At 48.8% G+C, this 135,777-nt stretch overlaps 2 protein-coding genes across 2 annotated transcripts; one reads left to right on the top strand and one right to left on the bottom strand.

Moving 5' to 3' along the window:
- Window positions 1–39,848: 39,848 nt before the first annotated feature.
- LOC111145437 (dorsal root ganglia homeobox) lies at window positions 39,849–68,610 on the top strand. Its single transcript, XM_022500328.1, has 6 exons — window positions 39,849–39,882; window positions 44,084–44,181; window positions 45,080–45,181; window positions 48,074–48,252; window positions 48,336–48,448; window positions 68,345–68,610. Exons 1-6 carry the CDS (start codon window positions 39,849–39,851, stop codon window positions 68,608–68,610), a joined length of 792 nt encoding a protein of 263 aa, XP_022356036.1.
- Window positions 68,611–99,341: 30,731 nt separating this feature from the next.
- Window positions 99,342–103,673, bottom strand: LOC111145375 (chromosome unknown C10orf71 homolog). The gene has a single exon (XM_022500243.1). The coding sequence runs from the start codon at window positions 103,671–103,673 to the stop codon at window positions 99,453–99,455; it is 4,221 nt and encodes a 1,406-aa protein (XP_022355951.1). The 3' UTR covers window positions 99,342–99,452.
- Between the last annotated feature and the right edge of the window lie 32,104 nt (window positions 103,674–135,777).

Below are 135,777 nucleotides of genomic sequence, written 5' to 3'. Positions count from 1 at the left end.
CCCGCTGAGCAGAGAGCTTGATGCAGAGCTCGATCCCAGGACCCTGGGATCATGACCCGAGCCGAAGGCAGAGGCTTTAACCCACTGAGCCACCCAGGCGCCCCTCATCCTTACTGCTTTGCAGCTAACTTTTCATTTAATGTTACATGCAAGACATCTTTTCTTCCTTGCAATTAATAGCTCTACCTTCATGGAACTGCTGGATTAAAAATGACATAGATTTTTATTTTTTTTAATTTTTTTTAAGATTTTATTTATTTTATTTATTTGACAGAGAGAGATCATAAGCAGGCAGAGAGGCAAGCAGAGAGAAAGAGAGGAGGAAGCAGGCTCCCTGCTGAGCAGAGAGCCCGATGCGGGACTCGATCCCAGGACCCCGAGATCATGACCCAAGCTGAAGGCAGAGGCCCAACCCACTGAGCCACCCAGGCGCCCCTGACATAGATTTTTAAATTTAAAAAATTTTTTTAAAATTTAAATTCAATTTAATTAACATATACTGTCTTATTAGTTTCAGAGGTAGAAATCAGTGATTCATCATTTGCATATAATACCCAGCTTTGCCCGTTACTTCAAGAGTCCTCCTTAATACCCATCACCCAGTTACCCATCCTCCCATGCCCCTCCTCTCCAGCAGTCCTCAGTTTGTTCCCTCTTGTTAAGTCTCTTATGGTTTGCCTCCTTCTCTGTTTTTTCCTTATTTTTCCTTCCCTTCCCCTATTTCATCTGTTTTGTTTCTTAAATTCCACATAATTGAACAGAATGATATTTTTAGTTTTATTTTTTACTTTTTTTGTTTTTCTTTAAATGTATTTGACAGAGAGAGATCACAAGTAGGCAGAGAGGCAGTCAGAGAGAGGGAGAAGCAGGCTCCCTGCAGAGCAGAGAGCCCGATGCAGGGCTCCATCCCAGGACCCTGAGATCATGACCTGAGCCCAAGGCAGAGGCTCAACCCACTGGAGCCACCCAGGCGCCCCAGACTTTTAGTTTCAATTGATGTAGTGAAACTGCTTCCTTCCATTTATACCCCATAAGAGGATCCATTCTCCACAACCTTAGCAGCAATCAGTCTTGGGAGGTTTTTGTTTTTGTTTTGTTCTTAACCAATCTTATGGTTGAAAATACCTTGTTTGAACTCCAGTTACCCTGATTACTTAGACAACCAAACATTTCCATGTTCGTTGACCATTTGTAGATCTTGAGTATTCCCTGCTCACATCACATTTGTCTAGTTTTACAATTGGTTATAAATCTTATAGGGTCCCTCCCCCCAAACAAAAATGAAAAGGTGATCACCCCCAATTATTATTGAAGTTTTGCATTCTTCATTCGTTTCTCTGTTCATTCTTTCTATCCATCTAAAATGCCAAGTTTATTGTATGCTAAGTTGTCTTATTCCTGGACCAATGGATCCAGATGTCTATTCTGCCAACCACACTCTTCACTGTTGACTTTGTACTATGTTTTGCTATCTACAGGCAAGTTCCTAGTCCTTCTGGTCCTCTGCCCACCTTGTCTTGTGCATTTCCTGTTCCAGGTAAATCTTACAATCAGTTTATTATGTCACTAAGATTGTGTTGCTCTTTTGATTGAGATTGCATTAGTGTATTTATTGATTTGAGGATAATAGGCTTCTTCAAATTAACATAGTTTTTCCCATTAGGATCATGATAGGTCTCATTTTCTTAGTTAAAGTATTTTATATTCTTGGATAAAATTTTAATAACTTTCTTCATAAAGGTCTTGCCACATTTCATATTAGGCTTATTCTTAGGTCTTAAAGATTTTTTAGTTTTGGTTGGGGCTCTTTCTTACATAAAAATGTGGAGAATTAGAACATCCATGTATATACTTTGCATATGATGTCATTTATCATACAGAAGTTTTAAATTTAAGTATAGCCAAATTCAGTCTTTCCCCTTTTTTTGTTTCCTTATGTAAGAGTCCCTTTCCTAATCTGAGGTCATGATTACATTCTCATAAATTTTCTTATAAATTCATATAGATAGTTACTTTTCCTAACACCTCTAAAAAAATGCCCATTCTTTCGCTCTGATGTGTGAAGCTATCTCTATGATTATATCAAATTTTCATATAATTATGGGAATATTTCTGGGCTCTGTATTCTGTACAATTGGTCCACTTAGCTACCTTTGCTAATAACCCACTGTTCTAGTCATTGTAGCCTTAGAATTGTTTATCAGATGGTAGAATGTTTCCTCTCATCTTCCAAAGATGCCGTAGTTCCTGACTCCATGTAAATTTGAGGATCAGGTCGCCACATTGAGATTCTTGTTATCAAAACTGTAATGATTTATACAGATTATTTGGGGAGGACTGTTGATGATCTAGAGTTTCTTATCAAGGAATGGGAGCTATTACCCCATTTTTAACACATTTATGAAGTCATAATTGCACTATTATCTTTCATTTATAATAAGGTCATACACGTCTTACATTTATGCCTGATTATCCTATGGTTTTGGTTGCTATAGTAAATGACATTAAGAAAAGACGTTTTCTAGTTCACTATAATACTGTTGATTTTACATACTGGTGTGTATCTAGCAATCTTGCTGACATATTTTACTAATTTACAGCTGATTCTTTTATATATTCTAGGTACTCTAAATACCATCTACAAATAATGTCAGGATTGTCTCTTGCTTTCCAATACTATTACCTCCTTTTTTTTTTTTTCTTACTAGTTCTGCTAGCCAGGAATGGTGAACAGTGTGGCCACCTATGTCTTGTTCCTACTTGAATGAAGGATACTTCCCATGTGTCAAGTATATTTGCACTGTTTCAGTTGATAGCTTTTATTTTTATTAAGATTTTATTTATTTATTTGAGAGAGAGAAAGCCCAAATGGGAGAGGGAGAAGCAGGCTCCCTGCCAAGCAGAGAGCCCGACACAGGGCTCGATCCCAGGACTCTGGGCTCCTGACCTGCGCTGAAGGTAGAGGCTTAACCCATTGAGCCACCCAGGCAGCCTGGTTGATACTTTTTAATGAGTTAAGAATTTTTATTCCTATTCCTAGCTTGCAAATTATTTTTTATTAAGAACAAATGTTTAATTTTTCAGTTGCATTTTCTGTATTTACTAAGATGATAACTTTAATTAAAGATTAAAGATAAATCTTTAATCTGCTAATGTTCTGAATTGGTTTAGTAAAGTAGATCTAGTTTTCATTGAGTCAACTCATTCAGTCATTCCCGGGATGTTCTCAATACTGGGTTGGAGGTGGGAGATCCCTATTGGGTCACGAATATTTTGCTTTTAATATATTGCTGGTTTCAGCTAGCTAATATTTTGATTTTAACCCTTTGGTTCATAAAGGAATTTGCTCTATAGATTTTTTTTTCTCTCATTTTTTGATGTGCTCTGTGTATGTGGGGGGGTTGGTTATTCTACTTTTGGAAAATGAGATGGGACACTTCTCACCTTGTTCTAAGACGAGTTCGTACCACATAGGAGTTACGTGAACCTTAGACAGAATGCTTGTAAAGCTCTGGGTTTGGTGCCTTTGGGTGAATGCTTCAGCTTGATCCTTAGGCTCATCTAACTGATTTTTTAACAGTATCCGTTCTGTTCCTCTGTCTACGCCTTCCTGTGATTCTTTTAATTTCACAATATATTGTTCGTCTCTAAGACTTGTCATTGGTCCTTCTTTCCTAATAGTCTGTTCCTTTGTCAGGGATGCGGTAGGATTTCTCGTCCCACAGGTGTGTTCATTACCTTTAATACCTCCTTTCATTTCCTCTAGTCAGTTCATTTCCGGGAACTCCAGTGCTGCAGCTGGTTGTTTCTGTATTTCCTTTTTGTGGTGTTGGTTTCCCTCTTTGATGATTGATTCTTAGTTACGTTTGCATGGATATGTGTGAGCTCCTCTGTGGTTCTGCTCAGAGATGCTCTTGTTGATCTGAACCTGCCTGGAGAGGGAGGGACCTGAGCTCTGCTGTAGGGGAGAGAGTTCCAAAGCAAGTCTCAGGTGCGTGAGGACACCCCATTTCTCCTCACTGCTTCTAGCAGAGGGCATGGCAAAGCCCTGTCCAAGTGCCTGCCCACATGGCTGCAGTGACAGTGGACAAAGGTGGGGGAGGGAGGGCCCAACCTCTGACTGATCCTAAGACGATGACCTCCTGCTGCCTCTGGGCTCAACACCCAGCAGCTGCCACCATGGCAGCCACCACCTCTCCATCCAAGCTTGCCTTCTCGTCCCTGGGGTCTGCCCTTCAGGGATGCTTCATGATTTCTGATTCACAGTGGCCCTCCTTTATTCATCTTCCAACACTTACTGATATTGATTATGTATATATATCATACAACTATATATGACTGTTTTTATATGTATATATATATTTTGTCTGGAAGGGGTGTCAAGCATTTATGCTCAGTCTACCATTTGATCAGTCTTCATATAATGACTCTGATTTAACTTCTTTAACCTAAATGTATTAACACTTAATTCATGAGAGTAATTTTAGAACATATTTTTTATCTGAATCTTAATTTACTGCCCAAGTGGGAAAGGTTCTTTTAGAAGTAGTTTCCACTTTCTCATTCAGTGTCCTCTGCTGTTAAATCTCTGGGAGCTTCATTTATGCAGAGAGGGCCGGGAAGGTAACCTCCTGATGATCCAGTCACACCAAGGGGACATTTTATACCTGCACCGGCACAAGTGTATGAAGTGAATGCAAACAAAGGAACGACAGGCGAAGAACATCACTAATATTCTTAGTCGATTGGATATGTTTTCATCCTCAAATTAATGGAGTATAATTTTGAATTTTTTTTCAGGAGAATAAAAATTTCATTTTGCTGAGCAAGTAGTCTGAGATTAAATGGATAATATTTTTCAGTAAATATAGAAATGAAATTTTGGAGGTGAAGCATGTAACAGCATCGTAACCTCAGTCCATCTTAACAGTAGAAATCCTTCGTAGTTCTGTGGCCACCTGTCCCTTAGCAAGACCAACCCAGCAAGAGTGCTGGACACCCTTTGCCCCAAACCTTATGTTTTGCGTATTTCCTCTTTTGTGTATTCGGATTTCAGATCTGATAACCTTTGTTCTGCATATTTCCTTTACCTGTGTTGTGGATTTCGGATTTGAAGAAGAGGCTAGACCCCAGCTTCTAAAATTTAGTTTATTGCTTTGGATAGCCCCGAGTCAAGAAAAATGCATCTCTGCAACTGACTACTGCATCTCATTCGTATTGTTGCCCTCAAGAACTGCTAAGTTGCTTGTTAGAACCCTCTGCTTCTTTGGAGTGGGAGATAGGACAGCGCTTTAACCTGTACCGTGATTTGAGAAACTATGTATCTGATTATTGGCCACCGCCATTTATCGTTTTCTTTTGGACAGTGAATTTGGTACCCTCAACCTTGTAGGTATTACAGGAGGAAGTCTACAAATATGCTTTCTTTTTGTTTTTCTCAGCAATCAGGGTAGACCAGGCCACTCCTGCTCAGCATGGGGACTCCCACCAGGCAGGCAGAGGGAGGAGGCCTGGAGAGGGGCATAGTCCACAGTTCCCGGTAACCTAGACCACAGTGATGCAGACTAGGAAAACTAGAGTTTAACTCTTCTGCCTGGGAGGCGGGGGAGGGTGGCAAGGGGTCGGGGGAAGGAAGTTGTACATTTGCAACTGTTGCTATTTACTTAATCCGCGTCCCCCCTCTTCCCCCTCTCCGGGCCAGAGGGGGATGCTTCTAGGGCAGGAGTCCTTAACACCCTGGAGTGGGAGAAGATCTCCCTGAAAGGGACCTAGGTGCCCCAGGTTTCCCTGGCTCCTGGGAGCCTTTCCTGGCTTATCTCACAAGATGAAGTTTTACTTTAAATTTGAAGCACCAGCTGTCCCTCTCTTCACCTGTTCCTTCCTCATTCTCTCACGGTCCCATCTCATCTCCTTTTGGTTTTTAGTGGCTCATAACCAGTAATCAAAATAACCAAAGCTCCAGTTTTAAACCAACGAAACTGGGAAAACAGCTTTGTAAAGCTGCACTAGGGTTGGACGGGCTGCTGGTGCTGTGGGAGGGAATCAGCTCTGAGGCATCCAGGGGTGGAAAATGCAAGCCCGGCGAGGCGCCAGCAGCACACAGAGCACCGCCCCCTCCCCCCATCGCCCCCGCGCCGCACCCTCTGTGGGACAACACATTTTACTGTTAAGAAACCAGGATGCAGAATTGTACACTGTGTAAAATGAGTTTGTATCTTGTAAAGATACAAAGGAACAGGGAAAGATGTAAACAACTGTTCTGCCTTTAAGAGGACAAAGTGGGTTTAAAATTCTTTTTCATTAGCCCTCCTTCTATTTCAGTTACATTTCAGAATAATTTTAATTTGCATTAAAAAGGAGGTGCCCTCCTTCTTTTAATAACAACCTCTTGGAACCTCAAACACCCTGAGATATCAAGGCAGGAAGGTAATATTTTAATAAGGTTTCTAACTGCTTCCCGTCTCTCCAGGCCTATAACTCCCCGCCTTACTGCTCACCTCTTTCTTCAGCCATTTCAGTCCTCCACCCTCAAGCTTCTCATTCCTGAGGATAAATCTTCATTTGTAAGGTGTCTTTGTCCCCTGCATTTCCCCTATTTCTAAGTTACTAGTTTTCAATGAAGTGCCTTTTAAGTTATGCTCTTTCATGAAAGCAGAATTAAATGATATTTTGACCAGCTTTCAAAATATGAAGGTTATGCAAATTTTTTTTCTGATCTTTTTTCTAAAAGAAATAATAGTGACAAAATGAACCAACCATCTCCATTCCTTTTCGCTTCCTCTCCCTGAGGTAACTAGCTACCTAATGTTGACATAGGTTGATCTTCTAAAGTTGACATATGTTATTCTAGGCATTTTATTCGTTGACTCTATACCTAGCCATACACTAAATAGAGTAATTTTTAGAAAAAAAATTAAACAGAATAGTGTCATTCTGTGCATATTTTTTGCAACTTACTTTTTAACATACCGTATGCTCTTGAGATACGTTCCTTGTTGGTAATGCATTGCTCTTGGTTGTTCATTTTTAAAAAATTTTTATACCACAATATCTTTTTTTAATTAACGTATAATGTAGTATTTTGGTTGTTCATTTTTACTGCTGTGTAATATCTATTGTGATCGAATTCCTTACAGATAGACATTTTTGCTATTATTAGGAGTAATATCGTGAATAGCTCTGTTCCAGATTCCTTGCGCACAAGGCAAGGGCTTCTCTCTGACAGGCATCTGGCTGTGGGGTTGCATTTTCAGCTTATTTTAAGAACTAACAAATTGCTCTCTGTAAACATACTGATTTACTTTCCTGCCATCAGTTTATGAGAGCTACACCCTTACCAATACTTGTTAGATTTTGAGAACCTTTATACAGTCAAAAAAGTATTATTTGTTTTTACTTTGATATTAAAACATTAAAAGATGTCTTAGTTTTTCCAGTAGAACTTTAATATGTCAAACGCCATATTATCTAAATGTGATTCTTAAGCAAATACCAAGTAATGTTTTTTTTTCCCAAAGATTTTATTTATTTAAGAGAGAGAGAGAGTGAGCACAAGTGGGGGGAGGGGCAGAGAAGAGGGAGAAGCAGGTTCCCCACTGAGCAGGTAGCCTGATGCGGGCTCAATCCTGGGACCCTGGGATCATGACCTGAGATGCTTAACCAACTGAGCCACCCAGGCGCCCCCCAAATAATGTTTTAAATTCAGAAATAGAGCTTTATGATGAACACATAGAAATGATTAATATTCTTTTAAAAGACTTTTTTCCTTTTAATTATACAGTCAGGAAATATCTTCATTTCATCGTTACAGAATGGTGATAACTAATATCTGTTCTGATCTCTTCTTCTCTGGTAACTTAAAGGACATACATTTCATTTGTTGTAGCAAAGACCTAAGTGAAAGTTAGGCAAATAATATCACATGGGGCCAGCTCCAACCTCCTGCCCTGACCTGGGTGCTCAGGGTTTTGTTGTTGCGAAGACTCTTGATTATGTGGCCTTGGGGTCATTTTTGCTAGTTATCAGCCAATTCACTTGTCTGGCATTACTGCCAAATGCAAAAGCAGTTGAATTACTGTGAATGATTTTGTTGTGGGAGGGTTGTTGGTGAAAACCTTACGTTTGTGGATATTTACCTATGTTCATTGAATTCAACTTGTTAAGTGTAATACATATTTAAAATGTCTTTTAAATGGGTAGTGAAATTGTATCTCATTGTTTTATTTTCATTTCTCCTATTACTAGAAAAGTTGAACATTTTTTTATTTGCTCAAAAGGCTGTTCATCATGTTCATTTTCTGTGAATTGCCTGCTTGTATCATTTGCTTATTTCTATTACCCTCCCCCACAATTTTTTTTTTTTACTGATTTCATGACTTACACAGTCTAGATATCAGTCTTTTATCTGTATGTTGCAAAAGTTGCCTCTGAGTAGCTTGTGTTTTTACTTTGTATAACTTATCTCTTATCAGAGAAGTTTTTAGCCCTCAGTCTCTTTATTTGTGGTTTGAGCATATTGTGCTGTTTATGAAATCATTCCCTCTCCCCAGTCTCATAAAGATCATCTGTATTTTCCTTTAAAGTTTTATTTTTCATATTCGTGTTTTCAGTCTGTGAGGAATCTGTTTTTGTGGAGGATGTGAACTAGGAATCTAATTTTATCTTTTCCCATATAGATAGCTGATTGACCCAGCACTATTTATTTATTTCTTCTCTGACTTACAATTTTTACCTCTGTCAGACAACAGGTTTTGCACACACACACACACACACACGCAATGTGTGTGTATATGATTTTATATATATGACATGTATATTTATCATATTGTTTCAATTTCTGTAGCATTATGGCAAGATTTGACATGTGAAGTGGAGAGTCTATCATCTCAGCCTTTTTTTTTTTTTTTAAGATTTTTTTTATTTATTTGAGAGAGAATGAGTGAGAGAGAACATGAGAGAGGAGAGGTTCAGAGGGAGAAGCAGACTCCCCAAGGAGCTGGGAGACCGATGCGGGACTCGGTCCTGGAAGTCCGGGATCATGACCTGAGCCGAAGGCAGTCGCTCAACCAACTGAGCCACCCAGGCGCCCCTATCATCTCAGTCTTAAGAACAGGCTTGTTCTCTCTTTTTTTCCTCATTGGAACTTTAAGATCAGCTTTTCAGGTTCTATGAAAAATCTTGTTTGTTTTTAAATTAGAATTGCACGGAATTCATAGATTATTTTAGGGAGAAGTGCTATATTTATGATTTGAATAGTCTATTCAAACTCCATTTTTGTAGGTCCTTTATATCCTACTATGAAGTTTTATACTTTTAACAATAAAATTCATACACATCTTTTGTTAGATTTAGTTAAAGATATCTACAGATTTTGTTGTATTGGGATTCATACCTTTTAACAATTTACATTTTCTTGTTACCTGTTAATGTATTTGTCAGGTAATTAAATCCTCTGATTAGATCTATTAGTTCTTTTTTTTAAATTTTTATTTATTTTTTAAATTTCTTTTCAGTGTTCCAGAATTCATTGTTTATGTACCACACCCAGTGTTCCATGCAATACGTGCCCTCCTTAATACCCACCATCAGGCTCCCCCAACCTCCCACCCCCCGCCCCTTTAAAACCCTCAGATTGTTTTTCAGAGTCCACAGTCTCTCATGGTTTTTCTCCTCCTCCGATTTCCCACAGCTCACTTCTCCTCTCCATCTCCCCATGTTCTCCGTGTTATTTCTTATGCTCTACAAATAAGCGAAACCATATGATAATCGACTCTCTCTGCTTGACTTATTTTACTCAGCACAATCTCTTCCAGTCCCATTCATGTTGATACAAAGTTGGGTATTCATCCTTTCTGATGGAGGCATAATACCCCAAAGTGTATATGGACCACATCTTCCTTATCCATTCGTCCTTTGAAGGGCATCTTGGTTCTTTCCACAGTTTGGCGACTGTGGCCATTGCTGCTGTGAACATTGGGGTACAGATGGCCCTTCTTTTCACTACATCTGTATCTTTGGGCTAAATACCCACTAGTGCAATTGCAGGGTCATGGGGAAGCTCTATTTTTAATTTCTTAAGAAATCTCCACATTGTTTTCCAAAGTGGCTGTACCAACTTGCATTCCCAAGAACAGTGTAAGAGGGTTCCCCTTTCTCCACATCCTCTCCAACACACGTTGTTTACTGTCTTGTTAATTTTGGCCATTCTAACTGGTGTAAGGTGGTATCTCAATGTGGTTTTGATTTGAATCTCCCTGATGGCTAGTGATGATGAACATAGACCTATTAGTTCTATCCGTTAAGTTCTCTTACTTTCTCCTTAGCAGAAAATTCTTAATCCTTGTTTAAAAGGTAATAATATTATGTATGGTTTTTGCTTTAGGTTCTGATAGCTGGCCTTTATCAGACTAAGGAAATTTCCTTCACTGATTTTACTAAGAATCATAATCACAAATGGTGTTAATTGTTATCAAATACTCTTTCTACATCTATTGAGGTGATGATGATTTTATTTCTTTGATCTTTTCATGCGATGAATCCTACTTTCCTACTATTTTTGAATATACTGTTAGATTCCATTTGCCTCTGCTTTATCAAGGGTAGTTGGCATCTGTGTTCATAAATGAATCTGGAGTATGATTTTCCTTTTGCGTACTGTTCTTTTTCTTTTTGAAGATTTTATTTATTTATTTGACAGAGAGAGAGAGAGAAAGCACAAGCAGATAGAGCAGCAGCAAGAGGGAGAAGCAGGCTCCCCACTGAGCAGGGAGCCCAATGCACGGGGCTGGATCCCAGGACCCTGGGATCATGACCTGAGACGAAGGAAGACACTTAACTGACTGAGCCCCTCAGGCGCCCCTTTTGTATACTATCATTGTTTAGAACATATGTTGAGTTAGGAGAGTTTTCCTGCTCTCCCAGCATTTTGGAGAAATTTGCATAAAGTTATCTGTGCCTAGAAATTTCGGAAGAACCCACCTGTTTCACTGCGTGTATCTGTATTTATGGAGGAGTTTTAACTACTGATTCTACTTAAAGAAATAGATATGAATCTATTTTGCGTTTTCATTCCTTTAGTATTATTTTTATACTATGTGTTCACAAATGAATCTGGAGTATGACTTTCCTTATATTTCTGTAGAAAATGCTTCATTTTATCCAGGCTTTCTAACTTATTGGCATAAACTTACTCATCTTATTTTCAGATGGTTATTTCAATTTTGACTGTGTCTGTAATTTTGTTCCTTTATGTTTCCAAGATTGTTTTTGTGTTTTTTCCTTCTTTTCTCTCACTGTCATGCTGGAGGTTTGTCTCTTTTATGAGTCTCTTCGAAGAACCAGCTTTTAGGTTTTGTCATTCTCTCTATTATTTCTTTGATTACTATGTTATTAACTTTCTAATGGACCTCAGGTGCTCAGAATGGGATAAGTGAGAATTCTTGGCTCAGGATTCTCATCATTATGCTGTCATGGCCTGTTTTATTGGCTTGTGTATGTAATAATGTGGGAGCCCACTGCTCAACATGAGAGAAAGGACAACCACAACCATTCACATCTACCCGTTCATTCCTCCCCCTTCTCTCAGCTTTCTCCTCCAACTATCACTATTCTGAATCTTGTGCTTTTCATTTCCTTGCTTCTGTATTTGTGGGTATTTCTGAACGTACATTGTTTATTTTTCAGTATTCTTAATATAATAAAGGGCATTCTGTACTACATGATATTCCGAGAGCTGTCTGTCTGTCTGTTTAGAGAGAGAGTGTGAACAAGTGGTGGGGGTGAGGGGAAGGGGCAGAGGGGGAGGGAGAGAGAATGTTAAGTAGGTTTCACACTCAGTGTGGAGCCCAACATGGGGCTCAATCTCCGACCCTGAGATCATGACCTGAGCCAAAATCAAGAGTTGGATGCTTAAACGACTGAGCCACCCAGGTGCCCCCAGGACTTGTTTTGTAAAGTCAGTATCACGCTGCTGTGTTTCATTCATGTTGCTGCATGTAGCTCTACTTCTTCCATTTTCACCATTGTATGATACGCCATTTGGTGAATATTCTGTAAGTTATCTATTTACTCACTTCTTGAAAAGCATTCGGTTCTTTCCATGTTTTTGCGTTATCAACATTCTGATATATGCTCCCTGGTATTCCATGAGTACGACCATCTCTGGGACATATTTTACTGGACATAACCAGGAATGCAATTATACCCGTTGTTCCAAAAATCACCCTTTCAAGAAAATGATAACAAATCCTGTTGATTCATATTCTTTTCAACAGCTGATGCTATTGACTTCATAGTTTTTGTGGATCAAATGAGTAAAACCTCCCCCTAATCTTTCTTTTTAAGTTTTATGACATAATCTCTACATCCCACATGAAGCTCAAACTCACAACCCTGAGATCAAGAGTCACATGCCTTTTGGACTGAACCAGCCAGGTACCGTTCTCCTCCTAATCTTAATTTGCTTTTCCCTTGATCATTGATTCACAAATGCTATTGTATATTTTTCAATATCTGTTTCCTTTTTCATTTTCTCCTGTTCATTTTTATGGGGTTGTTTGTCCTGCTCATTGATCTGTAGGGGTTCTTGATACTAATCTGGTGTAGGTTTTCCATGTTGCAAATATGCTCTCCCAGTGTGTAACTTGTCTTTGCTCTTTCTTTAAGGTGTTAATTGAACATAAATTCTTAGTTTGATACGGTCAAATTTATCATAATTTTAATGCCAGTACTTGCTGTCTCCTATTTAAAAAAATCTTTTCCTACTGTAATTTCAGAAAGATGTTTACTTATATTTTCTACTAAAAATTTCACTTCACCATTTAAGTACTTAATCCACCTGGAATTCATTTTTATGTACAGTGTGAGGTAGAGGTTCAATTTTACTTATTTCCCCAAATGAACATGTTTTTAAAAATCATTTTCTTCCCTCTATGGTTTTGGAGTTTTAGCCTGTTATTCTTTTAATAATGTCTGGAGCTGGGTTTTTGTTTCATGATCCTTCAATCTTCCTTGTATTTTAATACATGCATTTAAAATTATAAATTTCCCTTTAAATACTTCTTTGGTGGATCTGATAGTTTCTAAGCTTGTGTGTCATCATTACTTGGTTAAAATTTCTAATTTTCAATATGATTTCTTCTTGGCCTCATAAACCACTTCTAGTGTTGAGTTTTCTTTCTCTCTTTCTTCCTTTCTTTCAAAGATTTCATTTAATTTTTGAGAGAGAGACAGATCATAAACAGAAGGAGAAAGAGGAGCAGCAGCAGAAGAGGGAGAAGCAGGCTCTCCGGTGAGCAGGAAGCCTGAGGCAGAGCTCGATCCCAGGACCCTGGGGTCCTGACTTAAGCCAAAGGCTGATGCTTAATGAGGGAGCCACCCAGGCATCCTGTCCTTTTACTTTTTAAAAATGTGGCTACCAAAAAATCTATAATTCAATCTATGGCTCAGATTATATTTTTGAGAGCCTTCCGAGTCAGAGTGAAGTCCTTGGGCCAACAGCATCGGCATCACCTGGGAGCGTGTGAGAAGCACAGGGCCTTAGGCCTCAGAACCTGCATTTTGACAAGATTTCTACGATTTGTGTGAGTGTTAGAGATCAGTGGTTCTGAACTTGGGTGGGCATTGCAATGTCCTGGAGGGCTCCCTAAATCAATGGACCCCACCTCTGGAAGTCCAGATTTAGTAGATTTGGGGTGGGACCTAAAATCTGCTTTTTCCACAAGATCCTGGGTGGTGCTGAGGCTTTTAAGGACCTCACTCTGGGAGCCACCTACTCTCTTTATATTCTGGAAGGTAACAACCAGATATGTCCCTAGGACCTAAATTTAGGGGTTAGACCTAAGTTCTGGGGATTAGTTATTTTGGAACTTGTCTTCCAGGAGTGGGATGCTGTCGTCTTTCTGCTCCTTCCTATCAGGCCCTCTGAGAGCCAACCTCAAATCCCTACTCTTTCCAACGGATTGGAGAAAAAAATCTTTTGAAAGTAGATATGAAAATTATAGGAATGTGAAAAAGTCTTCCATTTGCTCAGAGATGGGAAAGAGCTTCCCAGACTCCATTCATTATCTACCACTCCCCTCCATTCTCCACCCACCTCCTTTCCCGCCCACCATCCACCTCCATTCAATACACATCATTCACCTCCACTCAATTTTTTTTTTAAGATTTATTTATTTGACACACAGAGAGAGACAGCGAGAGAGGGAGCACAAGCAGGGGGAGTGGGAGAGGGAGAAGCAGGCTTCCTGCTGAGCAGGGAGCCTGGTGCGGGGCTCGAACCTAGGACCCCGAGATGATGACCTGAGCTGAAGGCAGAGACTTAACGATGGAGCCACCCAGTCTCCCCACCTCCACTCACTTTTATTTACCTCCATTTCCCATCTACCACCATCCACCTCCATTTACCTCCATTCACTTCCACTCACTATCTGTCATCCACTTCCACTCACCATTCTCCATTCATCATCGAGAAGACTCTCTTGGTCCTTACAGCCCGCATATAGGGTTTCTTCTTAACAGAAGGATGTAGAAGCTGAGGCTATAGGAGGGAAGTGACTCACCTAGTGCTGGAGCAGAGTGTGCATGCTTTCCTTCCCTCTTTTTAGGGCCTCCTTTCAGCATCATCATCAAACATTAGTGCAGCAACTTCACCCCATGCTGCCATTTCCTAAGCCTTGTTCCATGATGAGTGAGAAGTTGCTGTTCCAAAGACAGAGCTGAATCCTGGCTATACCACACACCCAGGCACTTGGATCGTCGAGCAGTCTGCGATCTTGAAGTTGCCAAAAGTTATCATTCTTGGCTTTCAAAGGTGGTTACTCATGCCCAGAGAAGTTAAGAAACTTCAAAGCAATATAACAACTTAGAAAATGGATCAGAGCCCTCTAGCTAGAAAGTGTGGTTGAGGTCACAGCTATCTCCCTTCCTTCCTGAACCATGATGTAGGTCCACAAGGGCATGAGAACAGAAGAGGAAAGAGTGGATGAGAATACCAAAAATATTTTCAAAAGACAGTACAGACGAAGGAGGGTCAATAATCTAGCAGAATAAATCTGAAGGGGGAGGAAGACAACAAGCTGAAGAAGGCCAGAAAGCCAGAATTAGAGACACAAGGGCTCGCTGGAGGTTGAATGCGGCAGAATCTCCTCCAAGTCTGGAAATGCCAGATCCCTTCTGCTTCCCAGGCAGTGCAGGAATGTGCATCCTCTGCAGAAGTGAACTGGGGGAGCTGTGGGCTTCGGGCAGCGGGGACAGCAGAGAGTAGGGGTACAGAGACATCGGCAAGATAGAAATCAAGTGGACGCCTGTAGAGATGGTGAGAGCCAAGCCACTTTCTCCATCCTGGGCCCAGAATCCCAGTGACCAGATTTCATCCCCTAGTTAGGAAATTGGCAGATTCTTCTGGAAAAAACTGAATAACCAAGAGAAAAGACTTTACTCTTCAGGCCCTTGAGGATGGAGGGGACTCCAAATAGTGGGGGACCCCCAGGAAGGTCATCAAGCTGCCAGCTCTGTCCTTGCACATGGAGCTTTCACGTTTGATGCCTCTTTATGCAGTAAGAACAGGGAGGGAAGGATCCAGCATTTGAGGACAATGTGTACACCTGTGTAGTAGTCCCACCCCAGTCAAGGCATAGGGTACCGCTGGTTAATGACTGACTGGCTTTGGAATAGCATTTGACTTTTAAAACATATTTGTACTGCTTTGTTAAAAAAATAAAAGAAAGATAAAAAGAGCCCAATTGCTCTGAGGAACTTTCATCTCCTCCAATCACACATGGACTCCCTTGAATGAGTGGCCCCAACACAGCTTCAGAGCCATGTCACATACCCCTGGGGCTCCATCCAAGTGTGCCTGGAGGATGGAGAAGGGATGGGGTGTCTGCAGTCCCACTTCCTGTGGCACCTGGGCTGGGTCTCATGACTTTGGCTGGGCTAGTGGTGAGGGTTGTAAGGGAAACCTAGGGCCCAGGGGCTTGTTGGTTTGGTTACATTCCCAAATGGGGGCTGATGGTGCATGGAGAAGCCAAGAGAGGCCCCAGAAGACTGATCTTAAGGTTCCCCCATGGTTGCTTGGTTTCCTCATCAACCGGCCCCTTCCACCTGCAGTGAGTAGGGCCTGCGCTGGGCTCTTGGGAAGAGCTGAGAGGCTGAGTGTGTTTCTCTTCCTCTGGAGCTTGCGGTGAGGTAGTCGGGTGAGGGATAGGGTGGACAGGAAGGGGCCCAGGCTGACTTCCGGGGTCCCTCTTGTGTAGCACACTAGGTCTGGGTGAGGGTATCTGTGAGGGTTTCCTTATGAAAGAGTATGGCCTGGAAACAGTCATGAGAGGAGCAAGGTGAGGAGAACCATTGTCACAGGTGAGCAGGGTCTTTGGGCAGCCACCCACCAGTGATAGGCTGGGAGACAGCTTGCTTCTTGGCACTGGTCCCAGCTGAGCCAGAGGGAGCATGTCTAGGGAGGGACAGCCGGCCTTGGCCCCTCTGAATACATTTCCCTGAGCTCTCAGATTGCCCACAGCCCATGGGCCCACATGTTGGGACTGAGGTTTCTGGTCCTAAGCCTGTCTAGGGAATGCCCTCACTCTCAGGTGACTGGGGAGGCCTCTGGGGGAGGTTGCAGGGGGAAAGAAGCCCTGGAGGGTCTCCTGAAGCAGACAGGGAGGGCATCCTCAACAGCAGAAATCAAGGTGGCACAGGGTGGGCTCTCTGTGTTTCTGGGGTGAATTTAGCAAACCCCCAAATGCACCTTTTCTTTCCTTCCTTATTCCCCCTCTCTCCTCCTTCCTCTCATTTGGTTATGTTTATTATGTGTCAACTGTATATACCATTGAAACACTCTGTTCTCAGAGACCCTAATCCTAGGGGAGACAGGCTCTCGATAAACTATCAAGAAGTTGGACGAACCAACACCCTGGTAAGGGTCTCAAGAGACAGGCGATGGATCTCAGCAGGGGTGTCAAGGGAGCTGGTGTTGAGGCTCGCATTGTACTCATGCATCCCGAAGTCCTCTATCAGGCAGCGGCCCTGGAGAAGTTCCTGCCCTCTGGGCTCCCGGAGATATGCACAGGGGCTGCTGGGCAGGAAAGGGAAGGTCTTATAGGCGGGTGGGGGGGGGGGGGGGGGCAGGGAAGGTTGTGGGGGAACATGAGTGGGGGGGGGGGGGTTGGAAGTAATGGTAGAAAGCCTGGAATGAGAAGAATGCACTGGACTTTATTTCATAGGTAACAAGGAGACATTCGCTCACTGGAGGAACTTGGGAGGTTATGTGAAGTACAAAGAACTAGTAACAGTACCCAGGATCATACTTCTCATGGGTAACTACAACTTCTAGATGTATTCATATGCAGTCCTTTTCTCTCCTGACTTTTCTGATGTCGGATTCTGATGTCACATTCAGATGGCAGATTATATTTTATAAATATATTTTTCATTTGATGTTTTCTCTAAAATATTTTCTGATGGTAAGATCTCTTTTGGTCCCATAATGTTCTATCATGCAGATGGGTCATAATTAACATCTCTTTCCCAGTTTCTTCTGTTACAAATAATACTGATGGACCTTTCCAGGCACAAAGGTTTTTTTCTCCCCTTTCATTCTGGATTAGTTTCTTGGAAGGATTTCCAGGTCAGTGGCCCTTCGACTTCCCCAGAAAGAAGGTGGACAGCTCCCTGGTGGTCCATGCTGTGGCATTTCTTGGCATCTGGGTCTTATTTCTTACTGGCACTGAGGGCAGCTTTCCTCCTTCTCTTTTGGGACGGTGAGCACGGCTCGCGGCGGGATGCCACATTCTCACACGTAAGACCATGAGGTCCTGAGATCCACCCCAGAGTTGGAGTGAGGGGGCCCCCTTTCAGCCTGCCACCTGCCTCTGACACCAGCTGGTGCTTGATGTCCCCTGAATGGAAAGGGGACAGGGCTTCCTGTCTCCGGGCTAGAGGGGCTTGGGGCAAAGGAGGCAGCCCTATTGAGTGCCTGCGGTGTGTGAGGCCCCACACCAGTCTTCTGTATGCATTGGCTCAGACGCGTCTCCCCCAGCCCTCTCCAGCCTGAAGCCCAGGATTTTCTGGCTTCAGTGCCCAGGCGGTGCGGTCAGGCATGGGGGTGCCCGGTCACGGGTGCTGGGCCACAGGGTGCCTGTCAGCCATACCCCCTTTTCATTCTTTCAAGGGTGCCCCATGCAGAGAATCTGGGTCAGTGCATAAATACCTTTAATTTAAAAATGTTTCTGTTTTGGGGCACCTGGGTGGCTCAGCTGTTAAGTGTCTGCCTTTGGCTCAGGTCATGATCCCGGGGTCCTGGGATCAAGCCCTGCATTGGGCTCGCTGCTCAGCAGCAAGCCTGCTTCTCCCTCTCCCGCTTCCCTGGCTTGTGTTCCCTCTCTCACCGTCTCTCTCTCTGTCAAATAAATAAAATCTTAAAAAAAAAAAAAAATTCTGTTTTGAAATAATTTCCAACTGACTGAAAAGTTATGAGAGTGACAGAAAACTCCCATGGACCTTTGACCCAGATTCACCAACTGTTGACATTTTGGCCCCATTTGCTATGTGCACTCTCTGCATGTGCGCGCGCCCGCGCGCACGCACGCACGCACGCACGTACACACACACACACACACACACACACACACACACACACACACACACTTTTGCTCCTGAACATTTGAGAGTAAGTTGCAGGCTCATGCCTCTTTACCCCTAAATACATCTGTTGTTTTTCCCAGGGAAAAGGAAAATCTCTCCGTTATCCTCAGTATACTTATCAAGGTCAAGGAGTGTCCTATTGCTAGACTACTGTCACCCAAGGGAAAATTCATCTTCAAATCTTGTCGGCTGCCCCGCACTGTCCCCTGCAGCTTCCCTGCCCACCTGTCCAGGACCATACCCTGCCCTGGGTCCTCCAGACTTTTAATTTCCTTCAACTGGGAAGTCCTGTTTTTCCTCTGCCTCCGTGACCTCCCCAGCCCAGACTCTGCAGGGCTTCTCTCCATTGGAGCCTGTGGGGTATTTCCTCACGGTTAGGGGCAGGTGAAGCACTATTAGCCGAGCTGGTGTGGTGTCCCCTCAGGCACGGCAGGGGCAAGCACAAGGAGCCTCTGGCCCCACGGGGGTTGTGCTGACCTTGACCGCCTAGTGGTGGTGGGCTCCTCCATTCTGCTTTACTCTATCTTTCCCTCTTTGGGCTCAGTAAGTAATTTGTGAAGAAATTCTTTCAGATTATGCAGCCGTTTCTCATCAAATTTTGCCCTGTATTTTTACCCTTCATTGATGGCATTTGCCTGGGTCCATGATGGCTCTGACGGTTGCCAGATGTTCTAACTCTGCCATTCCCTCCACGTTTGTTACTGGCATTTACTGGAAGGAAAAGCCATCACTGTTTACATATTTATTCACAGTAGAACGGACTCCTAGAATTTTACTTCGTTCAGTAGATTATAATCCATTAGTATCCTCATTTAGTTTGATACTCAGGTAGTCCCTGTCCTGGCCAGGAGCTGCTCTAAGTGAGGTTGTGTGGCCTTTTGACATGCTCCCAACGTTTCTGGCCAATTCCTTACCTCCTGGCACAACAAGATGGCTCAGGTTCACTGTGTACTCTCCCTGCCTAGCTGGAACCAGCCATTTCTCTGAGGAGATCTGCTCCTCTCTTTTTTTCTCTCTTTTGTTTTTTTCCTTCTTCCTCTCTGTTTCTTTAGAGAGAGAGTGAGAGGGAGAGCACACGAGCTTGAGGTGGGCTGATGGGTTGATGAGCTGATGAGCGAGGCTCATTTGATCTCACGACCCTGAGATCATGACCTGAGCTGAAATCAAGAGTCGGACGCTTAACTGACTGAGCCACCCAGGCACCTCTCTCTTTCTCCCTTTTATTTTTTACTTTTTATTCTGAAATAACTTCAAACTTACATAAGCATTTGCAAGTCGGAATGCTGTTTAGAAACCAAGTACTATATTTGCTTATTGCTATTGGAATATTGTTTTTATTCTGTATTAAGGCTGTCCTCATGAACAGAAAAATAATGGGTTTAGGATAGTGCTTTAAAATGTTCAATGAAAATAAATTTTGGGTTATCAATATAAGGCAATTTATAGAAAAAAAAAGTCAATAGTAAGCCCTGTATTTGTTGTGACACATTATAAAAGTGGGATATGAATCAGTGAAGTTAGGAACACCCAAGACCGTATTGCCATGGACTTGGCTTTGAACACCAAGGGACACTTTGGAGTACAACCCCCCTCAAAACACTGAATACTGAGAAGGCCCCACTCAAGGGAAAGTTGGCTTAGGCTAAGAAAATCAGCTCCTTTATACCAAGTCATACGAGTTAATTCTCTTAACAGACCGTTAATGCCTACACCATTCTTATTGCTATTGTACAGATGGAAAAACTGAGGCACAAAAGGCTACTCAGTGAAGCAGGGCTCCTTGGTAATTCAAGTCTATAATGGTGACCAGGGATGCTGAACTCCACTTTCCTAACCTGGGGTGTCGAATGTGTGACTGCAAGAAATTTAAGGTCTCTTCTGTTGCTCATATTCAAAGATAAAATGTTCATTGGGATTGTCTTTCCATTAAAAACACATGCTGGCTTGGGTCTGTTTAAGCAGAAAACCATGACTTGCCTTCTCGGTTTGTCTTAAGGGGAATTGGTACATAATAAGGACTTTTTACTTATCTCTGCATACCTTGTAAGTCTCAGCTTCTTCATATATAAAATGGGGATAAATATAGTTCCTACTTCTGAGGCTATTGGGGGAGATTGGTTTCAGATAATGCACATAAAATACCAAGTGTCTGACACATAGTCAGTTCTCAGTAAATGTTAGTTATTTAAAAAAAAAAAAAATCACTCTGCTAATAAGGGCCAGAGTCGGAGTTTGGACCCCCAGCAGTGTGGCTGAAGGACCATCTGTTTAACTCCTACTTGTTTGGCCCCTGGCACTTGGACATTGACCCCTGGAGACTGCCTGGACCCAGCGGAAAGCCTCGGCCAGGAGCTCTCTGGTCCTGGGCACAAAGAATGTGCAAGCTGCAGGGTAGCAAAGGCGAGATTGACCAGGAGGGACAGGAAAGGGAATGGGGCCTTTTTGCAGGCCGCCTATACCAACAGTAGGGACAAGAAGCCCCTCGGGGGAGACTGCCAGCCCCTGCCCCTGTCGGCTAGTGAGGACAAACCATGCTCAGCCTGAGCAAGGGAGCATTCTGTTGACAGTGCTTTGGGTGTCTTGGGGCCCCTCTGACAGGCAGGGGAGAAATCCGACAGGAAAGGGCCTGGGTGGGCCAGGAAGGGGGCCCCCGCGATGCTGTCCGGCCGCGGTCCATGGGCCGCAATGCACATTCACGAGGCCCTTCAAGAACCCCTCTTGGATCACACCAGCACGGAAACTGCCAAGAGGTGGTGCTGTCTGCATTTTACACATCTGAAGCAGAGGCACCAGGAGGCCAGCAGGAGGACGGAAGTGGTCAAGAACATGGGGTCTGAAGCTTCACTGCCTAGGTTCAAGTTCTAGCTCTGTCATTGACCTCCTGACGACATGGTTAATCTACTCACCTGCTCTAACCTTCATTTCCTTTTGAATAAACTGGGTCAGGTTGGGGTCCTGTAGGGCTGAAGGAGTTATTTAATTAAGCTCACCCATACCAAGTCAAGTGACTTTAACGTTCTTGGCAGGCAGTATGCTATTATTATTCCTATTGTACAGTGGGGGAAACTGAGGCACAAAACACCACTCAGCTAGTAAGAGCCAGAGCCAGAATGTGAACCCAGGCTGTGTGGCTGTAGGAAGAGCCTATTTAACTCCTACCCAGCTGGACCCCAGCATGTGGGTCAAGCACAGGGATCATGTCTGACACTTGACTGTTGCTCATGGCTGCCCAGCCAGCAAGAGGTGGGCCAGCGCCTGGGTGTGGGTCCCAGGTAAAGCCCTGCCTATACTTACCACCCACTGGAGAACGGAGGTATAGGCTGAGGGGTAGGTGCAGGGAGGTGGCTCACACCTCCATCTCTTGGCTGGTGCCCAGTGTGAGCCACTGTCTCAGGTCACCAGCGGCCACCCGGGTGGCTGTGGAGTGTGAGGGGCAGCTCAGAGGGACCTGTGGCCTGCCAGAAACCCCTCCTCCACATGGAACCCCAGGATGTCAGCGAGTAGGGGCTGGATCATGCTGCCCTCCGGCTACCAGTTCAACTACCGCAAGGGACAGTCCCTACCAAGATGAATGCGTCTCATCACTCTGCCTTCGTGTCTTTCCCCTCCTGTTATAAGGTGGACCCCGATGCCTCCAGCCCCTCCTGTGTCTCCCACAAGCTCAATGCTGTCAGATTCCTCTGCGTCAAGGAGCAGAAGACACAGGTGCGCTGAGTCAAGGAGCAGAAGACACAGGTGCGCTGCAGCAGTATGCAGACATGCTGGTGGAGAGTTGTGGTTGCCAGTAAGACAGGCGTGAGTGGCAGTTCTTCCTGGGGCCTCGCCCTGGCCCAAACTTGGCTCCATGGAGTAGAGGGAGCAGGAAGCTGGGAGGGGAAGAAAAAAATCCACTTGGAAGCCCAGAGCATCAGATCTTGTCTAAGGATGCGTCGAACTCCCTTTGTGACCGATGAGGCACAGACGCTCCCTAGGCTTCGGTTTCTCCATCTGCAAAGTGATGCTGAATCTTGATTGACCTCACAGGCTGAGCGGAGGACTTGGGAATGACACTGGCTGGGGAGGAAAGGGTGGCTGGTTCCATTCTGCGAGGGACTGTTACCGCTCGTGTCATCCTCTCCAGCAGGGTCATTTGCTGCTGGGTCCCTGTGGACCACACAGGCTGGGCCCAGAGTCAGCCCTTGATAGTACTGAATCAATAATAAATGAACTGGAAGCTTCTGTAGTCATTCTTCTCATAAGGCCACGTCTGGAAGAAGCAGGAGGAAGAGTTTCATGTCTTCCATCTCCCCCAGAGCTTGGGTCTTGAGTCTCAGTTTGGGGCTTTCACCTCTCCCAGCTGGCTGGACGGTGGATGGTGGCAGCAGTCAGCCTTAGGAGGTGGCTGATCAGTGGTGCTGATCAACCTTAGGGAGGTAGGTTCCTGGCACACCTGCGACCTTGCATAGCCAGCGAGCCAGGGGCACCTGCATCCCCATGCAGCTGAGACACTGTGGTAAAGCAGAAGGTGTCTCTGATCCTCCCTTTTCTCCTTGACACACTCACCTGGATCCCAGGTGAGATCACCAGAGGTGTAATGAAATCAGAACAAGAACTTTGCCTTGCTAGTAAGCTACCACTGTCAAGCAGGTAATGGAAAGAGAAGGAAGTCTTCTTCTGTGGTCCACTGTTGATGCATTATGCTGCCCAGATAAAATTGAACCAAAGAAGAAAGAAGAGATTCCTGCCAGCAAATTCTTTAGTGTGTTGTCAAGGAGAAATCATTTATTTGAAAATTTGAGAATGGGTGTGAACTAGATGTCCAACTATAGGGAACTAATGGGTGAAAGGATGACCTTCTTTCCTTCCTTCCTTCCTTCCTTGCTCCCTCCCTACCTCTTTTCCTTCCTTCTTTTCTTCCTTCCTCCATCCACCCATCTTCCATCCATTTTTCTGTCTAAGTTATGGAGAAGACATTGAAGATGATGCCCATAACAAGATGTTCACAACATCATTGGATGAAAAAGAATTGCTTATAAAACTGGTTACAAAAATTGGTTACAAAATTGGTTCATGAGATCTTGTGGGCTTTTTGTTTTCTTTTCACATATGTTTTCTACCTTCGCTACAATGAAGATATTAGTGAAAGAAAAGAATAACTATTCTTAAAACAAAGCAAATATACTGTTGATTCAGGCAGCATGGAACACTGACCAGGGGAGATGCATGTCTTGGCAGGGAGAAGTTGGGAGGGCCAGGGAAACAGCGACATCCTAAGGCCTTGCCTACAAGCCTGTTGTGGGCTCCTGCCTGGTACAGATAAGGTTCTGGTAACCTCCGAGGTCTGTCACAACTTGGGGTTCCCAGATCAAATTAAGATCCCATTCAAGGATTATTATTTTTTTTTAATATTTTATTTATTTATTCAACAGAGAGAGAGATCACAAGTAGGCAGAGAGGCAGGCAGAGAGAGAGAGAGAGGAGGGGAAGCAGGCTTCCTGCTGAGCAGAGAGCCCGATGCGGGGCTCGATCCCAGGACCCCGGGATCATGACCTGAGCCGAAGGCAGAGGCTTAACCCACTGAGCCACCCAGGCGCCCCTCAAGGATTATTTCTTGGTGACCTGCAGACTTACAGATGAAGGTTGTTGGCTTCCAGTCCTTTGCACTCTGAGAATGTGGTCAAAGTCCTATATTTGAACCTGGGTTTACCCCTGGCCAGCTGGCTGTGTGACTTTAAGAGAGTCCTCCAAGTTTTCTGAATGGCAGACTCCTTATTCATAAAGAACATAAATGCCACATCTCTCAGGGTCAGTGGAGGAGTAAATGCGCTGTAAGGAAGTTAAAAGTAGAGAGACACTCTAGCAAGGGAGATGAAATAAACAGTATTCACATAAAAGGTGGCAGAGAAGATGGTGCTGGGCCAGGCTAGAAGCATCTAGCTCTTTTCCTGGGCCCTCTTCTGAAGGACCAAGCCTGGCCCAGACCTGGGGTTTGGGACATGTCTGCTACTTAATGAAGATGCGGGGAGACCATGGGATGGAGAGGAGAAAGCGACGGGACCTCTATGTGCCTGGGGGAAGAGAAAGCTTTTCAACAGAGAGGTCATTAAGGCTGGTCCCTCTTAGCACTCAGTGACTACGTACATGCTGGAGGAAGGGATGGATGGGTGAGCAAGCTGGGTCTGGAACAGGGTCTCTCAATTTCAGTACTGTTGACCCTTGGGGCCAGATGGATGATTTTTGGTTGTGTGTTAGGGGGAGTCCTCTGCATCGCAGGAAGTTTAACAGTAGCTTTGGCCTCTCCCACTAGATGCCAGCAGCAACCTCTCCCCCCAGCAGGTTGCGACATCCAGAATCATCTCCAGAGGTTTTCAAATGACCCTTGGGGGTAAAGTTGCCCCAGTTGAAAACTACAGGTCTAGAGGGATGAAGAAGAGCTCCTAAAGGTGAAAGGGGAGTGGGTGCTGTGGAAGGAGTGCTCGGAGTCTTCCTCCCACACTCCTGGGCTTGGTCCCTCCCTGCTCTCTCAATCACCCCCATCCCCCACCCCATTCAGTCCTGCCTGCAGGGCCCACTGGAGAGCCAGCGTTCCAGCCCCGGCTGCTTTCCTGCCAGTCCATCCTGATGGGGTTGGAGGCCACTGGCAGTGCCTCACCCTGGCCCAGCTCGGTCTGTCCCTCCCTTGTCCTGTGCTTTTACCCTTCTGTCCTGCCTTCTGTGAGTCTGGGGCCAACCACCAGTGTCCCTGAGCCCCCATCCCAAACAGAAGCTTCATGATCCTGCAGCGAAAGCCCAGTTGCTCGGAAGGGAGTCTTAGGGCTCACTGGCCATTTGCCGAACACGATGGGGATGGGCCTCCTGAGCCTGCTGCTGCTTCATCCCACTGGTACCAGGACAGTGGGACACCTCTGGGCATGTCTCGGACCCTCTGGCTTGGTCCAGATATTCAACTGGTTGGATGGCAGGACTCATACCACCCGCTGTCTTCAAATAATTCTCTGGCTGTGGTTAGAAGCCAGACAAGCCCCCGACTTGCCTCAGTGCCCCTTCAAGGTTTTGTGTGCTCTGGACCAGTGGAGGGCTGCCCCTGGAAATCCTGTGTGAGGGGGCCTGCCCTTTCCTCTAGGACTCCAGCTCCAGGATCGGGTGTGGCTCTGGAGATCCCAGTGTCCCCTGAGGCCTCGGCTGTTTCCACAGTTCCCCCAGCTCCTCTGCAGCTGGCGCCCCCACACCCGCACCCAGATCTCACCTTTGAACACTGCCTTGTGGGATGGCAAGGACAGAAAGGGGGCCCCACTCTTCCATTTGCTGATGGGCTGCAAGGTGGGGAGAAATCTCTCTGTGAGCACACAGCGAGGACCAGCCATCATCACGCAGAGTGCTTCCAGGGCTCCTTGCTGTCCTTTTTCTGGATGTTTCCTTTCCCCTTAATTCTCTCACTGAGCAGTTGGTTGGGATTGTGAATGGACACACTGCCTGCCACTGGCTCATGATAAACGAAGAAAAATGTTTGCAAAGTGGATACCGAGCAGAAGAGTAAAATCTTAATTGCATCTAGAGTTCTTACAAATCATTAATCCTCCAGGACAAATTATGAACCCTCCAACAGAAAAACAGGCGCCTATGAGAAGACCCCCTATAAAAAGAACCCCAAAAGAAATACAATAGAATATAAGTGATATGGGTATGGTAAATCGTTTAACCCCATAAAATGATTAAGAGAGAGAGAGAGAGGGACGCCTGGGTGGCTCAGTCAGCTGAGTGTCTGGCTTCTACTCAGGTCATGACCCCAGGGTCCTGGGATCGATCCCTGTTTCAGGCTCCCTCCTCACCATAGAGTCTGCTTCTCCCTCTGCCTGCAGCTCCCCCTGCCTGCAGCTCCCCCTGCTTGTGCTCTCTCTTTCTCTCCCTGATGAATAAATAAAATCTTTTAAAAAAGAGAGAGAACACAGAAAAAGATGTCTTTTGTGTGGCTTGTCAGACTGTCAGAAATTATTTTGAGAGTTGCCTGCTGCCTCCCTGGGTATGGGGAACACACCCAGGCACCCGGCCCAGGGTGAACTTCCATTGTCCCCTTGGTCCCAGTGTTCCTGGTTGCTCTCCATGAGGGCAGACATCCTGCTGGGGTGGCGGGCTCAGAGCCAAAGGCAGAGAGGGATGAATAAGTGATGGGTTTCTGGGCACAGGGAGGCAGTCGGGATTACAGTAAATGAAATCGGAGCAGCAAGGCCCTCACTCCCCAGCAGCTCGGTACCGGCGCCTGCTCTAAATGATCTCTTTTCATGCACCCTCGCCATGGTTTCATTATGGCCCATTAAACAGCAATAATTAAAACAAAATATATTGGATTTGTTTATCTTGGACTTCATAAGGCTCTGAGGTTTGTCGTGGTGGTGCAGAGCTAGGCCTGCGAGTGCTTATCATTAGCAGGATAATTAAGAAGTTGTCTTTGTGGGAAGAAGGTACATTTCTCGGGGGCAACAAACTTCTGGTGGTGGACAGTTCTGCCTGGGGTTGGCCGAGGGGCCCGGGAGCTGCCGGCGGCTGGTCCAGCCCGGGGGCGAGTGGGGTTTGTTCAGTCAGCCAAGTGCTGTGTGCCCAGTACTGTGCCAGAGGCTGGCGGTGCCATTAAGCTCGCACGCTCTCAGGAAGAAGACACGAAGCACGTACCATTAAAACTTGTGAGAAGGGGTTGATGGCTAAAGAAGGAAATTAAAGCAGGAGATGGGCAGAGAGTTGGGGAGAGTGGGGTGGGGGGACTCTTGTGGCCCTGGACATCTCTTGAAGAGATGACTTTGAGTTGAAGATGGATGAAGTGTGGCTCAGAGTCCGAAGCCTTCCCACACAGAGAGAAGGGCAACGACAAGGGCGGGAACACGGCTGGCCAGGCTGGGGCTGGGAGGGTTTTGGAAAGGGCTCTGCTGATGGACCAGGAAGCTGACTCAGGACTCTTTCCTGCCTGAGAGGAAGGAGCTACCCTCCTCTTCGGTTCGGTGCCACCTGACGGCCACTGTTGGTTCTGGCTGACATGGATGGGCGATTCTGGGTTGGGGGACTCCATGTGACTTCAGGACAGCAGTCATTTCAGAAGTCGCCCAGTTGCTTGGTAACTCTTTCTCAAGGAAAGCAGAAACCTGAGAAAATTGGGCTGGAAGAACTAGGCATGCAGAGATCTTCCCCATCCCTTCCCTGCTTCCCAAGGTGGGCTGCCAGGATTTCCTCCACCCTTCTTCCTTCCACTTCCCCAGTCTTCTTTTGGGGCACCAGGAGCTAATCTGACTTTAGATTTTCGTAGAGTTTGCTGTGCTGACCAGTGACCCAGGATGTAGGGGTGTAAATAGAGAGCCCCATCTGCTGGTGGCAGCCCCTCTAAGACCCACCAGAGTTGTGCAGTGGATTTAGGGGAGGTCCTCAGGACCACTGCTAGAGGAACCTGTCTTGGGGAGAAGTGGGACTGTGGCCTGGGATCTGGACTCCCCTGGTATTTGATCTTGTAAATATTTCTCGCCCCAGCCCTGGGAAAAAAATGCTCTAACTTCCTGCCTGTTACAGGACCTGCTTCTCCAGCATTCCAGCCCACATCCCACTGTCCTTTTGCCTAAGGTTTCCTGCTTGTGACCTCTGCCTCCAACCAGCCTCTTTACCCAAGAGCCTGTCCAGAGGATCAGGGGCTCCATCCAGACTTCCATCCCTAGGCCTAGGACTTTTCACCAGGATGCCTGACATTCCAGACTGCCCCTGACACCCTGTGGGCCTCCAACTTCACCACCCCCATCTAGAGGGGGCTGATGGACGTGGTTTTTCAGTTGGGGGCTATGCTCACTGATGTTTACCACCCATGTAGGCTGGTCCCCCTTTAAAGGGTGGAGACCTGAAGTGTGTTCAAGGTCGAAGGGAAGCCAGAAAGCAAAATATTTATGAGTATGACCTTTCGCAGAAATGGGAAGAAGTGTGAATGGCTCTTATGAAATTTAAATATGCTTATTCTTTGATCGAAATAGTTTGTCTACTGAAAATTTATCATGGGTGTGGATAACCTGTAATAGTCCCTAAAGTAAAATAGTAGCAGTAATGGACAGTTGTCCCCCAATATCTATGCCCCATAATGATAGAACCCGTGATATGTATCTGGCACGTAGATGTCAAGATAAGAACTGTTTCTTTTCTTTTTTTTTTTTTTTAAAGATTTATTTATTTATTTATTTGACAGGCAGAGATCACAGGCAGGCAGAGAGAGGAAGGGAAGCAGGCTCCCTGCTGAGCAGAGAGCCTGATGTGGGGCTCGATCCCAGGACCCCAGGATCATGACCTGAGCCGAAGGCAGAGGCTTTAACCCGCTGAGCCACCCAGGCGCCCCAAGAACTGTTTCTAAGTCTCTGATCAGCAGGGTGTGGCCACAGTTCTGGCCAATGGGTTGGGAGCAGAGGTAACAGGTGCAATCTGTAGGCCATGAGCCTCCAGTGAAGGCTGTGTTATCTGCTCTCCTTTTCTATCCTGCCTGGCAGCTGCACTGCTAATGTGGGGAGGGGTCCTCCTGGGCCATGCAGACAAAGGCCACACCAAAGTGACAGTGGAGAAAGCAGATTAAGGGAAGTCTTGCTTATCTCCTTGAGCACAGCCACTATACCAGACTGGCTGTCCACATGGAAGGGAAATAAAATGTCTTGTTTCAGCCACTATGTTGGGTTTCTATTATAGCACCTGGACATAAGTCCTAACTACGTATAGAACCTCAAAGAATATTGTGAAACATGCAGTGACATGAAAAGATATTCACAATGATCGCTAAGTGAGTAAGACACTAAAAAACCAGATAATGGTATGATCCCATTTTTTTTCTTTAAAAAGTATGTATACAGTAAATTCAGGTAAAATATCACAAGCTATAGAATGACGTATTAATAATGGTTATGCTTAGGTTGTGTGATTATTGATGGTTTGGGTTTAGTGTCTTATGTGCTATTTAGAAAACATTTTAACATTTAATTTATTGATGGATTGATTTTTTTCCCTTTAGACAACTTTTTCTGAAGAATACAGTAAAAGGCAAGTCAGCCATAAGCCCACTATTAAAAAAAAAAAAATCTATCCAGGGGCTGTAAATTCAGATGCCTTCAGAGGTCAGACAGAAATCATCACTGTGTGAAGGGGTGAGATGCTACGAAGGGGCAGGGTCTGGACCTTGGCCAGTTGGATTCCGTACAGTTGTTTTCATATTTTAAATAATATAAAATGTAATATAAAATAAAGCCAATATCAATACTGGTCAAACACAGAAACTCTTCCAGTGATAGACAGGTGGCAACCTCTGCATCAAGTAAGACACAAGGGTTTCCCTCCCCTAAACTCATTCTCCATTTCCATCTACCCCACCACACCACTCATTGCAGCCGAGGGGGAGGAGGTAGGCGTCCCTTCCTTGGACAGGGCAGGGTTCAGCCTCGGCATTTCCAGGGGGAGGCAGGACTTGGGGTGGGGGGCAGGAGGTGGGGGCAAAGTCAGGCTTGCTGGGATCTTGGCAGAAGAGCAGGAGGGAAGGTTGTGACTCGCTCCCCTCCCCGCCCCCCTTTAGCTTAATGAGAGGGAGACCATGTGTGCTGCCATCACCACATTCACAAGGCGCTTTACCACTTCATAAATGACTTCTTCTGCGATGGGAATCATTTTCTTTTGCAGACGAGAACACGAATGTTCAAAAAGTTCAGGTGACTCCAGAGCTGGAAAGTAGCAACAGGGATTTTGGACACAGAATGCCATGTCCCTTCTACTACTTCAGGCTGCATGGTGGGGAGACGGAAGGAAGGCTCTAGCAGCAGGGGTGTGAGAGAAGGTTGGCAACACAGCCTAGGAGAGCACTCTCATACCGTCATAGCCACTCCTGCAAGACTGGACAACGCATCCGCCTTGCTCTGCAAACTGTGAGTCACTTCTGATCACCTTGGAGGTGACCGCTGGGACTGCTGAGAAGTTTGCAGCATCATCTGGTAAGAGATATGAGAGAGAAGAGACGATTGATTGGCTCTTGGTTCATGTACTTATTTATGCTCCGACTTGTCCCAGAGAACATCGAAGGACGTAAGACTGCACTGCAGGGAGAGGCATTGATCGCCAAATGTCTGTTCATGTCTCTGCCTTCTAGACTTGAGCCCGCAGATCTTGCCTTATTCGTTTATGCACCCAACAGATCTTTCCTGCCTGTCTGCTGGGTGCCAGACATTGGGCTAAGTGCTTAGGATATCATGACGAGCCCACGCTGACCTGCTCTCTACCTTCACAGCATCTACTTGATTACTATATTACTATTACTATATTAGCAAATAAAACAACAACAACCTCCACCACATATATCATATTAAATGTTTTTAAGAATGGTGAAAGAAAAGACATTTATTTTCTCTCGTTCCTAGCATCAGGCTGACACAAGCATGGATTTCAGTGAGCATCTGTTGGAGGAGAACAGGAATGTTCAGGCTACAGGAGGGACACTGGGAGGTGAAGGGCTGTGCTGGGGACCACCGCCTTCCCAGCAAAGGGGACGCCTGTCCGTCTCTGCCCTAGCTGCCTGAGCTCATTCCTGCTGGCTGGGACTTCCTGGGCTGAGCCGCTGGAGATGGTGGGGGCAATTGTGGATACCTGGGGTCCTTTTCACGGGTGCAGCCTGTCTCCTGGAGACCTGGCTTTGGCAAGCTCTGCTATAGGGCTTATGAGAGGCTTTCCTGACATGCTAATCTCCTAGGTCTCTGGGGTCTTGTTTACAGGTGCCTTCCCTGAAGGCTACTTGGCACAAAACTGGTGCTCTACAGTTATTTGTGGGATGAATGAAGAAATGAGTGTCTAGACAGGTAAACAGGGAAGGCTCCTAGTGTGTCTCAGCGTGTGGTGCTGAGCTTTGCCCCTTACCTGGTTGGCCTGCGGGGCGCTGTGGTCTACACTGGTCCCGAGGCTGAGAGGTGGAAACTGCCGGCACCAGCCTTGCTCAGACATCGGTCAATTTCATTCAATAAATATTTACGTTGGGATTTAAATATACCCTGAGAGCCTGCAGTTGGATGAAACTGAGGCCGGAAAGAGAAAAGGGAGGCAGTGAGTACCTTATTAGTGTGTGCAGAGAAGTGCACTGGCTTGCATACACATGGCCTGGCTGTGCTAGGCAAGGTGATGGCAAACCAAGTCACGAAGAGAAAACCAGACAGCACAAATGGAACAGTGGAGCGGGCAGGTTGGGGGACCAGTGTCCTGGAGGCATGGGTTCTGATCGTGGGTAGGAGTGGGCTGGTCGAAGGGAAGAGGTAGGGTCCGACGAATCCAGGTTTGCAAAGGTATCACAGGGAAGTCACAATTATGAGGTACCTACTTTGTGTGTGGGGGTGGTGGAAAGTGGAGAAGAAGCTACGGATGGCTGGGACGGAAAACTGCAGGGTAGACCAGGTCAATCCCACTTTGTAGACGAGGGAAGGGGGGTTTAGGAAGAAGCCAGATTTGACACTCAGTCTACCTGATCAAAAACCCACTCCCCTCCCACTGGAGGTGTTTACATAATTCAAATCTTTTAGAAACTGGAAGGTTTTCATTGTGTTTACTAATCATTCATGTAGCTAACTTATTTCATTTCTTTGATACTATGCTACAAAATTACATTTTGCACATTTTTTGAGCACTTAGCATGGGCAATTGACTGTGTGTTTTGTTTCAAGAGAAGCCTGTCTTTTTAAAGAGAATGTAGCCACCAGCGCTGTGGCTTGGGCTGTGAGGATGGCCTCCAGTCGTGTTTCTGCTGGTTCCTACCTGCACGTTGTTCACTCTCTGCTCCCACTCTTCTCCTTCCAGAGCTCTGTTATTCATTCTTATGGGGAATTGTTTTGCACCAAAGAGCCGACCTTGAAAGTTATTTTTCCTAGGTTTATTGGTGAGATAATGTAGACTTGGAGACTGAGATCGTGCTTCTATTTTTGGCTGGATCTTATTTGAGATTTCCTTGGATTGGTTTCATTTTCTTGTTTGCAATTCATTATTACATTTTTAATAATAGTCAGTTAGGCTTACCAACCAAATGTTTATTAAATGATTTTGCTCCAAGCCAGGAACTCCAGGAGATCCATCAAAATAGTCTTGGATGTTGGGATCTTAGAAATTGAAACTGTAGGTGCACCTGTAGGACATATCCCAGACAGATGTGTGATCTAGTCCCCCAGGGTTCTCACTGAAGCTGGAACTGGGAAGCAGGGAGCTGGAAGCTGATGCTGAGGTTTGGCAAGACTTCTGGGTCCCCTGAGGACAGAGGGGAGACTATCTGTGGGCCTTGGGGGAAGGAGGGCACTTCTCCATCGGAAGCTGCATAAGGATACATGAATGTGAGGATCCTTCCCCCAGTGAGGGTTAGGGTTAGGGTTAGGGTTAGGGGGTAACCTGTATTCTGAGAGCTGCCCTTCCGGAAAGGTTTCTAGGGCAGGGGAAAGAGGGCCCAGGGAATCCAGTGGCTTTTCCTGTGGTACCAGATAGTGCCAGATTCCTTTCTTCCTGCTATCTCATCTTTCCTAGCCAGAATCTCTGGGGGCTGGCTCCCAAGGCCAAAAGTTCCTGTCTGTGTTGTCTGTGCCTAACACAGAATAAATGCTAGATAGAGGCTTGTTGAATTGGACTGAGTTAAACTCTGGAACTCAAGAGGCTATGGACTTTGTGTCCCCTCTCATCCTAACACTCGACAAGAAGTCATTATCAGTCTGAAAATCATGATAGACTCATGCAGAATTTATGTGAGAGGTAAGAAAGTCAGATGCCTACAGGAACCAGGTGAGTCACACAAATGCAAAAAGTGACATGGAGGACATGTGGAAGAGTAGGGATTGTGGCTAAGCAGGGTTGACATGTTCAGTCTAAGGCAATCCACTGGAATTTCTTTTTTTTTTTTTTTTTAAGATTTATTTATTTATTTATTTGACAGACAGAGATCACAAATAGGCAGAGAAGCAGGCAGGGGGAGAGGAGGAAGCAGGCTTCCCCGCCGAACAGAGAGCCTGATGCGGGGCTCGATCCCAGAACCCTGAGACCATGACCTGAGCTTAACCCACTGAGCTACCCAGGCGCCCTCCACTGGAATTTCTAAAAAAATTTCTGTTGGCCAAAGAAAATACCCTTGATCCAGTTTAAAGGCCCTTGGCTTAAGTTTTCTAGTAAAATAGCTTTGTACTGAGTGCAACTCAACAAACCTGACAATGAGGCAGGAAGAAGGAAAAAATACAAGGAAGCAAGTGTGGCCGACTGCCAGGTAGGTAGGATGGGGAGCTGCAGAGAAGCTCTCCCCAGGGTGGTGCTTTTTGGCCCAACGTGGACCCATCCTGGAGACAGCCAGAGAAGGCATGTGCCATCTATAAGTACTCAAAGCAGCACCGGTGAGCCCCTCTCCACACACGTGTCCCCTGCTTGGCTATAAGGAGTGGCAGGGCAATAATAATAATGATAGTAGAACCATCATAGCTGGTGTTTACTGAGTGCTTACTACGTGGTGGGCATTGTTTTCAGCACTGTCTTTTTTTCCTTTTATTTAAAAAAATAGACTTTATTTTTTGGAGCAGTTTTCAATGTACAGCCAAACTGAGCGGAAAGTATAGAGAGTTCCCATCTATTCCTTGTCCTACATGTGCACAGCCTCCCAACTATCAACACCCCTCACCAGAGCTGTGCGTTGACATGTCATAATCATCCATAGCCTATAGTCTATATTCGGTTTCCTTGCTGGTGTTGTCCATTCGATGGGTTTTGACAAAAGTATAATGGCATGTACCCACTGCCATAGATTCATTCAGGATAGTTTCACTGTCCTGAACATCATCTGGCGCTGTTTTGGACCCCCTCACCAGCACTTGATGTAGACATTTTCAAAGTCCTTTCTCAGAGGAAGTCAAGGAGTTCCTGCAAGAATGAATGGCCTTCTCAAGTGTGCCCTGTTTATGAAGCTAGTATGCAGGACTCTGCAGGGACCACGGAGGTGGTGGGGCTGAGTCAGGTACGGTGCTTTGTTACCTTGGGAGGATTAGACAGCTTTGAGCTGAGCAGAAAGGCTCCCTGGGAAACACGTGGGAATACGCTTGGTCCTGTGGTCATCGTGGATGAAGCTATTGGAAGTTGGCTTGCGTTTTAGTGGTTGCTATTGCTTTTACATGACAGTAAAACTAATGAATGATAGGAAATTTCCAAGATAATAAAATGCGTATCTATCTCTTGTTGTATATATATTTTTTCTGTTCATAGTTCCCTGTTCATCTGGAATTTCAATTAACTGCTGTTCCCCCCCCCCCATATCCTATCTTGTTTAGCTAACTCAAGTGTTCTTGGCAATTTCCAAAACTACAAAATGACAATAGATTAGCTGACAAGTAGAGAATATGTGATGTCCATACCGAGCATGCTTACTCTTCACGTTCTGCCTTGGGAGAGCTGGGTGACCACTGGGGATTACACCAGGGGGGGCTTTAAAAAATTTAATAATAAAAACAACATTACAAATCACCCAGACCCTTCCAAATCACATAATTAGGAATTCAGTGTGGTTTTTTTCCCCCTTCCCTGAAAATAGAGATATTGTTATGGTTTTAAACCATGTTTACTGAGATTGTTTCTGCTAAGCCAAATTTAAAAGGAAGGTTGGGGAAAATCTCTTCTGAGCATAACTGAGATGTCAAATCCAACATATGTTCATGTATCCAGCTCAAAAGATGTTGACAGTGGCACTTGAAGTGTTTCTCCAGTTTCCCCAAAACAGAACAATGGTAAGAAATGAGTACCATGTGTGATGGTTGAGACATAACCTGGAGTCTCAAATCTCTGCATTTTCTAAGGATTTGGGATTCTTTTCAGGAATCAATTTAAAATAACTCATAATTGAACTGAAAGACAATTTAGGGCTTTCAGGTATAGATACTCCAATTTCTAACATTTTATTGCTGCTCTCAGTGTTTTTGAGATGACAGTTTTCCCTTCACAGAACAAGCTTAAAATTAGAAAAATCAAACACCCATTAGAGAAAGCAGATTTACTCTGCTATTAATTGATGTAAAGATGTAAAATTTCCATCACCCAGGCGGGAGCCTAGCACATCCCCTGCAGACATTTTCAGGGGGCAGTGGGTCAGCAGCAGCCCACTTGGCCTAAAGGGGAGCTGTCTGCTTTTAGGAGTGGAGGCTTGAATTTTCAGTGGTAGAGACGCACTGGGAAGGGTGGCGTGGAAACTACATCACACACATCTTAGGGAGTGTGTGACACTCTCTTCCCACTTTGTTTTATTTTTTAAAAAGTGAACAACCTTCAAAGTTGAGCAATCCACCCTATTCTGGCTTCTCTGTGCTCTGCTGGACAGGAGTAGCTCGCCTGTTTAGTAACCAGAAAATGACTCAGAAGGAAGGGAGACTCTGTGGCTGTTGTGAATTAAATAAGGAGAAGAAGGAGCGTTGAGGACCAACCACAGAATTGTCTCCTTCCAGAGGCTGGAGGCAACCCAGGTGGGGGTGGGGAGGGCCAGCGGTGTAAGAATCTGTTGAAATATGACCCGTGGTTTTAACTTTAAATAAGCATTTCCGTCCTAATAGAAGCCCCAACTAATGTCTCCTGCAGCTTTGATTTTGGAACACGTCACATTCCTCATTAAAGCAATCACTGTTAAAACATAAAGCAACACAGGATTTATTTCTTCATTAAACTGATGATCCGTATATGAAGCCAATTAACATTATGAGTCTGGTGAACATCAAGTGTAAAGAGGTTAGAGAAAATTAAAAGCAGTCACCTTGGTCTTTAGATAAAGAAAGTACACTTTTAGGTTGTAAATTATCAGAGTGTCCAAGCGGGACAGATCGGTGAATTTGGTTAATTGAAAAATACATTTTACCGCACAAGAATTAAGGAAAAATAACCTTTTCGTTTCAAACGCCCTTTTTGGTGGGGGAGGGGGACCGTAGCGAATACATATTAGTCACCTTTGGAGGCCGAGTGTCAGAGACAATCGGAATCAAAAAGGGAGCTCGCGTCATCAAAGTTTGCAGTAGGCTTTCGTTTCTACCTTGCTTGGCTGTTTGTTTATTCGCTGTTTTGCCAACAGAAAGGAGCCGGTCTCGCGGCTCAGGAAAGGGAAGTTGGGCGAGGCGAGGCGAGGCGGACAGTCCCGAGCTGACTACAAGTCCCGCGCGAGGTGGGTGTTTTCCGGGAGCCTGGCTAGTTGTCCCTCCAGGGGCGCGTCGGGGGCGCTCGTAAGGCTAGGGTCAGGCAGCGACTTGCGGCCGGCCCCTTCCCGGCTGGAGCCGCGGGGAAGGAGCAGCGCGTGGGGCTGCGGCGCCCAGAGTTCGGTCCTTCTCTGAGCGCGGAGAGCGCATCCCAAGTTAACTTCCTCAGGTTTGACTCGGGACAGGATTGGGATCAGTCCCCCAGTCCCCCGAAGCCTGGGATCCGGCAGGGCGGGTCCCACTGCTGCGTAGCCCAGAGCCCCAGGGGCCTTGGGGACCCACCTCTTTTCCCTCCGCAGCCCTGGAGGGTACGGTGCCGCTGTCCAGGGTTCTGACTGGTCCGTAGGCGCGGGGAATGTGCTGCCCTCAGATCCAGGATGAGCGTGTCCAGTTCCCGGGACATCTCTGAGACTTGTTGGGAATCTGCTCCGGCGGATGTGAGGGATGGAGAGCTGAGACTGGGGCTTGGACTTCGTTAGCTTTGGGGGCCAATGCGGCGCCCCGGGCGCCTGGTGCTGCGGGTTCCCGCACAGATACCCAGGTGCGACTGGAGCATCTTGGCCAAGCCCTCCAGGATACCTTCCTCAATTCGCCTGACGAGCACCCGCTCTTGGAGCGCACAGGGTGCGCAGGCGGGGAGCTGCCGCCTAGGGCAGTTGGGAACCTGAGGGAGATTTGGCAGACCCAGGAACGCCAGGGTAGCCTCAGGCTCTTTGAAATAGCTCCAGAGGATAGGGTCCTCTGAGTGACACAGGGAGGGACACAGATAGTGCGCAGAGCCTCTTGGCCTGGGATGACACAGGGTCCGCGCTTGGGGCTCCAGCTTTCTTTGGATGAAGTGGAAAACGGCGCTCTCTGCTGCCCGACCAGCCCCTCCTGCTACCTCACGGGCCTCCTAGACCTGCAGGCGTGTTCCCCGGGGTTCGCCGCCTGGACTCGCGGAGTCGGTGACCCTGGCGGAACTGGCGGTGCGGGCTCTCTCCGCCTTGAACTGAGCCAGAGTTTCCAGCGGTTTCTTCCCTGTGTCGCGGCCGACTCCTCGCGCGGGGCTGGCTGAGCCCAGGAAGGACAGCTGAAGTGCCCCGGGCCCTAATTTGCCTCTGCTGGAGCAGTGCCCCGTCTTCCTCTCACTGGTTTCCGGAGGGGTGTCCATCGGCCGCCCAGTTCCGAGGCACTCTGCCTTTCAGCTCCACAAGCCTCGCCGGCAGTGGTGTCCACGTGTGGGCCCTCCAGGCCTTTTGTTTCCAACACGCTGTGTCTTTAAGATCAAGGCTGGATCCCAGGCGGTGCAGGGACCCGACCCACCGCCTCGCCAGGGCTCCCGAACGCAGCATTAGAATGTTTATAAAATATTCAATTTATGCAGTCTGTCCAAGAAGCCATCGTCCCAAAATAAAATCAGCAGTCTAGACGGAACACAGACACCAGAACTTATCAACAGTTGTCTGACTTGCATCTTCTGATGCATCTTGAGTGGGTCATAATACCAACTTTATTTTCAGTGGTGCATAAATTAATTACACGCATTTAATAACCAAAATATCATTATATTCCCCCTTTAATATCATAAAGGCTTTCCGCCAGGGAAGCACTTAATAGTGCAGGGGGCCGTAACGGGCTATTATCCTGGTGTAATGCTATTACAGAACCAATTATGCGCCATTAGACTTGCTTTTTTTTTGCAGTTTATGTGATTTGATCCAATCCCGCGCCCCTGACTTGAAAATTTCAGCCCGGTACTTTAGAGTTTAATTTTCACCCAGGCAGAGGGAAGGGCGGTCTCTCTCCGCTGAGTGTCTGCCTCGGATGCATTTTAAAAGTAATTGCGAAGGGTCCCACCGCATATCATTTGCATTGAGAAACGAACATAAATTCAGGGACCCCTTGCTGAGAACAAAATCAAACTTTCCTTTTGTACGGTCGCCTGGAAAGGGAAGCCGTGTGCAAAGAGTCCCCCCAAAAACCCATCCGCTGGCTACAATTCGCAGCGCTTTGTCAATTCGCAGCCCGAGAGACGCGGGGCCTCTGACAAGGGCGAGCCCAAATCCAAGCTTTCACCGAGAGAGAAGGTTTGAGTCAGATGGGACGAGGGGTGGGTGTGGGTGGCGTGTTGAAAAAATAACGCCTTTTTTTGGGGTGGTGGCAATGGTGTTTGTTTCTATCCTCTTTTAAAAGAAGAAAAACATTTCTGATGTTTGCTGAGAAATGATGGATTTTTTTTTTTTTTTTTACACCACGTGGGCCATTTGTAAGGCCCAATAGACCTATCCAAGTTACTCGCTGTAGACAGCGCTGGAAATAATCAGATTAAGGCCAATTATGCGTGAGATTATAAAGGCGAGTGCTGAGCGGCGGCGCGCGCTGTAGACAGACAGCAAGACATCTGGCCACTTCCCGAGTCACTTTCTGGTCCTGCGGGCGCCAGCCGCGCCGAGCCCCGCCCGCTTCCAGCCGATCCCGGCGTGAGGACCGGAGGCGGTCACGCTCCGGCCTTCCTCGTCCGCAGCCCGCCGAGGTACGCACGGCTCCCGACCCACTCACCCGGCCCCGAACGCCCGGCCTTCGGGCTCCGCTGCCTTCCCGGCCCCAGGCTGCCGCTCGCACAGATGGCCTGGCGCGCTCGCTGGACCTGGCTGCGGCGGCCTGGGTGCCCGGCTTGCGGCGGGGACCCCAGAGAGCCGGGAGCCAGATTGCCTGGGTTTGGTGTTGGGGCCAAGGTGGGGGCATCGCTATCTGGGAGGTGGACACGAACCGAAGGGCTGTCCCACGGGGACCGGGCTTGAGACGGCGTTGCCCTGTCGCCTCCAGTCCCCACAGTGGGTTTAAGGCATGGCGGGGGGGGGGGGGGGCTTCCGGGAGGAGGGCGCCCAGTGCTCACTAGGGCCAGTCTGGGGCGCGGGCAGAGGGAGACTTAGACTCTATCGCTGTTTGTTTTGCAGCCAGACCGGAGCTACGCGCGCCTTGTCGGTCCAGCGGGCACCCTCCCCAGGCCCCGCCGTCCAGCTGACCCGGCCGTCGGCGATGTTTTATTTCCACTGCCCGCCGCAGCTAGAGGGTGAGTAAGCGCCGCTCCTGGGGCTGCTCCGAACCGACCGGCGCTGGCCAGAAAGCTCCCGGGCGGCTGCGTGGCGGGTGGATGGTTGGGTTCCCGTTCCGTGAGGGTTGCAGCCGCCAGGCAGCGGACGGGTGCCCGTGGCCTCCTTCCTACATCCCACTCCAGCCTTCCGCCCTGTCGCCACCTGCCTCCCACCTCCCTCCCCGCCTGGGCCGGTTGGCCCCAGGCTATTTTTCACAGCAGGGACCCGTCGGGTCCTCCCAGCACAGATGCTGGTGTCACGCCTCTAATCGGGTCTCCCCCGCCCTGGGGGCCGCATCAATCTTTCACGGTGTTTTGCAAACATCCGGAAAAGCCAAGGTGGACTAGGGAGTTGGGCCTCATCGTCCTGTCACCGACCATGAACTATGAAGGACCCATGGCTAGGCTGCTCTGGCTTGGAGGACGGAGCTGTCCTGCTCAGGAAAGCTTTAACATCTGTTCTGGGCCACCACTGCCCTCTGGAACTAGGTGGCCCTGCCCACCACCACCCTAAGTGCCCTGGCCTGGCTCCTCCCCTGTGACTTACTGGGTTTCTTGAGCCCAGTGGCCAACCACTCCCCAATCCCAGGGGAAGCCCCATGGCCAGGGTTTGAGACTTTGAGGGTTCCCAGGCCTTAGAAGGCATTTTTGCCTCAAGATCCCTCATGTGGTGTTGGCACTGGATTGTTAGGTGGGAGTAGGTTTGTGAGAAGGGGACAGCTTGGCTCTCTGGTGCACCCCCCCCCCCCCCCCCCCCCGCCAGGACCTGGAGGGACCCCCTGCATGGGCATCAGACAAAAGCAAAACCACACCTTCTGGACTTTTAATAGTATCTTCCTCGGAGCAGGCATCGCAGCAGTGGGATATTAGAACTTTTATACCTGGGAGCCATACCAGGACTCAGCTTTGATAACCTACTCCTTTGATTTATTTGTGGGGTGGGAGAATTTGGGAGGCCAGGAAATTGAGGGAGGCATGTGGGGGGCAAAGGCGGTGAAGCACTGTCTACGTTGTCTCCATTTACCGGGAGTAGTCGCTGAGCTTCGGCTGGCCAGCATGCCCAGGGATCTCAGGAAGTTTGTTTTTGTCTTAACCATGGAAGCTTTTAAGAGTTCAGTAGAATTTTCTAAAGGAGGCTAAGGATCTGTGTTTAAGCCCTACTAGCTCAGTCAGCATTCCAAAGAAGGCAAGACCAGATATTTGCCTGCACTTTACCTCCTTTAATCTCCAAGGACCCATGCTGCCCCGTTTTATGAGGCACATGTCCTGAGAACACCCCAGGCCCAGAGGGACCTTTGCATGTGTGGAGGACACACCATCTCTGTGCTTCTGAACCTGGGGTTTGGACTGATGGGTACGACATAGCCCACTCTTTAGGTTAAAGGGCTGGGGTGAGGCCAAGACGTGAGTATTTAGCAGGTGGTGGGCTGCTTAGATAACTTAGGGGAAAAGTCTGTCTGCAGGGTGGGTTTGTAGAAGTCACTTAGGATGAGTCCTGGCTTGGCTGATCATGGTCCCAGGGCACTGAGCTGTTGGCTGCCCACCTTTCCTTCCCACGCCCCAGGCACGTTCACCCCTCAGTGCTGATTCTGAGCGCTAGGACCAGAAGAAAAGGAGATGGATCTTTAAGAACCTTTTTATCCCTCTGCAAATGTGTTTCTGAGCTAGTTTTGCAGAAAGGGGTTTTTTGTTGCATCAGTTTAGTGGTGCTGAGGAGGAGGTGGTCTGTTGCACATGGAAAGGCTGAGAACAGCCCTTTGGAATATGAATCTCCCTTAGCCCAGGAGCTTTTTAATTTTTATTTGTTATTAATCTAGAGAGACATAAAGAAGAAAGCAAAGCATGGTTCATCATCTCACTTCTCAGATAATTGTACTAATATTGAATTAAAAAGTACTACCTATACCTGCTTGGGAAATTCAAATAGAACAGAGACCTACACATTGAAGAGTGAAATCCTCCTTCCTTTCCCCTTTTTTTCTAAAGATACTCCCTATTGTTGGTTTCTTGTGATTCCTTCAAGGAAAAACACACTTTTTCTTTCTATATATTATGCATTTTTTTCTGCTGAGATCATACTGCCATGTCCTTTAGGACTTTGCTTTTTTTTGTAACATAGGTTTTGGAAATTATTCCATATCTATATATCTATATCTATATCTATATCTATATCTATATCTATATCTATATCTATATATATACACAGATCTACTGATTTCTTTTAAACAGTTGTGTAATATTCCATTATATGTTGTACTGGTGGGAACTACGGCTGTTTCCAGTTTTTTCTTCTTATTATCATGTTGCCAGGAATGTTCTTTTTTTCTATTTCGGCACACTTTATCTAATTCATAGATTAAATATGTATATGTGCACTTTAATCTTTGATGAATATTGTCAAATCCCCTCTAATAAGGCTGCACCCATTAATGTGCCTACAAAAGGTTAATGGACACACACATTTTCTTACACTCTTAACTGTATTAGGTATCATTATGTACCTTATTTATTTATTTATTTTTTGGTTAAAATGTTGAAAATAATAGTTCATTGTTCTGTTCTGTTTAATTATTGGCAGGGTTTAACATTTTCATACTATCAACATTTCTACTTATTTTTTAATTTCTTTGTTTTAGAATTTTCTACTTATTTTTAAGTAAAAACCCTCTTCTCGTGTTTTTTTTTTTCTCTTTTCTGTTTGTTCTTATTAATTTGATGGCCCATCAGCCTTTTTTAGGATTCAGTTTGGCTCACAGTGTTTCAATTACAGATATTATATCCACACATTGTAGAAAAATTTCGGACCAGCAGGTGTAAGTTAGAAGGCTGAGGCAGATAGAATGTTTGGAGCATCTCAGAGTCTGCATTCCATTCTCACCAATCAAAGGGAGACAGTTTGGTCTCCTGCAAAATAATGGAAATAAGGCTGCTTTGAGGCTATCCCTTTGAAGTTGCCAACAGCTGGAGAGAAATCTTTGTAACTAGGGTTTTGAAGAAGAGTGCAATTTGGACAAGAAGCTGGAGGGGAAGGCTTCAGGAGAGACTGGGGTATTGTGGCAAAAGATGGGGCAGTGGAGAGCAGAATAATAAGCAGGAGGGACCCCCTTAGTAGACAGAATTTTTAAAAGCCCGGAGGACTCTGCTTCTTTGGGACTGAGGTCTTTCTGAGGGAGTTTGCTTGTGTGGCTTGCCAGGTCCTAATGCCGAACCTATAGTCCTTCTGAGACCAGAGCGCATGGCAAGTACAGCATTCACTGGTTAATGGGAACTTGCTCATTTGTTTTTCTAAGAAGCCATTGCACCCTGTCGAGTAAATGGTGCATATTCGGAAAATGACCTGAATGCACATTTGGGGCCAAACTCTGTTCTGGCTTTATAGGAGGTTTGGAGGCTGCTGGGGAGGACGGTGGAAAGGATGCCTTTCTTTTCAGGGAAGCGAGAGCAGTGGATCTTTTATGAGCCTGGCCAGAGAGGGTGGGGTGCTCTTTGAGAGTGGCCCTGCCTAAGTCTGCTTGGAATTCAGGACACTAGCTTCTTGGTGCAGACCTCTTGTTAATTGACATCTATATAACAGATCCACTATGGTGCTGATGAGCTGTGACCAACAGTAATTAATATTCATTTATAAACTTCTTACCTCCTTGTGTCCTGAAGTTCTAGGAGAAATGTACAGTGAAAGCTCTTGGCATTTTCTTTCCTCCCCCTCCCCAGCCATTCAGCTTTGTTGTTTATAGAAACAAGGGAAAGCAAACGAACAGGTGAGCAAACAGGAGACGTGGAGGTTTCTATGAAAGAATCCGGGGCAGGGGATGGGATCAAGGCACACTGGATGCAGGTGCAGCTGGAAGTCAAAGGACAGGGGAACGCACTGCCCCAAGCCAGTGATGTTTCCTGGCCCAGAGCCCAGAATTTCACAAGAAGCAGATTTGGCCTTCTTAGGGGAGAAGGTTGCCACCTGCCCTACAAAATAAGCATAGTTGGGCCTAAAGTCAAAGGTTACTGGGGAGGAGAGAGCATGAGAGAGTGGAAAAGGAGGGGCTCGCAGGACTGCAGCAGAGGAAAATGCTTTGGGAGAGACAGGACTCTCCCTGGAGATGCTTCCCAACGAACGTGTGTGTCCAGGGTCGGTGTGAGGCCCGGGAGGCCCTCTGATCAGGCTGACTGAGTTTACTCCCAGTAGGCACTGCACCCTTTGGCAACCACTCTCCAGGAGATTTCGATGATGGGTTTCTGCGCAGAAAACAGCGCCGGAACCGGACGACGTTTACTCTTCAGCAGGTAATGACAGCGTTTCTTTTTTGAGAGTCAGCTCCGTCCTGCTTCCCAAAATATCAGTTTGAGCAGCTCTTCTTTCTCTTTTAAAATAAAGCCAACTATGGAAACTGGATCTCTCCGTTTTGTTGCACACTTTATGTGTTAAGAAATCTGTTTGGGGAGAGAGCAGATGACTTGGACCTTCTGATCCCAGATAGGAAGGGAAGGGGCAATAGTGATCGCTCACATTTGCCAGCAATATCATCTGAACCTTGGGAAATGCAGGCAGGACATTCTTAATCCCAGTAGATAAATGGGAAGACTGGGGCCCAAGAAACTGACTGACTTGTGGAAGGTATCGCCATCCATAAATGGAAGGGCTACAAGGGGGACACTCCTACTGTGTTTCCTGGACCTGGGCTCTCTCCCTTAGATCTGTGCAAACTAGAGGAGTCACGAAGGTGGCTCAAATACCTCTTGGTAGTTTCTGTGGAACTGACACAGTGAGGGCGTCTGCAAGTTGTTTCTGTTCTCCTACGTCCTCTGGGGAAAGCTGTGTGGATTGCTCTGTCTCATAAGGCCACCCTTAGAGCCTTTGATTCCTAGGAATCTGTTTAAATGCAAAAGCACATAAATATTTGTGCTTCTCTTCTTATTCTTATTTCTTGGGGGAGCACCAATGTGGATGGATGTCTGGCTATCGATGGCGATGGCGTTAGCGAGTCTTAGCATCTAAGTCATCCGTCCTTATAATTTGAATTCCATGGGATCTTCTCAAAGAGCTCTCTTCTCCCTCTTCCTCCCCCATTTGATCTGTGAAGCTACTTCCTCAACTCCTGCTCATCGCAAATTTGAAATAGGCATCTGCTTCCTCTCACCTCACCGCAGCCTCTCACCAGTAAATATTTTTCCCTTTTACTAGCTGGAAGCTCTTGAGGCAGTCTTTGCCCAAACACACTACCCCGATGTCTTCACCAGAGAAGAGCTAGCCATGAAAATAAACCTCACAGAAGCCAGAGTGCAGGTAAACCTTCTTTTTAATTATTTAACTCTCTAATATTAAAACTGGCAAACTTTTTTTTTTGACATCATGACTGCAGAGTGCACATTTGGCCAAAGAAAGCAAATGAAGACTATCTGTCATTTTCATGATGCACTTTAATAACATCAACATAATGTGGAATATTAGATTAGGTTGATTAATCGGTCATTCATAATTAACTAGTGATAATGTTCTACACTAATTTGTCCGCGTCTCTAAGGTACTAAATTACATCAATGCACATCCATTTCCTTGCTTTGGAAAAAAAAAAAAAAAAAAAGAGCTGAGATGCTATTCTCAAAGCAGCTCTGACCGCTCTAGGGTAAGGCCGGTCAATTGCAGAGAACTATGTTTTCAGATGGGAACAGGATAGGATCTACTTTCCAGAAATTGCATCATGTCCAACTTTTCCCCTGGACGCGGACTCTTTCAGTGAAGTGGATCCGAAGAACGTGTGCAATTTAAAAATCTTTAAAGGGCAACGGCGAGAGGGCTGCCTCCAAGCCGAGCATGGCCCACGGTGACCGTCTCTAAGCAGGAGTTCTTTTTAGAAGCCACACGGTGATTACGTTTAAGTGCACAAACCCGTCGAGCCCAGCAGATGTGCCCGCGTGTGGGAGGAACAGATTCACAGCACTGCCTCTCTGGGAGAGCTATTCTTTGAGCACAATTATATATTCATTTTATTTATGGGGTTTCCTCCATGCTGTTTCTGTTGTTTTTTATGTAGGGGCTTGGGGTTAAGACTATGCAAAGATCTAATTGTAGGAAATATAATAGTTTGCTTTCGGTTCCCCTGGGTCATGTTAGTATCTCTTAAAAACCAATGGCTGAAGAGAGATAATGGAATTCTGAGCAGTAAATTGGGGGTTGTAAACAAATTATTTCCCCTATAATCAGATTATGTGATCCTGATTATTAAATCTGAACATGAATCATTGGTCATATGCGGGCAAATTAAACTGATTATTATTTGGAAATGAAAATCTCCTTTGGCCAGGATGTTGTCTATCCCTTCTTTTTTTAATGCCAGCTTGCCAATAGCTGCCTAAAGACCGAACTGCAAATTGAGATAAATGACACAATTATTGAGCATTCAGAAGTGGAAGATCATAACTTCTCCCTGAAAGGTGCAAGGGTGAGATAGGGGTGGTAACAATTAAGTCTGGGAATTGTTGTTCGGGCTGTTGTTGGCTATTATGCAAACAGACAATGGCTGTGAAGCATTTGTTTAGTGAGCCTCCGTGTGGGGACGCGGGCTTCGGTGGCGGGAAGGGAGATGTGTTTACATTTATACCCCTTGCTCATTCAAATATGATTAATGTTCTATAAAGCAGGGTCTTAATCGAAGCTGATGTTGTCAAACAATAACTAAATAGGGAAATAAACGACTCCATCATGCTCTTTCCTCAGAAGCAGGCGAACTGTCAGTGCAAAGTCATTAAAATATGATAATGAAAAATAGCTCAATTAAATGTTGTTATAGCTGTGACCTTCATTCAATTAAGACACAAGAAAGTGTCTGCATTTTGCTTTGCATTTAACTGCCCTAAATTTAGAATATAGATAAAATCATTATTCAATGGTTGCTGATATGTGCAATTAAAAGCCAACTAGATTAAAAAAGAAAGAAACCCAGTTAAAGGAGAATGAAAATTCGGAAGCGGGGTGGGCTGGTGGAGGGCTCAGCCCCGGGACCCAGGCTTTCTCTTGGGCTAATGTGAGGCAGGAGGAGGAGAGGCTACCCCGGGGGAGTGGGAGGCAATCTAGCCCAGCCTTTTTTGAAAGCCAAGAATTATCTCCCAGGAGAGGAGGGATGGGGTTCTGCTGGGTAAAGAGCAGTAGGGTTTCAATGACCTCTGGGAGCACCTTGGGCCCCGTTGTGTGGCTGTCATGCGGGTGTCCTTCCGCACATGCAGTCCTGATTGCCAAGGCTTGAGGAAGTCCACGCCAGGCTCTAAGAAGGCACTTAGGGCAGGTGAATCGTAAGCGTCCTCCTAACCTGAGGGTGGCAGGGATAAGGCTGCTTAATGTTGACCAAGGGACTGATGGCTGTGTGTCAGGAGACAGTGCGCTGCATTTTTTGTGTGTCTCTGTGCTGACAGTGCTTGGGGGTGGCCATCGTTATTACTCCCAAGGAGTTTGGATTTGGTTCCTAGCCAGGCCACCGGTCTTCAAATCGTGGGTCTGCCACTTACCACCTGAATGACCTTGGGCTGTTTAATTAACCTGTCTGTGCTTAGCAGTCTCATCTGTAAAGCAGGGATAGACTCACCTGCCTTACAGGGTCGGGGTGGATTCTAAACCAGGCCAGGCTGACTCCACAGGCATCGTGCCTCATGGGTGCGAGCTTCATGAGATGTCAGAGATGTGTCAGAGTGTCAGAGATGATTTCATGAGTCTCAGGCCAGACACATTCCCCGGCTAAGGCAAACCTTTGAGAATAGGGAATGAGTATTTTTGATGAGGAAACCCCAGGACAGTGTTTTACAAACTGCTGCGATGATGAGTCCGCCTCCCTTCAACCATAGCAAATATGTTTCACATCAAATAAACGCACTTGGATACGTCAAAAATTTCCACACTTGTACCTTTACTGTGGGCGATACATTTGGATACTTTCTATGATTTAACGTTTATTTAAGAAAAATGCCTGTCATGCCTTCTACACTGATCTTCTGACCCATCTTTGGGTCTGAAGCTGCAGTCCAGAGGGCACGGTTTTGGGAGATCTTTTGAAGAGAGGAGGCTGGTCCCCCACGCAGCTGCTGCAAGGTGAGCCGTGAGCATGGGGGCCGGAACCCAGGTGTTTGGGTTTTTGCTCCTGTCTGATTTTCTGCCTCCCTGGGATGTGCATTTCCATGGGGGACTCAGGTTTGGTTCCAGAACAGAAGGGCCAAATGGAGGAAAACAGAGAGAGGGGCTTCCGACCAAGAGCCAGGAGCCAAGGAGCCCATGGCAGAGGTGACGCCACCGCCCGTGAGAAACATCAACTCCCCGCCCCCGGGGGACCAGGCCCGGAGCAAGAAGGAGGCCCTGGAAGCCCAGCAGAGGTGAGGCGCGTGAGTCCCCCGGGGTCTAGAGGCTTGGCGGCTACACAGGATTGGGAACTCAGTGTGATTTTTATCTCCAGCAGCCTGGGGAGAACTGTGGGTCCCACAGGACCTTTCTTCCCCTCTTGCTTGCCGGGAACCCTCCTGAACACGGCCACCTATGCCCAGGCCCTGTCCCACGTTGCCTCCCTGAAAGGTATGTTTTGCTTCTGCTGGCTGGTGGGGTGGAGCTGGGGTTTCTCGGGCGCGGGCCTGTCCCTAAGGTGTCGCGGAGATGGTCTGGCAGTCCTGGTTTCTCAGTTCTGCCCATCCTTGTACCTTGGGCAGTGCTGCTCCTTCTCCCCTTCTGTCGGTTGCAGCCAGGGGCGTGAACAGTCTCAGTTCCCCCACACGCTGTCCTGTTTGACTTCTACATGGCCTAAGATTGTAGGCGTCACCACACCAGCCAAGGGCTTCTCAGAAGTGGTTGTGCCACGAGGGATCACTCTGCCTTCACAGGTGGCTTCTTCTCATTGGTAACGGTTTTAGAGAGGCCTTGATGGAGGACCCTCTCCATCTTTGCAGTGTGCCCACCTGCCTCCCTGGGGACTCCTGACGTCAGAGGTCTGAAGGGCTAGGATTGGTGATTTTCCAGGGTTTGTGCTCTTCTTAATCGCTGTTGTTGTCTGAAGGCTGCAAACCATTAGGGTTGTTTGGTCAGGCCCAGAAAGAGGAACTCCCTGGGGACTTCTGGGGCATTCCCCGCTGGATGAATGTGCCCATCCACCGTCTCTGCATCTTGGCCTTGAACTCACTCCTTCTGGGATGAGGCCAGGCGCTGTGCTGGCCGGGAGCGGGGCTGGCATCCGCATGGGGTCTGGGGCATTGAGGGGCAGTGCTGTGCTTATTAGGGCCTGTCTGTCACACGGGGTCTGGGAGGGGAAACACAGGTGTAGGCTGTAGGGTTTTGCCTGATAATAGGCAGTGGGAGAGGCCCCTCCTAGAGGGTCCCCTGCTTGTTCTGCATTAGGATCTGGGGTCTCCTTCCTTTGAGGGGTCTCCCTCCAGCTAGTAAGTCAGACACACACACACACACACACACACACACACACACACAGTGGCAATCCACGGCACAAATGTGGTTTCTGGAGGCTGAATGAGGGCATGAAGTAGCTTCCCTGGGGAGCCTCCAGAAGGGAGAGAAGGGCATTTTAGGCCTAGGGAACAGCACATGCAGGGCTCCAGGAGAGGGCAGGAGAACCAGGTTTGTCTGGAGATTGGCTGGTATGGTGGGTGTCCATGGGAGAGTGCCCAGAGATAAGGTGGAGATGCTTAGCAGGGGCCAAGGCTCTGGAAGCCGTGCTCCTGGGGTTGGATTTTCCCCTGTAGGAGGTGGGGCCTTGAGGCCCAGAACACTTCTGAGCTGTCCAGGTAGCTGGGCAAGTCCCCTCGCTTAGACAGCTGGCATGAGTGGATGAGGCTCACTTCTGTCCATCTCTGGGCCCAGGCCCTTCCTCATGCTTCCTTCAGCTCCAGGCCCGGGTGCTCCAGAGGCCAAGTATAGCCGCGCCCCACCCCCGCCAAGAGTGGCCTTGGAACACATTGACAGGACACAGTAGGCTGATCGGGAACAACAGAGGTGGAGTCCCAATTGGAGGAGGCTTCTGGAAGGAGATTACCACTGGGACTTGAGTATCATTTAAGGAACCAGTCTGGGCAGAGGAGCAATTCCGTGTCTCAATCCTCCGCTGTGGTGGGGGCCAGCTCGGTTCCTGAGAGCAACCATCTCTTTTAGAAATGTTCTTGCTCGCCTCACTCCAGCCTCATGGGTTGTACGTGACTCCCGTGTCTCTGCCGTGGCCGCCTGTGGCTGGGCTCTCTGGCTAGCCAAGCTGGAGGAGGACTGCAGTGGCTCGAGGAAGGGTGAGGGGGCAGCTGACTGAGCAGGGAGGGCACAGTGTCTGCAGCTGGGAGGCCCAGGGCGGTGGCGAGAGCGAGACGGAGCAGAGTCTTGTGTCTTCTGAGTTATGATCCAGGACAGAGGCAGGGGCTGGTGGCAGGGGTTGGTAAATGTAAATGTGTCACCCCTCTTCGTCTGTCCCTGGTGTGTACTCCCCTCCAGCGCTTGCCTAGAATTTTCTGGCTGGACTGTGATCCCTGGGCCTGTCCTGTGTCTGCCTCATTAGAAACAGGCTTTCCTTCAATGCTGCCCTTGCTGAGGGGGCCAAGGGAGTGGAGCTTGGGGTGAGCGAGGGCTCGTGGCTGTGACAGAAATTGCAGTGTGCTCACCAAACTCGGGTGTGTCCTTGCGCGTTGTGGTAGCACTAGCTCGGGCAGCCTGTGTATGCCATGGGAAGTCTTCCTGACTGCGGTCACGTGCTGGGGTGTGTGGCAAGCTCAGATGTCGGGCAGACAGCGAGCGAGGTGACTGGGTGTTGGCACTGTCTTCACGTCACCATATACTAACGAGCTATTGCTCCCTTCTCTTGAGGTACAGAGCCCTCTTGGTCTGTCATTTTGAGATTTTTTTTTTTTAAAGATTTTATTGATTTATTTGACAGACAGAGATCACAAGTAGGCAGAGAGGCAGGCAGAGAGAGAGAGGAGAAAGCAGGCTCCCCACTGAGCAGAGAGCCCGACGCGGGGCTCGATCCCAGGACCCCGAGATCATGACCTGAGCCGAAGGCAGAGGCCTTAACCCACTGAGCCACCCAGGCGCGCCTCATTTTGAGATTTTTGAGAAAGACACGGGGAAAGGACCCATTTCTCCACTGTCAGAGACAGTGGGGCTGGGCACAGATGGGGCTGGGGGAGGATTCGCTCACTCAGGGGTCAGCGGCTGCTTAGGCCGGCTGATGGTGGCTAAGCGGGTGTGCGGACGCAGCATTGCCAACACTGCTGAAATTTCTGGAGAAGCTGGGAAGCTGGCTTTTCATTTGAGATAGTCCCATCTTTTAAATGTGGGCTCTCAGTCTTCAGGCCACACCGGCACACAGTTGGTCAGAGCAGTCCATGGTCTGCCCTTCTGCTCTGAGAAAACAGCTGGTTTTGTATGGGGGCATCTATGCCTTCCGAAGGGGCCTAACCCCATCTGGTGGCCCTTCTGGGAGCCGGGTGTTCTGAGCCGGAAGTCTCAGAGTCAGAATGCTCGGCTCCAGTCCAGGTGGGCTCAGCTTTCCCTGGGGGTGTGCTCGGGGCTTGGGACCTGCATCATAAGTGTCTGCCCACGAGTCAGTTTCTAGATACAGTGGGGTTCAACATCTGACTGTTCTGTGGAACATTTGTTAAGTGGTTTAGGGATGGGACAGGTTTTTTTTTTTTTTAAACATTCTTTTTTTTTTTTTTTGAAGATTTTATTTATTTATTTGACAGACAGAGATCAACAAGTAGGCAGAGAGGCAGGCAGAGAGAGAGGAGGAAGCAGGCTCCCTGCTGAGCAGAGAGCTGATGTGGGGCTCAATCCCGGGATCCTGAGATCATGACCTGAGCCGAAAGCAGAGGCTTTAACCTACTGAGCCACCCAGGCACCCCAGGATGGGACAGCTTTTTGTCTTTTGCAACCCACCTTTTCTTCCCAGGCTCCCCCAGGCTGCAGAAATTAAGTCCATGGGCCTCAGAGGGGAGCGGCCCCATTTCCTATCGCCTGGCTCAGTGCAGGGACTTCTGGGCCGTGACCTTGCCTCCCTTACCTTTGTGAATCCCCACAGGTGACTGGGTAAGCGATGCTGGCAGAGCTGGTGGCCTGAGCCTGGCTTCCCAGGGGGGTGCTGGCCAACCTGGGGATGGGCCTCACGTAAGTGGGAGGACCTTCATGTCTGTTGGTGCTTGAAGTCACCTGTCTGGGCTTCTAGGCCCATCCCTCTGGTCACAAATGAGAAACTGAAGCTCAGAGGAGAAGTCAGTTGCTCAGACATGACTTATTCAGCTAGGTTTCTCCTTCAGGGTCTGGGCTGCCCTCCACAGGATCCTGAGGTGCCCTTTCCTCCAGACACCATGTAGTCATGCATTCCTCTGCATGGACACCTGTTCTTGGTAGGGCCTTGGACCCCTACTCTCCTTTTTTCCCCACAAGAGAGGACAGCTATGAGTCTGCTGGGTGTGAGCCCTGGTGAGGGGTCTAGACTCACCCAAGACTATCAGAGACCAGGACCACTATGAGCTGAACACCACCGTCTCTTCTAGCCCGGAGATCCCAGCCCACTTCTCCAGGGCTGTGGCAACAGGCAAATAATCCAGAAGAAAGAAATCAAACTCAGTGTCAGCTCCTAGACTCAAACCAGTGCTCGTGTCTCCTTCCCTAGGCTCTGTGGTCCTAGTGGGGTCATATGGCCCTGGGCTAAAGACAGCAAGTATCCTGTGTAGGCCACCGAGGTTCTGGCCCAACCCTAGACAGCACCAGGTTGCTCCCCCCCCCAGACCAGGGCCCGAGGACCTGAGCCCAAGCTGCTGTGTGCCACAGCCAACAGCTGGCCAGAGTGAGAAGAGCAGGCAGGGCTCCCAGTGCTCCAGGGCAGGATCGGTTCTCCCATGGGGCATATGGAGCACCTCAGCCACTGCTCCCAGGGCTAACAAGCTGAGAAGGCCAAGGACTCTGAGCTGGGGTCCTTGTCTTTTGGTTCCAGGCATTGTTGTGACAGAGGCGGAGTCCTTGCCTGGGAAATGTTAAGCACCCCTCCAGGGGTGTTTGTGGGAGAGCTTGGGGGTTGCTAAGGTACAGTTTGCTCAGTTCCTCTAAGTAGTGGCCCTTGAGGGCTCTTTGTCCTTGAACGTAGCTTTATGGCTATTCCCTTGCCTGGAAATTCTTTGACTTGGGATGTGCTCTGAGAACAGGAGTGTTCTTGGATTCTGGCTGTTAGCTCCTGGAGCAGGCTGCACTAGGGGAAGGAAAAGGGCATGCAGGGACGTCAGTTGTGCAGGGAATGAGCTCCCGGGGCCCCTGCAGTGCTGGGCTCCCGGAATGCAGAGCTGTGTGGTAACACCCAGCCCGGTCCCCAGCGGGAGTGGAGAGGACAGGCTGGGCCCTAGAAGCTCTGTGGCTTTGGCCCAGAACATGCCAGTGGTTGTAGACTGCTTCTTCGTCTGTGGATTATGGGGGGAAGTGGCCCAGAAAAGGGGAGGAGGAGCTGGTCTCTCAGCCACTTTGCTGAGCTTTGGCCACAGACTGAGAAGTCAGTAGCAGAAAACTCTGAAATATGGTTTTCTTAGAAAATTAGAAGGACTAGTTGTCGTTCCTTGGAGATGCCTGTTGAAAGCAGGGGTCTGGGTTTTGGAAGCACCTAGAGAGCCAGGGAAACCAAGATGAGATTGAAAATTACCCCAGTATGTGGACAATCCACACGGCTCGTTAACAGCCATGGCCCTGAAACTCGACTTGGTGCTTCTGCCTCAGGCCTGGGAGAGGGCAGAGATCTTCCAGAGCTTTGCCCTCTGCCGCAGTCATCCTATGTTGAGGGTGGGGTGGGCTCTTCTGCCAGGCAGGTCCAGGGCTGGGGTCCTGGGGGTGCTTGTTCAGCAGGCTCAGTGTTGGGAGCGTGTGAGGTGCCGTGTGCACGGAGGACTGTGTCTGGAGAGGTCAGCAGGCTGCTCAGGCACTAGGGAGCCAGGGGAGTGGGAGGTGGGGGTGGCCCCCTCGAAGGGCGGGAGGTCACGGCCTCTCTGGGGTGGCTGATCAAGCAGAGCGTCCGTAGGTGGACGAGTGGCCGACTAGCCTCCAGGTTGCTGGGCAGGGTCCCGAACAGTCAGGGGACTGTGCCCATCAGGGAGTGGGGCAGCTGGCTACCTCAGGCCCGGAAACTGCCCACCGGGGACAGAGCGACGTAGTTGAAAACCAGGCATTTGTGGGGGTTTCCTCCTTTAATTATCCTTTAATTATCAAGCAGCTGACCAGCACAGTGGCCTCAAGCAAGGACTCTGGGGTGGCCTGCCTGGTGTGAACCCTCATCCTTCCGTTCCCAGGCTGTGTTAAGTCTTGAGTACAGCACTGGGGGTCTCTCTCTCAGATCTTGATTGTAACAAGACTGAAGTCAGAGAACTGGATGAGGGGCACAGGAGCTAGAACATCTGAGGCTCTTGGAACAGTGTGTGGCATGTGAGAGGGGCTCAGTAAATACCGTCGTCATGAACCAGATCCCTTCGTTCCCGTTTCCAAGTCCCTGGGTCCCACTCATCTTTAAAGGAGCCCGTGACACGTCCGCATCTCCCAAACGTCTCCCATCTCCCTGACCTTTACGGAAGCTGTTACTTATCTTTCCCTTGCACCCTTTGTCGTTCCAGATTTGGCCATGACGAGGGGGTTCCTTCCTGTCTCTGGTAGGATTTCCCTGGGCAGGACACCCATTCCTTCCCTGGGGCTTCAGGGGGCGGTGATGCATTTTGTACTTCGGGATGGTCAGAGAGGACCCCTCATGGCCAAGCATGCCGTTTGTTCGTGTGTTTCCTTATTGAGTATTCCACGGACACTCTCGAATAAAAAGGCAGCAGGACCCTCCCTACCCCAGCAGGGAGGGTTTGCATCACAGTAATGGGTGTCCAGAGAAAAAGCCTTTGCAACACAAAGAATTTTCTTGCTCTGATTTAATGGCCAGGCTTGTGTTCACAATTCATTAATGCAGAGGAGGTTATTAATGGCTGAGGGAGGCGCTTGGGTTTGTTCTGGGGAAGTGCTGGCCACACGAGGAGCGTGATGGGGGCAGGCGAGCCACAGTCCACGGAGGCCCCCTCTCCCTGGTGCACTTAGCCGGGCTCCCTCTAACCTGTGATCGGGAGAGCGGGTGTGTGGTGGAAGCTAATTACAGCCGCCAGTGGAGAGCTTTCATAACTCAGGCTGTGCTCACGCTTGGGGCTCACAGTCACTCTCCTGCACTGGGTGGGGGCATCCCGCCCAACTTTTCTGAAACTCGAGGGGGCGGGTGGGAGGGTGGGGAAGCCTGAGGGCAAGGCAGGCCCTTGGTCCTTAGAGTCAGACATGAGGGGTGGGCATAGCAGCAGAGCAAGGGAATGAGGTCTGACCTCCTCTTACCCTGCCATCCCATCCCCTCCTGGGAAGCTGAGGTGGCCCCAGCCGTCCCATGCTGGAGGGGCTGGAGGCAGACAGCCCGGTTCCCACCTCCCCAGTGGAGCTGCTGCATTCAGCATTCAGGCCTCACAGGCTGGGAGATTCGGGAGCTGTTATGTGCCAGGGACTTGCTCCGTGTTGGCACGAGGCGGGCACTCAGAAGCTGCTAGCAGTTGGAGTAGCAGCTCTGGTCCCGCATTGTGTGTACAAGGAACAGGGGAAGGCGAGGGGCAGGGTGTCCCCTGTGGGGGACAGGGTCTGGCCATATCCTTCCAGAGAGCAAGGCACCTTCATTAGTCAAGAACGTGCCTTCCCTGCCTCACACTGGCCTTGGCCTTGGGCTCAAGCCAAGACAAAATGTCTGGATTCTGGGACTGCAGGGGCTTTATGGCCCAATATACATCTGTCCACCAAGGCTGAACTCCAGGCTGGAGGCTGTCTCTTCCCTCTCCAGCATCTCCCCACTATTCCTCCTTAATCTCTTTTTCCTTTGGGTTGTGGCAATGAAAAAACATTAAAATTTGTTTTATTATGAAATATAATATTCATGAGAAAAATTCATAAAACATGCAGCTAGAGTTTAGTGACCTATTTCAAGCACCTATGTAGGGACCCTCCGGGACTTTGCCTGCACCCCAGAAGCTCTCCAATCCTGGACCCCTTTTCCTCCCCCAAATGAGAGCACTATGCTGACTTTTGCCCACCACCTAAGCAGGCATCCTGAAACATTACTATTTAGGCTGGACTTTTTTGAACTTTACATATAAATGAAATCATAGAGAACAGATTCTTCGCGTCTCCTTCTTTGGCTCCACGTAATGTTTGGGAGATTTATTCTTGTAATTAGGCTTAGTGGTAGATTCTTTATGATATGTGTATGATGAGGCCATCTGCAGATAAAGACAGCTGGTCTCTTCCTTTCAAATCCTTACGCCTTTTATCTCTTTCTCTTGTCTGTGCCAGCCAGAACCCCTAGCACAGTACTGAATAGAAGTGGTGACAACGGGCATCCTTGCCTTATTCCATTTCTTTTGTAACAGTTTTATTGCGATATAATTCACACACCGTCCCATTCATCCGCTGAAGTGTTCGGCTTAATGAATCTTAGTATATTCAGGGAGTGGTGCAGCCGTCGCTAAGGTCAACCTCTGAACATTTCCATCACCCTGTATCTGTTAGCAGTTACTTTCCCCTGCTCCCAATGTCCCCAGCCTCAGGACACCATGGATCTCGCTGTCTCTATCGGTCGTGAACATGTTTGCAATTGCTACCGTGGACTTTTTGTAGGAACAGAATCATACCATATGTGGTCTTCGGGACCGACCCTGGCCTGTTCTTGATCTCAGGGTTTTACAGTCACGTTTGTTGTCTTTTCGTTTTGTTTTGTTTTAGATATCTTTTATCAAGTAAGGATAGTTTCTTCTCTCCTCGGTTTCCTAAGAGTTGTATTTTAATTATTATTTAAAAAATCATGAATGTGAATGAACGTTGAATTTCATTGAATACTTTTTCTGCTGCTGTTGAAGGGATCACGTGATTTTTTTCTTTCTCAAGTGTATTAAGACAGTAAGTTACACTGATTGATTTTTTTAGTGTTAATCCAACTGTGCCTTCCTGGAATAAACCCACATAAGATGTGACATGTCCTCCTTCTTAGATAGAGCTGGATTCTGTTTGCTGGTTCTTTGCTCAGGGGTTTTGTATCTATGATCTTGGGGAGATTGGCTTGGGATTTTCTTAGAATTTCCATTCCAGATGTCAGTGTTGTTTTCCTTGCCCCCAAACCAAGTATAATGAAAGCAGCCGTAGGGCTGCCTGGTTATTTTACTCTCTGTCCTGATTCCAAGGACTGGCTGGACGCAGCTAGGTGGTTCTGCTCCTGCTTTGGTCGGGGCTCTCTCATGAGTCTGTGCTCACATGGCCGCTGGGGCTGGCACCTGCAACATGGGGTCACCCTTCCCTGTCTGGGGCCTTGGCGGGGATGCTGGGAGGCTGGGCGCTCTTTTTCTCTCTCCACGTGGTGAGCTTGGAGTGGAGTTGAATGGTAGTTGATTCCCAAGCATGGAAAAGCAGAAGATGCCAGACCTTGTTGAGGCTTACACCCACAACAGGCACAGTGTTGTTTCTGATGCATTCTATTGATTTAAGCTGGTCCCAGGGCCAACCCAGGCTTGAGTGGAGGGGCCTGCACACAGGTGTGAATGCTAGCAGGTCGCTTCCTTGAAGATCCTCTTTGGAGACTGAGTGACACAAAGATCAAGGATACTCTGGTATCGTGATATGAATTGGGGTGTTTGTTTTTGAGCCTACCTTGCTTCCAATTCTGACTACAAGCACTTTAAAGGCAATGGCCCTATCTGACTCACCTCTGGGTCCTTCCAAGCCACTCACCTCGGCCCCAAATATAGAGTCTGGTGCAGAGTAAATGGTAGAGAGGTTTGGCTAAAGAAGGAAAGCAGGTGAGGCTGCTCCAGGTGTGGGAGACTGACCTCACCAGCCTGCAGGGCTGGCCATCTGTGGCACCCCAGAAATAACTGGGCCCTCCTGTTCTTCATTCAGCACCCACTGAGTACCCCACTTTGTCAGACTCTAAAGCAGAGGCCAAACCTCTGGTGATGAATTAGACACATACTGACTTCAAGGGGGTGACAGGCCAAGTGTGGGCTTGGAGAGACAGTCAATAAAGAATTTCATCTCATGTGACACAGTCATATGCTCTCATAGAGACCAATAAGGTCTGGGAAGATATGGGGGAAGCCATGAGGGGAGAGGACATCTTTCCCTGTAGGAAAGAGGAAGCCTTTCCAGAAGCAATGTTTCAGTTGGGCTTGAAGGAAGCATAGGAGTTGCCCAGTGGGTAAAAGGACCCCAGGTAAGAGAAGAGCATGAGCAAAGGCACTGAGGTAAGTAGGCCTAGTGTGTTGAGGAAAGGGCAAAACATGAGATTGGATGGGGCCACATTCCCAGGAGAGGATGGCATGGCCTCAAGGTGAGCCCAAGTTCTGGAGTCAGACTGGCCATGGCCCAGAACTGCTCAGGATTGTTCCTCAATGGGAGAGCCTCCAAGGCACAGTTAATGAATTCTGAGGTGTGTGCAGCTCCAAGAAAGCAGCACAGCCTTCTGGGGCCCTTGGCTTGTTTGTAAGGATATAGGTATTTGGGGAGCAGGGAACCCAAGGGGCAGAAGGTAGCCACTTCTTATGGGGAAAGTGGTTGGTTCAGCCCTAGCCTTCTCCGTGCCTAATTGTTGTCAGGAAGACAGGGGTAGAGAACCCCAGCACTAAGATTTGTAAGGAATCTTCTTAAAGAGTATGTTACCTTTCCTGAGTATAGTGGGGAAACTGAGGCCCAGAGAGGGGACAGGACTGTCCAAGGTCACGTAGTATATCTGTAAGAAGTAGGACAAGTCAGGGACCCAGGTGTCCCATCGTCCAGCTCCCCACACCCTGCATCGATTCTGTTCCTTTTACAGGCACCTGCTGTCATTCTCTGGCTTTAAAAGCTGCAACTCACTTTCCAGAAGCCATTTCCTATGGGTGCTGATGGGTTTACCCTTCCTGCTAATCAATGGGGCCCTGGAGTGCAGGGAGCTGAGCAGAAGGTTTCTGGCTTGTGCCCAGAGGCAGCGGGAGAAGCAGCCTGCCCGTGTCGAGTTCTGGCTGCCACTCGGAGGAGGGAGGGCTAACTGGCATCGGGCTGCCCAGAACGCGTGTCCCTCTGCTCCTTGGGCTGCGCCAGGCTTCTTGGATCTCGGTGTTGTCATTTTTTGTTTGCCCCTACAAAGACGTCCAAATGGAAAGGGGACCCTGGTGCTGGGCCCTGAGACTGTCCCAGCGCAAGGAATGTTTGGCTGCAGCGCCTCCCGTCAAGGAGCATTTGCTGAACAGATGAGCAGATGTCAAGAGAGTGGGTGTACAAGCGCTAGGTGGAGTTCAGGCAGGGGTGGGACTGGGCATCAGTTCTAGCAGAATAACCTGCAAAATTAACCTGGGGATTTTGACATGAATCAGATTGAGCAACTTTGCCATGAGCACTGTTTCTCTCCACGAGGTACCGAGGAAGTTTAGAACCTGCAGGATGGTAACTCTGAGGACCTAAGGTATGCCAGCTCAGTCAGGAAGGAGAGACTCCTCCTCCTTTTCTGCCTTCCCCAACTATTCAGTCTTTACTTTGTACCCAAATGGTACATTTCAGTTCTGGCCTCAGGAGTATGGGGATGAGTGTGGGGGAAGGGCGCTTACGGCAAGTTTGGGAGGTGAGCTGGGTACAAAACTCAACATAATAATAATAATAAAAATAATAAAATAAACACAACTCATGGTGAAAGGCAATATAAACCATAAAATGGAGATGGGACAAAGCATGTCAGGCCTTCTGAGGTAGAAGATATGGGGGTATGAATTTGACCTTGTGCACTTAGTTATCGGTGAGCACGCATAGCTACAACATCTAAAAATCTGTGTTTAAATGTGGTAGGCATCTACCAACACTGCACTCATGTCCAGGGGCTGTTATTACAAATCACAAAATATATTTACCATCTATCTATCTATCAAAAGACATCAACTATGATATTGTGTGCAAGGTGTCATAAATCCACACACTCAGTTCCTTATTCAATTCTGTTACCCTTAACCTGAACTTTCATCAAGAAATCAGTGTGCAAGAGCTTTACTTGTAACCAACATTGTAGTTCACGTGCCTTTATGAGGAAAATGTGCTATCGACAGAGACGAGACAGAACTAACTTAATTTTTCCTGTCAGTCTCTATAGTAGATCAATTAAACTGCCAAGAAGATCAAATATTTCAGACTGTATTTATTACATTAAGTATTTATGTTCAGGCCAAGCCTTTAAAGCATGATGTCATGTAGGAATGTAGGCCGATTAGATCAATTCAGCAGAATTTGCTGTAACTTAATGGAAATCTAATTGTGTGTTTTAATTTAGTGTCCAGGAGGTAGTGTGTTCTCCAAACAAAATCATTTTCAGGCTGCGTTTTAAGGTCAGATGCTCTCACGCAGACGCTGGCCATGGCACATGTTGGTAGGGCCAGAGGGGAGAGGTTGTGGTCTTTGAGGGGGTTCGTCTGCTGGTGGGTTGGTTGTACCCCATGCTTGGGGTGCTTAGGGACTTGCTAACCTTGGACCACACAGGACGGGAGACTGACCAAGTGTTCCTCCAAGGCACTTTGTCCACCCCAGTTTCACTGGTCAGTGTAGACCCAGGCCATTAATAGTTATGGAGCTGAACCTGGGTGTCGAGGCCATGGCCCTTATTCCTTGACAATTTCAGTGGGACTCCGTCCTAAAGGAGAGCATCCATTCTCATCATCTGAATGAAAGAAGGCTGGAAATCACAAGGCACAGAAGGACACACCATTTTCATGACCTTAATACCTGGCCAGGCTAGAAAGAGTGGAAAATACAATAAAACACAAAGAAACATATAAAATCACTCATACCCTTAGTACCCAGAATCAACTGCTATGAATATTTGGTATTGGTCATTTGTTGTCTTCCCATCTATAAATATATATCTCTAATGAATTCATATATTTTATAACTTATTTAGAAATTAAAAATTTTAAACCAAAAAGTTTAAACTTATCAGTATTTTCTGCTTATAAATTTTCACATGTGTTATGCCTACAATCCTACATGGATATGACATATGGTTGTACATGGATGTGTGCATATATACACACAATGTGTATATATGTATGTATTATGTACACATGGATATGTACAATAACACATACATATGTGTACCAAAATGGAATCCTACTGACTTAGTTGTTTCTTAACCTACTTTTTAAACTTAATATTTCATTATTATATGTCATTATGATTAATTTTTTCATGGTGCTAAGTATCTTCCTATAATATAATTTTGTCATAGCTTTAGCGTGTTCTCTGTGGGTGACTCAAACTTACTCAGCTCCCTATTGTTGGGCCATGAGGTTGGTCACAGTTACCATCACCGTATGCCACACTGGACTGACTTACATTGTAGCTAATTTAATTTTTAGCCCATTCATGATTTATACCTTTTTGAAAGATTAAAAAAAAAAGGGGGGAACCTAAAGCCCCAACTCTGGAAATCCAGTAGTTAAAAAAAGGACACTTTTAAAGTTCATCTTCGTCCTCAAGATTCTGTTGGCAGAATAAATTATTTTGGTTTTTGGTCTGATGGGAAAGGCTCCGCTGAGGACACAGGACATCCGAGGACACAGTGCGGTGGTCGGTTGGGCATCTTTCAGGCCTGGGAGCAGAGCTGGTGGGATGGTCCCCCCACACTCCCCAGCTGTGGCAGAGCTCATGGCTCATCCTGGGTGTCCCGGGGGAACGCTCACAAGATCAGTTCCTCAGCGGGTGACTAAAATGGATTGGTAATTGGAATAAGTTGTGAATTGTGACTTAGAATTACCCTTCAGTTTGTATGAGGTGAGGGAAATAGTAATTGTTAGAGACCTTAGTACTAGGTGTGCTATGGAATGTCTCCCAAAGGTGGGTGTATCACCTCCCCTCACAGACAAGGAACCTGAAGTGTGGACGGATGGTGAGAAACCCCATGACAGGTGAACAGTGGGGCTGGGGGGGCCAAACTTCAAATCCCCCTTTCTTCTGCCTCAGATACAGGCTGCATCCAGCTTTCAGGTCCCAGAGAAGGCCTGTTGTGGTTCTCATTTTATGGAAACTTGATAATGGATGACTCGATTTGGGGGTAGACATTTTCTTGAGGGTCTTGGTTACCTCCCTGACATAATAAAGGGGGGCACCTGGTCCTTCTTGTGGTTGGCTCAGTGTCTCCCCATCACTCACAGTCACAGGAAGTTGTCAAAACATTTTCAGATGTCATGTCTCTGTGGCGGTTCCTGCGGTGTGGGTCAGAGCTGTCAGGCCATGCTGAGGTGTCCCCCTTTGCTTGCTTGTCCCAGTACTGGCTGGCTCCAGGTTACTGTGCATTTTGAGTTTTTTGGCTGTCATAAGTTTGTGTGCCTTTTCTCAATATTACCAGTGTGTCTGCCATCAGCAGGCACATTTCTCTCTAGTTTGTGGTAGTCTTTCAAACCGAACCATTTATGTCAGAAGTGCACTTGAAAGGATCGTTAAATACTCTAGTGAGGGCCTTGAGTATGGCTTTTCAGGGACAAATTGCATGCGCTTTGGGGTCTAGGGTTTTACTTGGTAACTATTGGTTCATCTGCCGTCCTGCCGTCCTGAGCGTGTCAGAGGACAAATCTCCATTTTGTTACTTCTGGTTTTCAGTCAGGGTCTGGGTTGCTGAAGTTATTTGGGCACGAGGCATTTGGGGAAATCTGGTGATGCCATTGGTACTGTGGAATCATGAAGAAATCAAGAGTTAGTTTTATGAGAATCCTATTTGTGGAAATTGTTTTTTTCTTTGTTAAAAAAAGGGTGATAGGAGTTAAGGGAGATGCTGGTGGTTGGACAATTTAAGTTCTATCACCATGAACTGAAATTCTGAAAACATGTTAAAGTTGGAAGGACTCAACTTTATAATTCACCTTCCATTCTAAAACCACTTCTTTTTTGTTGAAAGGGATTTAAAGCTTTTTCTTGTCCAATAGCCCATATTGTGCATGAAGATTCTCTAACGTCCTGTTGGGGGCTTCAGGGTCTGATGACCAGGAACCTAGCAAGCCCTCTGCATATGTACAGCATCTGATGGTAAAGAAAGAAAAACTTCGTTTTTCTCATACTTTTGGCCATTTCTTCTCTTTCACCCCTGTCACTAAGAGAGAGATAGTCAAAGACAGTTACTTCATGTCCATTGTGCCCTGAGGTCAGCTCAGCTAAGTAGCCACATTTCTTCCATTTTTTACTTCTCCCTCCTCTCTTTTTTCCTTCCCTTCCCCTCTCCCCTCCCTCTAGTCTGATGGTCTGACCATGACAGAGAAGAGAAAGAATTTATCTTTTTCCCACAGTTTCCCCACAGTTTCTGCCTCTGTGAAGGCAACCCATAACCATATGGTGTCACATTGAGCTTACCGAGAAGTCATATTGACCACATGCTCCACTGAGCCCCACCCTCTCGTACAGTTGGACCCTTGGGCACAGATCATAGACTTTACACCTTTCCCTGATAAAACCTGGCATATTAGATTTGTCTCTGTTTGATTTTGATCTTGTTTTGTTGTACAGATTGCCTCTCTGTCTTGCCCATATCTGCATTCTGGATTGGCACATCTTCCAAGTTGTCTTCCAAGTAAGGGTAGGGCAAAGAGAGTGATTTCCAATGGTTCCTCTGCCTCTGTCGGCATTCCTCGATGTGGCTGTTTGGATGGGTAGGAGTTCACCTATAAACATTGACCCCTTTGGAAGGACACTTTCACTATAGTTCAGACTTGGGGTGTAGATGAGGAAGGAGGATGACATCTGCCAAAGAATCTTGTTGACCTGAATGCCTGTCTCAGGGTCTGCCGCCCTGCTGTGGAAATGCCCACCCCACAGGCATGAAGCAGAGTCTGGGGCAGAAGCCCAGCTTAAGGAGGTTGTATAAGCCATGAATTGCTTCCTTAGCCAAAGACACAACTGGCAAGGTGGGTTGAGGGCATTAGCCCATGGATGTGAGGTGATATGTGGCTGGTGTGGGAGTGCTTGGCCTGAGGGACTTTGGAGGTCCTCATTCACTGGAGGAGCCATAAAGAAGTTCGAGAGCCACGGCCAGTCCTCATGATCCTGATGACCTTGACCCAAACTCTCTTTTGGCTCTTACAGTTTTATTTATAACAATGTATTTTACCTTATTTTATCTTTAATTGTGATAAAATATGTAGAAGATAAAATTTATCATCTTAACTCTTTCTAAGTGATAATTCATAAGTATTCAATACATTCCTCTTGCTGGGCAACGATCACCACCATCCATCTCCAGAACTTTTTCATCTTCCAAAATTGCAACTCTGCCCACTGAACAAGAACTTCTTATTTTCTCCTTTCCTCAACCCCTGATGACCACCGTTCTGTTTTCCGTCTCTATGAATATGCCTACTCAGGGCATCTCATGGAAAGAGACTCATGCGGGATTTGTCTTCTTGTGACCGGCTTATTCACTCAGCATAACGTCCTTGAGGTCCATCTATGTTACAGATGTGTCAGAGTTTCCTTCCTTTTTAAGATTCAACATTTCTCCTTTGTATGCATAGCCCTGAGAGCTAACCACAGAGCGTCCCAGAGTCATTGGGTTCCTGGTCCTTAGTTTCCCCATCCATCTGGTGTGGGGGGTGAACTAGATCACGGGCACAGACTCTGCCCCTTCCCATAGCCTTGGTTCTATGAGTTAATGTATTTCTCTTATGGCTGAGTCTGCGTTTCGAGGACCAAGAGTGTAGTTATTGGTGGCTTTCTTGGGAGCCCACCGTGTGACCTTGTAGGCCGTGGATCCCAGGAAGAGAGGCTCTGTTTTGTCCCAGTGGCCCTTCTTCGTTCTGTAGGTGGCATGTTCCTCACCGAGTCACAGACTGTTTAACTCCCTGCTGGATTCTTACATTGGAGCAAAGCCTCGCTGGAGGCAAGAAGCAGCCTGACCCTCTTGGGCTGCTCTGACACGGGGCAGGCTGCCTAGGGCAGATCCTGAGGACTGTGGTCCCTCCCAGGTTGCTGACGGTCCACAGCTCCAGGCAAGCTCCCCTCAGACTCTCAGTACAGACCTGGCTCAGGCTCCCCAGCCTCCTCCTGGGCCCTCCTCAAATATCTTAACATTCATTTACAATTGAAAGTAGTGTTTCTGATTTTCAAAGAACTTCACATTTCTTGTAGAAAAATGAGAAGGATTCTAAACAGACACAGAGAGGAAAATGCCCAGTATTCCCATCGTTCTTTGTGTATGGTCCCCTCACACATGAGCTCCCTTTGGGAAGGAGACCTGAGGGGACCCCAGTCCTTGCATGGGTCCTGGGGCTCATGGCACAGACACTGTCCCCACAAAGGCTGCCCCTCCCCTGCTGAGCCGTCACTGGTGTTATCTGTGCGTGGCTGTGCTGAGTGGGGGCCGATGGGAAAACGGACTCGGGACTTGACCCAGCGTGACTTTCTGTATGTTTCCTGCTGCTGGAAATAACGCGAGGCTAGAAGCCCACCAGGGGTGTGGGGGCTGTGACCTGGGATCTCCGAATTCCCTTTGTAAAGTTGGCCTTTGTGATTTGTCCTATGCTCGTCCTAGGGTCTGCTACCGGCTGTATTGACCCCCAGTCAGAACTGAGGTAGGAGGCCGCAGCTCTGTTTCCACCTCCTGTTATTGTGCTGGGGGACTGAAACACCGCCAGAAGTTTCTGGTCCCACCTCTCAGTAAACTGTACAAACTCAGGCCGGTTAGTCCTGGAGCCTCAGTGTCCTTACCTGGAGAGTGGGGATGAGTAACGCACACCCCTCAGGGTGGCCAGGATGGGGACAGGGGGCCACCGTGGGGGCTGGTAAAGGTGAGCGTCCTTCTGTCTCTGAGCAGGCTTGGAAAGGAAGAGAGAGATGCCCCAGTGTGTTTGAGGGGAGAGGAAGGGGTCTGGCCCTAGCATGGGGAAGCTTGTCCCCAGGAAAGGAGGTGGGAACGTCCCCGCGGATGTTGCCGAGGCTGCCTCATGAGCACTGATCCTACAAACGGGCACTAGGGCTGATGGCCCTCCCTGACTTTTTCCTTCCCTGGGTATTTTCCAAGGGCCTGGCCAGTTGCAGGTACTATGCCAGGTGTTGGGGACAGAGTGCTGAACGAGACAGGAAGACACTTAACCTGTTGGGCGTCTGCAGTCTCTTGAGGGGGAGAGACAGACAACAAACAAGTCAAGAAACCATCAACGATCCTCCTACCATTTGTGGCCAATGCTGTGGGATTTGAGCAGACTGGAACGTGACCGGGAGCTCTAAAGAGAGAGAGAGGTGTGAGGAGACTATTCCAAGGCACAGGGCAGGGCTCTTCACTCACAGGCTGAGCCCAGGGAAGCGTCCAAGTGGGAGCGGAACGAGCGCTCTTCTCAGACAGAGGGACACAAGGGTTGAGGAGGAGGCCCCCTGCCTGGTGAGGTCCCACTTGGCCACTTACTATTCACCCTCAGTCTCCTCATCTGAAAAAGGGGATAACTCTGGGTAATACAGCTTTCTGTGGGCTCTGCTGTGACGCTCAGGGAGCATGTGAAGGAAGTCCTTGCCAGCACAAGGAAGGAGGAGAACACAATGCCAAACCAGTCACGCAAGGGCTTGGAGGCCACTGGGAGGAATTCGGATTCATTTGACAAATAGGAATTTTGGTTCCCCGGTACAACTGACCTCTGGGTCTGCTTCTTCCAAAGCCGGTGAGCACTTTCAGAAAGAGGTGAGGGACTGGCTTTGTGGTGCCCTCCCTTGTCAGAAGGTTGCCCACGCATGTGCAGCCAGTGGGCATGGCGGACCCAGGTCTCAGGCCTTAGGGATAGGCACTAACCCCCAACTGCCCTTGGCAGGGTCAGGGTGGTCCATCTCTGGCTCCCCTGGGGGACTCTGGCTTTGGAGCTGGCCTGGGCAAAGTCTGTGTGACTCCTGCCCCCACACCTGCCTGGGGTCGGCAGATGGAACACATGGGTGTCCCTCAAGGAACAGGGGTGGTGCCAGCCCTGCTGAGCGCTGCTCACTTCTCCCCTCAGAACTCAGATGGGGCAGCAGGACCATGAGGTTCCAGACTCTCCCCATCCTCCTCCTCCACAGGCATGCCCCCTCCCTGCACACAACATTCTCTGTTTGCCCCCACCTTAGGAATGGCCCCTCTGTTCATTTGGATGTGGAGTTGAGCCAAGCCACTCTCCCCGAGGACTGCTTTACCCACCAGCCTTCCCACCCTGTCCCCGATGCAAAGAAGCCTGCAGCACTCTCTACTCTGACCTGCTGAGGTTTCCTTGCCCTGAATCCTGCAGTCTGGTCTTGATGACCTTGACCTGCCTGCTTCTGCCCTCACCTGTGGTCTCTGGCTTTGGCCAGTCTAAACACCCTGCTATTCCCTGAACTGGTGACTTCTAGTTCTACGTCCGTGCCTTTGCACTGCTCTTCTCCCTGGCTGCGTGCTCTTTCCCGTGGCTGTCACCCTGATGGGTTGCCCTCAGGTCTCTGCCAAGCACCATCTGTATTTTCCATAGCACGTGTCACCACCTGCCTTTGTATCAGGGACTCAGGGCTCCGGTGTGACTCTCCACTAGACCTGCACTCCGTGAGGTCGGGTCCTGCTGCGTTGTTCCTGGTGATGGTCACTAGGGTCTAGAAGAGTGCCGGGTGCTCACGGAGAGTCGTTGAATAAATGCACGATTGAGGGTGGCCCATCAAGAGGGAGGATCCTCAAACTGAGCCTGGCAGAGCGATGAGCTCAGTGTGTTTCTGGGCTGGTTTATACCCTCTGGCCAGCAGGTCGGGGGCCACGCCATTGCTCCCAAGCCCCGTTCCATGCATCGGACCTATGCTAAGTGCTTTCCAAACTGATTCCTTCAGAGGTTCTTAAAACTTAGTTCACATTGCCCTGAGGGTCTCTGTTAATTTTTCATGACTCTCTTGGGCCCTTGGAAATACCTAACAGTTTTGTTCATTAAATGATTAGGTCTAAGCAGCTCAGTGAGTATTAATGTCCTGGCAACTTGGGAGCCGCTTGAAAAATGGTGGGGCTCCCTTTTGTCTTCAAAGGTTGAAAACGTCCCTGCAATGCCCCTGTGAGTTCTTGGGGGTGCTTCAGCAACTAGTTTGGGGAGTGTGGGATTTCTTCATTGGCTCCTCATAACGATCCTGGGAGGTAGGTATCTTCCCATTTTGCAGAAGGTGAAGCCAAGACATTGGCCTAAGGCCACCCAGTTGGTCTGTGAGGAAGCAGGACTGGTCAGGTCTCCCCAGCGCACTGATGATTCCTTGGGTTATCATCCAGATTTCTTGCACTGGGCCCATCTCTGGGGTCCTGAGCACTTGTCATGTCACCTCTCCCTTTAAGATCCTGAACCAAAACAGAATCGGTTGGCCCCCTCGCCCCTACCTCATGTCCCGGGAGACAGAATGTGGGCACTGATGGCAGCCTGTTGTTTTTCCTCCTTTCAGGGGGCCCGCTGTGCTCTTGCTGTGTCCCAGACCCCATGGGGCTGTCGTTCCTTCCCACCTACGGCTGCCAGAGCAACCGCACGGCCAGCGTGGCTGCCTTGCGCATGAAGGCCCGCGAGCACTCCGAGGCCGTCCTGCAGTCGGCCAATCTCCTGCCCTCTGCCAGCAGCAGCCCCAGCCCCGCAGCCAAGCCGGCGCCCCCTGATGGCAGCCAGGACAAGAACCTTCCCTCCAAGGAACACAGTGAGGGGGACAAGAGTGTATGAGGGTGCTGAGTGTCCAGGCCCGAGGTGCCCTCCCCCCGCCCCCTGCTTCTCCCAGCCTCAGCCCCTGTGGAAAACTCTCCAAAAAGCAAAGGAAGCCTGCAGTCCAGGGCCTCCTCGTGGACTCAGGAAGGGAAGTGAGACCCACAGCTCCCTTGGCATCTGGAGAGTGCCTCTGGAGTCCTACCGGTGGGGCTGCGTTGTCCTGGCTTCCGGTGACAAGTCCAGATGGAACTTGTGGGCACCGGAGACCACTCTGTGGTGAGACCCCTGGGGTTTCCATCTGGGCCCAGAAGTGTTGGAAGGAAGTAGAGTTGCTCACCCCCTCACTTTCCTGTCCCTTTCCTGGGCCACTTTTGAAGGTCTTAACCAACCCAAAGAACTGCGGTGTGGGTCATCCTTGAGAGACGCCCCAGGCTGAGTCTTGTGCTCTGAAGTGGGACTGTGCCCCTTCCATGAAGAACCAGGAAATTGGTGTAATCCCAATGAACTCTTACGGCCCTCCACCGAGATTAGCAGCAATGCGCCCCCCACCCCCTTCTCTTGTTGAAGGATATTAGTTGTAGGCTGAGTTAGTTTATAGAGGGTGAGAAGACATAGGGTGCAGAGGGGAAGGCACAGCCTGTCCTGGGGGGCACCCCACTGGGCACTTCCGGCCAGGGAGGCTGGGCCTATCAGACAGGCCACCAGCTCTGTGAACTGGGGCCACCATTGTGACGAGCAGACACTGAGCCAATGTGGGCTCCCACAACGAAGTGCCCCTGCTGGCCCCACCTCTCTGGATCAGACCTCTAGGTTGGTGGACAGTTAACCAGTGGAAAGCAGTCTTCTGATCTAGAGAACACCAAGGGTCCTTGGAGCAGGAGAAAGCTCCCACGAACATCTCCGACATCTGTACACATCTGGATGAACAACCTTTCCTCAGGTCCCTGGCACATGGAGGGGCTTCCCCAGTGGTGTTATTTATTGATTTTTTTTTTTTTACAGAAGAAAAAAAAAGGTAGGAAACAAGAGGAGAATGGTGTATGTGGAGAAATGGAGCACGGGGAAGAGGGCTTCCTTGTGGTGCGAAGAGAATTCATTCCAAAGGGCCAAATTTCGTAGAGATTTCAGTTTCGATCTCCTGGGTGTGTTTTCTCTCATGGGATAGTAAACTAGAAGAGATCCAAGGGAAAATGTGCAATAGCGTGAGCTCTGTCACTCCCTGGCAGGGGGTTTGGTACCTGAAAGGTTGCGGTCTTGAACGGCTTACTGATGGCATTTCCATGCAAACTGTTATTGGTTTTATGACAATTATTTTCCTCTCAGTTATTATAATCAACATGTTCCACCTTCAGACTGCTCTGCTCCCTTTGTCACCCTCCCCACCTAGAAGCCCCCCACTGGTACTCCCTGAGTGTAGTGTGCCTCGTTTCTGATGACCGCAAAGCATTTGATAAAATACACTGTCTCTTTAAAAAGAAAAAAAAAAAAAAAGTCAGATCCTTCTTCCTGCTGTATTTTGCTTGTTGAGTACCAAGATGAAACGATTTGCCAAAAAGCGGCAGAATTGCTTCCGTTTCCCTGTAATTACGAATGTTGGGTTGAACGCTGTAAGCTCAAGCCCTTATGTACACTAACTCTTCAATCTAATTGTTTGATTAAACTCGTATTTCCTCCAGAAAGGTACATAAATAAGTGAACTGTTGAGCAAATTAAGAATACTTAACAGCATTGCATCTGAGAAGTAGTTATGCTGATTAAATTTTGTGTCCTTGAGGACTTTCAGGAAATTACTTTTGATCGTCAATAACACAATTAAGTAAACTACACACACATTAGCATGAATAATTGATAAGAAATTATGTATTACCACGAAGCACTGATTTAATAATTCATGAGGCGACACTCTAGTGACTGTGCAAAACTGGATAACATCGAAAAGTCTGCCTGATGTTACTGAAAGAAAGGAGAGAAATCTGCAGACACACCGAGTACTTAGTTTTGTTGTACAAAGGCAAAAAGTAACCATGCATGATGTAGTTTCTGTTTGTTGAAATACCCGAATAAATCTAGAAGAGTTAAAAAGAAAGTCAGAAAGAGCCCAGGGTCTCTCTTTGTTCCTCCTGGCCCTCGGGCTGCAGGCCGGAGTGGAGAATGCGTCTCTGCTTTGGCCTGCACGCAACTGGAGATCTTTCTGAAGCTTCCAGGTGGAGGGCTCTGCGGCCTCGGCTCAGGAACCTTTGAGCAGATGCCAGGACAAGACCTGGGCTCTGTGTGGGCTGGAGCCTCCCCCTGAGTGCCAGTGCCTGGGGGACTCAGTCCTTCTGTCCTGGGACAGACGGACCAATGGATGAACACGGCCTCGCTGGATCCCCTTCCAGACTGTCCTGGGTGAAGTCTCCTTTCTGGCAGTGAGAACGGCCGTCGATAGAGCCCCTGCAGGTTGTCCCATCTGCAGAAGTTCATAACGTGACTACAATAAGGCCATTGGGCTTCAGGCTGGGAAGGAGGCATGGGTCTTAGGGATTGATTGATTGATTGATTGATTATTATTATTCATTTATTAGTTGCAGCCCTTCGAAGAGCTTTCCTTAATGCACTTCAGGTTATGGGAAAGGAATCGAAGTCACGACAGGGTCAGCAGCCCTCCTCGTTGGGAATGATGAACTGCTGGGGTGCGGATCAGCCATGGGGGTGGCAGGGAGCGGGAGGTGGGCAGCCCTGGGATAGGACAGGAGGCTCAGAGGCTCCCTTCTCTGTCCTTCCGTTGCACTTTATGTAGGAATACCCAGTGCTTGGCCTCTCGATTGCATTGATCTTCCTTATTAATAAATAATCCCCGTTTATTAAATTCTGCCACCATCTCATTGCCTGGGAACTTTTCAGAGGTTCATTCATTTAATCCCAGTGACCAATCCACAAGGCAAGTAGCACTATCCCCGTTTCACAGATGGGCACGGCAAGGTTGGACAAGTTTCCCAAAGTTACATGGGTGGTGGCCTCCAATGAGAAAAGAGAGAGCTTGGCTTCCTTCTCTGTCACACAGGGAGAGCTAAATCAATGAGTTAAAGAGATTAACTGGGCTCAGTCTTGAAGCCCCAAGACGGGGTAACTAGGGCCAGTTTGTCTGTGCGGGTTTGACAGGGAGAGTTGAGGTCACTCGGTTTTGCCTTTGCTTGCTGTCTGTGGGCTTTATCCTAGGCTGGCCTGCGGAGGGGAGAACAAGCCACCCTGCATCTCCCTCTCCTGGGTCCATCCTGGCAGGGGCAGAGGTTAGCCTGGCCCCATTTTATCTGCCCCTGTGCTAGCACGCTTGGCCTTTGCCTCTGTACCATCCTGTCCAAGGGCAGGCCCAGCAGGGATTCCCAGTGTTGATGGTGCCCGGAACTTCGGGACCCCTCAAACGGCTTTTCCAGCAAGAAGGGCATCAAGAAGGGACCAACCGTTCCCCAACACAGAAACTCTCTCTTCTTAATTTTCTGGCCTCACCAGGAAAAGAGAAACTTTTATGACTTCAGAACCTGACTGGAGTGCTCTAGAGAGCTCCTACTTGTTCAAAATCCCAGCTCTCATTGGCTGTGTTATCTGGGCAAGTCATTTAACCCCTCAGTGCTTTGGTTCTCCCTTATGGAAAATGAGGATGATAATGGAACCAGGCTCATAGCATTCTTTGATGATGACATGAGTTAATTGCTCAGTGGTCACGGGCACGGAGGAAGTGCAGTATAAATGCTATCTCCTGTCCCACCAAGCCCGACACATCTCAAGGGCTAGAAGGCCTTTGGCAGGTAGGAAGCGCATGTTCTCAAGAAGGAAACAGGGCTGGTTGGCTCTTACCTGAGGACACGCCTTCCCCTGGAGGTCTTACCCTCCCACATCCCACAGAATTCACTAAGGAGGTGGGTGTGTATCTTGCCGGCTGGTCTTGGGTCCTGAGAACTTGGATGGGAACCCGTGGTGCCTGGAGGCAGAGGTAGGCAGCCCGGGGGGGGGGGGGGGTGTCAAGGGAAAGAAAACATCTCTGTGAAGGCTCTCTCAGTGCAAGTAATAGGAACCACTGAAGGCAGTTTAAGTCAAAAAGTGATCCTATGAGGAGGATACAAGGTATGCCATGTAGCTCAGGACGGCTCAGGTTCTGGCCCTGGGCTCTAGTGGGCCAGGCGCCAGGGACCACGGGCCATCAGATCCACCCTTCTGCTTCTCCCTGTCTTTCTCCTGCAGCTCTGCCCTCACTGCTTTGTGGCTCACAGAGCACCTGGCTCAGGCTGGCCCTGAGGCAGGGGTTCACTGCGGTTTTGGAGCCTCTGCTAGATCCCCAAGAGAAGGGATCTGCTTGAGCCAGCTTGGGCCAGACATCCACCTCGGGTCCTAGCAGGTGTGGCTAACTGTGTCTGCTTGGCTGTGCCCTGGGAGCGAGGACAGCATTCTCAGTTGGGAGGTGCATGATCCGAAGCGTGCCCGCTTCCGGGAGACTGTGCTGGAGGCACAGAAGGGAACGGGTGTGGCGGAAACAAGCCCGGTGGAGGCAGGTCAAACCAGAGGATGAGATGGGGGCTATCAGAGACTTATAATATTTGTTTTAAAAATGATAACACAGCTCCATTTCTTGGCCCCACTCTTGGACACAGCCAGACCTCAGAGAACCCAGCATGGGTTGGTTTTCTCTCCGGGACTTGGCCAAGCACCCTGGTCGTAATCTCATGTGCAGCATGAAACACTGCCCAGGCCCATGCCTGGGCCCCATACCCAAGAAGCTCGTGGATCCCAGGGCTGTGGAACATTCCAGGTGTTCCCTTGTGCCATCTCCAGCTACCTGCCCATGTCTAACCCGCCCCCTCCAATCCACCCTCCCCCCCGCAATGACATCAAAACTCTGGACTCTAAATCTGGGTCCTGGGGCCCTAACACCCCGCAGCGCTGTACTAGGACAGTGAGCTGAGTGCTGTCTGGTAGGCCCCAGGCATTTCCAGTCTTTGTGTTCAAGAGGAGTAGCTGCTTCCTTCCCCGCAGCCTGAGCGGTTCTCCTGGCCAAGCCAGGCCCAGATGCTCCCTCAGTCCCATGGCAAGAACCAGGATCCATCCCTGAGTCCACCAGGAAGGACATTTTAGAAAACGGCCTGCTCTTGCTTGTACATGGACTTTTTTTTTTTTTTAAGATTTTATTTATTTATTTGATAGAGACACAGCGAGAAAGGGAATATAAGCAGAGGGAGTGGGAGAGGGAGAAGCAGGCTCCCCACTGAGCAGGGAGCCTGACATGGGACTTGATCCCAGAACCCTGGGGTCATGACCTGAGCCGAAGGCAGACGCTCAGTGACTAAGCCACCCAGGCGCCCCCTGTAGATGGACTTTTAAACCACCTTTTTCTGAGTCACCTCAAGACAAAGCAAGGCATGCTGGTGGAAAGCAGCATCATCTAGGTATCCTAGAAGCAGCTAGGGTCTTCTCTTTGCATTCTGTAGGACAGGGCCGGGGAGGCTGGGACTCAAACTTGAGCCTTCTCTTGCTGCTGCTGTCTGCCATCTGCTCTCAGCCTTCTGAGCTGGGAGGTTGGCCCCCGAGGGACCAAACACCTTCTCTTCAGAGCCTGGCTCTGTGCAGGAGATGGGCTACTGCTCATTAGTGCTCTTCCTTAGGTCTTGACGGTCTGCCGCGGGTTCCCTCGACTCTGCTGGCTCCATCTGGGCTCCAGAACTGGGGCAGCGACCTGGGCACATGGCAGTGCTGGGGTTGTGGCTGCAGACCCTGGCCTGGATCGGCTGGGTGCCCCAGAGGTCATGGAAACCCGTATCCTGGGATGCCTGTGGGGAAGAGGTTTGCCAGCTGTTGAATGGCTCTGAAGCCCCGCCTGGGGGCTCCTCCAGCTCCAGCAAAGGATTCAGAGAGTGTGGGAGGCGCAGGATGAATTGACCCAAGCTGGGAACCTACAGGGTCAAGGGCTGTCTGGGCTGTGCCAACAGGGCACGTGTTCCTAAGGGGCAAGGCCGCATCCTCTGGTAGCTTCGTGCCTCCGCTCGGCAGAGAGGAGCAGCCCTGGCCCCATCCCCTGGTTCTGGAGACTCTGCTTTGAGGCCCAGTGCCCCATACATGGTAACACCCCAGTGGGGTCATAGCAGTGTGGGGCAGGCAACACTATTCGCTGTGTGACATTGGGCAAGCGACTTAACCTCTCTGTGCCTAATGTCTTTATCTGTGTTGTGGAAATAATAATCCTAATTTCAACTTCATGGGGTTGTGTGGGTCAAGGGAGATGATGCTTATGAAGGCCGTCTGCGAACAGCTCTCAGGAGAACAAGGTCATTGGCAGCACAGTGAAACCGTACCGCCTGAAGCCTCCTTTTGTTGCAGCAACTCGGGCCTGGCCAAATGTAGCCTAACGGCGATGGAGAGGAAGCCTGTGGCCAGGAAGTGAATCCTGAGGATCCTCCCCTGAGTTTTGCGTGCCTCGTGGCCCCTCCCTCTCCCAAGGTCTGGATGGGGCAGCGAGAGGGGCTAAGTGATGGTGTAATGGCTGTATCTGTCAGCACTGGCCAAATGGTTTTTCCAAGAGTCAGCGAGCTAATGGCCCTGCAGCGTGGAGAGAGCTTCTCCTAAGTGAAGCACTTTATCTACCGGGGAACATAAGAGCAGCATGGCCCCAGGCCGCCAGGACTCAGAGAACAGCTGCTCCCCTGGCAGCCTTGAATGAGCGCCCCATCCCCACTGGCTTGCCTCGCACCTGCTGCCGCTTGTCAGTCTGTAGGTGGCAGCTGAGGTGGCCTGTGGGGGGAGGGGCGTGGGAACCCAACTGGGGGGCGTCATTGGGCCTGGCCTTGAATCCAGAACCCTGTAGCGCCCACGGGCTGTGGGGCCTTGGCCTGTCCCTTGCCCTCCCCATGGCTCAGTTTCTTCATCTGTAAAGTGGGGGCACTGAAGATTAGGCGGGATGAGGCACCGTGCCTGGCACTTGGGGATTACTGCTACAAAGGGGGTAAAAAAAAGCTTCTAGGTGATGACGATGAAGAGGTTCAGACTGATGAGGGAGAAGAACCCTGTGTTCTGAGGGAGAAGCCATTGTAGGTGGAAAGGGACGGAAGACCGCCTGCAGGGAGCCTGGGGCACCAAGTATGCTGTGCAGACCCGCCCTGATTTCTCCCTGGAGGCATCACGGAAGGCCCGAACGTCCTGCCTACAGAGGTCGAACTGCAACTTCCACCTTATAAAACAGAATCTGTCTCCAGACAGCTACACTACAGCGCAATTTCTTCGAGTACTTCGAGACTTTTAAAAAAGTCTTTTTGTTATAAACCAATTTTAGACTTACATGCAAGTTGCAAAAACAGTAGCGTTCCCATGTACCTGTTGCCCATTTTACCCCGGAGACACAGTTTACATAACCCTCGTGCAATGATCAAAACAGGACGTTGATATTGGTACTATATTATTAACTACATTACAGACCTTGATTTGGATTCCAACAGTTTTTCCATGTACTAGTATTTTTTGAGGGGGTAGCTACTGAAATCTCATCACATGTGTATTTTCCTGTCACATACTACAGTCCAGTACAGAACTATCCCATCACCTCAGAGACGGTTCCCACCCCTAACCCCTGTAACCCCTGGTGTTTGCCATTGCTATACTTTTCTCCTTTCAAAACTGCTGTATACATGGATTCATAGAGTGACTGCATGTGTTTTAAAAACCAAGAGTTAAACATGATGTGCTATTCATGATGATTTAAACATGATGATTTAAAACATTACACAGAGAGAGTAAACATTAGCTCGATACAACGTGTCCTCTCAGGGGCTCTGTCAGATAACATATAGTGACATTTATGAGGCAGAGGAAATGTATTTTTATTAATTTATTTTTATTGTGGTTAAATACATGTAACATAAAATTTATCATCTTAACTATTTTGCAGTGCACAGTTCCATCGTCTTAGGTATATCCCCACAGTTTTGACATATACTTGTGCAAATAATCTCTAGAAGTTTTTCATTTTGCACAGCTGGAGCTCTATGTCCATTAAACAACAGCCTCCCCCTTCCGCCAGCCCCTGGCAAACCCGGTTCTACTTACTTCTTCTTTTCTAAAGATTTTATTTTATTTAATTTAAAAGATTTTATTTATTTATTTGACAAAGAGAGAGAGAGAGCGATCACAAGTAGGCGGAGAGGCAGGCAGAGAGAGAGGGGGAAGCAGGATCCCTGCCAAGCAGAGAGCCCAATGCGGGGCTTGATCCCAGGACCCTGAGATCATGACATGAGCCAAAGGCAGAGGCTTAAGCCATTGAGCCACCCAGGTGCCCCTAAAGATTTTATTTTATTTATTGGAGGGGGAGAGAGAGATTGAGAGAACAAGTAGGGGGAGAGGCAGAGGGAGAAGCAGACTCCCCATAGAGTGGGGAGCCTGACATGGGACTCGATCCCAGGACCCTGGGATCATGACCTGAACCGAAGGCAGAGGCTTAACTGACTGAGCCACCCAGGTGCCCTACTTTCTGTTTCTATGAGTCTGACTACTCTAGGAACCTCATGTAAGTGGAGTCATGTGGTCTGTATCCCTCTGTGGCCAGCTTACTTCACTGAGCATAATTCCCTCAAGGTTCATCCATATTGTAGATGTAGACATAAGTTCATCCATATCGTAGGTCTGTATTGGAATACCCTTCCTTTTAAGGCTGAATAATATTCTGTTGTATGCATACATCACATTTTGTTTGTCCATCCGTTGATGGATGGGTACTTGGATTGCTTCCGCTTTTTGACTACTGTGAATAACACTGCTACCAACACAGGTGTTCAAATGTCTTGTCAAGACCCTGCTTTCAATCCTTTCAGAGGTATGTCCAGAAGTGGGATTCTGGATCATATGGGAGTGCCAGGTTGGATTTTTTTGAAGAGCCACCATATTGTTTACCACAGTGGCTGCTCCATTTTCCATTCCCTCCAACAGCGCACAGGGGTTCCAATTTCTCCATAGCCTCATCAACACTAATTAATTTGTTTAATTGATGGTGGCTATCCTAATGGGTATGAGGTGGTGGCTCATTGGGGTTCTGATTTGCATTTCCCTAATCATTAGTGATCTTGACTATCTTTTCATGTGCTTGCTGGAGGAAATTGTCTTTGATGTGAAAAAGCCTTGCTGATGGGGATTCTGGAAAGGATTGAGCAGGCGAATGTCAAGTTGACTTTGGTGATGTTTTATTAACTTTTTGGAATAGTTGTCAAGAAGAGATGGAACGCCAGTCTGTTTGTCTGTGGCAAGTTATGGGTGCATGAATTTTCTCTGCATTTGGATCATTATGCTACAACTTACAATCACATGGTAAGAAAAAAGGGAAGCAAGGTACATTGTATTTCTCCCCCTTGCCGACTTTTCCTCTACAGTTTCTCTCTGTAGAGGTGTCCATTGCTACCTGGTTCTGTGTCTCCACCCAGAGATGTACAGAGATACACAAACCTCTTTTCACATAGTCATGTATCATACACACTGTTTAGTCTGTGCTTTTTTTCTCTTAAATACATATTTTGGGGAGAATCATATATTAGCGTGTATGGTTCAGCTTCTGGAATGTGCTTCTGAAGCTAATTCTCAATCCTATGTCTGTATTCCCTCCATTGATGTTTCCTTTCAGCATCTGACCAATGCTTTTTTACTAGTTTATTCCTTGCACAGATGGATATCCCATGCCTTGACTGGCCCAACGAAAACCAGTATGAAAACCAGTATGAAACGAAAACCAGAGGTTTGTTGGTAGCAGTGTGCCTGGTTTTGATCTTCTCCTGTTTTAATTCCAGTTAGAAACTTGATTTTCCCCCCTTTACACCTTGTTTTTGGAAGATGATAAGGTCCAGTGCTCCAGTATGACACAAATATTGTTATATTGCTAAATATACTGCTATGAAATCGACTATTTAGACTAAAATATCCACTCATCAGCTGATGTTCCAAGGTCCTACCTTGGGCACAAGAAAGTTGATTTGGAGGTTTACAGTATAATGTGTGAAAATTCTGCTCACGGGAGTGTTGATGTCTTCATGTCAAGAGCCAATGCAAAGAAGAGCAAAGCCGAGAGGACTCGAATGTTGGGAGAAGAGTGGGGAACACAGGCTGAGAGTGGACAGGAGGGACATATGAGCCAAGGTCAGCTTTACCCTGGGCAGGGAAGTCTTGGCATCTGAAAGTTTGCTGGGTTGACGTTGTCTGTTATTATAAAAATAATGATCACTGGTGGATACCGTCTATGAGCCAGGAAGTCTACCAGATACTGCCCATATATTATTTCTAATGCTCACATGGATTGACAAATCTTGTCAAGGTTTGTTTGTTTTTCTCACATGACATTTGAAAAAAGCAAGGAGGTGGGGGAAGGAGAGCATCCTGCTGGCTGCAGAGCTGGTCAGTGGATTGGACGGTGCACTTTCCAGGCAGAGGCGGGCCCTCAGCCCTGCCCACTCCAAGGCAGACAGCTTGATTCCCTGTCAGCGGATGGGGGGACCAGGCACCCCACCTTCCATCCCTCCGAGGCTACTGCGGGGATCATGCCCCTCCCTGGGAGCAGAATGGGTGTCCGAAGCTTGGATCTGGGGGGCTTCCCAGAGTGTGGGCACTGCATTGGCCCCAGCCTGTGAGGCCACAGGAAACGTCTGCACAGCCGTCGCATATGCCTGGCTGCCTCAGCCCATGGTCACCAGGGCCTTCCTCTCCTCCGTCCAGTTATCGCTCTTGCCCCATGGCCATGAGCTCCCGGCACTTGGCAGACTCCAGCCCCTGTCGCAGTCAGGGTCCAGCAGGTACCCTGCCATAGGTGATGGGGGAAAGCCGAAGAAAGGGACTGTTTTCAAGCATGTAGGCAGGGTAAAGGGAAGCCAACAAGAAGTGGTGAAGCCTGGAGGGACTGGTCCTGCCCCTGGGCCTGGTGGGATGGGAGGGCACTGGAACCAGTGGGTCCTGTCACTTGGAGAGTGCAGCTGGATAGGAGCACTGGGTCTGGGGAGAGGGGTCCAGACGCTGTCAGCCCTCAGTCTCCCAGCGAAAGAGCCAGGGGAATAAATATTCCTGGCCTACTTTCCTTCTGCTCCCCATCCCTGCCGGTTCTCCATCACTCAAACAGAAGTCAGAGGGCAAAGGAGCTCCTCGATGTAGCTGTGGAAGGATGTTGGAGGGCAGTGGGAGACCAGGCTGCCTGCCATCCCTCTGGTGCCCTTGACATGTGGGTCTGATTCCGTCTTCCACTGTCCCGGCTGGGCCACCTGCTGTTTCCACTGCCACAGGGAGGAAAACTTGACCCTAGCCAGGCTTTTCCTGACTTCCTGGGAAGCATATGTATGTAGCAAAATGAGGACAAGATGTGGAAGAGAGTGTGAGATTTCTGGGAGGTCCTGAGCAGAGTAAAAAGGGCCGTTGGGGGCCCTTCTGTCCTATCTTTGGGGCACACCGAGGCTGTCCAGCACCCTGGCTTTGTTGGTTTCCAGACCTCCAGCTCGCCCTGTCCTTCCCTTGCAGTTTAAGTGGTCATCAATTACTCATGGAAATGGATGGAGTGACTATTCTCTCGCTTTCATTAATGTCTATCTTTTTCTCCAGATGTCTCTTCAGAGCTGACTCCCCGTTGCTAGTCCTGGGCCAGAGGACCATGTTCCTTCTGAGCTCCTTCCTCCCAGGAACCAGGTAGAGCAACAGTTGCTCTGGGATGAGCCTGGGTAGGGAGGGGGAGCCCTGAGGACAGAGAGGGACCCCAACTGCCATCCAAGTTGGGTTGGCTCATTCTTGTCCTGAAAAATGTGGTCTTTTTCCCTGTTGCTCTGCTCCTTGGGCCAGTCGCTCTTGTGCATGCAGGGATGGGGGCATGGCTGGAGGAATCCTGGGAGAGAAGAAGGTCAGGGGACGATAACAGGACAGGGCTGCTAGCCACACCCACTGCCCCATTTTCTCCAAGGATCTTCTTCACTGTTTTTTTTTTTTTTTTAATCTATGTTGCCATGTTTATAGGAGAATTAAGGAGCAGATGTGGGGTTGACACAAATTCCTGAATTCCTTGTTACTTTCTGAGCATTTTGTATGGCTGGGGGAAATGGAACACATCTTGGGAGAAAATATTACATCTTGTAAATGAACTTCTTCCATCCCCCTCGCAACCTCCCTTTCTTCCCCCCTCGCTCCCTTCCTTCCTCTCTCCTTTTTCCTTTACCTTCTTGGCTCTCTGGCTTCCTCTCAGTCAGCAGGATCCTCTGCCTGGCAGCCCTGTCTTGTTACCCCCCTCACCCACATGTAGGGGGTATGGCAAGCAGCTTCTAAATAGACCCCCAGGGATCCCCACCTCCCATTTAATCCTCTTCCCTGGAGTGTGGTCCGGATTTTGTAACTCATTTCTAATGGATAGAAGTTATGGGATGTGTTTTGGTTTGTCTCTTTTTTTCCCATTGTTCATTTGTTTTGTTTCTTAAATTCCACATATGAGTGAAATCGTATGGTATTTGTCTTTCTCTGACTGGCTTATTTCACTTAGCATAATACCCTCTATCCATCCGTGGTGTTGCAAATGGGAAGATTTCATTCTTTCTTATGGCTCAGTAATAAACCTGTGTGTGTGTATCACATCTTTATCCATTTGGCTATTGATGGACACTTGGGCTGGGATGTGGCTTGTCAGATTAGGCTATGAAAAGATGGTGTCTTCCATCTTGGGAACTGCTCACTCAGGGTGTGGGGGTGTGTGTGAGGAAGCCAGGTGATGAATCATGAAGCCATCCTGTGGAGAGGCCACATGGTGAGGAACTGAGGGAGGCCTCAGGGCAATAGCTACGAGGTTCAGAGACCCCTCTAGTCACCTTGCAAAAACCCTTCCCCAGGAGTCTTCAGATGAGACCACAGCCCAGGTTAACAGTTTGATGGCAACCTCATGGGACACCTTGAGGCAGACACCAGCCAAGCCGTGCCCAATTCTTGCCGTACAGAACTGTGAGACAATAAATGTTGTTTTTAGCTGCTAAGTTTTGGGGTAATCTATTACACAGCAATAGTTGGGGAGGCCCATTAAGGCATGGAAAGGAGGACCCAGGTGTGCGCTGGCAGCAGGATAGCAGGAGTCCTGCCTGCCTTCAGGAGGGGGACAAGGGAGCCATGTGTCTCTCTCCATGGCTGTGGCATCATCTGACAGCCTCCCCTGTCTTGGAGCTGATACCAGCTAGAGCTAAATGCCAAGGCTGAGGGATGGTGGATGACTTTATTGGGCTGGGGGAGGCTGGGGTCCCTCTCCTTTTATTATTGACGGAGCTCAATGTCTATTTTATTAATAATACATGCCTGGTGGTGATGTCTATGAATGAATGTTTTTCTCCCACGTCTAATTGTTCTGTCGGGCATCCCTCCTGTAGATTTATCATTCCATCTTTTCCTTATTTGGTAGTTTTCTTGCCAGTGATTAGTAATGGCAGCAGTCGGAGTCCTTCTTTATGGGAAAGATTCATCTCTGTTTACTAATGGGATCAATCTGGAACGAGGAGGCTTGTATCTATCCCTGCCTCCATTTAGGAGAACCTAGAGTCATAACACCCCTGGGCTAACTTCCCTCCCCTTCTCCCAGCACCATCTTGTAACATCACATTCTTAGGAGACTTTCCAAGCTGGGGAGATATCCCTGTCGCAGACCAGGATTGTGGGTCATTTGCTGGTGTCCCAACACACAGTGTGAGATTCCTTGTTGCCTCTCACCCACAATTGCTGTCTGACCATCCCACGTCCCAGGGAGCACGCTTTTTAACTTTGAGCGAAGCTGACCTTCTGGTGCGGTGCCCTTGATGACAGCCATGCCTCCAGGCATGGCCCAAAACCCGCAGGACTCAAAGCCGGGGTCCGAGGTGGGATTCTCCTCCCTGGCATGATCTGCCTGGGCATGATGCATCTTTCCCGATGCCCTCATTCCCCATTGGATTTCTGAGAGCTGAATGAGTTATGAAGCGAACCTCTTCTGCTTTTCTGGAGGAGGGGGAGAGCTGCAGGTATGAAGTAGCTTGAAAGGGAGAAGTCTGTGGGGAGAAGCACATTTCTGTGGGTGAATGTAGTTATGTCTGCTTGCGGGGAAAGGGGAGGGGGTTCCCACTGCTGGGCAGTGCACTGACCTTGCCAAGGCTGGTTCCCCAGAGGGCATCCGGATGCCTTTCCGGGTTCCTCCCCGTCGCTTCTGGCGCTGGTGCAGCTGGCCCAACATGGCTGGGCTCTTCCTTGCAGATCCACAGTGTTGATGGAGTGGCTCTGGCCTCAGAGCTGGACCAGTCTGGCATTTGGATCCCAGCTCCACTCCATGCATGCACTGAGAGGTTTGGACCTTAGATTTTTCTTCATCACAATGGAGAGAATAAGAACTTACATGTAAGGGGCTCATTCAGGCTCTTAAAGAGTGAGCCCCGCTCCTCAAGGTAAGAAGGGGTGGCTGGCCAGAGCTTAGCGCTTTAACACCTGCTCCCCAGGATTTCTCCTGCTGCTCTGGTACTGACCAGCCACCTCCTCCATGCTGCCTCCTAGAGATGTGTCTCTAACCCAGTCGCAGATATTCCGCCTTTCCCTCGTCTCTATTCCTTTCTTCTTCCCTCCCTCCCTTCTCTCTTCAACACGTATTCCCATCTGTGTACATCCACACATCTGCTATGTTCTAGGTGCTTTGGAAACACTCGAGAACAAAATAGAGATCCCTGTTCTGTGGCTTATATTATCAGAGAGGGGAAAGAGACAATAAATAATAAACACGATTTAAACCTAAAGTTCATGGTATGTTAGCAGATGAGACACATGAGGAAAAAGTAACAAAGAGCAATAAGGGAGGGGCCCTGGCATGGGGTGGGCACTGGGTAGATTTTGGCGGTCAGCAGGGTAATCAGAGTAGGTCTGATCCAGAAGGTAAAGCCTTGAGGGAAGGGAATGAAGAAGCCAGATGACCTTCTGAGGAAGAACATTCATAGCAAAGGACATTGCCAGTGTAGCTAGTGCAAAGGCCCTGGGGCTGCAGCATTAGAGGAGCAGCAAGAGGTCACTGTTGCTGGGGAGGATGGAGGAGTGGAAGGAGACAAAGTCAGAGAGTGACATCAAGGGCTGAGGAGCCCTGGTAGGGGGATGGGGTTTGGTGGGAGACTGAATCCTCCTGGCATCTGGCTTTTCTCACACCAGCCACCGCAAAGTCCAGGGCCTATGCGAGGAGCTTTGGATACAGCACCGGTCTACTTCCTCAGTGACTGCTTCTCACAGGGAGCTTAAGGAAGTTCTCTGCCTGGGGCCTGAGCTCGAGGCCAGGACACAATCTCAGGAGAAGAGCTCTGGCCGGATGGCAGATCCCGCAGCATCCACGGTTCTGTGTTGGGAGCAAGGCCGCACTGGGAGGTCGTGGCCACCCCTGCCATGCCGGCTTCTCTGATTCTGGTCTTGGGGTTGGCGCAGGGAAGGAGGGAGTAACTTTGTTCCAATTAAGCTGCATTCGCTTTGTCATCTGAATCCAATTCCCCTTCAGTCTTGCAGTCTAGGAATTATCCTTTATTAAACTTGAGCTGTTCCTGCATGTGCAAGGCTCGAACTGCAGCCGCAGCAGAATCGGGAGCGGTCCCTCTGGTGCTGTGCGGCCCTGCACTCCTGGAGATTTTCCTCTCACAGCTTTTTCATGCCTGCTTGATGGGAGGAAGCCAGTCAACAAATGACCTCAGCATCCAGGAAGGGGTGCTAGTTCCTGGCCCAGCCTGGTCGGCCCAGCCAGGATCACAGGGGGATGCTTTGCTGCCAGGCCACCCCCAGACTGCGGGGCCTCTGCTGAGCAGTGAGGGGTTGTGACAGAGGGAACTGGAAGGGTGAGAACGTAGTAGGGGCTGGCCAACGGGCTAAGTGCTTTATATGTACTAACTCACCTAATCCTTACTACCATTTTATGAGGCTGGGATTAGAATGATCTCCATCCTATAGATGAAGATACTGAGGGTCAGAGTGACCTGCTCAGTCACTGAATAAGTAGTCCTGTGGGGATGTGAATCCAGGCAGCCTGATTCCTGGCCCTGCCTGAGCTCTTCATGGGTTGGGAAGGGGACTCTTCTCAGTAATGCCTTTGATGTGTCTCTATGGGTTGGGGGTAGGTAGTGTTTGGCTACCCTGACATGCTTTTATGGAAAGTCTTCAGGGGTTCCCTCTGAGGTCAGGGGTTGGGGCCTCTACCTTCTCTTAGACTCCTTGACTGAGGAAGGTCAGCGGAGTGTAGCCCTAACGGACATCTTGCTCAATTTCATGAGAGAAATGCCACTAAGCCATGACTTAACTCCTGCATTTGTGACCCATGATCTCAGTGAGAAAATAAACGTTTGTTGTTTTAAGCCACTAAGTCTTGTGGTGTTTTGTTACACATCAACAGATAACTAATACCGTGTTTGTAAGGATTTGTCTTCTCACAAGCTGCACATGAGAATTCCCATTGCTCTGTGTCCTAGCCAACGCCTGGGATTTCTTCTTCTGCCAATCTGGTGGGTAGGTCATGCTATTTCACTGTGACTTTAATTTGCTTCATTTACTTAGAGTTCTTTTATTAGAGGCATACACATTTGGGATTGTTATGTCTTCTTGATTAATTGGCCCCTTTATTACTATGAAAGATCCCTATTTATTCCTTATTCTAAAATCTACTTTGATTAAGATGAATATGGCCATTCCAGTTTTCTTTTTTCATTTTTTATTCTTCTGCCACTTGATTTTATTCCTGTGAACATTAAATCAGTAAGTCATCTGTGTTTCTATGTGTAACTTAAGTTTATTCATGCTTCTTGCCATACAATATTTATTCATTTTACTCTTCTATTGGCTTATTAACTCTTCTCATTTTATTTTTTATTGGCTGCTTGAAGCCTTGCAATTCAATCTTTAATTCATAATAATAAGGTTATTCCGGGGCGCCTGGGTGGCTCAGTTGGTTAAGCATCTGACTCTTTTTAAATTTTTATTAACATACAATGTGTTATTTGTTTCAGGGGTACAGGTCTGTGAATCATCAGTCTTATACAATTCACAGCACTCATCATAGCACATACCCTCCCCAGTGTCCATCACCCAACCACCCTATCCTTCCCACCCTCCTCCACTCCCGCAACCCTCTGTTTGTTTCCTGAGATTAGGAATCTCTTATGGTTTGTCTCCCTCCCCGGTCCCATCTTGTTTCATTTTTCCCTCTTTTTTTTTTTTTTTTTGTTTGTTAAGATTTTGTTTATTCATTTGAGAGAGAGAGAGAGAGAGAGAGACAGAGAGAGCGCAAACAGGGGAGAGGCAGAACAAGAGGGAGAAGCAGACTCCCTGCTGAGCTGGGAGCCCGACAAGGGGCTTGATCCCAGGACCTGGAGATCATGACCTGAGCCTAAGGTTCTCCCTCTCCCTCTGCCTTCCTTCTGCTCATGGGTGCTCTCTCTCTTTCTCTCTCTCTCTCAAAAAATGATTATCCTGCTTCTTCTATAACATAAGAACGTGACAACAACATTCTTCCTTTTACCTTCTTTCACTCTTTGTGTTATTGTGGACATGTATTTTACTTCTGCTTATGCTGTGCACTCCACACATCACTGACATTATTTTTGCTTTAAACAGTTATCTTTTTCAAAAAAAGATTTTATTTATTTATTTGAAAGAGAGAGTGAGCAAGCACAAGTGAAGGGAGGAGCAGAGGGGGAGAGAGAATCTCAAACAGACTCCCCACTGAGCACAGAGCCCTGCACTCAGTGGGGAGTCTGATCTCAGGACCCTGAGTTCATGACCTGAGCCAGAATGAAGAGTTGGCCACTTAAACTAACTGATGGAGCCACCCAAGTTCCCCTTAAATATATTAAATATAAGACAAAAGTCTTTTAAATTTACCCACATATTAATCAGTTATAGGGCTTATAATTCTTTAGTGTAAACCCAGATTCCTAGATGTCCATCTGGCTCCTTTTTTCTTTCCTTTCCTTCCTGGCACCATTTCCCTAAAGATCTTGGTTTTAAAAAATATCTCTTGAGGCACGGACTTCCCAGGGATGAGTTCTCTCAGCTTCTTCACTGAAAGCCTTTATTCAGCCTTCCCTTTCAAAAGATATTTCTGCTGGGCAGATTCCAAGTTGGAATTCCAAGTTGGGCAGAGTATTTTTGTTGAGAGTTGGAAGATGTTGCTCCACTGTCTTCTTGCTTTCTTAGTTTCTAGTGAAGTTTGTGATCAAAAGGCCTTGATATTTTCAACATAACGTGTCTTTTTCTTGCACAGCTGTTTATTTTTATTTTATTTTATTTTTTAAAGATTTTATTTATTTGACACAGAGGGAGAGAGAGCAAGCAGGGGGAGTGATAGGCAGAGGGAGAGGGAGAAGCAGGTCTCCCGCTGAGCAAGGAGCCCAATGTGGGGCTCAATCCCAGGACCCTGGGACCATGACCTGAGCTGAAGGCAGGTGCTTAACTGACTGAGCCACCCAGACGCCCCATTGCACAGCTGTTTAAAAATTTTTCTCTTTAACATTGGTTGGCATGACTGTGGAAAACAGTATGGGGTTTCCTCAGAAAGCTAAAGATAGAGCTACCCTATGATCCAGCAATTGGCCTGCTGGGAATTTACCCCCCAAAAAACAAGAACATTAGATCAAAGGGATACATGAACCCCTATGTTTATAGCAACATTATTTACAATAGCCAAACTATGGAAGCAGCCCAACTGTCCATTGACTGACGAATGGCTGAAGAAGATATGGTGTATATAACGGAATATTACTCAGCCAGAAGAAAAATGAAATCTCACCATGGGTGGAGCTAGAGAATATATTGCCGAGTGAAATAAGTCAGAGAAAGACAAATACCATATGATTTCACTCCTACATGGAATTTAAGTAACAAAACAAAGGAACAAAGGAAACAAAGAGAGGGATAAACCAGGAAACAGACTCATAACTGTAGGGGACAAACTGATGGTTATCAGAGGGGTGATGGGTGAAATAGGTGATGGGGATTAAGGAATGTACTTGTGATGAGCTTTGGGGGAAATGTATGGATTCCCTGAATTACTATTGTATGCCTGGAACTAATATAACACTGTATGTTAACTAACTGGAATTAAAATAAAAAAAACATTAATTGGCATGGTTTTCTTTAGATTTATTTTGCTTGGGGCTTGATGAAGTTCTTGGATCTTTCCAGATTTGGAAAAAGGCTATTATTATTCCTTCAGTGTTTGTCTTCCCTCTTCTCTTTTAAAAAAAACTTGAGATAAATGTAAGCAAACCTCTTGATATTGTTCCACAAGTTGCTGATGCTCTGTTAATTTTTAGAAGTTTTTCCTGTGGCTTATTTGGCATAGTTTCCATTGCTATATCTTTTAGTTCACTAATATTTTCTTCTGATTGTATTATCTGCTTTTAATCTCATCCAGTATATTTTTCACTTAAGCTGTTGTATTTTTCAACTCCAGAAGTTCCATTGGATTATTTTTTATATCTTACATCTCTCTCCCCTCATTATGCTTATGTTTTCCTCTGCATTCTGGAATATGTGTGTGTGTGTGTGTGTGTGTGTGTGTGTGTCTATTGTCTAGAGGCTTGTCTAGAGGCAATTTCCAGTCTTACAGTTCAGGGAGCAGAAACTCAAACAGAGCCCAGCAGAGTGGCTTTGTGGATATGGAGATTAGAGTTTCAAGAGGTCAAGAATATCAGAATTTTCAAGGCAGAGTACTTGGGGGGGGGCTGTCTATATATATATATATATATATTTATATATATATATATATTTATATATATATATATAAAATTTAGAATAGCTGCTTAGTGCCCTTGTCTGCTCATCCATTAGTCCTTTCATTTCAGAGTCTGTTTCTATAGAATGATGCTTCCCACACCCCTGTTACGAACCATATCTTCCTGTTTTTTGTTTTTGTTTTTGTTTTTTTGCATGCCCAGTAATATTTGATTGGATAGTAGACATTTTGATTTTTATATTGTCGGCTGCCTGGATTTTGTTGCATTCCTTTAAATAGAGTTGGGTTGTATCTGGTAAACAGTTAAGTTACTTGGAATCCGTTGGATTCTTTAGAATTTACTTTGATGAGGAAGTGTTCTGTAATTTGTGTTCTTCAAAAGGGTAGGCGCTACTCACATGTGGCTCTTAACACACTTTCTATATGGCTACTGAACAGTCATTTTTGGCTGGTGGCTATCATATTGGACACTGTGGCTTTAGAGGCCTGCCTTCTAGCTTTTTCTTTTTTAAGATTTATTTATTTATTTTAGAGAGAGAGAGCATGCTTGAGAGAGAGAGAGAAAGAGAGAGAGAGAGTGAGAAAGTGAGAGCACAGCAGGAGGGGCCAAGGGAGAAGGAGAGAGAATCTTCAAGTAGACTCCCTGCTGAGTGTGGAGCCCAATGCTGGGCTCCATCCCAGGACCTAAGATCATGACCTGAGCCAAAATCAAGAGTCAGCTGCTTAACTGACTGAGCCACCCAGGCGCCCACCTTCCAGAGGGCAGATCTGGTGAGTCTTTATTCTAAGATGTGTTTATCTCCATTACTAAGCTGATGCTCCCCTGAAGATTCTACCTAATGCCCTGTGCACAGGAGGCATTTCTCTTCTAATTAGTGGGAGATAAACTATTCTTGACTTTGCATGAGCTCTGGGAATTGTGCCATCTATGCATTTCTAGTGATTCTGTGCTGGCTTTGGTGGTTTCCCCTCAAACATATGTATATTTATATACAGAAGACTCAAGGGGTTCCCTTTTGCAGATTTCCAGAACTTTCTTTCTGGACAGCCTCCCCCCCGTGAAATCTGCCCTGAAAATTCTGATATTCTTGAACTCTTGAAACTCTAATCTGTGTATCCACAAATCCACCCTGCTGGGCTCTGTTTGGGTTTCCTCTCCCTGAACTGCAAGCCTGGAAATTGTCTCTAGACAATAGGCTGGTGAAATCTTGCGGCTCACCTTACCTGTTTCCCTTCTCTTCAGGATTGCGGTCCTCTGCTGCCTGCTGTCCCATGTCTAAAAACTGCTACTTGTTGTAGAGGAAACCCTGCTATCCAGAGGGGAGGCAGAAGAGGCATGATTTCACAACACGCACTTTAGTAGGGATAGTGGCAGATTTCAATGTTTGGTAAACTCAGGAGCTCACTCGTGGAATATGATAAAATAGTTTTTTAGGCAGATTTCTGTTAATACCAAGTTTCTATGAAAAATTCCAAAGATTCTTGGTTTAAATAAAAATGGTCAAATTGGGGGCACTTGGGTGGCTCGGTGGGTTAAAGCCTTTGCCTTCGGCTTAGGTCATGATCCCAGGGTCCTGGGATTGAGCCCCGCATTGGGCTCTCTGCTCAGCAGGGACCCTGCTTCCCCCTCTTTCTCTGCCTGTCTCTCTGTCTACTTGTGATCTCTCTCTGTGGAATAAATAAATAAAATCTTTAAAAAAAAACAGTCAGATTGGATGGGCCTATGGACCTCACCTTGGAGGACACATCTCTTCAGGTTTGCTGGAGTCCCTCCTCAGGTGGCAGGGAAGGTGGGTGAGAAGAAAGGTGCAAGGAGGGTCATTTTGGACCTTGCAAATCTCCTCCCAGGCTAGCAACAAGGGGGCTTAGATTTACTTAGAAGAACCCTTTTCCTTAGCATCTTCTGCCAAAGCTTGGAGGATTCAGATTAGATTCAAGTATGTTATGGGCATTTGGGGAGGGAATAGCATATGGCTTCTCTCTTCCTTCCTCCAGCTTCTGGCAGCTTCTGCCCTGCCCCCTCCCTCCCTGCTCTGCAGTGCACAGGACAGGGAAAGGTCTTTCCCCAGGCTGGGTGGGCCAGCCCTGTCAGCAGGATAATGTGCTCTGGGAAGATGGTGTTCTCGGGGGTCCTTTAACTCATGGTCTTAGTTGGGGTCTTCTAATTTTAACTTCTTGAACCCTCAAAAACACACTCCAAAGAAGCTGTTGAAACTTTTAGGGATATCTTAGTGGCTGATTGGACTTCCCAAGAAACTTCGGAGTCACCCTGTTTCAAAACCTCATAGAGAAATTGAGACATGAAGATATCTAGCATTGTCTCCTCTAGGACTTTCTAGAGCTTTTCCATGCTTGATTATATTCAAATCCTAGTGACAGAGTTAAACTGGATGTGTGGGCACCTTACGTCATGATGCTATTTAACTTTTAGAGCCATTTTTTTCCCTGTCATAATATTTATTGCTCCCTCTATGGAACTGAAACTAGACGATTTCATTGGATTGAGGGGAATTAAGAAGAGGACAACCAGCTGAATTTACCCTCCTTGTCCTGAAGGAAGGCAACCTTGATTTTCCTTGGGGGACTTAAGAGTTAAACTCCATCTAAACCAGCCTGGCCTTCCCACTTGGCAGCCAAACGATGTGAAAGACTTCAGAAGACCAGGGTCTGCCGCGGAGTCTTCCCGTGGCAGTAAACACAGAGTTCAGGTCCACTCACTGCTTTCACGTAATGCAATTTGTTTAATGTCCTCCTCATTTCATCATCACCAAACCAAATAAGAGTTGGTTTCTAATTTGGGTTTTGGATGTTGTTGTGAGCACGGGGCAAGCCTTGGCCTCCTTTTGTTGGCAGGTGTGAATTTCTCATCAAAGAACATTAGTTAAATGTGAACGCTGACTCTTGGGGTCCATTGTGGGACATCTGTTCTTGGACCTCAGGTCACTGAGACCCCATCTGTGGGGCCACAGCCTGCCAGGCTTGCCCCTCATACAGGGTCAGGAGAGCAGAGTGACTGCTCTGGTTTGGGATTGGGTTGACTCATCTACATGGTGTCAACAACTAGGTGGGAAAGTCAGGAAAAAAGATAAAAATGGCATGGGTTGTTTTCCCAAAAGTTCCTTCTTATTCGATTCCACTCTTCCAGTATAAAGTAAGAATCCCTGGGGTGGCTTGCCTGGCTGGCTCAGTTGGAGGAGCATGTGACTCTTCATCTCAGGGTCTCGAGTTCAAGCCCCACACTGGGTGTAGAGATTACTTAAGTAAATAAAATATTAAAACAAAATAAAAGGAGAATCCTGCTGAGTTCTAAGATATTTACCCGTTGCCTACCTTGGACCTCACACCATGCTAGGCACTGGGGATGCAGTGATGATGTGGATAGGCGAGATTCCTACCTCCAGAACCAACCATTGGATATGTGAGGAAGACAGTTAAATAGACAGTTACAGTCTGTGCATGTGATGGGGGAAGCACCTGGGCCTGCAGATGGAGAGAATGAGGTGCATGGTCAAGAGCAAGGGCATTGGGAACGGCCTCCAAGAGGACACAGGCTAATCTGGGGAGACTTAGGGCACACAGGAGTTAGACAAGAGGAGGCTGGCAGGGACACGGTGAGAGTGGACAGGGAATGGAGGCTGGCAGAAAGAGAGAGTTCCCGTCATTTCTTGCTGGGTCACAAACCACTCTGAAGCTTAGTAGCTTAAAATAACAGCAGTTAGTTCATTATCTCTCATGATTTTATGGGTCAGGAATCTGGAAACATCTTGGTGAGGTGGTTGGGGCTCAGGCGGATAAGGCAGGAGCTGGAACAAGAGGGCCAGGGTCTCTCCCTCTCTCTCCATATAGCCTCAGGGCCTCTCTGGACCATCTCCGTATGGTCAGCGTTGGCTTCCTTACAGCAGAGTGAGCCAGGGGATGTGGACTGCTCCATGGGTGCTGGAGACTTGAGGACTGCATGTTTCAGGGGACTGGGGAATGTGGCATGGCGTTTTTTGACCTGGCCTTGGCATTCATTGCACACCAACTCTATCCTGTTGGGCACAGGCTAATGGGCAAGGAGACGCAGACCTGACCTCCTCCACCTCCTGTGGAGGGGTCAGAGAATACGCAAAGGGCTGGAAATGGGCCATTTGGTCAACTCAGAGAAGCCTAGGATGACTGGAGTCCAAGGAGGCAGGTGATGAGACCACTGAGAACGGAGGTCCCAGTATGTGGCAGCCATGCATTTTCTTCCTCTGGAGCAGACTCTGCTAAGGTGAGCAGGAAGTGCTAGAACATTCTGGATCAGGGTGCGGCATTATTCAGGGCTTTGGATTCCCTGTGGGGAGAGTGGAAGGGGATCATACGAGGGGTGGGAGCAATGGGGGGGGCTCTAACAGCAGTCAGGGTAAGGGGGGGGGTGGGGTGCAGATGAAGGATGCATATTGACTGATGTCTGGAGATAGAATCCACAGGTTCGGGGTCTGATTGAATTGGGGACAAGAGACTGGGAGCAGTGGGAATGGGGACTGTGGCTCAGGCATTGTGGTGCTGAGCTGGGAAGGCCGGAAGCAGAGGAGCTAGCTTGAAAGGAGAATTGTTCCTTCCTCCATGTTTCTCTCTGGAGTCAGGTATAGCTGCTTTGCCATCACCAGAGTGTGGGTCTGAGCGGGCCCCCACCCCTTCTCGATTTGGCCCAGAACCTGCCTTCCTCTGGCTCCTGCGCCTTTGTCTCCAGGAGAAGATGGAGCCCAGTCTGTTCTTGTTCCCCAGGAGAGACACTGTTTCCTTTGAACTCCAGTGCTTCTCTGAGGCCTTGACATGAATGGGCTGTTTGTGTTGGTCGAAGGCTTTACGTTTCTGTTTTCTTTAAATAGTGACAAAATATACACACTATAAAACTGGCCATTTTAACCATCCTCAAGTGTACATGTAAGTACATTCACCACCAGCCACCTCCAGACTTTTCTGATCTTCCCCAGCTGGAACTCTGCAGCCATGAAACATCAACTCCCCATCCTCCCTGCCCCGGCTCTGGCAACTGCCATTTTACTTTCTGTCTCTGTGAATTTGACTACTTGGGCACCTCATAAAAGTGGAATCACACAATATTTGTCCCTCTGTGACTGGTTTATTGCACACAGCATAGTGTCCTCAAGGTTCACCCTTGCAGCCTGTGTCTGAATTTGCTTCCTTTTTAAGGCTGAATAATATTCCATTGTATGGATAGATGACATTTGGTTTGTCCATTCATCTGTTGATGACATTTGGGTTGCTTCTAACTTTTGGCTATTTTATGAATAATGCTGCTATGAAAAGGGGCGTGCAAATATCTGCTTGAGTTTCTGTTTTCAGTTCTTTTGTGTATCTACCCAGGCATGGAATTTCTAGCCCCTATGGTAATTCTATGTTTAGCTTTTTGAGTAACTGCCATACTGTTTTTTACAGTGGCCGCGCCATTTTCTATTCCTACAAGCAGTGAGCAAGGGTTCTCCACGTCCTTGCCAACACTTGTTATCCTTTTTCTTTCTTTCTTTCTTTTTTTAAATACTAGCCATCCTAATGGCTGTGTTGTGATATATCTTTGTAGTTTTGATTTGCATTTTCTTTATGAATAGTGATGTTGAACATGGGTCCAAAGGTTTCCATCAGAAGGTATCCACCTTCTGGGAAGTCAGCAAACTTGGCAGAAGAGATATGGTAAACGTGTGTGTGTCAGAACTGATGGGGAAGCCATTGAAATCACATTGCCTGGAGCAGTGGATCAGCCCTCCACATACTCCTCACACAGGTATGCAATAGGCGACCGGTGCAAGGAAGAGCAGGGATGGGTCCCACTATGGTAGTGTTGGCTGAGAATTCCTGCTAGAAGCAGACCACTTGGTCAGTTCTTGACCTGGCTTGCTGGCAGTTTCCATCTTAATCAGCAGGGAAGAATGGGCTGCTGAAAGCACAGGAATGCCAAGTGGGACTGACCATGTCATCTAGAGTTTGTAAATGTGAAAGAAGAGCACATCAGCCTCAAATTTTCCAAATTCAGAGGAAAACATAGGACTGACCATAGAAGATAGGATGGCAGACACTCACAATGTCACTCAATGCATTATGATGAAGGGGGATGAGAGGGCTCTAAACAAAGCAAGGCACACTTCTGAGCTTGGGAAGGATGGAACTGAGAGATGGAGGTCAGGGCTGGGACCCAGGAGGAGAATTGATGGCATGGAAGGACCTGGAAAATGGTGTCAGCGTGGCAGTGCCCAGAATAAGCTGAGCTGGAGAACAGTGCTAGGACAGTGAGAGGACTTAAAAACAAAACTGCATTTGGATGAATGATGAACACAGCCAAGACTGGCTTTGCTTGGTGATGATGATGCGCATAGCTCCTTAATCCCCCATTATCTTCTTGTGTGTTGGGAGCACTGGCTCTGCCCCCTTGGAAGGGAGCCCTAGTTCCTCTCTTCTGAGGAAATCCATGGGCTCCTTTCAGAGTTTCAGGGAACGCCTGGGCCTGGCTCTGGCAGGTCTGGTGGCTGTGCTGGACTGTTCTAGAACCTGGCTATGCCTTTGTTTGTCCACAGCTTCCCACCTGGAGAAGGAGTGCCTGCCCATGGGCAAACCCAGATGGGCCCTTCCTCCTCATTTCCCTCTACTGAAGTGACTCTGCTGGTGGGAACTCGGGGCCCAGCCAGTGCTGGGCCATTTAAATGGGAACTTGCTTAGGATGGTATTGATGCATCTGGGTGTCCCCGAGTTCTCTGGGAATCTTTTCCATTTACAGCTGCCCTTTTCCCACACTTGCGGAGGCTGATGAGGTAAACGGGAAGTGGAGCCAGGGCTGTCCTGTTACCAAGAGTGCAGGTGATGGCCAAGCCCAGGCAGGCGTGGGCTTCCTGTCTGAGAGCCAGCGGGTAAGGGAGAGAATCCTCCAGAATCAGCTGCAGTTCTGGGTCTACACAGAGTCCCACTCAAAGGTGGAGCCATCTGCTCAGATGTCCTGCTGGGGTGACACTAAGGACACATAAGCAAGTGGTGACAGGCTCTGGAGACACGGTCTGGAGCCCTCTCTGCTTACCTTGGACTTTATATCTGAATAATATAGAAGGCTCACATAAGACAATTGCGCCTAACGTCACATTGTTATCTGGACCCAAATGCTTTCCACCTGCATACAATTTGGGTTTTGCCTCCAGCTCCGCTTTCAATTGCAAATGTTTCATTCATATATTTCACTCCTGTGGCCCTGCCCATTTAGACTTTGGACCCACAGCATTGTCATACAGGACCTCATGTGCAGCCTGGGGTCTCAGAGATGTAGTTAGGACACGTTGAATCCATCCCTGTCTTAGAAAAGGGGTCACTAGGGCGCCTGGGTGGCTCAATGGGTTAAGCCTCTGCCTTCGACTCAGGTCATGATCTCAGAGTCCTGGGATCGAGGCCCACATCGGGCTCTCTGCTCAGCAAGGAACCTGCTTCCCCCTCTCTCTCTGCCTACTTGTGATCTCTCTCTCTGTCAAATAAATAAATAAATAAAATCTTTAAAAAAAAAAAAGAAGAAAGAAAAGGGGTCACTAGTTTCTAGGGCATTTCCAGTAATGGGAAGCTTCGTGCTCCCCAGGCTGCATTAGCCAGGTGGACACAGCTGGGAAGTAATTAGGCACGTCCTTCTCGTAGTGGGTGTGACTCAGCCTCCCTGCCTCTCTCCCAGCCCCACATGTAAGCCTCTCTTCCTGTGGGTTTGGCTCCTGGAATCTTCTCCCTTCCAGGCCAGAGGCTCTCAGCACTTCTCCAAGTTTACTGCACATGTGAATGAATGAGAGATCTAGGTTTCTAACAAGCTCCCTGGTGATGTGGAGGCTGATCCATTGACCACATTTCAAGAAGCATGAGGGTGGCATTGAGGGTGTCGGCTGAGTGAGAGTGAGAGCTGCCTGAGCTCTTGGCATGGCCCTTTCACTCAGTGACTGTGTGACTGTGAGAAGTTACTTAACATCTCAGTGCCTTTGCGAACGAGGATACCTCTCAGAGGTTTGCTGTGAGGGTGGAGGCCAGTCTCAGACCTCCCGGTTCCCAGGCTGGTACATAGCATGTGGATTGCCATGAGCTCTTGGTCACTTTCCACCAAGTAGCACCAGGACCTTTGATTGTACCCTTGAGGTACATTAATGTACTTTCCCCAGGAAACACTTAGAAGGGCCATAACTCATAGAAGGGCTAGTGCACTCAATAGAAGATACAGGCATGGCTTTGACCCACAATTTCCACAAATAATATGTTTTCACAGTTCTCACCACTGTCCTATTAAACGCAACAGTAGAAATAATGTTTTTTTTTCGGTGGGGGGGGTAACTTGGAGGAGTGAAATATTAATTCAGAAGCTGAAGGGACATATCAATAAAGGTCTATCCTTTGAGGCTACACTGGTTTCATTCTGGTGCTGATTAAAAATGGTAATTAAAAATTAGTTAAGCCATTATACTTTGATGTGGTAAGACCAATCTATTAGTATTTCACAAACGTCATCTTTGTTTGATAGCTAGATTAAAGCTGGGGAATTTCTGGTTTCTTCATAAGCTGATGTACTACTTGGTGTTTCCTAACTCAGCTTAGGTGCCGTCTCCTGTAGGAAGCCCCTTTTCTTCCCGGGCTGAGTCAGGTGCTCCTTAGATAATGCTATTAAATTACTTACCACATGGGACTATAATTGTTTTTCTTCTCTGTTAGATTTTAATTCTTTGGGTGTGGAGACCAGATCTAATTATCATGGCATATCTTTAGTACCCAGTGAGGTGCCCAGCGCAGAGCGGGAACTCTGAAAATGTTTGTAATAGGAGGAACAGAGGAAAACAGAAAGAGATAGGGAAAAGGAGAGAAAAGGAGGAAGAGAGGAAAAGAGAGAGGAAAAGAGGGAGGAAGGGAGGAAGGAAAGAGGAGAACATTATTTGCAGGTAAGTTAGTCTTCATTGGTTTTGTCCCCTTGAAGCATTTTCTGCTTCCTAGGAGCACAGGCACCTTGCTGTAACTGATGGGGGCCTTCCTTCAGGCTGACCTGCTGGGGAGCCAGGTGTCCGAGGAATCCCTGCTCTCTGGGTGCAAGCTGCGTGCTACCAGCCGCCCTCTTTCTTTTGTGCATTCACAAAGAAGTTGACCTTGATCTCCAAATATCTACCTTGATGCTTTTAGCTCGATCAATAGTTCAGCGTATATTGTTTCTAAGACAGAAGATGACTGCTTCTGATATATAAGCTCCCCTTAAGGAAAGTATATTTTTCTTTGTGGGGACATCGTTATTATTACTATTATTATTATTTCATTTAACAGAGGGTTTCTATTTTTGTTAGGCAAATCTTTTCCTGGGCCCTGAGAATTTTAAATGAGCTATCCCTTTTCCTATCTGGTTCTCCTAACTGTTTCGCTTCATCTTTAGTAAGATGAAAGCAAGGTGAGAAGCTGCTTAGCCATGGTGGGAGAGCCAAGATCACAGATCATTCTTCCCACTGGCAGCCTAATGCGTGACTCGTGGGAACTGGACTCTTAGAATGGTTGCTGGCCTGTGTTCCTGGCTCTTTGTCTGGTTGTCTCACCACGGTGTCCAGCCAGAGGATTTGTGGAGTATTGTCCTAAAGAAATTAAGGTGAGGCTGTGCTTGTTGGGCAAACGAATAGGTAGACAATCCTGAATCTAAATCATGACCAAGACTAAGATAGAGCCCTCATATGGGTGCGAGTCTGGGACTTGGTGAGTTCTGTGCCTTCCCATCTTTCCAGCCTGGAAATAGCATCTTCGCCAAAAGAACAAGGCTGATGCAGTTTGTGGGGTCCCTGGGCATGTGGGCAGCACAGTCCCAGCAGCTGCTGCGACAGCTGCCCTTTCCAAACAAGGAGGGAGATGTGTTTGCCCCCGTCTTTCCCATAGCACAAGAATTAAGTCGCTTCAGTGGGTGCCCTGGGTGGAAGCCCTTGAAAGCAGCCTGCTTTCCTTCCTAGCACAGTTGCCCACAGTGTGCATGTGCTCATGGACTCCTCTGTTCTTAGAGGTGCAGAGATGGTTATTGCATTTTGCTCCCTTGACCTGAATTAGACATTCCCTCCACATCCCCGAAGGCCTGGGAGTTGGGAAAATACAATTTCCCTTTGAGCACGGGGCATAGGTTAACAGTCATGAAATTGGGACCCCTGGGACCTGACTCAGTTCTCTGGGCTAGCCACGATGGTGAGCTTGGGTCTCCGTCCTCTTTGTCCCCTGATGTGAATGGAGAGCCCCAATCCGCCAAGGCAGGGACAGTGCCGAAGGCTCTAGGAGGAGTGCCAGGACAGCAGCAGGTGTCGAGGTTACTCCGTTCAGAGTGATGCCCCTGTGTGGCCGGTGGTGATGGAAGGCCTGGACAGCACAAAGCCCTTTACTCACCCGTGGAGACCCGCCACTGCCCACTGATGGAAGACCTGTCCAGGACAGAACCACATCTGCAAGCTTGTTTCACTTTTTAAAAGGTAGCCTTTTCTTTATCAGAAAATAGCCTTCAGAGGAAATCTTCCTCAGTAAAGAAAACCCATTCTATCCAAATCAGCATTTCTGCAGAGTTGCCTTGGGGCAGTCCTTAGCCATTTCTGCCTGAAGTGAGCTGGAAATGGTTAGAGCATGGGAGCGAGGGTGGAGGTGCTTCTCTGTGCCATGCTGGACCTGGAGGGGCTGTGCCGGGTGGTCTGCTTGCCCAGCAGGCTGGGCTCAGTGCAGTGCAGCATTTCTGGGGGCTTGGGAATAGGCTCACTGCAGGAGTTGGCCCTTGAGAAGAAGTAGGTGGGGTGCCTGAGCAGAGTGGCCATTAGGAACCAGGCGGGACTCACTCCCATGGCATGGCCAGAGGAGGACAGGGAGGAAGGGAGGGGATAAGAAAGGGGGAAGGGGAGCAGATCCAGGATCCAGGAAGGGTTATGCAAACAGCACGCTCCCAGGGAGGAGAGCCCCAGGAAGCCCCTCAGGTGGGGTTTTCTCAATCCCCATTTCCTTTGAGACTTTAGGGATCCCACATGGCTAAGTACATGTTGATGTCTGTGTGTGTGTGTGTGTGTGTGTGTGTGTGTGTGTGTGTGTGTATAAGTGACTGATCATTTGGGGGAAAGGGGAAATAAGTTCTTCTGGGTTTATTTGAGGGGGAGTTATTCTGCTGTAATTCTCAAGAAATGCCTTCTGTGGCGAAGTCCTCTAGGTCATTGGTGGAGATGATGCCCAGGCGCGGAGCATCTCCCCCCTCCTCCCCTGAGCGCCGGGGAGGTGCCATTGGCATGCCAGCCTCACGGGCCCTCTGGGACCCCGGGCCGGCCACCTCGGGGGTGTGTGGGCCCTGCCTGAAGAAGGTGGGGGCGGAGAGCTGAGAGGAGCAGCGCAGCGGCATCAATGGCAGGGCCCGGAAGTGGGGATACAGCATGTAGGGAGAAGCAGGTGTGTTTGGTGAGGGCGGCTCAGGGGAACCCCCCTCAGAGGATGGGATGGGGACCTTGACATATTTGCCTGTCTCTGGGTCATAGAAGGTCTTGATTTTCACCTGGAGTGGCAGGTCGAAGACAAAGTACTCTCCAGATTGGGGGTCTTGGAGGACCTTCTGGGTGGCAGGGTAAGGGACCAGAGGCATAAGGGACTGGGACCCCCCAGGCTGCCTCCTGAGTGGCTCTGAGAAGGCAGACACTGAGTGGCGGTGGGTGGGAGGGGGGACGGAACGGACCTCGGGGAACCTGGGTCGGGGCCTCTCTCCAGGCGATGGTGGCCTGCGCTCCCAGTCCTCCAGGAGGGGCTTTTCTTCATCGGGTTCACCATGCTTCTCTTGCAGTTGGTCGGTCTTTCTCCTCTTGCTTGCCAGCTTTTTTGCCCGCCGCAGGGCCTTCTCTGTTTTGGGTGGGACCGCCGGTGGCTTGCCGACCGCCCTCTCGAGTGGAGCAGGGGGCTCTTGTTTCTCAGGGAGGCCTGCAGAGCTGCTGGCCATGTCCAGCACTGAACCTCTTGGAGAAAGGGTCCTGAGGTCTTCCGCGGATGGCTCAAGTTGGGGGTCCGAGCCAGCCTCCCACGTGAGGGCGTGTGTCAGGTCCTCCCGCCGGGCGACCCTGGCCGGGTAGAGGCCGGCCCAGGGACTAGGGTGAGGAGACAGCCCTGGCAGCGGGCCCGGCTCAGTGGGGGCCTGGGAAGCATCATCCCAGATGCTGCTGGCGGCAGGAGAGCACGCGTTGCTCTCATCCAGGGAGCTGGCATTAGGAGAAACAGCCATCTCCCCGGGCACCAGTCTTCTCCCTGGGGGCCCTGCTCTGGGTGTAGACAATAAGTGACTTTTGAAGTCTTGTGTGTGTTCTTCCCAACACATTCCCAGCTGCTGTGGGGGTTGCTGGTCTTCTGCCTCGCCTTGGGGCAAAGCGATGGTGGGGATACCCCTTGGAGCATCCAGCTTCCCCTGGTCCGTGGAACTGTTCTTGCCTTTGTTTGCCACAAGGTGACGTGCATCCTCTGGGGGTGGCTTCAGCCCTTCACCCTCTCCCATGAGTGGAGGAGATGGGCCAATTCTGGTTGGGACTGGCTGGGAAATCTCCATCTGGGCCATGCTGGGCACTCGCCCATGGTGCTCCGTGCCCTCCCAGGCTGTGTGCTTCGAGTGTGTGTCCTGCATGCTAGCGGGGGTTGGGATGTTGGCCATTTCCTTGCTCTCAGAGCCACCAAGACCAGCCTCTTCTCCCCAGCCTGGCTTTGGCAAGTCATCCTCTTTGTGGCTGCCACCCAGTGAGTCCTCTGATGACATGGTCCTCAGGAGGGGCAGCATGATGGGTTTTATCACAGGGGTGGCCCTGAGGGTGTTGTCTTTAATCGCAAACAGTATGTGCTTGTTTGAAGTGGAAGATGGCGAGGGGGTAAATTCTTTGGCTGTATCCTTACTTCCCCCCATCCAAGTACCTCTGAAGTTAGCCTCCTCTCCCGATGCTCCCCTGGGTCTACATCCAGACAAACCTTCCCCTTCTCCTTGCAATGATTCCCCCTTGCTGTGCTCCTGCACACACGCGGGCGCATTACTCAGGGCACCGTGCTGGAGCTCATCGCTCCCCATCGCTTTCTCCTTCTCGTCCTTCCGACTGTCTCCTGCACTTCCGTCATTCCTCCTGTCTTCCTGCTGGCTCTCGGTGAACCACGTTTTCTGCTGATCCTCAAATGAGGCAAAGGACTGGTCTGAAGAGCTGGTGCTGAACTTGGCCTTACTTTTGCAGCCTGGCATGAAATCTGATTGGGTGTCACTGTAAAACACATCTTCTTCTTCGGGAGAGAGGGGCCCTGGGGAGAATTTCTGGTTCAAGTTGGAATTCTGCAGTCCTGCGTCTCTCTCAGGTTCTGTCTCTTGAGACACGGATCTCAGGAACCCCTTCTCAAGGCTGGGGGTCTTAGGTTTCTCTGCAGCCTTCCCTGCCTCAGGCTCTCTGCTGCAAAGCCTCAGGGACAGACGCTTCCTGGGGCAGGGTTTGCCGGCGTCTGGATTCTTGCCCGACCTGATGATACCCATCTCTGGGTCTCCATCGTCTTTCTCGTAGCTGTTTCTGTTAGCTCCCTCCCCGTTGATGCAGAAAGGGGCTTGGGTGGTAGCTGGGGGTGAGCTAAGAGTTAGACAGGTCTCTGAAGAGGGTGCACCGGGGTCAGCGTCAGAGTCCTTCTGGGTACTCATGTGCGACCCAGAAGAGCCATCAGCTGGTCTCTCCTTAGGAAGCTCATTTGAAGGGCTCTCCTCCAGCCCATTGGGAAGGAGGACGCCATTGCTCACGGGTTCTTGCTTGCCTCTGGTTTTCTCCTCAAGGCCCTTCAGGAGTGGTGAGGGGCTGTACGTGCTCTTCACACGCTTCCGCACGTCCTTGAGGTTGAACAGCAGGCTGGGGGCTTTGGATCTGTAGCTGTCCCTAGACTGACCTTCACTGGGCTCCTTTTCTTGGTACCCATTCAGCTGTCCTGGGGGTGATGGGGTCATCTCCACCGGCTGGCTGTCGGATGGCTCCAGGACATGCTTGGTGGGGATGACGGGTGTCAGAAGCTTACTGATGTTAAAAGGAGGACTATAATGCTCGTTGGGGTCCATGGGCAGGTCAAGAGCCTCGTTTTCTGGAAATTGATCCTGGGGATTGTGTTTTGTATACAAGGCTGGGCCCCTTCTGGTGGCCTGCTTCTTCTCTTCCGAAGCATCTGGTAGACTTTCTTTCCTTCCTTTGCCAGGCTTTGGTTTCCTCCATGGGGCCTGGGTCGGCTTCATCTGAGGGTCAGGCTGTGAGCTTGAAGCTTTTCCCTCCACAGCGAATGCCTGGGCTCCTGGATCCCTAGCTCCCCAGGGTCCAGACGTGGTGAGAGCCGCTGCTGCCAACCTCTTCTCCTCCTGGCTGCAGCTGGCCCGGGCTTGGCAGGGGGAGACTCTGTGTTCAGGGGCAGGGGGCTCTCTTAACATGGGTGCATCCTCGTAATGCTTGGGAGTTTTGCTTTCTGGGACAGGGTCAGCGACCTCCTTTCTCTCGGGCAGCCTCGGTTGGTGGGCGTTCCATGACTCAAAAGCACTGTTTTCACTATGAAGAAAGGTTCCCTTGCGGGGCCACTCCTTACCTCTTCCGGGCTCACCCTGGGCTGGCTTGTGGGGCGGGGATGGGAACTTGGACTCAAACGAGCTGGCTGCGTTATCGGGTGTTGGGAGGAAGCTGCTGGAGCCATGACAGGCCATTTCGGGATTCTTAGGGGACTCCTGCTCTCCGTGCTTCCTTCCAGACTGGTGGCTAATCTGATGGGCGCTAGAGACTTCAGCAGGCACCCTCCTGACGGTCAGAAATGCAGAATCGAAGCAGAAGTTGACACCACTTTCTGGAAGAGGAGCAAATTTAGGGGGATTTTTGAGAGCTGGGGGCTTACTGGTCGGAGGCCTGCTGTCACAACGTTGGCTCTCAGTCCTGTCAAAAGATTTAATTAGTGATGACACTTTCGAAGCCGGCTTGCTGCTGCTCCTCAGGCCGGAAAGGGGCACTTCCAGTCTCCTCTGGGCTGGTGTCAGTGGGGGGCTGCTCTTGGGGTACTTCTCCTCCCCTTGAACGTACTTGGGTAGCTGTTGGAACGTGGCCGCCCAGCCCGCATGCTCGGTGCCTTGCGACGGTAACTGGCTCCAGATGCTGCTTTTCCTGTGGGTGTGGCTTACTGTTCCCTGGTGAAAAGTCCCCAGCACCTGGCGGGTGATGTCCGGGGACAGGGTCAGGTCAGAGTCGTTGAAGGATGTGTCCTCTGAGATGCACAAGCTCCGGAAGGCCCGGTCTGTGAGGCTGCTAACCTCCCTGTCGGCATCGTCCAGCACGCTGCCGATGCTCGAGGAGTCGCTGAACCCGTCTGTGCACTTCTTATTACCCTGCATTATCTGCCAGCTGGGAGGGCTGTCCCTGGTCAGCCAGTGGGTGCCTCCGTGGGACGATTCTGGAACAGCAGTCCTCTTCCCACAAAACTAGAACTTCCTATTGACCAGATGCAATTGCAAAGTGGGATTTTTTTTTTCTCTGCAAAAGAAACACGTGCGGGGTATGAATGGGATATCCAATTTAGTGGCTCCATGTGAGAACAGCATGCTGGTCCAGATGGGTAATGGTGTCCGTGACGGTTGATTTTATGTGTCAGCCTGGCTGGGCCCTAGTGGCCAGTGTTTGCTCAAACACACCTAGCTGTGGCTATGAAAGTATTTTGTAGATGTGATTAACATTCAAATCAACGGGCTTTGAGTAAAGCAGATTGCACCCCCCCCCATAATGTGGATGGGCCAAATCTCAGAGACTGAGCTCCCCAGAGGAAGGGAGAATTCTGCCCTAGGTCCCTCTGGTGTGCAGTCTGCTCGGCAGATGTCAGACGTGCCAGCCCCCATAACTGCATGAGCCAGTTCTTTAAGATCAGTCTCTTTCTGTATCTACACATCCTGCTGGCTCTGGCACGCTGGAGAACGTTGCCTGATACAGGGTTTAAGGTTCTGATGTGCCATTTTTGCAGAGAGGTCTTCCCTGACATTTCAGGGGGTGTCCCCTCCCTGCTTTCTCTCACTGTGTTTGGTTTATTTTCTTTGTGGTATGGAGCATACTCTAAAATTAAGGTGACTTCTTTGTTGCCTATTCCATCACGAGACTGTTAAGAGCCATGAGCTCAGGAGCTACAAGGCTGTCTGTCTGCTGCTTGAGCTCATCCCAGAGCCACCTCAAGAGAGCACAGTCCCCCAGAGCCTGCAGCGCCTGGGGGTCCTGAACTCTCTGACTTGCCCTTGGGTGTGACCAGTGGGATATGCGGGGAGGAGCCAGATTCCCTGGCATTTCTCCCCCACCCCTGCCCCTGGTGTGGTGTGGGGTCTTGGCAATGCTGCAGTCCTCTCTAAGGACGGCCCCTCCCCTGGGCTTGGGCTCTCACTGCTCCCCTTGTCCCCTGGGACTGTGGGCAGGATGGCTCCCACTCTTCCTGAGTGGCTCCCCTTGCAAGGGTCTCCCTAATGCTTATACTCCCGTTACGGTCCCTTCATTTCATTTCTTTCTTTCTTTCTTTCTTTTTTTTTTAATTGTGGTGAAATGGAAATGAAATAAAATTTACCAGCTGAACCTTGTAAGTGTACAGTTCAGGAGCGTTAAGTGTATTCATATTGGTGCAACCGTGGCTGCCATCCATCTCCAGAACTCTTACAGCATCCCAGACGGAAAATTTGTACCCATCAGGTATCAGCTCCACTCCTCCCGCCCCCTGCCAACCCCAGGCCCAGGCAGCCACTGTCTACTTTCTGTCTCTATGAATTGGATTATTCTAGGTCCCTCATATGAGTGGAATCACACAGCGTATGTCTTTTTGTGACTGGCTGGTTCACTTAGCATGATGTCTTCAAGGATCATCCACTTCCATCCAGTTTCTTTCCTATTTAAGACTGAATAATAGTCCACTGTATGTTTATATAAAAAAATATACATTTTGTTTATCCATTTTTCTGTCAATGAACAGAAGGCTGCTTCTGTTAGGCTGCTTCCACTTTTGGCTACTGTGACTAACGCTCTTATATGAACAGGGGTCTACAAATATCTGTTCAAGATCCTGCTGTGTTCAGTTCTTTTGGGCATATACCTAGAGGAGGACTTGCTGGATCATATGATAATTCCACTTTAAATTTCTCTGGGAAACGCCATCCTGTTTTTCACGGTGGTTGTATCATTTTTATTCCCACCAGTAGTGCACGGGGTTCATCTCTCCACATCCCTGCTGGCACTTGTTATTTTACGTGTTTCTTCGTTTTTTATTTTTTTAATGGTAGCCATCCGAATGGGTGTGAGGTGGGGCACTGCCTTTCCTTCTGGGTCCTGTCTGCAGGCTGCTGCTTCTGCTGGGACCTTGACCACTACTGCTGGGGTACATACTTCCACTGCCTAGAATGTGCTGGGCACAGACAGAGGATAGGTCCACGAGTGCATGAAAAGTTAGATAAAATAGCAACTATAGACCCCCGAGTGGGCCCAAGTGGTGGACATTTGGGACAGTGAACATCTGGCAGGTGCTCTGGGTCCTTAGCTGATAAAGGACGTTGTCACCCAGTGGCACCCGGTCACGGCAGCAGCAGAAGCCAGCAAGACTGCATTCTTCCCTCCTTGCCTGGCTGGCCAGTGCAACAACACTGCTGGGGCTTTAGGGGGTGGAGGACAAAGAGGCTCCCATCAGGGAGTAGGGCCTGCACATCAGGTGTCCCAGGTCCTATCCTGGCCCTGCACTGGGGATGGTGCAGGAGGTGTCCTGCCCAGGTTGGCTGCTGTTGGGTTAGTGGCATTGTGTTTGGGTCCTGGAAGCCAGCCTTCTTTGGGGTTGTTTGTTTCCTGTGTCTTGACCACAGCCCGACAGTGAGTTTCCAGTGCTGACTCGTTGGCAGGCTGACCTGATTTTATGAATGGGAGAACTGAGCAGGATATGCTGGGGAAAGGAGGGACCCCGAGTTCTAGGAACTGGATAAGCTTGTTCTGTGAAAGTCTCTACTTACGTGCTCCTCAGCCCTGCCTTGAATAGCAGGGCTGCACTCCCCAGAGAGCACAGAGCAGCCTTTTTAGAAGGCCGAGGGCATCTGCCTTAGCTCTTTGACCCTGCTGGCTGGCCAGCAAGCCACATGCCCTTCCCCACAGGCTTCTCTTTCCATGTGGCATAGGGCCAGTCACAGGGACAGAAGCGTTCAGATGTTGGGGAAAGTCCTGGCCTTTCTGATCAAAGGAGTAATCCCTGTTGTGTCCACTCTGTTGGTGCTGTTTCTTCCTGCTTCGAAGGCAGACACAAAGCCTGAGACGGAGTGTGTGCATTTGCTCGGGCTAGCAAAGTGCCACAGGGTGCCGGCTTACATAACGGACGGACATTTAGTATCTCACGGTCCTGTAGGCTGGAAGTCCCAAATCGGGTGTCAGAGGGGTTAGTTCCTTCTTGAGGCTGTGAGGGAAGGGTCTGTTCCAGGCCATTGTCCTTGGTTGGTAGATGGCCACCTTCTCCTGTGTCTTCATATTGTCTTTCTTGCATCTGTGTCTCTGTGTCCAAATTTCCCCTTTTTAGAAGAGAGCCAGTCCTCTTGGATTAGAGCCCACCCTAATGAGCTCCCCTTAACTGATTACATCTGCGACGACTCTATTTCCAAAGAAAATCACATTCTGAGGCCCCGGGGGTTAGGACTTCAACATACGAAAAATTGGGGGATACAGCTCAACTCATAACACCAAGGCATTTACTCTGCAGTCTTGGAGAACAAGCAATGACAGTTGAAAGTCCATTTGCTGAGGATGGCCTCGTGGGCAGAATAGCCCTGGGTCCTTGATGGCATTGCTCAGCTCTGAGCCTGTGCCTGAGTTCCTGGTCCTGGAATTTGTGTTATTGGGGTCACCTTAGTGACCCCAATAACACAAATTAGTGGGGGACCTTAGTGACTTCAACCACTGTGAGTCAAATTTTCTGAATCTTGAGGTCTTATGGATACAGTCAGGGAGGTTTCTGGTGTCCTGAGTGCTGGGGTCTTGATCTTGGCAATGCTTGTACTTGGTAATGGTAAAACGGGGGTTTCTATACTTCCACATTTAGATGAAAATAGCATAATTGGAGATTTAAATTTAGAATCTTAGAGTTAAGTAAATGACCTCCAGCTGATTAAATCCCTCCCACTGTTAGCAGATACTTGTCATTTTCTTGAACACAAAGCTTTGAACACCTGAGAACTTTGGGACAATTTCTTCTCCCTTCTGTGTTTAGTCTTGGTGGGGCTGAAAGTCCCAGTGCCTGCCGAGACCTCCCTGGGCCAAGTGCAGTTGTGAGACCCAGGCCAGGCCCTTTGTACTGTTTCTTCTGGGAGGATGGTAGGATGGAAACGTGCTCGGATGTCCTTTCCAGGGGCAGGGCTGTCTGCTTACCCTTTCCCAGCCTGGAACTTCAACCTTCACCTTGAGTCTGCAAGGACTCCAATTTCCTTTTAATACTTACCTATTTCAGTTGAATTCGTCCAGTTTCTGTTTCTTTTGTGCATGGCCAAAGAACCCTAACTGCTCTGAGGTTTGCGTCATAATTCCTGACAGTCATAAAAGATGTTCACCATATTGGGTATTCAGAAAGTATAGTAGTCCCCCCTTATTCTAGGGGATACCCCTAGTGGATGGCTGACACCACAGACAGTAGTATTGAATCGTATACATACTGTGTTTCACCTACGATAGAGTTCAATTTACGAGTTAGACCCAGTAAGAGATGACCAATACCCAATAGTAAATAGAACAACAATAACAGTATACTATAATAAAAGTTATGTGACTGTGGTCTCTCTCTTTCAAAATCTTATTGTACTGTACTCACCCTTCTTGTGATGATGTGAGATGATAGAATGTCTGTGTGATGAGATGATGTGGGATGAATGACGTGGGCACGGCGATGGAGCGTTAGGCTACTACTGACTTCTGACCGTACATCAGAGGGAGGAGCATGGGCTTCTGGACCGCGGCTGACCGTTGGTAACTAAAACTGCAAAAAGCAAAACCAAGGATAAGGGGAAGTACTTGAACCACATTCTGTGGCCTGGGAAAGAGACCTTTATTCAGATGGCTTCTTCAACTCTGATTTGATTTTCCTGTGTTCGGATGGGACGGTCCATAGAAGTTGGCTCCACATCTGGTCCCACGCCCTAGACCCCCCATGCCCAGTGGAGCTCTTCAGCACGGTAGATGACAATGGAAGGTGTTTCCCTGGGTTGGTTCTGTACCTGTTAGAGCAATGGGGGCTGCAGGTGCCTGCCTTGCTGGGTTTTAGAGTCCGTAGTTTAAAAACTTCTTCTCATGCTTATATTTGCTATCATCACTGCCCATCTAGAAAGAAGAGGAAAAATAGTATCAGTGGACCCAACGGGCCAACTGGTCAAGCACGCACCAGGAGCAGAAGACGTCTTTATGTCAGCAAAACAGCGGGCTTTAAGATATATTTCTTTTTTTTGTTTTGTTTTGTTTTAAAGATTTTATTTATTTATTTGACACAAAGAGAGAGATCACAAATAGGCAGAGAGAGAAGGGGAAGCAGGCTCCCTGCTGAGCAGAGAGCCTGATGTGGGGCTCGATCCCAGGACCCTGAGACCATGACCTGAGCCGAAGGCAGAGTCTTAACCCTTTGAGCCACCCAGGCCCCACGATATATTACTTTTTTTTTTTTTAAGATTCTATTTATTTATTTGAGAGAGAGACAGTGAGAGAGATCATGAGCGAGGAGAAGGTCAGAGAGAGAAGCAGACTCCCCGCGGAGCCGGGAGCCCGATGCGGGACTCGATCCCGGGATTCCGTGATCACGACCTGAGCCGAAGGCAGTCATCCAACCAACTGAGCCACCCAGGCGTCCCACGATATATTACTTTTAAATCTGCACTTGAACTCAACAAAATTCCAGACATAGGCATTTTTGGTGAAAACCAATATGGAGCCAATATCTATCCCTTGTAATATTTGTTAATTCTCCTCTGGTTCTAGAAATCTTTAGGAACCTGCATTAAGACTTCGGGATTTCTAATACGGTTGGCCCCGTTGTGAATTAGTTTTTGCTAGTCAAATCCAACCAAAGGCCCTTTGCCACATGGATTAATAACTCAAGTTTTGCAGTAAAGAGAATGGGCAGAACTTGAATCCATTCAGCATGAGGTAGCCCAATGTTTGATTTATTGTTGGCAGGAGGATTGAGTATCTATTTTGCAGCTAAAAGAACCAAAAAGCTGCCCAGGAGAATTTTAAGAGTACTCAGAATGAAGTGTAAACGAATTAAAATAAATCCATTATGCAAATTTTAAATGCTGACCATTGGGGCTTCCTCAAGACCTTCCTTATCTCACAGCACCTGGATATTAATCAAATTCATGGTAGTTTATTAATAATAATAATTAATATTAATATTAATAATTAATATCATTAATTGTATAATCATATGTATAATTATAATTAATATAATTAATGTTAATATTAATAATAATTATTAAACTATAATAATAGTTTATTAATAATAATAATATTAATAATAATACGAACTCAGATTTGTGGATTACATTTTTTTGGAGGCCCACAGAGTACTTTGTGTCTACCACCGTTGGGCTGGCCTCGTCCCTGACTCCCAGGCTGTCCCTTGTCCTCACACTACCCTGGGTTTCCCTTTTCCAGAGCTCATGCCGTATTGTCACGGTCACCTATCAAAATCCGTATGTCTTGGGAATTGATGGTTGCTTCATTTTCTCCTCAACTAGAAAGAAAATTCCTTGACCCTGAAAAGAAGTCTCATTTGCCTTTGTAGAGTTAACTCACCAACACAGAAACCGAATAAATGTGGGAATGCTCTGAATTGGGTTTCTTTATGCTCCATTTTTGTGGAGGGCAAACTGAGGCAGAGAAAAGAAGGAGAAATTCTGTTGAGAAGCAACTCTGTTGAGAAGCATCTTGGGGATTAAGACCATCTGAGAAATTCAGGCTGATCTTTTCATGTCACTGAATAGGGGGCCCCTTCCCCTGTCTGCGGCCCCATGGAGGTGGAGCTCGGGGCTAAGGATGAAATCAATTCGAGTTGCCCACGGTCGAGACATGGGTGCAGAAGGATGTGGTGGCATTTATCTTGTGAACATTTGAGGAAACTATCACTCTGTGCTTGGCTTCATGGCTCACTGTCATTGCTGCTGAAACACTTCTTAGAGTCTAGTGCAGATCTGTCTTGCGCGCTGCTTTGGGTTAGTCCCTTGGGCTATTCCTTTTTCATTCTCAGCATTGCATTCAGGAACTGCTTGTAAGATTCCCACTGTCCATGCCAGGCTCTGGCTTAGAGTCCCTCAATGGCTTTCCAGTTTTAAAGAATGAAAATCAACCTCCTTAACAAAGAGCCTTCCTTTCCATCTTCCTCTTGGACTATCTTCCCTCCCATGGTTGGCTCTCCAGAGTGTGGCTCAGAGCCTTTGCACACACTGTTGCCTCTGCCTGGGATTCTTTACTTTCACCTTTCCCGGATTAACTGCTTAACTCCTACCTATGCTACAGAACCCACTTCACATGACCCTTCAATGAGCCTGCTTCTTCAGACTATCATAAGTCTCCACGTTACATGCTTTCATAGCTGGCTATGCCCACTCCTTTGTAGCACTGGTAATAATTGACTTCAGTGGTTAACTGGGCGATCATTGTTTAATGTTTGTCTTTCCCGAAAACCTGAGTGCTTCAAGGTGGCTGCGTCCATGCCCGTCTGGCTCTCCAGGCTCTCCTCGGGGAGCAGAGTGCACAGCACAAGAAAAATCTGTTAAACGAGTAGGCAAATCATTCTACCTCTGTCATATTATTCACACTATCGACTAGCTTAGCAGGACTTATTTTATTGAAAGTCGATTATAACTGGATAATTCCAGAATGATCACAAATTTCACATTACTGAATTTGGAGTCAAATGGATTTAACTTACTTTTTGATTCCAAGGCCTGACCTATAAAATCTGTCTGTGGTCAGAAGTGGAAGCAGATGGAACAGATCAGTCCTAGAGATGGCTCCCAGGTTGGCACAGAGGAGGACGTCCATTTGCACCATGGCATATACCTTTTAAGTTAGGACTGAGTTTCAGGGTTACTGGGGAGAAATAAGGAGCAGCTTCATGACTTCTTCATTTTCCTGTTTGTTTTTTGAATTGCACTCAGCTGGGGGATGACTCTGATTCCCTCTGGAGGGCCATCTTCCAGCAAGTATTTTCTGAGTACACTAACTGGGTTGTTGTTTCTGGCCACGTACAAATGGTCACAAACCAATACCTTTTCTAAATTATGGGTGTCAGCAGATGACATGCTGGCATCTGCCCTGTGTGGTACAGGCAAGCTTGGACCCACGGTGCTCAGTTAGCGGGTCCTCCAACGCCCCATCCATGGATGCCAGATGCTGGTCAAGATTGCTTCAGGTAGAGCAGATTCTGCACAGCAGCAAAAAGCAGATGGGCTGGACTTTCCAGTTCAGCCACCAGGGAGGGGTACAGTGTCTGGTGACACACCCATCCTAAAGATGGTGGGGGAACTGAGGGCGTGTATGCAGTCCTGTGGTTTTAAGACTGGAAGAAAGACACTTGAGGACGTTGTTTTTCCTTATTGCCAGGGCCATTTTTTTTTTAAGGTTTTATTTATTTATGAGAGAGAGAGGGAGAGAGTACAAGCAGGGAGGAGAGGGACAAGCAGACTCCCAGCTGAGCAGGGAGCCCAACGCAGGGCTCCATCCCAGGACGCTGAGATCATGACCTGAGCTGAAGGCAGATGCTTAACAGATTGAGCCACCCAGGTGTCCCAGCCAGGGTCAGCTTTTTGAATCAGAGTATATCAAACAAACCAAATGCGAGTGTGCATCCTCATTGGTCAGCTTTTTCTCCCGATGAGCAATAAAATATCCTTCACACAGTCATCACTAAATTCTAACTCTTCTGAAAAGTTTTCTTCCATGATGCTTTTCCCCGGGTCCTGCTGCAGGATGCTGTTGAACGATCGCAGCCTGGAATCCACTGCTCTTTGCAGATACAATTTTCTCTCTCTTCGTCCCTTATAAATACCTCCGCATGACCCTCACGCAGCCCCAGCTCTGTCCACACCCCCTTGCTCCAGGCCTGTGGGGCACCGGACAAGGAGCTGTGGGCCCAGGTGGGTCCTGGCTGGGCTCCTGGGAGTGCTACCCTTGCTGCCTGCTGTGTCTCTATCTTCCCTGAGCCACCGACTGTGGACTGCTTATCCTCAGCTCTCCTCTTCCTTGTAGGGTTTTCAACCACTGGCATGGCTTTATTCCAGTTTATCTGCTGTAAATCTGTCTTTCCAACAAGGCTTTGGCCTCCTTGGAGTGAGAGCCTCGACCTGGACCTGGTTTGTCTTTGACTGACAAGATTGCTGGTACAGGGTGATCACTCCCCTGTTCCCCGCTGCTGTTGCTTGGTACACTTCCTGGCCTGCGGGGCTGTGATGACGGAGCTTTGCTGTGAGTGTGTGGTGTGAAGGGGGACGGCTGAAAGCCCTGGCACCCCATGTTCTCCTTGCCTCCCACGGGGCTCCTGGTGGGAGCCAGCCCAGGCCCGAGAGGACAGGCAGCCCGACTTCTGCTGGTCTGTCCCAGTCAGTGAGGACAGCAAGTGGCTGGAGAAGGTAACTCCCACACCCTTCTGCAGATGCTCCACGTACAGCCACTCCTCTAAGTCCCACAACTGAAGAAGCGTGATGGGTCCGCAGAACCAGAGCCTCACTCGGGAGGCCCCCAGGGCCAGCACCTTGATCACCTGCACAGCTGTGCCCTCTCTGCTTCCTTTCTGGGATGAGACAGTGGACCCTCAGAGAGGGGAAGCGACTATTACATGTCACGCAGCTGGTGAGTGACAGAGCTGGGCTCGGGACCCAGGCCTGCGTGGTCCTGGAGTCGGACACAGCAAGGGAGGGGGCCATTGGTGGCTTGTCGTGGCTGGGTTGCCAGATGGAGCAAATGAAAAATACAGGACATCCAGTGAGATTGCAGATAAACAACCACGAGGATGAGCATGTCCCATGTAATAGTGGGATAGGCTTCGTATTAGTCAGAGTTCTCCCTAAAATTAATCACCACATACACTAAAAATAAGTAGTCATTGTTTATCTGAAATTCAAATTTCACTGGACATCCTGTTTTTTTTAATCTGGCAACCGGAGGTCCTCACCAACTTTTGGAACCCAAAGTGGACCGCCATTGGAGGAGGCCAGTGCAGTGAGTCAGTACGGGGTGACTCACGTCTGCGTGTCACCCTGTAGTTCAGGACACACTTGGCGGCCACTATCTTGTTTGCTCCCCAAGATCCTTATGAGATGGGGCAGGCCTTACTTATGAGCAGGCCTTACTGTCACCATTTTCCAGCAGGAGACAGAAGGACACAGAGAGGGGCAGAATGTCGTTCGGGGTCACACAGCATGGAGAGAAGAGAACGCAGGCCAGGATTCAGCTCAGTCTCACCACTCCGTCATCCCGCGCTTCCTCCGGGAGGCAACCCTGACCCTCGATCATGGGCTCCGGCCCAGATGGGTGTGTTTTGGGCTGTTGGGCTGCAGTTCAAAGGGGGAATTGAGGGCAGTGATGGAGAAAAAGGAGGGTTTTTGTTTCTAATCACCTCCCGCGGATCTGCTCAGCTCAAGTTTCCGTGACGGCCAAGGGAATGGAGGCAATGGTTCAGCTGGTGAGCGGAGGGCCCTCCTGTTGGGGGCGGCAGATGGCAGGAAGGTTCCGGTGGGCCTCGCAGAGCCGGGAGGGATGCCCTCGAGCTGCTCAGGAGCCCGTTTTACTCCCCTCTGGTCCCTGCCCATCTTTGCACAGGAAGCCATTGGGGTTTGCTTTGCTGCTGGGTTTGACCACTTGGCTGTGGTGTGGTTTTTGAGCCTGAGCTCTTTGGGTGGATTTAATTACCTTAATTGAATGGTGTTTTCACTTCTCAGTAAAGGGGAGGCAGGAAGCTGGTGGAGACGACAGGGGTTGGCTTTATCACACCCAGAAGGCCCTAATAAATTAGAATTGATTCATTTTGGTCTTCTTTCTGGGTGGTTTTTTGAGCTGTGGAGGTGGGCATGCCTTGTAAAGTGGTTAAGTGTAGAGAATCAGTACAACCCCCTGCCCGTGTGCCGATGGGCCCTGTTCCAGCTCGTGAATGCACAGATGTCCCACACGCAGCCTTCACCACCCCACCCTAGCCCAGGTAGGCACCTTGCTCCAGACCCCTGCCCTGCGGGTCAGTCTTGGGCCAAGCTCTTGACCTCTCTGTGCAATTGCCAACAGCCCTCTCGGCTGGCAGTTTCAGAATGAATGCCCTTGTCTACGTCCATATTGTACGAGGTGAACGGTGATGGCCACATCGACTTCCTTAGTTCGGGTCCTTCGGTGGGGTGTGGAGAGCAGGTGCGTGTCAAGGGTCTCAGGCCTCAGGCCCGCTTCTGCGTGTGTCTGCATTCACTCATTCCTCATGGAAACCCATCAGGGTTGGCCCCTGTCCCCACCTTACAGAGGTGGGAACTGAGGCTACCCCCCGGGTTACCCACTGTGTCTTGCCAAGTGCTGGCACTGGGATTGCCTGTCTTCAGCTCCAGGGCCCTGCTTCCTGGCCCTGTGATGACTCTTCCTCGCTATCCCTGATGTGATGATGGCTCTATCCAGTTAACCCCTTTTAACTCTTGGAAATCAGAAGTCTCAAGGTCATGGGAAGACCTTGTTCTTCTCCTGGAAGAATACAGGGGCTCTCACAAGGCCGGCTGGAAGGTCTGTCATGCACCCTTTCACTTGGTGAGCTCCCCAGAGCATTACCGTGTGCTGCCCTGCTCCAGGGCTGGAGGTGTGGGCTGCGGCGGGGCTCACCTGGGCCCTGCCTCAGGGAGCTGCTGGGAGTTGCCGATGGTACTGGGCCACATTTACCTCTGACTGCCTCTGATTGGCTTCCACTGGCAGCGTCTCTCATGCATGGAAAATGCAGCTTTGATCTGTACCTGGTTCATGGTGCATCTGCTTGGGCCATTTTGGCTCCATGGGCCTGGAACTTGTGAGCAGGGTGGGAAGGTTGGTCTCCATCCTGGCCTGGCTGAATGGTTCCAACCTAGAGGCTAGACTGGGAAAGCCAAAGGCTCTCAGACTGACCCCCGGGCTCCTGTGCCCTAGGAGAGGACAAGGCCGGCTTCCTTCAGCCCCAGGAACGCAGTGTGGTTGGTGCTGGGCATCCCGATGGCAGCGCTGGGCTGGCACGTGTCAGAACCCTCCCTGAATCACATCACATACAAGGGGTTTCAATGCCCTGTTGCATGTAGGAGACCAGGAGTCCCCGGGAATGTGGCTGAAGGAAGCAGCATGTCTGGACTAACCGGGCTCACAGAGCCACTTGCGGACTGGCAATCACAGCTACTGTGGGCATTCTGCTGCCTGCGGGAGAGAGCCCAGGAGGAGAGAGGCTTTCTCCCTGGAACTCAGCCCGGCTTGCTTCCCCTTCCCACCTGGGCGCCCAGTCTGCCATGTCTGGATGGGACATTTCCTTGGGAGCTTCCGAGCATGACCCACGTCTGCAGTGAGAGGTCAGGGAGCCTGACAGAGGGAAGGCCAGGCCCAGTCTCAGCAAGCTCACCACGAGGGTGATGGCACCTGGCATCACACACCCAGTGGGGGGCCCTCTCGCAGGGGGAAAGGGGAAGAGCAAGATACAGAGGCAAGTGGAGGTGAGAGAGGTGGAGAGATGGGCTGAGTTCAAAGACCCAGCAAGCTGCCCCTCTGGGGCTGAGCAAAATTTAACAGCTGGCTGTCTGGGGCAAAGTTCCTGCCTTGTAGCCCCGGCTGATTTTAGCGGCTGGCATCCTGCTGCCCGTGGGCTGCCGTGTGGTGCAGTGGCCCTGAGAGCCCTGAATCCTCCGGTGCTTGGATCAGGATACTTGGGCAGGGGTCTCACTCTGCAAAGGCCTTCTGCAGCACTGTTTCTGACCATCTCCGCAGGCCAGGTGCTGTCGGAGATCACTCGTTGGAGCTCCTGGTGGCCGGATGGGCTGGATGGGACCAGAGGTGTCTTTGGATGCTCCCTTCCACCAGGAAGGAGCTCCAACCTGGTATCCCTGGGCTTCTCAGCCCTGCTCCACCAGGGGCTCTCTGCAGAAGCTGAGGGTACCAGCCTCAGTGGCCAGACCCAACCCAAACTCCAGGGGCTGTATCTACTCCCAGATCAGGGCAGGGAGCCTCTGGAAGGGGGACACACAGCTCTTTCAGAAACACCCAAAAGGGTGGATCCTCCTGGGTCTGAGCCAGGTCCTGGTGTTCCTCTACATTCACTGGGTATGACCTTGGCTAAACGATAGCAAGTCTGTGAGCCTCAGCTTCCTCATCTGTAAAATGGAGCCAATGCCATGCACCTGTGTGTAAAAAACAGGGGTTCTCCACTTTGGCACTATTGACTTCGCTGAAGTTCCCTGGGGCAAAATCACACCAGGTGGAGAACTGCTGATATGGAATCAAGGAGAAAGGATAGCTCTGCCACCGGAACTTCATTCATTCACCCATTCGTTCGTTCATTAATTCATTCATTCTTTCAGCCAGTTGGTCATCCCTTCCATATTTCCCAAGAACATCTTGCCCTGAATTCTGGAAACAGTAGTAACCGAAATGAGATAGCTATCAAATGGGCAGTTCTAGGCAGTAGAAAGTGCTGGAGACCCTGTACCAAGTCAGGGTCGTCTTGGGCAAGTCACTTCACTTCCACCTATCCCTGTAGAATAGGGACAACAAAGAGCAACCCTGGCTCTGCCCGCCCCCTCAGGGCAGCTCCCCACGCTGCAGAGGGCTGAGGAAAGGAATTGTCATGCGGTCGGTCCCTGCGGTCACCACAGCCTGAGTCACTAGGTTTTCGGTCCTCTCCTGGCCAGGGGATGCCTGCCCCGGAAGGAGGCCCAGGGAGCCCCGGAGGCCACAGACCTGTGTTTTACCTTTGGCCATCGGGCACCAAGGGAATCATGTGCGTGCCCCTCACTACACATGTCCCAGGAGTAGTTTCCTCCTTGCTTGTTTTTCCCTCAGCACACAGCAGGAAATATTTACATCCCAGCACAGAAACTGTGCAGAGATATTAGAGGTGACCTTTGAACAACATGGCTTTGAACTGCACGGGTCCAATTATACAGAGACTTTTCCAATAAATCCAGTATGGTACTGCAAATGTGCTTGCTGTTCCTTATGATTTCCTTAGTTACATTTTCTTTCCTCTAGCTTACTGGATTGTAGGAATGCAGCATATAATACATGTAACATGCGAACAGTGTGTTCATTGACTGTTTATGTATCAGTAGCTAGTTTTTGGGGGAGTCAAAATATACAGATTTTTGACTACATGGGGGTGGGTGTTGGCACCCTTAACCTCCTCATTGTTTAAAGGTCAACTGTAGATCAAGGAAAATATATGACGCAAAACTCACCCTGGTTATTGGTACGACTCTGATATCTTCTGTTCTATTCCATTCTATTCTCTCATTAAAAAAAAAAAAAAAAAACTATTTGCAATTTGGTAAGTGATTTCGGACCCAATAATGAGTTCTGATATGCAGTGTTTTTTCTAAAGTACTCTGGACCAGTAGCTTTCCTGGTTAGAATTTCCTGGTTAGTAGCGTTCCTGGTTAGGCTCCTTTGCTGCTGTCCTGTGTGTAGCAGCAATGCTGGATTTTCATTTGGGTGGAGTATTGGGGACCTGAGGCCCAAGCTCTGTGACCGACAGGGTCTGACCAGATTCCTGTGGGGCAAGGGAAGAGACCACCTCAGGTTTACAGGCCAGGCCTTCCCTTTGCTTCAGTCCCCGGTCCCTGCACAGTGCCTGCACTTTTGTCAAAGGAACAAATGAATGAATGAATAAGAGAAATCCTCATGTACAGAGTACTTCGCATAAGACCAGCACTTTGCATACTCCAATATCATTGATTCATGTTTTTTATTATGTAATTAATATTTGCAACAGCCCTGCGAGGTGGACATTGCTCTTGTTCTTTACAGATGAGGAACCTGGAGTCCAGAGAAGTTTACTGCCTGAGGGCGTGGGGTTTGAACCCGGGGCTGCTGAGAGGGAGAGGGTGTCTGCAACCTGTTTTCAAGGGGTTCCTCCGGGAGCTCCTGAAATGTGTCCTGCAGGCTGAGAACCTCTGCTCAGGACCACTCCACCCCTGGCCACTCGCAGCCCCACACTCCTGGTTCTCCTCTTCTAGTCTCCTTGGAGCTCATCTTAAGACCCTCGGTCCCACGCTGTCTTATTGCCCATACCCCAACATACACAAGGTCCTGTGTATGGGACCCTCCCCCGCCCTGAAAGCAGCCCTGGAGTGTCCCGGGCTTGGGCACGGTGCCGGGACCACAGGGTCAGGGGTGCTACAGCATTCTCACCGTCTGTGCCCCATTTCCCCGTCTGTAAACTGGTGCCATGGGAATGGGTGGCAAAGGTGGAGAAGCGCAGCTAGAAGAGCCATCGCTGAGCCCCAGCCCTGCTGGGCAGTTCCGGGCGTCCATCCCATTTATCCAGCTCTGCTACCTGCCACACACTTGCTATCTGTGATCTTGCTCAGCGGTCACAACCAGAGGCCAGCTAGGTAGGGCTGGTGCCAAGGGAATTTGAGGTGGAAAATGGAAGGTCAGAGAGGTTGAAGAGCTCGCTTGAGGTCACATAGCCAGAGAGCACCAGCACTGGGATTCAGGCTCAGGTGTCTGTGCTACATGGCTCTGCCCTTCTTATGCAGCCAAGGCAGAGCAAGGCTTTGGGTTTCTGGGGTATCTTCATCTGCCGTGATGCCCGTGCACGGTGGCTGGGGTCAGGGGCAGTAACTTCTGTCTTAACACCTTCTCTTCTAACTTCAGTGGCTCTCCTCTTCCCTTCATGGAGCATTTGCTTTGGCAAAGCTAGAGATGACATCTGTTGTACCTGACTGTCCTTCAGGAAGCATACTGGAGGGTGCCAGCTTCCTCGTTCCTGCATAGCCAGGAGTGCATGAGTTTCTGGGATCGGGGAGGGGTCTCACGTGGAGAGTCAGGGAAGTCCTAAGCCCAGGAATTCCTAAACCCCTCGAGGGCACACATACACACACACTTGTCAGAACCCGGCTGTCCCTGGCTTTTTCATTTCCCGCTCGAGGTTGGAAGTGGATGGGAGAGGTCTGTTTGCTAGGTGACAGCTGTCCTTTCTCCGAGGGGTGTGGCAGCAGAAAGCCCAGCTCTTCCGGGCAAGAGAGACAACTTCCATGACAGGAGGGGTGGGGGTGGTTGGGGGTACTGATAACCGTCTTGCCTTCTTCATGGAATTCCTCACGGGATGCTTTATAGCGGCAAGAAAAAGAATTCAGATGTGACCACCCAGGTTATCCTTCTAAAAATGAACATTGAGAAATGCTTTTCCAACAGGCAAAGTTATTTAAAACTACAGCTTGAGTTGATGTGAAAAGATCAGCTTCTTGGAGCATCTTCTGCTATGTTTGAGGACAGTGTGGGGACCTTGTCGCCTTTCCTTCTCTCATCCAGTGGTCCTTCTTAAAGGCCCCAGAGGCCTTGTTAGAGGACTGAGTCCCACTGCAGAGATGCCCACTCAGGAGGTTGGGCCGGGGCACAGGGGATGCTGGTGCTGCCCGTCCTGGGACCACACTTGAAGCCCTGCTGCCCTAAGTTGGAGACTGTATCCCTTTTTGGGAGGTTGTGCTGATAAGCCATAGGCTCTGGGGCCACTTGGGCCCCACGGTTGTCCACCACTGTGGTTTGGGCTGTGTCTGCCTTGCTCTGGGCTGGCTCTGGGCAGGCTGTGCCTATGGGGAGTGCAGAGGTGAATCAGAAAGCTGCTCTCTTCAAGGAACCATCGCCTAGGAGAGGCCGAGGTAAGTGCAAGCTGCGGGTCCAGGAGGTGGAAGGGGAGAGTTCTCATGGGGCCAGGCTTGTTCCAAGGCTGCTTTGCCTGCCAGCCCCCACCTGGTCCTGCCGGTGCACCAAGTGGAGGCTGGTGGAAGGCCCATGAGATGAGTTTTTTCTCTTAATTACGTTTAGTTAGCTACTGTATAGTACATCATTAGTTTTTGGCGTGGTGTTCAATGATTCATTAGTTTCACATAACACCCAGTGCTCATCATAACACGAGGTTTAGAGTCAGACCAGGGCTCCCATTTCCTAACCCCGTATGACCTTGACATGTTACCTCTCCTCTCTGAGCCTCCAATCCTTCATCTGCAGCAATATCCACCTCACTGGGTGGTTGTGAAGGTGGAGGTTAAAAAAAACTATCAAGAGCCCAGAGTAGAGTTACATAGCATAAGGACTCAATGAATGGAAGTTTCCAGCACTCCATAGATCTGGGGTGTTTGAAGCAGACAGTGCAGGGAAGGAATCCCATATCTACCATGGCGGTACTAACACCCGTCAACAGGACTACTGAGTGTGGTAAATGAGTGCACGTGTGTAAAGCACATAGTAGGTGCTCACTAAATGCCCCCTGGAATTGTTTCTCATCCCCAGAGCAGGACAGTGTAGGAGAGCAGGAAGGGCATGGACTGACACCAGACCACCTTCCGCACGGCTCCTGGTTCTGCTAGCTGTCAGTGGCCCTCTGCAAATCATAAACCTTATTTGTGCCTCGGTTTCCTCATCGGTAAAATGAGACCAATAGTCGTATTGCCTCATGGGGTCACTGTGAGGGCCTAATGAATTTGTATCTGTGAGGTGGCTGGCACCTAGCAGCTGTACGTAAATGTCGCTCTCCTTCCCACCATGCATCTTGCCTCATTTAGGGTTGGGGGCACGAGGGTTGCTAGGAAGACATTGCCTTTTGCCACCATAAGCGAGACAGTGACTAGCTAGCGTGCTGGAGAGGGCGACCCTTGTTGGGATCCGCCCTTGTGAGTGCCCTCTCCGTCTGGTTTCTCTCCCTCGGCAAACCACTCAGCTCCCTCACTCTTAGATGGGATCTCGGCTGAGCCTTCTCGGCGTTGGTGCCTGTTGGGGTTTCCCCTTAAACGACCACTAGGCAGTCACCCAAAGCAATTCGGGGAAACCTTCCATGTTCAATTACAATTTAGATTCCTCTGCACGTGGGAGGCAGGCAGCCAGGGATGGCCCTGATGAAAATGGCGAACACACAGGGACAGAAGTGGCTCTGGGCCTGTGGCTTTAGCCCAGCGGGTTTAAATTCTGGTCTCTTGACCTTTGCGGCTGTTAGCCTTGACCTGCTTCAGAGAGGGGCTGACCGGGGACCAGCGGCTGGTGCTGCCTGTGGCCAGGCTGCCCCTCAGAGGGCAGACCCAGGGGTAGCTCCAGCGGGAGCCCGCTGTCGCAGGCAGGGCCCCGAGGCACAAGGCCTGAAACTGGTCTCCGCAGTCAGCAGGGAGTAGGGAAAGCACTGGGTCATTCGAGCAGATCTTGGAGTTTCCTCTCCCCCTTGCCTTCCTTAAGCTCCAGGCGAAGGCAGGGCTGACATGAAATTCCTCTGTTAGCTCAGCCCTGCAGTCCCTCAGAAGCTCAAGCCCACCCTGGAGGGTGCTCCTCAGGGACAGGAGGGACCAACTGAGGCAAGGAAGAACATCCAGGGACAGAGCCCTGGGCTCCTGCTGGCACCACGTCAGGCGTCTCTGTGGCATTTGGAAGCCCTTCTAGGCCTCGGGCACCTGTGCTGTGCTCATCTCCTCTGGGCCAGAGCCTTGAGGGACGGCCATGCGGAGAATGGAGGTCTCAGCAACTCCCCACTTCCACGTGCTGTGGTTCAGAGGGTCCCTTGGCCCTTTCCTACTAGGAAAGGCAGGTCTGTCTGTCAAGCCCTGGGAAGAAAGCTGCTGTTGGTGGATTGGCTCCTTGGACTCTCTTGCTGTCCGATTCCCAGACATTCCGACTCTGTGGTCAGGCTCTCCAGGACTGACTGAGAAGGCTTGGAAGGGAATGCGCTTGGCACCAAGTGGTCTTCAGTCTTCCACCTGGGGACCACGGTCAGCTGAGAACCTGCTCTGCCTCCACCTTGAACAGGAAACATGTGGTACTCATGCATGCAGCCCCCTCCAGGGAATGCTCCGCAATGATGCCAGTGACTTTCATTAGGGGTGACAGATCTCAGCAGTGCTCCACGTTCTTCATTTTGGGGTCTTGATCTGTGTGCCTTGACTAATCCCTTGTCCTCCCCATCCCCTGTCTGTCCTCACCAGCTTGTCATGCAACCCCTGCGGACCAAGTAGAGATTAAGAGGTATTTGGACAAGCAGTTTTTTCAATGAAATGTATGATTTAGTTGCAGGGTTACAGATTAGCTGGATTTGGTGAAATGTGGTTTAAACCCTCAAATGGAAATAAAACCAAGATCCTCTGTAGCCTGTTGGGAAACGTCAACTCTGACGTCTCCATAAGGGCCACCTTCTCTTAAAGCCCTTTGCATTTGTCCAGTAACCCTCGGCAGATGGAATGAAATCCCAAGAGACAAGGAAGAAGGTGGCCCAGCGCTGTCTCCACAGGCTGGCAGGTGTCAGCTACTGAGATTTCTGGCAGAGCCTGGAGGAAAAGGGCTATTTCCAGACCTGGGGCTTCCCCTTTCTGTAAGGGTCTCTAGAGCTTCTTAGGGTCAGGAGTGAGGACGCAGAAGATGCCAAGACACTTGCCCGCATACTGGTGAAAAGACTCCAGGAGGGAGGCATTTATCTTCTGAACACTGGGGGCCCTCTGTAGCCTTCCCGGTTTCCTCTACACACACCTGTCTCCCCAGGTCCTCAGGAGATCCAAGCCCCTGTTTCTAGGACCCAGCCTCCCACCAGCCCCCTTTCCTCTCAGTAGTCATGGTTGCTTCCATCCCAACCAGCTTCTGGTCACCAAATAGCAGACACAATTGTTCTCTCAAAGACCCAGAGGCAGAAGCATGCTGGACTTGGGTCACCCGGAGATGTCTATTTATAAACTGATAAGCGCAATCTGCCCTGCTCAGCCCAGGCCACACTCTACAGCAAAGCTAACCTTCCAGTGGCAAACGGAACATTTCCTGTACCAGCCAGACTGGAAAAATCAGCCCCAGGGAGGGGCCGGGGCTCTAGAGCCAGGTACTGATCCTGAGGGGCCCAGGTTACAGGCTGATTTAACAGCTGGAAAATTTCCTGCTTTTTTTGGTGTGGGTATCAGACTGACCCATCTCAAGGAGTGTTCTTGTACAGCTGGGGTCAGCAAACTTTTTCTGTGAAGGGCAGCATAGTAAATGTTTTAGCTTTTGCTGGCCAAATGGCCTCAGCCTTTGTAGCCACGGGCAAAATGTAAATGACCAAGTGTGGCTGTGTGCCAATAAAACTTTATTTACAAAACCAGGTGCTCAGCTCACAGCTGTGGTCTACTAACCACTGTTGTAGAGGGAACGCAAATGCTGGCGAATTGGACCTCATTTAACACAAACATTTGTTTAGTCTACTCTCCAAGATTCCTATACTTATGGGTTTTTAAAGAATATTACCTCAAATAGAGCTCATTATAATGGGGTTAGATGTGTTGAAAGAAATTGTCTATAATTTAGTTTAAAAAATAGTTTTGATTTTCTAGCACAGTTCAGGTTTGCGGTAAAACTGAGCAATTTAGTGAAAGGTACAGAGATTTCCCCTAGAGTCCTTGGCGCCCCCTGCCCCATGCATGGCCTCCTCCATGATCAGTATCCATGGGAAGGGTTTAAAGTCCTAAATAATGGTTTTTTTAAGGTTATCTAGTTTTCTACACGTATTTAGTATTTTCCTCAGTGATCCATTCTCCACGAGAAAAGAAAGATAAGATATTAGATTTGGCCAAGCGTCGAGTCTGGTTTAGAACCCCCACGGTGTGGGAGAACACTGTGGGGGGCTCCATGCTCAGGACACACGTACTCTCAGAGTCAACGTTCCAATGACCAATCGTCCATTTTGTTACAGCTGGCCCGATCCTGCCGAGCCTCACACTGGAGTCCCAAGATCGACAGTCCCCTGCCTGAGAACCTGTCACTGTGGGGTTGCTCCCGTTTGGGAACGCATGACCTAGGTCCACCCACGTGCTCGCGTCTGCCCCGCCGGGTGAGAGCAAAGTGCCCTGACACGCGCACATAAGGACAAAGTCACACACATCTGTACTGTGCACTCCGTTCGGCGTACCCCTCCTGCTCCCCACGGAAATCCGGCTCCCCAGCACTCCCAGCCCACCGAGAACCCCAGCCCCCAGTGTGTCCCTTGCAGCTCACACCACGCTGCACCACCCCCCTGGGCTCGGAACTCCATCCCACCAGTGGTCCCCCAGCAAAGGTCCCTGCTGAGGAGAGCTCCAGCCTCCCTGCCTCCGCTCAGAAACCAGCCAAGCGTCCGTCCGCAGCCTACCTTCCACTCTCCGCGTGGCCCAGCTGCTGGCTCTGCAGGCCTCCCTGGGAACTGGAGAGAACCCTGACGCCTCCAGCAGCCCGGCTCTGCCCGGCCGCTGAAACTTCTTCCCTCCTTCTCTGGGCTGCCCAAAGTTCAGCCGGGGTGGGAGGCAAGACCCACACCTCTCCGTTCTCACAGACCTGCCCACCTGGGGAAAATCAGTGCCCAGAAGTTGTCCAGACGCCGGACGTTCGTGAAACGTACCTAAATAGAGACCCAGCCGGGGGAAACCAAATGGTGTTCTTGGTGGGGAAGAGGCAAACAGTCCCCACCGCAACACCCGCGTGGTGTCAAGTAACAGTCAGATTAAACAAACAGCCCCAGCGGCTATTTTTACCTCCAGACCGGCCGCTGGTAATAGATAACTTGGGGAGTGAGAAATTGCTTGCCGCTGAGCTGGACCCTAACCATGAATCCGGCTTCCATCCAGAATGATTTCTTAAAGCTACTTCAGCACTGAGATTCAAAGACAGATACCCCCCAAGGTGCGAAGGAAAACCTTTGTTTAGGGAAACGTTAAAAAACACGATAGTGGGTGCTTTGGAGCCGGTGCCCGCCTGAGGCCTGCTGATGTCCTGGGGCAGAAATAGCCTGTTTCATCATCCCCTCGGAGGACCGCGGCCTGCATTCCTCGAGTAAGGAGCTGCGCTGTGCTGTGCTTCTGGAGCAAAATAGCAGGCCCAGCTGCAGGCTGGGGGAAGGCCAGGCTGGGATTTCAGGGGGAGAGCTTCAGAAGGATGGGAAATAATCAGGGAAGAGGCAAGGTAAGTGCCCAGCATGGTGAGCCAGGTCGTGGCAGGCCCCGTTGTGTGGAGGTCCAAGTGCTGGTGGACAGGTCTCGTCCTGCCAGCTGAGTGCTCCCCTCTCTGGCTCTGGGAGGGGCTGGCCCAACGGCCACTCTCTGTCTTGGCCTGGGGTTGCCTGCTCTCCAAACTGCCTGCAGACCCCCAGCCCTTGTGCCTTTGCTCATGCTGTTCCAAGCCCTGGGAGAACCCCCTTCCCCTCCCTACATTGGCCCTGTGACACAGTCCGTTCACTGCGAGGATTTAAAGCGAAAGTTTTTGTCATTGTTTCCAAGAGCCCTTTCTCATGTTCCCCTGGCCTGTTGCCTGGAAAAGCAGAGGTGCTGGTCCCCACCAGGTGCCCTGCTCTACGAGGTGCTCAGAGTCCCTGAAAGTCTGCATTGCATTGTATCTCTGTATCTATTTGTGGATGGCCTCCCCCTTCCCTTGCCCCAGCTCCTCGTGGGCTCCTCATGGCCAGCAACCTGTGTCCCAGTGCTAACTTGAGGCCTGGCACCACCTCTAGCCTTGAATCTGCTGGTGGCCAGGGTCACAGGGATGCGAGTCTATGTGCTTCAGTTTGAACCAAGTCAGAAAGAACAGTTCCTTGTTGCCCTGCAGTTGGAGGTGTCAGACCCTAACCGGCAGGATTACCCAGCCCCTTTTCCTCCTTGGAGCCTCAGAACATGCCTTTTGCCCAAGAACTTGGGACCTGACTGCAGGGACACTTGCTCCCTGATCAGTACTCAGAGACAGGTTGAAGGAGGCTCCAAGTGAACCCTTTGATTCAGCCGACCTCACCAGCTCCCCTGCTTGTCAAAACCAACACTAGCCAACCTGACCAATGACAAGAATCAGCTTGAGATGTAAGCCAGCATTAAAACAACACAACAACACAAAAGACTCGGAGCCCCGGCCCCTTGTATTTCCTAGCTATCTGACACCAGTCGAATCACTTAACCTCTCCGTGGCTCAATTTACTCATCTTTAAGAGGGACAAACTGCTTAGCTCTGCTGAGTTAAAAATCAAATGAATTCATGTTCATGGGTATGCTTGTATATGGCAAAGCTTCTCAAATGTTAACTTTTTTTTTTTTTAATGATTTTCCCACACCTTCAACCATCCGTACCATCACTTACTATATATTTTTTTAAGATTTTATTTATTTATTTGACAGACAGAGATCTCAAGTTGGCAGAGAGGCAGGCAGAGAGAGAGGAGGAAGCAGGCTCCCCGCTGAGCAGAGAGCCCGATGTGGGGCTCGATCCCAGGACCCTGAGATCATGACCTGAGCCGAAGGCAGAGGATTTAACCCACTGAGCCACCCAGGCGCCCCATCACTTACTATATTTTTGTAAGGAGAATTTAAATCAACTTCTTAAAAGACAGAGCTTTGTGGTAATTAGCAATACCTGCAAAATCATAGGTTGGATGTTCTAGTTCATGTTTCCCCCATAACACCCTGAAACAAATCCATCTCCAGTTTGCATGTGATCTGAGCACCACCCAAATCATTCTGTTCCAGACTTTAAGGAAGGCTGCATCACTGAATTTCATTTTACAGGGGCAGTTTGCTTGGGATGTGAGTAACAGGAGCTGAACCCATTCACAGGGCCCGGGTCTTCCTCACTTGTTTTCCTCCCGCTCCTTGGCACGTTCCTTCCCCAGCTTACTTTTAATTCTTCCCAGGTGGAGAGCCTGACCGCATGCATGGTTTGGGGTCCCAGAGGCAGTGAGCTTTGCTGTGCGGCAGGAGCTGGTGGTGTTTGCTTGAAGTGGCTGCTTGAGAAAAGAAAAACATGGGGGTGACTCAGGGAACTTGTCAGCGTCAGCAGGAGGGGTCGGGAGAGAACAATAAAACACAGTTGACCCGGCAAGAGTCTGGCCTGGGAGCAGGAGCTTGGCCGGAAGTAGAGGGCGATGAGGGTGTCCGGCTGGCCTGACCACAGCTGACCACTGTAGAATCCGATGTCTGCTCCAGAATGTGCCCTGCCTGCCCCCAGGGCCATGGGCTTCACATCTGGCTCAGTCATGGTGGGCACACGGGTGCAGTCCACCCCCGCCTAGAGCTCAGCCAGAGAACTCAGCCCCCGCTCCAGACCAGGAGCTCGAGGTGAGCTGGCTTCTTTCCAGGGGCCGGACCCAGGCAGAGTGACCACACTTTACCAGTCCAGGAGCTGTGAGCTGCGTGGAAAGAATGTGAGTGAAGACACAATTCTAAATGTAGAACCACGGACGCTATGTGAGCTGGCTCTCTAATCATCCAGAAAAACAAGGCCTGCGTGTACATTCTGCAAGAGCATAAATAAAGCTGTTCTCAGGCAGTGGGTGACGGCAGCCCATCCTCGCAGTAACTTCCCGGGTCCCAGCTCGCGGCACAACCCCTGGAACATGGCGGGAGAGGCCCAGCGGCCTGAGGGCATGGGTGAAAATGGCCTCGCTCTTGCCCGGATGCGCATGGTTCTCCCTAACCTCCTTCTGCAGCAACCTGGCTCTGGTCTGCATCTGGCTTATTCGGAAATGTTCAAAAGCTGATAGTGGGGGCAACACAAGACCCCTTGTTAGGAGGGCTCAGCAGACTTTTCTTCACTAGCGTTCATTTTTCTTTACAAGCTGTTTGGATAAACTACAGGATGGTGGAGCATTTCCTGGGCTTAATAATAACAACAAAATAATAAATGCTAGCTCACACTTACCAACCTTTACTCGGTGCCCTGCGCTGTCCTGAGTCTTTACCTAAATTAACCTCGACGCTGTACACTCTTTATCTTAGAGCCTGGCACCGTTTTGTTCTGGCCCCACAAATTGCCACCTGTCAGGGAGCTAAGCAAAGACACGATAAGGAAACCAGTATTTCCTGAGCATGCGTTATGTGCCGGGCACTGCCTGTGGGTTCTTCTATTGAATCCTCGCGATATCCCAGTGTGATATCTGTTCATACCCCCCACTTTACAGATGAGTAGACTGAGGCCTGCAGAGGTCCTGGGTGTTATTCAGCTAACAGTGGTCCTGAGGATGCTGATGAAGGTTTGTCTGTCTGCCTGTCCAGTCTGTATATCTCTGTTGCACCCCCCTACCTCCAACAAAAGCGTGCTCCCAGCCCAAGTCCAGGGAACATGGCTGCCTTCCATCCACCTGTTTTCCTTGCCTCTCCCTGGCAAGAGAGTAAAGTCTGGCCAGGGCACCTCCTTAGCTACTGATTTGTTATGGGAACTGAGGGGATTCTGTACCTCAGTGTCGGCACAGTGAAAGCATATCCTCGGGGCTGATGGCAGGATGGGACGTCACTGTAGGGGACACTGCTGGAGCTCGGCCTCACAGGGCTGCTCACCTGCTGAGGGGCCAGAGCAATCAGACCCCTCCCTTCCAATGGACTTTCTCACCAGGAACTCTGAGTTGGCTCCTTTGTGAAGGGACTTTACATGGTAATGCGTGTCTGGTGCCTAGCTCAGAGGGGCCGGATTTATCGAGGTGGAGTGGGGACACCCTGCTTGCGGCTTGCAGCTGGAAAACGCCCCACTGACTGAGGTTGCTGGTACCTCTTCCCTAGGGCTGCTGCTCTCCTAGCCTCACTGGCCTGGCGCCATAGTCAGCTGAGAGTCACCTGGGCCAAGGGCTTCAGAATTCTTTGCTTAGGACTCTCCAGTGAAAGATTTCAGCGCAAGAAATAGAACCTGTGCTAGGAAACGAGGTAAAAATGCCATCAAACACCAACAAGGTCATGGTGGCCAGCAGAGAGGTCAGCCACCAGGGCATGTGGAGTCTACGAAATCCATCTCTCCACCTGGAGGGATCCGGAAGTCGAGAGTCGGGAGGAGCAGGGGGAGTGGAGAGGTGTGCTTTCCTCTCTCATGTAGGGGCCCACAAACTTTTTCTGTAAGAGGCTAAAGAAAATGTTTTCAGCTTTGTGGGCCAGATGGTCTTTGTCACAGCTGCGCGGCTTGGCTATGGAAGATGGTCAGAGCTGATCTGTAAACACAGGGGCGTGGCTGAGTGACAATAAAACTTTATTTGTGGACACGGGTTTGAATTTTATATAATTTTCCCATATCACAAAAATATTCCTGTTTTGGTTTTTCCTTCTAAATACATCAAAAGCATTTTTAGCTTATGAGACTACCCAAAAGCAGTGGCAGGATGGGTTGGTTCCTGGACCATAAGGGCTGAGTACTGACCCATTCTCTCTGCCACAGCCACTGCCAAGCATGTGGGCTTGTGGGCACCCGAAACCCGCGTAGTCTGAACTGAGACATGCTGTAAGGGGGGGAAATGCACACTGGATTTTTAAGACAGTGCTCCCCAAAAGTGCCCCCAAAACAAAAACAGAATGTAAAAGTTTACTGTATAGAATATTTTATTGGGTCTTGTGTGGATATGATGATACTTTGCGTATTATGGCTTTAATAAAATATATCATTAAGATTGTTTTCACGTATTTCTTTTTAATCTTCTAATGTGGCTACTGGCAAATTTAAAATGACACATGTGGCTCATGCCGTGTATTTCTAGTGGGCGGGGCGGGGCTGCTCTTCTCCCAGCTGTGACCCTGCCCCTCATCGCCAACGGCTTCCCTGAGGACAGTCTGTTCCTGGCATCAGGGCTGATGTGGTCACAGTGAAAATGTCTCAACTTCTCCATTGTCAACTGTTCCGAGTTCGGAAGTTAAACAGGAACTGTGTATTCCTAGATCATTTCTGTTATTATTTCTATTTGGTTCTTCCATTATCTGCAAAATAGTGAACCTTAAGTAGTTAAACTTTCTGCCGATGAAGAAAAATGGGGATAGTTACCATTTTCCGAATACCTACTGGATCCCGGGTTAACAGTCTCATGCCCAGTGTATATTTTAATTTTCACAACCTCCCAGGGGAGTGAGGGGACCATTCCCATCTCCAATTCCTAAATGGAGAACGAAGTCAGAGAGGTAAAATCCTTTGCCCTAAATTGTGTAATTGACAGCAGAGCTGGTCTTAAAGTCAGGTTGCCCTGTGTCTCCAGACTGAATATTTTTCCTGGTGCCATCATCACTAAAGGGCTGGTAGAAGCAGGGCCTCCTGGAGGAATTGTTTCTCCTTACAGAGCAGAGAGGTGGCAGAGGGAACACAGAGAGCCACCGGGCTGTGGAGGAAGAGGATCACAAGGCAGGGCTGGGTGCAAAGCCAAAATGTGTTCTCTTGTTTCTCTGCACCCCCAGGCATTGCCTGCTCTGTCCCCCAGCAGCAGCTGCAGAGGAAGGTCACTATTTAACTGTTCCATATGCCCCTCTGACCCAGGAGTAGTATGGCTGCTTTGACCTTAGAGATGGACCGATATAAGAATCACTTCTCTCATCCTGGCTCCAGCCATTCTGCCTTCTTGCTCCTCTTCATATACGTAGCTCCAACATGCCTCAGGGCCTTTGCCCCTGCTGATCCTCTGCTTGGAGCTTTCTGCCCTGGATCTTTATAAGGCTGCTTCTTTCTCCCCATTCAAGCGTCAGCTTAAGGGTCACTTCCTCAGGGACCATCCCATCTAAAGACTCTCACTCTCAGCCCCAGTCATCCTCCATTCTGTTTTTTTATCCTTCATACCATCTCCTTCTTTGGTCATGGGTTTATACTCTGTCGATGCCCTTTCCAGAATGCAAGCTCCAAGAGGACTTTCACTTTGTCTGCCTTCTTGTCCCCTGCCCCGAATGTGTGCTAGTGGGTGAGTGGCAAAGCACTGTGGTGAGGGGGCTCCTTATCGCCTTGCATCTCCCTCCCGCATTACGAACTCGGAGCGTTGGCCTTATCTCAGGACCGTGGTTCTCAAGTCAGCTGAAGGGCTGGTGAAAACACAGATTGCCGTGGCCCTCCCTCAAAGTGTGTATTTCTAGCAAGTTCCCAGGGGGTGCTTACCCTGCTGGCCCAAGGACCACCCCCTCGAGAAGAAAGAGCTGCTACTGGCCAAGCGAGGCCAATGCCACTGCTGGGACAGGTGGCTCACTGGGAGCTGCTGTTTCAGAGAAGCTTCTCACTCAAGGTGAAGGTTTATCCTCCCTGCATCTCTGAGGCAGATTTACAGGTAAGAGCTGAGGCACGAGTTAAATAACCAGAAGATGAGGCTGGGGCTCGAATTCAGGAGTTCTGGCCCTCAGCCTCGTTAGACTCCCACCTGTCCCCCGCCTTGCTGCGGCCTAACCTCCCAGAAGCCTTTGGATGTAGGTCACAGGTGCCAGGCGGACCCAGCCACCTCTTTTCACTTGTAATCTTGGTGATGCTTGGCAGAACTTGACAGAACTTTGGGAGGCACGGCCAGGAGAGTCTGTGTAGCTGAGCGACTAAGATTGTAGATTTTGGCCTCAGAGAGGTACGGGTTCCATTCCCGATTACCAAGACCTCCGGCACGTGATCTGACTTCTCCAAACATCAGTGTGGTCATTCCCTCACATGACCGTTGCAAACAGTGAACGAGAGGACACAAGCGCTTGGCACAGGTCGAGGCTCACAGAAGGTTTGACAGGTTGAGGAAGCCCTCGTGGTAGGATTCTGATCACCTGGGCTGGATTGGGGCTGGGTAGGAGAGCCACAGCAGTTCACAGTGATTGGGAAACCCAGGGGCTCGGCGAGCAGGTGGGGAGCAGAGGTCCACGAGCTGGGCTCCACCTCACGGTGCAGCACCGCACAGCTGTAGACAGCAACGAGGAGCATCTCTCCGCCATTCCCAGGGCAAGGGGGAGACCCGCGGGATCTTATGCTACCATTCACTTCAAAAGAAAAGCGTGCAAATATGTGGGTATTTATATATATATTTGCTCATATTATAGGGAACCAATAGGACAAATAAAAACCCAGGAATCGTTCTCTACGGGGAAGGGAGGGCACAGGCGTGTGGAGGTAATGGAGGTAAAGGAAAAGGAAACGGAAAAGGTAAAGGAAGTAAAGGAAAAGGAAAAGGAGGTAAAGGAAAAGGAGCCAGGCTCCTCTGAGTCTACTTTGGTTAGCAGATTTGGTGTGGGACCAGGTACATACCTGCCAGCTTATAAAACTAGATTAAACCAAAACTTTAAAAAAGCCTCCCTGAAAATTAGAGCAAAATGAAACAAATGAACTTAATGTGTAGAGGACATAATTTTACAGAGGGGAATTATTTCAAATGATTTGAAAATACATTTATTTGACTTAATAGCTGCGGTCAGGATGAAGCCTCACACAAATTTAACTCTCAAGTGAAATGTTACACTGTTCTCAGAAATATAGATAGATAGACATAAAGCAAACGAGTAAGGATGTTAATGTCATTAGAAAGCAGGGGGCACCTGGGTGGCTCAGTTGGTTAAGCAGCTGCCTTCCACTCGGGTCGTGATTCCAGGGTCTTGGGATCGAGCCCCTAGAGGGGCTCTCTGCTCAGCGGGGAGCCTGCTTCTCCCTCTCCCTCTACCATTCTCCTGCTTGTACTCTCTCTCCCTCTGTCAAACAAACAAATAAATAAAATCTTTAAAGAAAAGGTGTTCTTTTTTTTTTTTTTTTAGTGTTAGAGACAACAGATGCAAATATAAAATCAAATGGTAAGTAAAACTCAGTACTTGCACATTTATATTGAGTATCAATATAAAGATTGTATAAAATCAAACATAAAAAAAATCAAACATACAATCAATATAAAGAGAAAGCACAACAAAATATACTTTCTCTTAAAAAAGGAAAACATTTCCTAATAAAAAGGCAGTAACTAGCATAATAACTAATACAATAGCAATGAATCTTCTTCAGACCAAGATTTTGTCTTTAAACAGGATTTCTCATTAAAAAAAGCAAGCATTCCCTGAGCTGGAGCAGAAAATGTATAAGAAAGAGTCTGGGGACGCCTGGGTGGCTCAGTTGGTTGAGCAGCTGCCTTGGCTCAGGTCATGATCCCAGCATCCTGGGATCGAGTCCCGCATCGGGCTCTTTGCTCGGCGGGGAGCCTGCTTCTCCCTCTGCCTCTGCCTGCCATTCTGTCTGCCTGTGCTCGCTCTCTCTCCCTCTCTCTCTCTGACAAATAAAAAAAAAAAAATCTAGAAAGAGTCTGGAACCCTGTGTCACACTGAAGGGCAAGCAAGCAGAGGAAACCCCTGGGGAGGATATCAAAAGAACAGGGGCCAACTCGAAGAACTTCCCCACAGTTAAAAGTGGGATGATACAGTGTGTGAAAACACCACGTGGGCTGAGACACATTGAAACTGCTTGGGCCCATGAGTACACAATGATACTGAAAAAAAAAAAAAAACAAAAACAAAAAACAGCTCAAGCCTCTCACCGTGGCCTGATGTAAAAAACAGCCTCTTTCTTTTGAAAAGGGGAACAGGGTTGAGTACCTCACCTGACTTTCCTGTGTGAACCATACAAAAGAGTTTAAGGAGCCAAGTGATGGATGAACAAAGTTTCTCTGATACAGAAGGAAGGGTAGAACAAGAATGTTATCAGTTCCAAACTCCTGGTGAAACAGTGGGGCAGGATGACAATCACCAATGGGCCCCTGATGAAAATACACATTACCCATGAAGTATTCTTGTCAAAAAACCAAGCCTAAATCAGAACAAGTTCCTGACCCTGGATTTCACTACCAGATTAAAAGAATAACAGGGACAAAAAAATCATGAAATGACACCGTGAGGAAGCAAGGAGCAAAACTGGGGTATGGACAACTCTACGGGACAAGTGACTGATGTCTTTTCACATAAACCATTGAAGTTGAGGCAAGTGAGATGACATGATTAAAAGACACCAATTAAACACCACCTATAGACTGTCAACAAACCTAGCAAACACTTGTGAGACAACTTGAAAAATTTGAGCACAGCCTGGGTATTTGATGATACTCAGGGACCATGGCTCCTGTTTTTAGGTGTGGTAATGGTATGTTCAAGAAAGAATCTTTATTATTTAGCAAGATCTACACTCATACTTATGAATAAAATGAGATGATATCTGGGGTTTACTTCTAAGTCATACAGTATATGGGGACATGGGTTGAAGTGCATGAAACAGGATTTTTGGCCTTGGGCATTTGTTATACTATCTTCTCAACTTTTGTATGCATTTGAAAAGTTCAGTAATTAAAAAAAAAAGCCAACAAACTAGAAAATTCCCTGGGGCAGGGAGGAGAGAAAGAGAGGGTCAGGGTGAGCTGAGGGAGAGGTGGGAGCTCTGGGGAAGGAGAGAGACACAGCAGGGAGTCCGAGAACTCTGCAGTCAGGCGGCTCTGCGAGAGCCAGGGTGAGATCTGAGACTGTTCCTCGGGCCAAGTGGCAAAGGAGGTGGCACCTGGGTCTGCCTGGCCCATCCCGTAGACTCCAGCCTGTCTGGTAACCTCACTTAGGGTTATTTGATATTAAGTGGCTTCAAGGAGGCCAGCGTCTCTACAAATGTTGGCAGGTACACAAAACATCAGAAACAATTAAATGTCCAATTTTAGAGTCTGGTTGGCTAAGGCTATGCTTAACAATTAAAAAACTTAAAATATAAGAAAATATTTATGATAGATTATTAAGTAACCAAGTAAAAATGTGCCTATTCGTGGAAAGAAAAAAAACCCTGTAACAATGGGGTTATGTAAAGAAAAGTTCTCCAGTAACAAGGTAAAAAGACACCTAAAACCAACAGATACTGTTTTATGAGCAGAATATGTGCATGTTGATTTTTCCTTTTTTTAAAAATAATGATGATGCATTTTCCACTGAGATGATTTATAGCAGGGTGAAGAAAACCTGTTCCTACTTTTGACAAAAGCTTATAGTTGGACCAGCTTGCAGGAAACCTGAGTGCAGACTTCTGGTGGGGCCCTGTCAGTCCCCCAACTCCACTAGCCCTGCTGGAGCCACCTTCGCCTGGCAAAGGTGCGTGGCTAATTTCACCCATGACGTTAACACCCCTGGAATGGCTATATGGGATGGTAGGGCTAAAAATACCCCAGTGCAGGAGGAGTTTCTCTAGAAAGCCCGTAGCTGTCTACTTTCTCCCAAGGGCTGAGGAGGTCACTCGCCTTTGGCCAGTGCTGGGACGTGATGACCCTGTTGAAGGCAAATACTGCTTCTTGGACCCCTGTAGATCCCAAAGTCCCTAAGGCGTTGCCTTTGCCACAGAGGAGCCCGGGAAGCAGGTGGAAGGTTTTCACAACCACAGATGGGCTGCCCAGCTCATGTACCTTTAGTCCAGTTTCCTGTTGTGGAACAGAAGATGCCGAGATGGCCCTCCGGGCACCGCAGCTCCAGCAGGGGAGGTTCATTTGCAGTCCCCTGTCCAGGTTTAGAGCACAGAGCAGGAAGTGGACAGCTATAGTAGGACTGGAACTAGCTCAAGCAACCTGTGAGGTGAGGACAGAGC

This window comes from Enhydra lutris, unplaced genomic scaffold (genome assembly GCF_002288905.1).
Source record: "Enhydra lutris kenyoni isolate GAN:26980312 unplaced genomic scaffold, ASM228890v2 scaffoldscaffold12, whole genome shotgun sequence".
NCBI classification, from domain to species: domain Eukaryota; kingdom Metazoa; phylum Chordata; class Mammalia; order Carnivora; family Mustelidae; genus Enhydra; species Enhydra lutris.
Note: the sequence above shows the minus strand (reverse complement) of the source record. Positions and strands in the feature narration are given on the sequence as shown.

What these genes read in the sequence shown, in the direction of transcription:
- LOC111145375 (XM_022500243.1), bottom strand. Translation starts at nt 103,673, where the DNA reads ATGCAGGGTAATAAGAAGTGCACAGACGGGTTCAGCGACTCCTCGAGC.
- LOC111145437 (XM_022500328.1), top strand. Translation starts at nt 39,849, where the DNA reads ATGTTTTATTTCCACTGCCCGCCGCAGCTAGAGG. An exon ending in CTGCCCGCCGCAGCTAGAGG is followed by an intron (nt 39,883 to 44,083) that starts GTGAGTAAGCGC and finishes TACTCCCAGTAG; the next exon opens with GCACTGCACCCTTTGGCAAC. An exon ending in CGACGTTTACTCTTCAGCAG is followed by an intron (nt 44,182 to 45,079) that starts GTAATGACAGCG and finishes CCCTTTTACTAG; the next exon opens with CTGGAAGCTCTTGAGGCAGT.